Source organism: Mesoplodon bidens, assembly GCF_964165515.1.
Source record: "Mesoplodon bidens genome assembly, chromosome: 3".
Lineage (NCBI taxonomy): Eukaryota > Metazoa > Chordata > Mammalia > Artiodactyla > Ziphiidae > Mesoplodon > Mesoplodon bidens.
In genome coordinates this window covers 173,318,914-173,461,142 of record NC_138178.1, presented here as the reverse complement: position 1 = coordinate 173,461,142, position 142,229 = coordinate 173,318,914, and the positions used below count along the sequence as shown (strand labels likewise).

Sequence of the window (142,229 nt, the reverse complement as noted above, 5' to 3'; positions counted from 1 at the left end):
CGGCCATGGCTCACGGGCCCAGCCGTTCTGCGGCATGTGGGATCTTCCCGGACCGGGGCACGAACCTGTGTCCCCTGCATCGGCAGGTGGACTCTCAACAGCTGCACAGCCAGGGAAGCCCTGCTGAATTTTTCATCATGGATGCATGTTGAAATTTTTCAAATGCTTTCTCTGCATTTAGTCAGATAATCATGTCAGTTTTCTTCTTTTTTCTATTAATATGGTAAATTACAGTGATTGATTTTCAAAGCTTAAACCAATGTTTCATTTCTGGGATAAATTCCACTTGGTTATGATGTATTGTCATTTTATATGTTGCTAGAATTGATTGCAATATTGCAATTGGTTATAATTTTGGTATCAAGGCCACAGAAAATAAATTAGGAAGTATTTCTTCCTTTTCTATTTTCTGAAAGAGTTGGTGCGGGATTGGTACTATTTTTTTCTTAAATGTTTGACAGAAATCAGCAGTGAAGTTATATTTGCCTGGCATTATTTTTTGTGTGTGTAAGAGGATTTTAAAATTACAAATTTAATTTTTTAATAGTTATTTGGCTACTTGTTTTGTTTTTTTTTGAGTTAGTTTTGATAATTCATGCCTTTCAAACATTTATTTTACCTAGGTTGTTGAATCTATTGGCGTAATGTTATTTGCAGTATTTTGGTAAAAATTTTTATGTCCATTTTTGTGAGGGATGTTGTTGCATGGACCCAGCTCTTAAAAGCTCACAGGAGTTGACTGTGAACATTGCTTTCTAATTTCACATTCAGTGATGTCACTTTGATAGCTTGAAAGCAGTTATTGTGGCAACATGGAAGTTTGGCAAACACTGCAAATCAAACTTTCTTTCCCCTGCCAGAGAGAGCAGAACACCGCTTGTTATCTTTTTTTTTTAAATAAATATGTATTTATTTATTTTTGGCTGCATTGGAACTTTGTTGCTGCCCGTGGGCTTTCCCTCTAGTTGCAGCGAGCGGGGGCAACACTTCGTTGTGGTGCACAGGCTTCCTTTTGTGGTGGCTTCTCTTTTTTGCGGAGCGTGGGCTTCAGTAGTTGTGGAGCACCGGCTTAGTGGCTCCTCGGCATGTGTGATGTTCCCAGGCCAGGGCTTGAACCTGTGTCCCCTGCATTGGCCGGCAGGTTCTTAACCACTGGGCCACCAGGGAAGTCCTTGCTATCTTTTTAATGTCTGTGGGATCTATGGTTGTGTCTCCTCTTTCTTGAAATTGATCATTATTTTCTTGGTTACTCTAGCTAGTGGTTTATCAACTTTATTGATCTTATCAAAGAACCAACATTTGGTTTCACTTACTTTATTGTTTAGTTTTTATTTCATTGATTTCTGCTCTCTATTATTTCTTTGCTTCTGATTACTTTTATTTTGATCCTTTTTTTTTAAAGCTTCTTCATATAGTAGGTTACAGCACAGATTTTAGGACTTATTTTCTACTATGTGCATTTAAAACTATAACTTTCCTTTTTAGCATCACTTTATCTGTATCTCACATTTTCAATGTGTTGCATATTTACCATCATTAAATTCAAAATACTTTCTATTTTGATTGCAATTTCCTTTTTGATCCATGGGTTATTTAGAAGTGTGTTGTTTAATTTCCAAATACTTGGGGCTTTTCTAAGCATCTCATTGTTTTGATAACTAATTTAATTCCATTTTAGTCAGAGCATATAATCTGTAAGATTTTAACCTTTTGAAATCTATTGAGACTTATTTTAAGGCCCAGTGTATGATCTATCTTGAAGAACATTCCATATACACTTGAAAAGAATTTGTATCCTGCAGATGTTGAGTGTACTATCCTAAAAATATCACTTAGTTAATGTGCTTGATAGTATTGTTAAATCTTCCCCATCCTTGTTGATTTTTTTCTCTAGTTGTTCTATTAGTTACTTTAAAAATATGTTTAAAATCTCCAGCTGTGATTGTTATTTTTTCCTTCCTCTCTTTAGTTCTATCAGTGTTTGCTTTATTAAATGCACATGTATTTATAATTTTTACATCTTTCTGCTTTATTGATTCTTTTATCATTATGAATTTCACTTTAGTAATACTTTTTGTAAAGGCTACTTTGTGTAATATTAAGAGAGCCACCCCAAATTTCTTACCCTCACTTTTTGCATGGTACATCTTTTGCCATCATTTTACTTTCAAACTGTCTACGTCTTTGCACTTAAAGTGCATCTATTGCTGACTGCATTTGGCTGGATTTTGCTTTTTTATCTAGTCTAACAATCTTTCCCTTTTGATTTTAGTGTGTGACCCATTTATAGTTAACCTAATTACTAATTTGGTAGATTTTAGGGCTATGATTTTTTTCTTAAGAAGTAGATTTATTTATTTATTTATCTATTTATCTATTTATTTATGGCTGCGTTGGGTCTTCATTGCTGGGTACAAGCTTTCTCTAGTTACAATGAGCGGGGGCTACTCTTCATTGTGGTGCACGGGCTTCTCATTGCAGTGGTTTCTCTTGCTGTGGAGCATGGGCTCTAAGAGCACAAGATTCAGTAGTTGTGGCACGTGGGCTCAGTGGTTGTGGCTCACGGGCTCTAGAGTGCAGCATCAGTAGTTGTGGCGCACAGGCGTAGTGGCTCCTCGGCATGTGGGATCTTCCTGTAGCAGGGCTCGAACCTGTGTCCCCTGCATTGGCAGGTGGATTCTTAACCACTGTGCCACCAGAGAAGTCCAGGTCCATGACATTGATATTCGTTTTCCATATGTCTTCTCTTTGTTATTGTTCTTCTATTTCTCTTTTTCTGTCTTCTATGTTAATCTAAATTTCTGATGTTTTATTTAAATTCATCTTTATAGCTATATATATTAGGATTATTTTTTAAGGGCTGTCCTAGAGATTACACTAGGCATCTTTAATTTATCTGCTTAGAATTTGTATTGAAATATTTCAGGTAAAGTGGAGGAACATTGAAACAGTGGTAACATTTAATGCTATCATCATATATATTACATCTATATTCATTATAAACCCAATAATGCAGTGTTGTTAGTTTTGCTTTAAACAATTATATGCCTTTTAAAGACAATAAGACAAGAAATAAAAATATCCTAAAATTTATCCACATGGTGAGCATTTCTGGTGCACTTTATTCTTTATTCTTTCCTATAGATACAAATTACCATCTGGTGTCATTTCCCTTCAGCTTCCTTTAGCATTTCTTGTAATGTCGGACTATTTCATTTTTTGTCTCTATTTTGCTTTCATTTCTGGAGGACAGCTTTTTTGGTTGCTAGTTTTATTTTTCTTTGAGTACTGTGAATACATAATTCCAATACATTCTAATCTTCACTGTTTTTGATGAGAAGTCAGTATTTAATTTTTTTTCTTTTTCCTCTCTATGTAATATACCATTTTTCTTGACTGCTTTCAAGAATTTCTCTCTATCTTGGCTTTCAGCCTTTTGATTATGAGGTTCTCAGGTGTCATTTTCTTTGTATTTATCCTGCTTAGAGTTTGTTTAGCTTCTTTGTCTGTAACTTAACATTTTCCACCAAATATGGGAAATTTTAGAACGTTATTTCTTCAAATATTTTTTTCAGAACTTTCTTTCTCTACTCACCTTTTGAACTCCCTTGATATGTATATTGGACTTCTTGATATTTTTCTATAGTTCTCTGATGTTCCCTTTCCTTCAATTTTTTCTTACTGCTTTGGATTGGACAACTTCTAGTCATTTATTTTCATGTTCAGTGATATTTTTCCTTCTCTCATCTTCAATCTGCTGTTAAGCACATTTAATAAATTTTCCATTTTTCATTTCAGTTCTGTACTTTTTAGCAGTAGAATATTCATTTAACTTTTTTAACAGTTTTATTTTCTCTGTTATAATTTCCTATTTGTTTACTGATTAAGATCACATTTTTATTTACCCTTTTAAAACTCCACATCTCTGTTAAATATTTATAATAGCTGCTTTGAAGTCTTTGTTTGCTAATCCAACTTCTGTGCCCATTTGGAGTCACTTTCTATTAACTTTTTCCTGGGTACATGTCATATTTTCTTGCTTATTTGCATGTCTAGTAATTTTTTGTTGAAAGCTAGACATTGCAGGCAATACATTATTCTACATTCTGTTATGTTCTTCTAAAGATTGTAGTTTTTTGGTTCTAGCTGGTGGGTAATCTGCCAGGTCTCAGCCTTCAAACATCATCACTTCTATCCTCAGTTTTTCAGCTTCTAGCTGCTGTATTTTTAGTTTGGATCCCTGGGGTCTCCCATGTACTAGCATAATTTGGTGGTTAGCCAAAGATTTGGACAGTTTACACCCACAATTTGTCATTCACTCTTTCTCTGACTTCTTTGTTCCTATGGTTTCTCCCTTAACTTTCTAGCTGTTTTACCAGTCTTGAGCTCTGACCTCTATATGCAGTAACAATTCAGCTTTCTGCAACCTGCTCTGTATACTGGGGAATAACCTTAGTAAAAAATGCAGCAAACTTTCAAATTTCTTCCAATGCAGTTCTATCTTTCAAAGGTAGGCTCTTCCCTTATTTTTGCCTGATTTTTTACTGGGCTCCCTGTGCTCTCCAGTATGCATGTACAAGTTAGCAGTCATCCAGGGTTTTGGATAGAGTTTACACTCAGATTTTTTAGACTTTTTTCTTTCTGTTGCTCTCTTGTTTCCAGGAACCTCCCCACCCCCCTTAAATTTTTAGCTACTCTGCTATCTCTGAAATACCACTTCTACCTCATCAAGCCTTTAAATCTGAGGTTTTCTGACATAGGTTTTGTGAGGATTGGAGATCACTCTCAGTCACATCAGGGAAAAAATCAACGTATTTGCAATTTTATCCCACTGCAATGGCCTCTTTTATAACAAAAGTCTCCTGTGATTTCTGCCTTCTTTTAATTACTTTACAATATCTTCAAATACTTTTTCTTTTGATAAATTTTGCTCATACTCTACAATTGTTATCTTTGGGAGTAGTTGCCAAACCAGTTCCCTCTGCCATTACAATAAGCCAGAAGTGTAAGTGGTATCATTTCAAAATTTCATATTGTGATTGTTTGCCATTGTTATATAGAAGTAAGAATGATATTTTCACACTCAGCTGGTATCTAACAATCTCGCTACCTTCACTTATTAATTTTGATTAATTAATTAATTTTGATTAACTAATTTTGATTAATTTTGATAGTTCATATGTGGGTTATTTGGATTTTTTACATATGTTGTGTTGTTTGAGAAAATGACAGTTTTGTTTCATCTTTTCCAATTCTTATATCATTTATTTATTTTTCATTCTTGATCACACCATCTAGAATCTTCAGAACAATGTTGATATAAATAGTAGTAGTGGGATCCTTGTTTTCTATATTAAGAAGAAAGGATAAGATGATTATAACTGTCAGTTTTTTATATGTTATATCAGAGTATGAAAGCTCATTTCTTGTTTTTTAATTTTTAGCATAGTTTTTTAATTAAATTGTACCTTTATCACTACACATTATTGTTAAAAAATTATAAGCATTGCAAAATGAATTTTAAAAGAATGCAATCAAATTGAAATATAAGATACTAATTTCAATGTGTGAAATAATAATGTGACTACATAGATGGCTATAATTTCTGAAAGTTCATTTCTATTCTGTGTTTGTTAAGAATTTTTTAATTGGAAAAGGATGTTGAATTTTATCAAATGATATAATTTTTCTGCATTTTCTGAGAGTTTAGTGAATCAAATTGGTTGATTTTCAAATATTAAACCATCCTTGCAATTTTGAAATAAATCATATGTGGTCATGATTTTATAAATCATTTGATTCAACTTGCTTAAATTTTGTTTAGGATTTTAGCATCTATCTTCATGAGAGGAACTGACTTGCAATTTTACATTCTTGATATGCTTTAGCAGAATTTTGACATCAGGATAATGCTGGTGTTATAAAATTCATTAAGAAGCAATCTCACTTTTTTGTTGTTCTCTGGAAAAGTTTGTGTAATGTTGACATTACTTCTCCTTTAAATGTTTGAAAGAATTCATTAGGGGAACTGTATGTGCCTGGACATCTCTTTTTGGGAAGATTTAAAATTATAAAACAGTTTAAAAATAATTATATACTAGCCACGTTTTCTATTTCTTCTTGTGTCCATTTTGAAAAGTTGAACTTTTCTAGGGCTTTGGACATTTCCAAAAATTCAAATGTTGGAAAATGGTTATTCTATGTATATGAGATCTGTAGTGATGTCCTCTTTTCATTTCTTATATTGGTAATTCAATTTCTCTTTCTTTGATTCTTGATTGATTTTTCTGAATATCGATTTTAATCGTTTTTTCAAAGAACTAATTTTTATTTTTGCTAATTTTTTTTAGTATACACTTGTTTTCTTTTTAATTTATTTTTGCTTTATTCTTTATTATTTCCTATTTTTGTCTTTGTGTTCAGCTTGCTTTTATTTTTCCTAACTTGAATACTTAGGTCATGAAGTTTCAGACTTTCTTCATTTATAATATCTGCTTTTAAGTTTCATTTAATCACAGTTTAAGTTCAATATGTTTTCATATGTTGTATTTTTATTATCATTTCATTTAAAATATTTTCTAATTTCTATTTCGATGTATTTTTGACCAACTGGCTATTAGAAGTGTTTTACTTCATTTCCAACATTTTGGGGTTTTCTTTTGTTATTGATTTCTGGCTTAATTCCACCATTGTTCAAGAATAAACTTTAAATGACTTCAGTCTTTTCAAATTTGTTGAGAATTGTTTTACATCCCAGCCTATAGCCGTGATGCTTTCAAAAAGAATTTTAAAAACTTTATCTGGATTTTATACTTGTTCTTAACAGACACACTGGTCTCCTGAAAGCGTCTCCATCTTAACTGAAAGCAGAATTCCACTGTATCATACTTTAATGAATCACTCTTTTTTTTCTTTTAAATTTCCACTGTTACTTTTTTTTTAACATCTTTATTGGAGTATAATTGCTTTACAATAGTGTGTTAGTTTCTGCTTTATAACAAAGTGAATCAGTTATACATATACATATGTTCCCATATCTCTTCCCTCTTGCATCTGAATCACTCTTTTATTGGTAAACATTTAGCTAGTTTCCAGTACTTGCGATATTGGAAAATCTTGCAGTGGACATCTTCGTAATTACTTTTTGCACATTTTTATGATTCTATCAGAATCAGAAGAGCATAGCATAGTGGTTGAGGTCATGGGCTCTGAGGCAGATTCCTGGATTTGAATTCTGGTCCTTTATCTTGTTAAAAATACACATTCCAGGACTCCACCTTAGACCTATTGAATCAGTATCCCAGGTGAGTCTCATGATCCCACAAATTTGACAACTACTGCTTTAAAACAGGAGTGGAAATTATGATGAGAAACTGACTAGGATTGCTAAAGCACGACAGCTGATCATAAATTTTCTGGGCTGTAGGAGGGGGAGAGAGAGAGTGAGAGAGAGAGAGAGAGAGAGAGAAGGGAGCGGGTATTTTTTTCTGCTGTCTTAACTTCCTCGGGACCTTTTGCCTCTTCCCAAGTTGTTCCCAAACTTGTGCTATAAAGCAGGCATTTTTGGATCTTCCTTTGCCCTCCAGTCATGCCTACAAGGAAAAGCAGTGAGTACACTCAGAGAGAATATTTGGGGGGGTTTGACTCATAGTTCTGGGTTTGTGATTGGATCTTGGTGGGTTCTGGTGGCTTCTGGAGAATTTATTTCCGTTTCACCTTGGGGGCTAAGGACAAATATGTCTTAGACATTTTTCCTGGGGCCATGCCAAGAGCGCCTTCACTCCTATTGGGGGTGGGAATGGACTCATCAAAACCAGGTTGGGGTAGCAGCACAGCAGAGCAAGTTCCAGTGACAGGCTGTGGAGGATGCTCTATTAGGTTCTTCCCATTAATGTGTGCATTCAAATATTAATCTTGAGGCCACAAGAACTCTGGTCTCCAAGCCCAGCTTAACATTCATTCCCCCCTGCCCCCACTAGTTCATTCAACAAATATGTATTAAACACTACTCTGGGCAAATGATTTATTTAAATGTTTATTGTTAAAATGCTGTGGCAATCACTATTTTAGTGGCTGGGGGCACAGCAGTGGACAAAATAGGTACAACTTTCTGCCCTCATGAGCTTATATTCTGGTAAGTAAAGACAGACAACAAACAAAATTAGTAAAATATACTACATTGATGTATGTCGATATCTGCTACAGAAGGAAGTAAAGCAGAGGGAGGAGAGGGAAAGTGCCAAGAATGGTATTCAATTTACTACATTGACTAATTATTTAACAAACTTTAAGATGTATAGAAAAGTTGTAAGAATAGTACAAATAATTTTCAGGTATTCTTCATCCAAACTCCTCAAATGCTAATGTTTTACTACATTTACCTTCTCCTGAATTATTTAAGAGTAAGATATAGATATGACACCTCTTTATCTCTAAATATTTCAGGGTCTGTACTACCTAAAAACAAGGGTTTCTCATATATATATATTATATATATATATATATATATATATATATAATATATATATATATATATATATATAATATATATAACCACGGTCTAGTCATCAAAATCAGGAGATTAATATTGGTGCAAAACTATTATCTAAATTGTAGCCCTTGTTTGGATTTCACCAATTGTCCCAATAATGTCCTTTATACTAGAAGGAGATCCAAGGTCATCTGTTGGACACATTCGTCATTACTCTTCAGTCAGGCTCCCATTTTATGACACTGATACTTTTAAAGAGCAAAGGCCAGTTATGTTTTAAAATGGTTTTTATCCTATGCATTTATTCTACTGTTAGAATGGGTTATTATCATTACCACTACTACATACAACCAAATGGTGATTTTCTAATGATGTCATTCCTTCTACTTTTATTAGTTGACTTTCTACTGTAAGGAAGAACCTTTCTTTTCATTTATTTATGAATCAGTAAGGACTCACACAGTCTTACTTTATTCTATAGGTTATAATTATTTTTGTCATTATTTATTTTGATGCTTGAATTGTCCCAGATTGGTGCAGTGGAAGCCCCTTTGATCTGGCTCTTGTTCTTTTGACCTGGCTCCATCATTTTTTTTTTGAACATTTCCTTACTTTTTGTTACAAGAAGATGTTCCAGGCTCATCTTGTGCTTTCCCTGCCCCAGTGGAATCAGCCATTAGTTCCTTTGAGTGGAGAATAGTATTTATAAACCAAGATCTAGTCTTTATATATGCCCATTGCTACGCAGCTCTGTTATCAGACAGAGCTGGGGAATTTTGTACACACACACACACACATCCAGACGCATTTATACTTATTTGTGTATCTTGCTATCTATATGTATATTAAAAACTATGGGTTCACGTTAATAACTCCAATTTCCAACAATGCCTCAGATTCATTTTCCATATTTGTAACTCCCTTCTCAAAAGTGCAAAGCCTGGCTCTTGTTATCAACAATATACTCACTTATTTGTCCCATCCTAGAATGTGCAGAGAGTAGTTTCAGAATTGCTAACCCATACCTCTGCAGAAAGGAAGCCTACTAATTAGAATTCAATATTTGTTTAAAACTCTTTTTTTCTATTGTCTGAGGGCATATAATGCAAATATTGTGTCCAAAAGTTACTTAGTTCTCTCCCTTCAGTGTAGTCATGTTATTTGTTTGAAATACAGCTCTTACTTTGTTTCTTCTAATTTAGGTCCCCTCCCTCATCCTTGCTGATTTTCCTCTCTTTTTTGAGAATGTGAAACATCAACATGGTCAGGATTATATAAAATATTATAGTCAGAGAGATGTTATTCTACCATCTCCTATCCCCTCCATCCTTCCCACCCCATTCTCACCCAAGCCCTGTAGGTAAGTGTTAACAGACTGAATTGCATACCTTACAAATCCATATGTTAAAGTCCTAACCATCAGTACCTCAGAATATGACTGTATTTGGAGATAGAGACTTTATTTGAACTTTTTTTTTTTTTTGCAGTATGCGGGCCTCTCACTATTGTGGCCTCTCCCATTACAGAGCACAGGCTCCGGACGTGCAGGCTCAGCAGCCATGTCTCACGGGCCCAGCCGCTCCACGGCATGTGGGATCTTCCCAGACCGGGGCACGAACACATCGGCAGGCGGACTCTCAACCACTGTGCCACCAGGGAAGCCCGGAGATAGAGACTTTAAAGATGTAAGTTAAGTTAAAATGAGGTCATATGGATGGGCCCTAATCCAATAGGACTTGTGTCCTTCTCAAAGAGATTAAAACTCAGACATACCCTGAGGGAAGGTGGCCATCTACAAGCCAAGGAGAGAAGCCTCAGAAGAATCCAACCCTGCTGACATCCTGATCTTGGACTTCACCCTTCAGAACGGTGAGGAGATAAATGTCAGTTGTTTGAGCCCCTCAGACTGTGGTGCTTTGTTATGACAGCCCTAGAAACTAATACAGTAACCAACCTACTAGTCCCTGATTTATCTTTCCTGTTCCTTGCTTTTCAAATGAGCAGATGTATGTATATTTTCTTATGTCTCCCTTTCTTTTACACCAAATGTACTGTACTATAGATACTCTTTTGCTCTTTCAACTTATACTATATCCTAGAGGTCATTCCACATTAGTACATCAATTGCTGAATAGTAAGTCAAACATACATTCCTAGAATAAATCCCACTTTGTCATGATGTAAATTTTCCTTTTAACACATTGTGGTATTAAATTTTCTAATACTTTGTTTAGGATTTTCACCTCTATGTTCATGAGGGGTAAAAGACTGTCATTTTCTTTTCTTGTAATATCCTGGTCAGGCGTTAAGTATCAGCATTATTTGCCCTTATAAAATGAGTTAGGAAGTGTTCCCTCTTTCTCTATTTCCTGGAAGAGTTTGAGAAAAATTGGTATCATTTCTTCCTTAAATGTTTGGAAAAATTCACCAGTGAATTCTTCTGGGCCTAAAGGTCTGCTTTTGTTTTTGGTTGGGGTAGGGGAAGGCAAGGAAAGAGGTGGGAGGGGAGGAAAGTTTTAAGTTACAGATTCAATCTTTAATAGACATGATTGTTGAGATTTTCTGTCTCTTTTATGTCAGTTTTGATAAGTTGTGTTTTTCAAGAACTTAGTTAATTTCATCTAAGTTGTCTGTGTTTTAATGTAAAATAGGCTGGACCAGGAGGGCTTCACTGAGCAGAGACCTGAAGGAGGGAGGGAAGTACATCACACAGATATCTGGGGAGGGGGAGGGTATAGCAGAGAGAGGAAACAGAAGGTGCAAAGGCCCTGAGGCCTGCATTTGCCTGGTGAATTGAGGAACAAAATGCAGGTCAGTGGAGAGCAAGAGAGATGAAGAGTGATGGAGAAGAGGTCAGAGAGGTGATGGAGATGAGGTCAGAGAGGTAATGGAGCCCAGACCACCTAAGACCACCCAGGCCATTGTGGGGTCTTTGGCTTTTACTCTGAGTGATGGAGGGCTTTGAGTAGAATATTGTGGTGACCTGACTTACGTTTCAAATGGTCAGACTGGCTATTGGGAACAGACTCAAGGATGGAGAGGGAAAGCCCAGACAGAAGGCTCTTGGTCCAGGGAGGTGGCAGTGGAGGTTGTAAGAAATGGTCACGTCTGGAAAGACTGTTAAAGTAGAACTAGTAAGATGTACTGACGGATTGGATATCAGGCATGGAAGAAAGAGAAAGGTCGGGGTAGACTCTTTGGACTTTAGCCTGAGCTATGACCATTTGCCCAGTTAGGGAATATTGTGGGAGGGGTAAGTTGGGGGAGGAAGTTCAGGACTCAGTTTTGGAGGCCTTAAGGGTGAGGTGATTATTAGGTACCCCGTGAGGAGGTCAGCAGGTCACTGGGTAGATGGAGTGAGAGTTCAGGGGATGGCAATATAAATTTGGGAGTCATTGGCATGTAGATAGCTTTTAAAGGACTTGACAGGTTGGTGTCACCAAACAGGTGAGTGTAAATTGAGAAAAAGGCCAAGGCATGAGCCCTGGGGCTGTGCTATGTCCAGAGGGTCAAGAGACAGGAGGGACCAGAAAAGAGATTGCTGACTAGTGAGATGGGGTTAAAAAAACCCAGGAGCATATGGCCTCCTGTAAGCCCGTTGAAGAGGAGGGAGTGGTCAGCTGGACTATAGGCTGCTGATGGGTCTGGAAGAGTGCAGACTGAGCTCTGACCACTGGGTTTAGCAACATGGAGGACAGTGGTGACCTTGACAAGAGCAGCTGGCTGGAGCTGGCTGAGCCAAACCTGATGGAGTGGCTTCCAGAGGGAATGGGAGAGAGTAATTCAGTGAGTAAGTATACATAACTTCTTTCAAGAATCTTCTCTTCTTGGAGAAATGGGGTGGTACCTGGGGGAGATGTGGGAAAATCACAGCATGTTTTAATTACAGCCCAGAATATAGGAACCACTTACTCTGTACTTAGGATGTGTCATTCATGTGAGAGTCTGGGGACTCAGGCATGGAGACACCATCTCTGCCCTGGGCAGTTTAGCAGCAGCAATGGACCTATAGAAATTTACAGCCCAGGGAGGGATGCAGTGTGATGGATGAAGCCCAGCGCTGGTGGAAGCTCTGCAGGTGGACCTGACCCAGCTGAGCAGTCACAGAAGTCTTCCTGGAGGAAGTGATGCTCGGCTGAGCCTTGAAAGGGAGGCAAGAAGCCTCCACCTCTGGGAAGCCTCCGCTGATCTGCCTAGTCAAGTTATCTTGCCTTTGTTTTTGCACAACATCTCCCATCTTCATCTCCTTAGAACTTGCTTCATTCTGCTTGGTATTGGTCATTTATCTGGATCCCATTTACTTGTATCGGGAAACTTCCATACCCAGATGCTCAGCGTGGTACTTTTGACTGCATTATCTCAGTGAGTTCTCAGGGGGCCTGAGGTCCTGCTATGACTCCCACTTTACAGATGAGCAAACTGAGGCGCTGGGGGGTGAAGTACCTTGCCCAAGGTCACCCTGCAAGGCAGTATTGGAGCTCTGATTTGAATTCGGTTTGGTCCCTACCCAGCAAACCTTGTCCTTCACTTCAGGAGCCTTTATGCATAGTAGCGGCTCAGGAAATGATTTTTGAGATGATGTAAAAAAGAAGTGAGGTTTTTTGTTTGTCTGTTTGTTTTTGTTTTTGTTTTTTTCAGAAGCCAGAGGAGAATGTCTCCTGGCTGGCTGCACAGATAACAACTCAGAGGATGTCTTGCATCCATGCTAGCCCATCGCAGGACCTGCTGCGGGGGAGTTGAGTGGTTTACACGTGGTTGCCTGAGCTAAGCGGTGAGCCGTGCCTGAGGCACGACCCTTGCTCCAGGCGAACTCCAGGGGCCCCGTGTGGCACCAAATCCTCCCGTGCCCCACGTCTGCCTAGACCCCTCCAGGGGCCCCTGAGGATCAAGTTTAGTGAAATTAGCCTGGCACGTCTTCCCGTCTGTCTCTGCCTCCCTCCCTCGGCCCCTCCCCTCCCCCCTGTCCTTCCTTCTCCTTCGCCCCCTGCTCCCTCCCTCCCTCCCTCCCACGCTTCATTCTTTCTCTCTCTCTTCTTTTTTTCTTTCTTTCCTTCTTCCTGCCTTTTTAATCCCGCCCTCCCTTTCTTCTTTTTCTCTCTGTTCCTTGCCTTCTTTTCCTTTTATTAAAAATATCATAAACTATTTTCTTTTATACGTTTCTTTTTCTTAGTTGAGATCAGGCAGTGTGTTGGTTTTTTTTGTTTTTTTTGTTTTTTTTTTTTGCGGTACGCGGGCCTCTCACTGCTGTGGCCTCTCCCGTAGCGGAGCACAGGCTCCGGACGCGCAGGCCCAGCGGCCATGGCTCACGGGCCCAGCCGCTCCGCGGCATGTGGGATCTTCCCGGACCGGGGCACGAACCTGTGTCCCCTGCATCGACAGGTGGACTCTCAACCGCTGCGCCACCAGGGAAGCCCAGTGTCTGGTGAGGAAGCAGGTCCCAGCGAGGGCAGCACTTCCGTGGGTCACTCACTGGTCCAGCCGCATCATCCTGCCCCTCCCCCCATCAGCGTCTTTGCACCCTCATCCTCTGCTTCACCCGCTACCTCTCCCCTCGCTGCTCCCTGCATTAACCCTGGGAGCCTCCTTTGGGCGGGGGGGAAGCCGGTGACACACGGTTGAGTGAGCCCTGGTCTCTGCCCGCAGTTACTCAGTGTCTGGGTGAGGGGCTGAGAGAGAACCCTTGAAGCCCGGGGGGAGGTTTGCTGCTTCTGGAGCAGGGCTAATTTCTGCGGAAGCAGGAGTACAGAGCGAGCGCCTAAGGAAGGTGGGCTGAGGGGGACTGGCTTCCAGGATGGGGCCCTGAATGATGAGCTGCCGCCTGTCATCTGCTGCAGGAGCCAGGCCAGAGCCCCCCCAGGCAGAGGGAACGGGTGCAGTCAGGGAGGCCATGCTTGGTTTGCAGGGAGGAGGTGGCCTGGCTGGAGATGAGGTTTCAGTGGGCCTCAGTTTCCCCATCCGTCACCCGCTGAGACTAAACCACTCATCCCGGGATTCCTTTAGCTCTCAGTGTTCCCTGGGGAAGCTTGTCCATTCTGACCCATCCAGACAATGAGTCCCTGGCAGTTTGGAGGGTTCTATTTCCCACTCGGAGGGGTGCTGGGCCTCACGACCCACGAGGACATGGCAGAGTGGTGAGACTCACCTCTGGGTGGCCTGTGTTCCAAGGCAAGACCCCTGGGAGAGGCCCCTATCCCGACCGGGATCCCGCCAGGCCTCAGTGAGGTGCCACGTGGCCTGGATGGTGCTCTTTGCTGCCCCCCCCCGACACCCTTATCCCTCCTGAGTCAGTCCCTTTAGGTTCTGAGGACCTGGTGACCTTCCTGAAGGGAGACACCCTGTTTGAGGTGAGGTCTGGCCAGTCTGACCTCAAGCACGGCATGGGTGGCACCCAGTGCTGCGGGGAGACCGGGAGAAGATGGTCTGGAGGGAGGGAAGCCCCGTACTGAGTCGCCTCTGACGATGGAAGGTTCCCATCACGCCTGCCATTTTCCTGTCACCAGCTGTCGTCCTAGGTGACTGGGATTTGAGAGCTTTTCCAAGACTTTGTCAGGCCTAATGGTGACAAAGTCCTGTGGTTTCTGAACAGCTCATTTCACATTTGTTGACTGACAGATCCAAAGGGCATTTGGGGAATCTGGGGCTGCAGCCTTGGCCCGGGAGCTGGGGCCAGGGGGGCCCGCCCTCCAGGCTCGGGCTCTCCCTCTGGGCACGGGCCCCTTCCCGCAGCCTCAGACTCTCCCTGAGGTAGGTGGACAGCATCATCTCTTGACTCCTCCCAGCCTGAAAGTTCTCTGCTCCAAATCCATCCATCAAACACTATTCTGAGGGTTTTGAAGTGAAGCCTGGGTGTTTTACATCATCCCACACACCTACTTCACACCTTGCAGAGTTTCAGAGTCTTTTTGACTATCAAATGGACACAGTTCTGGACCGGAGGGGCCCCATCCATGATCCTCTTTTTCTGTGGAGCTGACTGGTCACCTCTACATCCTGTAGGTCTGTTTGCTCCCAATGGCAAGTTGCTCAATGAGGAAGAAAGTCTTCTAGATTAAGATCTAGAAGTGAGGGCCCTCACTTCTTCCATGTGATGGGGGCAAGCCTGGTGAGAGATGGATAAAGAAACAGTGTCATGAGTAAATATCAGAAGATGGGGGAAAAAAAAAGCTCAAATAAGAATCCTAAGTACAGTTATGTAACAAATCAGGCATGTTATTACTGTCCTGGAGCCGTACTTCTGCTCCCCAAACTGACTGGTAGAGAAATTTCCAGTTAAGGCCCATTTGCCTGTTTATTCAAGTAAGTGCTGTTTCTGGATATGGTGGCAACAGGCACAGACTTCCAATAGCCCAGGTGCTGGGCCACATTTCTCCCTTGCAGTTATGCTGGGTCACATGACTAGCTCTGGCCAATGGGCTGTGAGTAGAAGTGATGTGTGTCACTTCTGGCTGGGGCAGTTAAGAGCCAGTGGCCTCTTTGGTGTCCCTCTTCAGCCGCTATGGCCCTGGAGGCCACCTGGAGTGGCTAGAGGGGCGGGAGGGCCGCTAACGTGAGAAGTATAGGACATCAGGAAAACTGTGTGCCTTTCTTGTGTCAAACTCTTCCTGTTAGAGATTATTTTGTTTCTGCAGCACAGCCTGCCTAAGCCTAACGTGAGGATGTAGAAATGAATAGTACCCACACCACCAGACTTGGAATCCTAACTCTGCCGCTTCTGGCTGTGCAGCACGGGGCTGGCTATGTAACTTGGTTTCCTCTCCTGTAAAATGCGATATACTGATATGTACCTGACAGGGTGCGGGTGTTGGAAGAGTAGGTGTCAACTGTTCAACTGTAGATGTCAACTGTACCCCTACTATGTGTACTAGGCCTGGCCCATAGTAGGGGTACAGGCCATGTCTGTTCCAGACCATGTCTGGAAGCCCATCCCCACTTCTCCACTCCCTCGTAGCCTAGTAGGAAGACAGTCCCTGCATGAGCTAAATAATATCCACTTGCCATTCGTCCCTGCGTCTGGTCAAAGTTGCAGATGCCTGCGTCTGGGTGTGAACCCAGCACTTCTCAAGTGTGAACTCTCCATCTGGCTCCCCAGTGGCTGCACACACAGGCCAGAAAGTGGTAGAGCCATCCGGAGTCAGCTCTGCCCAGGCTGGCGCTTTCTTAAGAGGGTCCATGGGGGAGAAAGGTAAAGAGTTTTCCTTCCTCTCTGGCACATGTAGGAGCAGGGCTGGTTTTGTTTGACTGGATGATCAGGGGGGTGGGGGAAGAGAAAGCAGTGGGTCTTCCACTTCACCCCAAGGAGTTTTCAGTAAAACGCCAGGGACCCAACTTTTATCCAGTTCCATTTCCTTAAGCCCTGCATGGTCGTTGGCTACCACCACTACCAGGTGGGCTGTTCTTTGTTGTCTCTTGCTTTTTATTCTTTGTTTATTAAACCCCAAAATGAAAACGAAACCCAACCACACATCAAGCTAACACCTCAAGCGGCTGCAGAGTTTCAGAGGTGCCGGCTCATTTTAGAGTCAACCTTGTATCCATGCTGGGTGTGAGTTACTTGGGGGCGTGTGGTCTGAGGGCCGATGGGAAGGCTCTTCAGCGCCTCCCCCGCAGAATCTCCCCAGCGAAGTTCTGCTTTTCCCCAAGTGCTGCCATTATAATTGGAGTCTGAAGTTTGTGCAAATACCAAGAGAGGATGAGAGGGCAGCGTGGGTGTACGAGTGGGGCTTCAGGTTGGAAGGAGGGACCCGCCATCGTCTTGGCCTCGGGGTGTTTCTAGTCCAGTCATCACTGCTCTTTTTAGGGCGACAAGGAGGACGGACAGTTCTTGTCAACATTCTCTTTGCAAATGTGAAACTCCTGGGAAGCTTCTCACAGTGTTTCACGGCCTTCAAGAAAAGGCCTGTAGCCTCTGAGCCGCCTGAGAGCAGCCCCCTCACCTGCGTGGTCCAGCTCTGCTTCCCGTGCCTCGCTCATGGTTTGGCACGCAGCAGGAGCGTGTATCAGCTTCCTAGAGCTGCCGTAACAAAAGTATCATGAACTGGGAGGCTTAAGACAACAGACATTTATCGTCTCACAGTTCTGGAGGCCTGAAGTCTGAGATCAGGGTGTCGGCAGGGCCACACCCCCTCTGAAGGTCTAGGGGAGGATGCTTCCTTGCCTCTCTAGTTTCAGGTGTCTGCTGGGCTAATCTTTGTCTCCGTGGACACATGACCGCCCTCTCTGTGTTTCTCTCTGTGTGTCCCCTCCTTTTCTTACAAGGACTCAAGTCATATTAGATTAAGGGTTCACCCTAATCCAGTGTAAGGTCACCTTAACGAATGTTATCTGCAAAGACTGTTCCCATATAAGGTTACATTCAGAGGTGCAGGGGTTAGGATTTCAATATATATTTTTTTTGTTGGGGGGAGACACAATTTAACCCACAACAGAGCACAATCCATATTTACCAAGTGAATGATTAGACACCTGGGGAGCAGAGAGGGCACTGGAAAATGAGGGAGAGCTGGCCACAGAGAGGAGGGCTCAGCATTTAAGATGAGCGGATACATGCAAACATCGAGTGTGCTGGGATGTGTGAGAAAGGCTGGCATTTACCCAGATCACCACTTTGCTGAGGACCAGGGTCCTTCCCTTCTGAGGGTCATTGTGCACTTTTGCTGGCCATTCATTCATTCATTAAGCAACTATAGAGAGGCCAGCCTCCCAAGCCGAGTTCTGAAGAGATGGAGAAGTAAAAGACACAGTTTTGGCTCCCAAGGAGCCCCCAGCCAAGCACAGAAGATAGCTCTGATGATAATTTGATACCATAGGCTGGTAGATGTAGATCTAGAATTCTAAGTGGAATTTGGGGAAGATGTGGAGGAGCAAGATTTTTTCAAAACTGTGGTAGGACTTCCCTGGTGGCGCAGTGGTTAGGACTCTGTGCTGCCAGTGCGGGGGGCCCAGGTTTGATCCCGTCAGGGAACTAGATCCCACATGCGTGCCACAACTAAGGAGCCGGTGAGCCACAACGAAAGAGCCCTCGAGCCGCAACTAAGACCCGGAGTGACCAAATAAATAAATGTTAAAAAAAAAAATGAAAAAATTGTGGTTTAAAAAATAACTTTTATTTTATCCAAGTCAGGCCCCCTTGATCTGAAGAATACTTGACCTCTCACAACTGCTGGGGAAAATCTGGGCACTCTGACTAGGGTCAGGATTTTCTCTGCAAATACCAGGGCTTGGGTGCCGCTGATGGGAGCACTTCCCCACAATGGCTCGGGGCTGGAAGAAAAAGCGTCTCACACGCTGGCTGTGAAGTTTCCAGGGGAGAATGTCCTCTGTAGGAGGAACAAGAGCCACCCTGTAGCCTTCCCTGTTCCAGAAGGCTCCGTGGTGAATACATAATTAGGCCCTCTGTAATTACCAGTTTGAATCTGCCTAGGACACTAGGGCTCCCACCCCCTAATTTACCTTATAAATTTATTCTGCTAAAAAAGTCGAAAATGTCAGTCTTCTGTGAAAGCTGCATAAATGAATTATCTCCCAGGATGACAGAAGGTGGGAAAGAGGGGGAAGCTTCGAGAGGACATTCTTTATCGTGCGTGTCTAAAACTACCCCCACTTAGCACGTACCCTGCACAGAGCCCAGCCAGGCGGCTCCCTGATGCTGATGGCAGAGGGGGAAGGGAAGGATGCCAGCTCCTCGGTGTCCCCAGCAGGTGGGGAGAGGGGGCATTTAACACCTGTCCCTTTAGACTTCTGAGAGTCTTACCCAATGTGCAGTTTCAGGTGATGGAGGCCTCCAAACAGAAGGGAATGAAGGGAAAAAACGAGGGAGCTTCTTAAAAAGGATCCCATCAACCTTGTCTCGCAGCGGCCCCTGCCCCCAGGATGGTCCCTGTGTCAGGACAGTGTCCTCCGACCACTGCATCTTAAGGCCAATTGAACCCACAGAGCTCTTCAGAGCCCAGTGACTGCTCCTGTGATGCTTTTGCAAAACTTTATTAAAAATGTATGGCAAATCTTCTATGACATTTTAGAAGATTTGGAAAATTAAGTTTTTTAAAAAGACACTCTAATCCCATAATCCTAACACAATAGTGGTCATTATTTCTCTATTTCCTTCCAGTCTTTTTTTCATAGGTGGTTAGTTTATCTCCCCCCTCTCTGCTAACACAAAGTACAGTGGCCACAACCTTTAATTTTTAATTTCTTGTGGCTGATTATAAAAGCCATAAATGTTGACTATGGGGGAATTTAGAGATTAAGAGAAGGAAATGGTGAGGCTCTGGTCCCCATCTCTGAGATGGCGCCCGTGTACACACAAAAGGGTGTCTTCTCGGTCTTAGTTCTGCAGGCTTGGCTTTTTCAGGGCCCCCGTGCAGACCTATTAAGTCTTGTATGGTGGTCTTGCTGTCTTGTTCATTGATAACCTATTATAGGCCCGTCATGGGCGGAGGAGAAAAGGCAGACTCTGCCATCTGCTTTGAGGAGCTCAGAGTCCAGTGATGTGCTATAGCCTGCTTGCTGATAAAGACAAGGCTAACCTCTGGGTCTGCCCAGAGGTTAGCCTGGTCCCTGACACACAGTATGTGCTTCACCAACATTAGTGAAATATGCTCATGAATGAAATCCAGGGAGAATTATTCTTTTCACTCCTGAAATGAAATGCTCAGGTGTACACCATAGATTGGGTTGGATGTGAATTTCCTCTTGATCTCAGCGTAAGGCTCCATGAAAAGGATAATATCTATAATGTATTAAATTCCTACTATGTGTCAGGCCCCGTGATCTGGGCTTTCAAATAGATTATCTGATGTAATCCTCGCTGAGAGTCTAGGACATAACATAGGAGGACCTGGGGGGATGCTGGGAAGGGAAGGAGCTCTCCTGAGGTTTCCCAGCAAACAGTGGGTACAGCAGGGACTCAACCCCTGTGCCTCTCGGAGGTGTGGAGCAAGATGCTTGTGCCCCGCCCTGCACATCTCACAAGGTTGCTGGAAGGAGAAACTCAAGTCGGGGTGGGGACCGGGCTCTGCACTCTGTAACAGTCTGTACCAGTATTAGTATTTGTCTATTCTAAAATTTAACCAGCAGACCCCTCTCTCTACCCCCACTCCCTCTGGCTGGACTTCAAGCCCCTTTCTTCTGTTGAGCCCTCTCTGAGACTCAGCATATCCAGATCTTCTTTATTTTTGCTCCTTCATCCCATTTCTAGATTATTTGGTTTCAGAGCCATGGTCGTGTTTTCCTGGATCTTGCTGTCCCCAGTGGAAGAAAACTTCCTCTCCTAACCCCATCCTTGCTTCTCCTTAAATTTTCTCTTTCTTCCTGGGTTCTGGTCCTGCACTCACTTTGCTTTGCTGACTTAGTTCCACACCCAGTGGTGCCTCCAGCCACCTGCTGCTGCCTTGCAGGATGGCTGGGAGTCCAATCTGGGCAGAGGCTGGTGGCATGGCTGTACCCGAGACAAACCTGGTGGTGATTCTGGCCCGGCCTCTTCACGACTGGCCTTGGGCTTCCTGGGGATGAAGGTCCTTCTCTTCCCAGGATTAGATAAGATAAACCGCCCGAGTCTCTCTCTGACCTAGCAGGCCTTGAGGGTCTGGGAAAAATTCTGTAGTCTGTTCAGGACCCCTGCCCCCTACTCCTTTGCTCCTATGGCACTTAGAATGCACGGCCACGAGACCCTTTGGTGGGCTAGGTTACAACTACTACAGTCCTGTAACTGTGTCTGCTTTACCACGTGGTCCTCGGAGCAGGGGTGGTGTGGCAAATTCAGGTCTGTCTGAACGAGGAACCACACAGCAGTCTTTGGACCGCTGCGTGCTTGGCACACGGCAGGCACCCATCAGTGTGCATTGTTGAAAGGATGAGTCACAGCGATGCTTATGGGGTGACTGCTACGTGCCAGGGACTGGGTCAGCACTTACCTCTGCTCAGCCAGTAGCCCACAGGTGCTCTGGAGCCCCATCTGACAAGGGAGGTGGCTGAGCTGAGAATGAAGGCCCTCTCCCCTCTCCCCAGACCACCCAGCCAGTGGGCACCTGGTACACAGCCCGAGACCCCAGGTCTGCGTCCCTGGCTGCACGCAGTGACAGGATCGGGCAGGGCAGGGGGAGAAACTCTAGTAGGAGGCAGCCGGCAGCCCTCTCGGGGGCTGACAAGTGGTCTGGCCTTCCCTCCTGGCAGGCAGGGTTTAGGGGGAAGATGGCTCATCCAGATCCAGCCTCCATTTTTCATTCTGGAGGAAACCCTTGATGGGCCCTGGAGGCTAATTGCACGGCACTGGGAGTAATGCAGCTGCTGTAATCCTTGTCACCTCCAACAACGCAGTGGGGGCTTCCGCTGGATCACACGGGGCGTTTGGGGGCTGTGTACATCCGTGGCGGGTGTCACTGTCAGAGGTCGGGCAGGGCACCAGGGCAGGCAGGGAAGCAGCGCCACCTCACATGTCTTTAATTAAAGGAGGCCCTCCGTGACCACTGCCCAGCCTAATAAGTCATTTCCAGTCGCAGAGAAAGCTGCTGCTAAAGACCTTGATGAGAAGTGGCAACTCAGAACAACCCAGCTGATCTCAGGAGGAGACCGCCTTTCCTTACAGTTTCTGGGGAAGAAATCGCTACCTGGCCTGGATATTCCAGATTTGGGGGTCTCCCTGCGGCCCCCCTTGGGAATCTGGGGGCAGGCCTGCCTTCCCTTACTTGGGAAGTGTAACCCTTAGAGATCAGAAGGAACCTGAGAATAAGACAATTCAATAAAGTCACAATAAAACATCCAAAGCCTTTCATACTTTTTCACTTTCTTTAACTCAATTTATTTTTCATTTTGTGGACAGAGATTTAGTCTGGGTATTAGTTTACGATTTTTTTTGCCGAAGGAATTACTCAACACACACACATATAAAAAGGAAATATTATTTTTATCATTTATTTTGTGCCATGTATACCATAGGAGAAAAAAAAACTGAGCAAAATCACTTCAGTACCGCTGTGTTTTTCATTACAAAGTTATTACATATAGAAATTACTCCAAATTATCTGAAATGAATGGAAATTATGAGGTTTAAATTCCCCAGGTTACTGCAGGCACAGCTCTGGAAATTTATTTTGTCATCTTACTGAACATAATTGCTACAACAAAATTTCTTCCATTTTACAACTGCAGCATAACTTATTTATACCGGTGTAGCTGTAATTTTACATCAATAAGTTGCATGGGAAGGAATACACAGGTGGTAATTGAAAACAATAATTTGTGCTGAGGTCCATGTGGAATGGTTGGCTGAAGGAAAAGACTTCAGTTACCATCGGCAACGGCTTCATGTCACCGTGGCCTCTTCCCATCCCGTTAGCTGACACCCGTCAAACCATCCAAACATCCTCCATCTTGTCTTCCATGGCCGCCGTGGTGAGAGTCAGGGCTGTTGCAACTTCGCACCATGGCCCATACATCCTGGTCCTGAAACTGAGGCCACAGGACGCTGGGGGGCACTCAGGGAGTCCCCGGCCACCCTTGTGCAGCTCCTGCCCTTGTCTTCTCCTGCTTTCCAACTTGCCTCTGGGTTGGGTGCCTTTAGGTACCCAGAGCTAATTAAGGTGTTTGATAGATTTCAGTTGGAGTATGAGTTCTTGCCAGAAACATCAACAATTCGATTCCCCGAACACGATGCAGAGTGTTAAATCCACTAATGCTTTCTACATTACTGTGTTCCTTCCCAGCTGGAATGTGTGGTCTGGGTACAATACCGAAACGGTCCCCAAACAGGCGTCCTCACTCTTCAGTTCTCCAATTGTTCCTGTTAATCAGATACAAATAATGAAACTGCAGATCCCTGTGCTAAATCTCAACAGTTGATGAATCTATGGGTTGGAATCTGGAAGTCCAAATTCAGATGTGAAAAAATCGACCACAGATCTGCCCTGTGTAGGTGGTGGACCATTGGAGACAGGTCAAAGATGGGTGTCTTTGCTCCTGTGCAGTGCTCCATTTCAGGACACATATGGGAGAGAAAGAGAGAGAGAGGGAGAGAGAGACAGAGAAGGAGAGAGAGAGAGGGAGGGAGAAAGAGAGAGAAGCAGAGGGGCTTTGTTGCAAGTTCAAATCGGAAACATTATTGCCATATCCAAATTTTAGAAGCCATTGTTTCAACGATTCCAAAGGCTTAAAATCACACTGAAATCATTTTTTAAAGGACCCAGATTAAACTAATACCAGAATGCACAGCAATCCAGCGTCTCAGTTTTCCCTCTACAGCATTAATTATCTTTTGTTGTAGCAAATTGTCTTCCTTGTAAGTTGAGCCTTGTAAATTGTGTCTTCAAGCAGATGCAATGTTTTAGAATGCGCACAATGGAAGAACTTTGATAACTTCCACGTACTGTAGATATATTATTCCACCTCCAATAATGCACCTGCAGTTCAAACTTTGTGTTGTAGAGGCTTGTTTATTTGTCAGCTTGCAACCTTAACCCTCCGCTCTTGAATAGAGGGAATGGCCCTTAAGTGTTTTCTAGGATACAAACTACCTTTGTTGAATTCACTTGAAAGCATTCCGTGGGTCTTTCTAAAACTATGAAACAGCCGATGAGCTCTCCCAGATTCCCTTGTCTTTTCCAGCTCTGGAAGGCATATCTGAAGACAAGGTGTTGGCCGGTGTTCAGTTTTATTTTTTTGGTAAGTGCCCCTTGCAGCATCCTCACTAACGGTGCCTTTGCCTTTCAGAGGGATGCTTGCCTGACTCATGCCTCTCTCTCCTCTGCTGCTCCCAAAGTGAGCGCTTCCCCCTCACTTCCCTTTTTCACCACTTCCTTTGTAGAGCATCACAGCACAGACAGGAGCATTCAGAGCCTACATTGTGGTGGGGGGGGGGAGGGGGGAGGGGCGCAGAGCTCACAACTGAGTCCGAGGTGTCTACAACTCCAGCTTAGCATTTACTGAAACTTCCTCTTTCTCAAACTGCTTAAGGATACAAACTAATTAATCCTCATAGCTTCATAAAACCCTTGTTAAGAAGGTGATCATTATTGCCTCCCTCCTCGGCGCCTCCCCGTTTCCCGTCACCACGACACCTCATTGTAGCGCCAGGTCTGACGACAGCCGCTGACAGCCAGAGTTGGAACTGAAAATTCCCTTCTGAATCCCAGTTCTTTCCCCAAATGAACCATTTTAACTCTCTTTCTCTTCCCTGTCTGTGCTCTAAATAGGGTAGATTGACGGTCACTAGCCCACTGAATTCAAACTGGTGTCTGTGTGTGCGTTTTGCATTTTCAGATATACAATTTGGAGACTTGGTGACAGGACGGAAAGCAGCAGAGAGACCCTTTTTGTATAACACACACACACACACACACACACGCACACACACTCACACACCGCACTCCCCACAACCACTCTGATCTCTGTGTATGTGTGTGGGGGGGTGGGATTTGGTGGAGGCTGATCATTTTCGTGAACAATGTTTCTACCAAGTCGACCAACTGGCTGATGCCAATCCCAACCAAATTTGAATTGATGACTCAACTAAAGAATTAAAATTAGCAAGGCAAGAAAATTCCAAATGAGGTGAGAAAGCTGTAGAAATAGTTCCAGATCCCCTAGTACTGAGCCATTCAATATCATTTCTGATGACAGGGACAGGGCTAGGAACATTCAATGTGGGCGTAAGTCTTTTTCATATACGGAGAGCTGGGTAAGTATTTTTTAAGGAAAATAATACATGAATCAGGAGCAGTGACGTTGGTTTAACCCCTTGCAGACTGCAGCTATAAAGCCTGCAGGCAGGGATGCCTCAATTTCCTAGAGCTTCCATGCTTCTGGTAGTCCGAAATCTACTACTGTATCAAGCCCAGGTATTACTGCAGAAACAAATAAGGTGCAAGTGAAGCCATGTTTTAACAAAAGCAATGTTGCTAAATTCAGTGCACGGAAAGAATCAGCCTAACACTTGTTGGAAGGCAAGTTTTGTGGTCCTGTCTCTGCTATAAGGTGACAATGCAAAAAACGTCTCCAAATCTAGCAAAGCCTTAATTGAGAGCTATGGCTCCTAGAAATTTGCTGTAATTTTCAGAAATGACATAAAATAATTCTAGAAGATATGCCAGGAAGCTTAAAATGCCTCTTTTGTCTTTTTAGGCTTCGGGATTTGATAGCTCCTAGAGATTCTGGAACAGTAAAGAAGGAGATAAAGGCCATCTTGGGAACCTTATTAATATGTACATAAATATGACTTGCTTAGGCCTTCCATTGCAGTTTCTTCGAAAGTTAAAACAAGTCAATCCACTGATCAGATCGATGTGTTTTATTTATCCTCATCTTCGCAGTCAATAGCATTTATAGACGCCAAGGAACAGAAATCAGCAGACATGGTTTGCCTCTGAGTTTGCCCTACACCCATGAATACGAAAAGATTCGCCTTCTCTTTGCCTGGATTTTTTTCTTTTTTAAAGCATCAGAAATGAAGCCCAAGGTAATTTGATAAGATGTGTTGTTGAGTTTTTATATTGCTACAAAGTTATCTGAATACATTTTAGAGGGTGGATCCGTGTTTAAAAACCAAACAAACAAATGAAACGACGATTTTCTTTCTGCAGAAATATTGAGTTGCCATTTTTACTGACACTACACATCTCGATTCGTTCCAATTTTTTGTAAAGACATAATATAAAATATAACAGCTCAGAAGGCAAAGATAACATTGCAGAATCTCGAATAGAGCCCCACCTTAGCTAAGAGTTAAGCACTGAGAATTGTTCCAAAAATTTTAAACAAGAAGCTCGGCTAGGGGGTCACGTGACTGTTAATCTGCCCCCATTGCATGGCGTGGTCCGCGCAGCACACACTGGGAATCAGAGCCCCACACAAGGTTAATAAAAAGACACTCTGATTTGATAAATGATTTATGATTTCCGACCTAGTCCTCAATAAAGAAATTTAAATAAACTGAAAAAATATTAAGGATTATCTGCTGGAACGCACTGTGAAGCTAGAAATATTTGTGAGTTCAAAAAGCTTTCTGACCTCTCCTTTTTTTTTGAAAGATGGTGCAGAAAATGTGGCATTTCTTTCTGTCTGATTGCAGTCTGCACAAAGCCCCAGCTCTGGGCGGAGCACACAGTAGGTCTACAGCAGGTTCTGAAGAAAAGAGTCGGAAGGACTGTGGTATTACTTTAGGACCACATTTGTACTTGCACTTTTCCCATTTACATTTTCATATGTTAAGCACCTGCCCCCCACCCCCCATTTTGGGGATGGGAGTGACTTTTACTCTGAACAAAGGCTTGATAGGTCAGGGAGTGGGGTGTGTGTGTGTGTGTGTGTGCGTGTGTGTGTGTGTGTGTGTGTGCAGTAACCTTCTCAGAAGGGTCTTGGATCCCCTGCCTGCCAGGGGTCCTGAGGAGGGGGTAGGGACGGGGCTGTGACCCGAGCTCCGCCACCGCACTCTCGCTCCGCCTGCCTGTTGTCTGGGCATCGAGAGAGTGGGGAAACTGTGGGCCAGCTGCCGTAGCCGGGCGGGGTCGAGGGAGAGGTCAAGGTCGGCGGAGAGGCAGCTATTGATCCGACTTGGAACGCGAGACAGGGAGCATAGCAAGACTAAAGGGGGAGCTGTGAGACCAGACATTAACAGCTTTCAGCGCTAATGATGCCCGTGCCAGACGGGCAGAGGGAAAAAAAGGAGACTGGAGCGGCAGCTGGGATCGCTCGCTGCCTGCGCCCGGCCGCCTCTCCCGAGAGGAGGAGAAGTAGGAGGAGGGGGAGGAAGGCGAAGGGGCCAGCACAGGGCTGGGCAGGGGCAGGGCAGCCTCTCCCTGGCCGCCGCGAGGTGGAGCGCGCCGGCGGGCGGCGGCGTGTCCAGCCCTGCGCCGGCCCGCCCGCGCGTCCCTCTTCCCGCCGTCGGGGCAGCGTGGGGCCAATGAGGAAGTGCTCCCCGGGTCAGTCGCGGCCCGCGCCGCCCCCTGCCCGCTACTTCCTGCTGGGGGTGGGGCGGGGGTGCCCCCTCCCTGGACCCAGCCGCCCGAGCGCGCGCGACTAGGCAGCTGCAGCCGGGGCCCCCGGGCACCCTGCGCAGTCCGCGGAGGGGCCTCCTTCCTAGGAGGGGGCTGCCCCATTCCCCCAGGCCACAGACCGGGTCCCCCATCCTTGTAATCGGCCCCGGGAGAGTGAGGGTCGCGTGCTGGGATTTCGGGCGCCGGAGCGCCGGCGGCGCGGGGAGGCAGGCCAGCCGCGGCGATTTGAGTCCAGACCTGCCCCCGTGCGCTGTGTGACCTTGGCCTAAGCGTTATCCCTCTCTGGACTTCACACCACCAGTGCTCAGAAAGAGAGCTCTCCCAAGTTTAAGAATGTGGGCAAGTTGGGATGGCCGGTTTATGGCTTTCTTAAGAAGTTTATTTAAGGTGCATATGGGCATTTTTTCTTACTTAGGCCACTTTCCTGGAAAGATTTTCGTGGTAGGGCTGCATGGGAGGAGGTGCTTCCAGACTTTGGACCACGTGGAGGTGGGGTGAAGGTGGTGGGTGATGGGCTGCAGCGTGCAGCTCCAGGTGGGTAGCTAGTGCGGACTGGCTCGCCCCCCGCGCCCCTTCGCCCCCCACGCCGCCCCCTCCGCCCAGTCTCCACCCGCTCGTCCGCCGACCCTGCCGCCCGGTCCGCAGAGCTGCACGCTAGGGCACATTTTATTGTTATTATTTTTTTAGTGGGGGGTGGCTTGGGCTGGGAGGTCTTTCTGTCCTCGCTAATGGGCGCTGCGCTCTGTTAAGTTGTCGGTGCCGTCGCCCGACCCAGGACCTTGGGGGAGAACGCCCCCACCCCCGTATCCTCCCCCGAGGAAAAGGCCCTGAGGGAGGCGGCGCGCCCGGAGGCGTCACGGCCCAGCCTTTCGCTCCGGTGAGGCCGCCAGGGCCCGGCCTGGGGGCGGGGTGGGGTGGGTGCAGCTGGGCTCGCCCGCGAAGCCCAGTCCGGAGCCAGGCCCGGACCCGCCCTCGCCGCCTCCCGGCCCAGACCCGAGATGCCCTGGGAACGGTGAGGGGGCCGGCCGCGTGGCACGCCCAGCCGGGAGGGCAAGTCGCGAAATAGATGAAGTTGGCTGCGGCCTGGGGAGGGACGAGGAGGTTGGAGTGGGGGTGGAGGTCCACGCGGACTGCGGCCTGGCCTTGTCCCCGGGCCACGGACAGGCGCCCACAACTCCTCTTGTCCTCGCCGGCTGCAGATCAAACGGCTGACAAGGCAGCTGTGTCCTTCCCAGTCTGACGGGAGATTTCCAGTCCTGCCCTGGGCGGAGGAGCCCTGGGGGAGGGGGGCGTTACTTCCAGGCTGCAGTAATTGTCAGGGGGTGGGAGGGAACTGCGGCACCTGAGGGTGTCACCCACACGAGTGGGTCCAGAGATCCGGCCACACCTACTTCTGGGTCAGCAGGTACGAGAACCTCTCCCACGTGGAGCAGCCCTGCCCCTCACCCCCACGCTTCCCACAGATCTCGACGTTGGGGCCGGGGTGTCCGTGTACACCCCAAGGAGTTAATGGGCTGAGGTGGAGGGAGCGCACAGATTGGGGTGAACATTCCTTCCGGAATGAGACTCAGACAAGGTCTCACGTTTCCCCTCCCCCAAATGTGCTCTTAATTCTCTCCTCTTAGTATCTTTTATTTTGTCCGCTTCGCTCTCGCCGAGTTTGGAATATCAGGATTTATATGGAGACACTTTTTGGAAGTTTAACCCCGACCCCTCAATGAAACAAAAGTGAAAACAACCAAGCTACTTTTCTAGGGAGATGAAGCAATTGACCATCTGCCTCCAGTCCCCGTGTCGACCCCAACCCTCTTTCACAGCCATCCCCACGCGCCCCCCCCCCCCCCCCCGGCAAGAGCTTTCGGATGAGTGGGTGGGGACTTGCGTTGATTCAACTTACTTCCACGCACAGCGCACTCCGCCCCCCTTCTCTCGGGGTCCAGCTCCCTGGAGGGGGGAGGGATGGAGGATTTTCTTTTATTTAAAAATATCCTGCCCAGCGTCCTCCCTAGCCCCCTCCCCCAGGCGTTTTGCGCTGGCAGTGCACGGGGAGGAGAGGAGCGCACTAAAACGCTGCACGTGTGGCCGGCCTGGACTGCGGGTGTGCGCACGGGTGAATGTGTGTGTGAGTGTGTGTGTGTCCGCGCGCGCGCGCGCGAGTGTGTGTGTGTGTGTGTGTGTGTGTGCTTTCTTGTTCTCTTACAGGGTACAATGTTAAAAAGCCACCGCTAGTCGCCCCCAGTGCTCCGACTCTCTGGGTCTTTTTGTCTCTAGTGCAGATTAAACGTCACGTCCGCACTTGAACTTGAATTTTATCCCATTGTACAGAGGCAGCCCCAGCCATAGAGAGACCGAGAGCTCCCAGAGAACCCGGACTCCGCCATCTTCACGTTGCAATCTATAGCTCCCAGTCCGCGCCCGCACCGACCCAGGCGCACTGGGCGAGCCGCCCCTCGGCCCAGCTCCCCTCGGGCCCGCGGCGCCAGGGGAGCGCTGGGGAGCGCTCGCGGGGACCCGGCAGCCTCTCCGGCCGGCGCCAGCCTGCCAGGTGAACTGGGAAGGAGCCGCTCCTGGAGTCCCCCCAGAGCCTCGGAAGGGTCAGTCTCCGAGAAAAAAACAGGCAGCCCGCAGAAAACCCAGAAACAACCGAACCGGGGCAGTTTTACATTGCTTTGGGTTTTTGGAGGGGGCGGGGTGAGGGGGTACGAGACAAGTCCCCAAGTTTTCTTTGCTTTTTTTTCTTTTCTTTTTCTTCTATTTTTTATTTGTTTGCATTTTTTTTCCTTTTCCCCCCCTCCTGGTAGAAGTGCGCTTTCCACCTACCAGACCCTGAAAGAAAGTGTCAGGAGCCGGTGCAAAATCCGGTTTAAGTTCAAGAAGACATTTGCAAGTCCAGGAGGCCAAGCAGTTTGAAGAAGTGTAAGCAATTTTTTTTCCTTGAAAAGAATATATTTTTGAAGAAACCAGCCAGTCCGCGGCAAGCAAGAGCAGATTTTTTTTTTTTTTTGCCTTTCTCCTATTTTAGATCGAGAGGTTTTCCTTTTTCCTTCTCGTTTTCTTTTTTTGCAAACAAAACAAAAAACAGCATAGAAGAAAGCGCAAAATAAAGAAGAAGAAGAGGAGGAAGAGAGGGCAGGAGGGGAAGGAAAAAAAAAAAAACCAAAACACCAACCCGGGCAGAGGAGGAGGCGCGGCGGCGGCGGCAGCGGCGGCGGCAGCGGCGCGGCGCGGCGGCGGCTCGGACCCCTCCCCCGGCTCCCCCCATCGGTGCAGCTCTCCGGGCGATGCCAGAATAGATGCCGGGGCAATGTCCCGCCGCAAACAGGGCAACCCGCAGCACTTGTCCCAGAGGGAGCTCATCACCCGTAAGTGTCTGCGGCGTGCGCACGAGGGGCCGGAGGATGGGGCTCCGGGCGCCCGGGGCTGGGGACACCGAGCCAGGCGCAGCCGGGCCGGGCGCCGGGGAGGCCCGCGGGCTCGCAGAGGCAGCGGCGTCGGCCCAGAGCATGGTAGGGGGCGGGGGGCCTTGGGAAAGTTTCTTTGCAGCCCGGAGAGTCCGGGCTCTGCGCACTCGGACGCGCCTCGGGCTCGGGGGCCTGCGGAGCGGGCTCCGGGCCGGGGAGGGGGCGCGCGGGCTGGAGGAGGTGTGTGTGTGCGCGCGGATCCAGGCTGGACGCTCGCCCCTCCGAGCGGCGTGTGTGGCGGCGGCGGCGCTGGTGGCGGGGTTTGGAGAGGAGGGGGAGGGGGCTGGGGGAGCGGAGGGGGAGGGGGGAGCCGGGAAGTGGGGAAAAGTTGGCTAGCGCGTGGGTCCGCGCTGACGGCGCGGGCGGAGGAGAGCGGGGTGCGCTCGGGCCTGGGGGAGATGCGGGGCGAGGGGCGGCCGCCGGCTCCGAGTCCCCCAGGCGCTGCACCCGGCCGAGCAGGGCGCCGGCCACGCCGGTCCTAGGATTCCGCAGCCGCCTTTCTCTCCCCTCCTCTTGCTATTTGCAAAAGAATCCAGCTGCGTGGCTGTTTGCCGGGCTCCTGCACCCCAACCCCCATTTCCCCACCTCCGTCTGTCTCCTGGGATGATCTTGTCTTCTTTCCCCCACTCCAAAAAAAGGTGGGGGCATCGGGGGCTGGTGAAAAATCCCCGCCACGGGGGGAAAAAAAAGCGTTGTTAGCTAGGAGTGGGATGTGCTTGTAAAATAGTGGGGGGGGGGGAAGAAAAAAGAAAAAAAGGAAAGAGATCTATCAATCTCTCACCCATCTTCCTATCTCGGATCTTTCATCTCCCCTATCTAAATAAACAAGGCAGGTCGCAGTGGAAATCCACCGGCTGAAATCGTGTGGATTTCAAGCAAGTGGCGGGGCGGGCAAACTCAGGCAGCGGGGCAGAGACGCAGCAGCTTCCAGCGCCCCAGTCGGGTTTATTTAGCAAAGGGAAAAAGCGTGCGGGAGCGGGCCAGGTACGGGGTTTGCAGGGGAGCTCGCCCGGCTGCCTGCACGCTTGCACCCGGAAGGTCGGCTCTCAGCGCTCCCCGCCCGCCGCAGCCCGCGGGGCCGCTGCTCCGCGGCGCGCAAACCTTTCCCCGCGGTCCTTTCTCTCGCGGTGCCTGGGTCGCCTTTGCTTTTTTTTTTTTTTGAAACTGCAATAGAAATAAAACGTCCTCTGGGTGCCATCGAAACAGCGGGCAGGTTGTGTTCCTGCAATCCTTGGAGCACCTCGTCAGGCTGGGGCCGGGCTGCCGGCGCGGAGCTGGAGAGGGCTGCGCGCCCAGCCGCCGCCGAGGACCGGCTGCGGGGCGGCCGAGAGCCGAATATTTATGTTATATTTAAAAAAAATTTAAATAAATAAATAAATATATAAAGGGGTTCTCCCCTCCCCTGAAAACCCAGCATAGGCGCCATCTGCTCGGAGCATTTGCTGCTGCTATCTCTCCTTTGTTACAGCAGATACATTAGTAAGAATTTGTGGATTTATTATTATTTTGGGGGGGAGGGAATAGATATTAAAGTGCGCTTGCTTTGGGAGAGGGATACCTTTCTGGAGGGAGGGAAGAGGACTTCTATTTTTCATCATTGTAACATCAAAGAAGACTCGCTGGTTGCATTTAATACAAAATGTTTTGCAACCATATTTGAACCTGGTTTGATCAAGGTCCTCATCGCCAGCTGACATATCGTCCTTTACCAGTCCTTTAGCAATCGCTTATTCTACCCCCCTCCCCCGTTTAGATGGTGGAGTGGCTGTTAGAATGTCTGTACTTGCAGACGCCTAATTTCTCCAGGAGGCAATTTGCCCCACAGAGCCTCTGTATAATTGCAAGGGTTGTTTTTGAGGAGGGGGACGTTGGGGGGGGGGGAGTCCGGGAAGGGGGAGTTGTCTGGGGTGCATTGCCAAGCTGGCAGCAGCGAAGGAGCCAGGAGTGTTTGCAGTTGTGTGTAAAGGGGGAAAGAAGCAGGTAGGTTCGCTTTGCTTTTGCTCTCTCCTCTCTGGTGTTCCTGGGACCTCAGGAGCAAGCCCTGGCCAGGAGGACTGGCGGCAGCTGGGCATGGGGGGCGAGGGGTGCCTAGTGCAACATCCTTCCATCTTTCATTTGTTTCACGGCTGTTTCAGTCTTGCTCAGAGCAGTGCTGGGTAAAGCCGGCTGACACTGGAGCAGTGGCAGGGAAGGAGAGGTGGGGAGAAGGAGAGGATATCCCACCTGCCTTCCTGGAGCGCACGGAGCCCAGGGCATATGCAGGGGTTTAAGCAGGGAGAGTGGTCCAACCAGTTTTCAGACAAGGCTATTTATTATCCAAAAGCAGCTGGCTTTTCTGTCTGTCCTATGTCACCCGGGAGGTGGGAGTGCAGGCAGGGGAAAGGCAAGAATTGGATGCAGTTTAAGCCTGTAGGGCCTGTACAAGTGTGCCTTTCCACAAGGATGCAGGAGTTGTGGGTCTCGGGTGCTCTGGAGCCCTGGCCAGCAAAATGGGTGCTATCACAGACCCGATCCGGTGTCCACATTTTAGATTTCAAATGTGAAAGAAACAGTCTAAAACGTGGTGCATCTTCAGTTGGGTGGCAGCCCGCCGGCCTCAGGTTCTTTAGAGATGATGCAACTTAGTATAACTGATGGTTTGAGAAACAGAAGAGCCCACAAACAGCATCGATCGTCTGGCAGGGGGGTTGGCAAGTGGGAGAAGGGCTCCATAATGAGCTAGTTAAATTTACAGACAGGGCCAGTGAGAAGAGGAGTGAGGTAGAAAAGAGAGAGTGGGAGACAGCTGGGGATGAAGACTTAGGCTTCTGGTTTGTTTCAAAATGTTTGACCCAGATGGATATGGCTCTTAAAACCGGAGGACAGACACAGCTTTTAATAAAAACAAACACAAAACAACACAGTGACAGTAGTGGACAGGGTAGGATGAGGAGCAGTGACTGGCCAGGCAGAGGGAAGGGCCGTGAGCCCACTGTGCCAGGCCGGGAGAGTGGGGAGGCAGATGAACCCCAGGCCGTGCAGGAGCTCTGAGGCTTCCCGAAGGAAATAAGAAGGCCAGGGTAGATTACACAGCCCCAGCGAAGGTGATTTTTTTCAACAACCCACCAACAGGTTTCCTTGGAAGATTAGTAATTTTCCGTATGAATTCGCGATTTTGCAGAACAACTAGAGACCCAAGATTTGACACGGAAGTTAGGCTGTGTTAATTCCATGGTTGCCTCTCAAATTAGGTTTTGCTGTGGCTGTGTGTTTTGAAGGCCGCTGTGCTTACAATTATCTTAACTCCCCAGGGTAGAGTATATCTCCAGGTGTCCACATATCTTTCAAAATTGGGCCTCTGATAAATATCATAAGCCCTGGGTCCCTCTTTTTTTTTGGTAGTTGGTGGGGGGAGTGAAGTTTGTCTCCCTTCTGCACAGAAGGGAACCCCATATCATTAGAAGTGTGATATGTCAGCTGCTCCGATTCTAAGGGAGAATAGAAATGTGTTCATCCAAGGTGTTATGCCAGGCGGATTTTATTCATTTGTAATTCACACCTGAGAGAAAAAATAGCCATGAGCATATTTTAACAACCCATAATATTTTTAAAGGGTAGTCTTTCCCTCCCTGAAAATTATGTACGGGGGCATATTTCCTTTTTTTTTGAGGGTGGGAGGTGGCTCTCTGTCTCTGCTTTGGCCTTGGCGATTTTTGTCTGGCCTTCAAAATATTTCGAAACAGAAAAGGAGTCATTTCTCAAGTGCTGGAGTGAATGCAGTTGCTTTGGTGAAGGCGGCCTTAGGAACATGGAGGGAGGCTGAGTCAGATGGTGGGGTGTGATGCTTTGCTGACCACTGTGCAGGGCCAGATGGGTCTTCTTGACCAAAGGGAAGGCCAATTTTGGGTGCACCGGACAGTAATTAGCATCTGTCTCAGGTGAGATGGAAGCAGGCAAAGCAATCGATCAGTTTCCCACTGTACAGGGCACCGGTTTCTAGCGCCTTATCAGAATCGAGCTCTTGGCACTGTCTTTGGGCTTAGAACACGGCTTGCACCCGCCTTCTCTTTTTCCTTTTCATCTCCTTTCTCCGATCGCTTTGCATTCTCTGTTGCTTGTTGTGATAAAATACTTTCCAAAATAAACTTTCAGTTGAATTGGCTTTTAGTTGATGGCAAGGCTGCAACGCCCAGCAGCGTCTGGCGCCTCTTGGCAGCTAGGGGGAGCTCGGTGCCCGTGTCATGCGTGGAGCCGTCGCTGCGAGGGGCCGGGACCCGGCTTCCATCAGCCGCGAAAGCAGTTTACGTTGCTGCAAAATGTCCTAAGTGTGAAGTTGTAATATTGATTTTCCTGCAGAGAGTCGAGCAGGATAAAATGAGAATATAAGTTTGAGAAATCTATTTTCAAGCCATCGGCATTGATTTACAAGCCCTCATTCGGCAGATGGGGGCAATTTTCTTTATTTTAATTTTTTTTTTTTTAAAAAACAGTTACAATTGTTAGCTTTGAACGGGCGTGTTTCCTCCGGTTAGTCTGTGGTCTTGACTTTCTGAATTGCATTAGGTCGTTGAGGCATGCCTGATGGAGTGAGGGGGTCTGGGAAGAGTGAACCTCGCTTTGTCCATTCCTGTGTTGTATGTCACAGACCTGGGGATCTGCCACTGCTCTGGGGAGTCATGCGTCTAAAACAGCTTGATGAGTGGAAATCTTTTCAGCTCAGATTTTATAACACTTGGATTCTCGATTCCATTTATTAGGTAATGTTCCCACTGTACTAAGTGAAATAGCACCATTCCTCAAAGAGATAAAATGCCAACTCAAATAATGTGTAAAACTTTGTCTGGAAGGAGTATGTGCTTGCTAGACCCAGCGTTGTTAATACCTTTCACCCCAAACGGTGCCCTTAATGGATGGCTTTTAATGAGATGATTTCTCCCCTAACCGTGTAATTTCGTGCTGGGGAATATGTGTGCTTTTGATCACAGAATTTGTGGATCTATAATATCTTCTTCTCCAAGTTCAAGAAATCTGCAGAGGGCTTCCCTGGTGGCGCAGTGGTTGAGGGTCCGCCTGCCGATGCAGGGGACACGGGTTCGTGCCCCGGTCCGGGAAGATCCCACATGCCGCGGAGCGGCTGGGCCCGTGAGCCATGGCCGCTGAGCCTGCGCGTTCGGAGCCTGTGCTCCGCAACGGGAGAGGCCACAGCAGTGAGAGGCCCGCGTACCGCAAAAAAGGAAAAAAAAAAGAAATCTGCAGACAGCACAGTTAACCCAGAGTCTTCTGCTTGCGTTCAATATATGGGCAGAAGAGGTTACATGGCGACAGGAAAGGAGTGCTTTATTCTAACCTGAAAGAGAAATAAATTAGGTCAGACAAAAGCCTAGCGCTGTCATCAGCCAGAGCAAGAGCCTTCACTCTCCAGTACAGAGGGCCAGCAATTTATCTGATGATTTCTCTACTTCATTTAATGTTTGAATCGAGCCTACTGTAAGCGTCTTGTGGCAGCGAGCTCATTTGACAACTCAGAGATGAGGCGTCACTGTCACCTCGAAGCCTTGGGCTGGGGCAGTTGCCTCTGGCCTGCAGAAAGCCGTTAAAAAAATTCATTTCAGAAATCCCCAATCCTTTGCCTTGGAACTTGGGGGAGTTTCACAAGCTGTAACTAAACACAGACTACAGATACCACAATGTGTGAAGAAACATATTATATGGGGGAGGGTAAAGATGGGGTCCTTGACCTTTGGGGACTATCTCCTGCATCTCCTATGGCTTAAGGAAGGACCTTCTGGCTGTCCAGTTAGGTCTTACCTTTAGCTGAAACTCTCCAGGGACTTTGGACTAAGTTTAATGCTCTTGTCACATCTGGGAGGACAAGGGACAGTAAATGCTCCTTGGGGACCATGCCCACGGTCAAGTTGTTGATGCCGGCCAAGCATCTGCAGGTGGTGTTAGCTGTGGGCCCACGGGCGTATTTTTTTCATGGGGAGAGGGCACATCAGAAGACCAGGGATGAATGTCTGTGTCACCCGGCTGCTCTGAGCATGGCTTTGTCACTTTCCAGCTCTATTTACTCACACGATTGGGCCTGGGGGCCTGCGTGTCCTGTCCCCCACCCCCTGCTCCCCATCCCACAAAACTTCCTTCCTTCCCAGAGAGCCAAACCTCAGTGAGATCTACCCCGAGCTGTCGTCCCCTCCCCCAAGAAAAGCCATTTGTTGACCGCCTCCCTGGAGCAGTAGTTTTCCCCAGGCGTGTATAAAAAGTGCCGAGAGCAGGCTATTTGGAGACACATGAAAAGCAGAGGGACACACTTCGTGTGTCTTCTGCACGAGCCTGCGAGCGGGGTGAGGGGAACAGCATCGTTTTTACTGGCAAAAGTGACACCAGATCGCGCTTTGATTAATGGTGCTACATTCACGGGGACTCTCATCCGGCATTTTGACATATGCAAGTCTTTTGTGTAGTTGCTGAAATTCAAGAAATTCATTCTTTATTTCTTTTTCCGAGGCAGCTGATAATCTGCTTGGGTGTTGAATCAGCCAGCCTGAGCTCTGGTACTATAATGAAATCCCAGACCACACAAAATTAGGTAACTTCAAAGTAAAAAAAAAAAAAAAAAAAAAAAAAATCCTCTGTTTCACACAACTTTTTTATGACCCCCTTCAACTGAACTGCTGAAATGCAAATACACTTGAGAATGTCCTAACAACTTCTGTGCTAAAACAACACACGAAAATGACTCAAGAAAGTTGAATGCCAATGTTACTGTGATGAACGTGTACCTCAGAAATGGATGCCCTGCTAAGAATTAAAAAAGGGGTGGAGGATCATGTTTAAATTTCTACCTTGGAAATGAGAGGCTGAAAGCAGCTTCCACTCTTGCTATTTTGCTGTCAGCCTCAGAGAATCTCCTCCAGTTAAGGGCTTGTAGTTCAGTGTCCTGTATGGATGGTCCTTCTTTTCTTCTGTTTAGCACCTTTGAAAAAGCACAGTGTTAAATAAAACAAATCTCTTCGTTGGGCCCCCAAGAATGCTTTTATATCGCATCGTTATGGGCTCTGTCGTGTCTCTGAAGATTTAAGGCGTTTGCAATTTTATGGAATCTTCTGAATGTGTTTAGAAGTATTTCTGTACCTTTCCTTTTTTTTTTCTTTTCTTTAAAGAACTATTTTATTTCTCAAATCATAGGTCACTCCATTCTTTGGTATCACGGACTTGACTTTTTTCTTAGTAACCTTTTAGTAGTGGACGGGCTCTGTGAATACACCTGAATGCTGCTTTCCTTAATGGGCTCTTTTTCCAGCTTTTGAATGTGTGAGACCCGGCCTCCGGAGCTCAGTTTTGCGGGATCTGGAGAGGTGGATGCAGTGGGGGAGGCGGGAGAGGTTGGACTGAGTCCATGGAGCAAGTTAGGGTGTGTTGCAGCGAGCTGATTTTAACACGCTAAAGTACTCTGAAACCAGGCAGGGGGCATGGAGGACAATGTGTGTATGTATGTGGGGGTGCCCCTCACACCCTCAAAACTCCCCACCTGGAGTCTACCGGCTGGGTTCTTCCTGCACCCCACACCTCTCCTCAGGTCAGGAATCCCCGCCTTCCTGAAATGCAGGCCAAGCCCCAGCCTTCCCCATGATGGGCCCAGTCAGCCAGACCCTGGGTCATTTTCATGGGAAGGGAAATCCACGTCACAGATAAGGTTGTGCCCTGGCACCCTTCTCTCTGCCCAGATGTCAGAAATCTTGAGCATTTCATTTTGAGGCGTGTGCTGTGTCTGGCATGGAGCAGACGGGGCCTTGTGGGGTGGTGGCCGGCCCTGGTGTGTGCCCATCCCTGCAGCTGATTTGAGGGTGCTGGGGAGGTGGCCTTTGAGGGACTCAAGGAGGCTCGGGGTCTGGGTGACACCTGGAACAGGCTGGAGTCCTCAGCCCTTCTCCCTGGAGGGCAGGTGGTCCGGGAAGAGAGAGGTCATCTCTCTGTGGAGCCTGTCTCCGACCAGCCTGGCTGCACCCTTCCCGGGTCCTTGCTTGGAGGCGGGAGTTTGGTGGGCAGATGGGGGCAGGGACCCGGCTGCGTCCTGACCCTTCGTGGCGCCTCGAGAAACGTCCTCGGAACACGTGCCTGGCTCGGCTGAGGCTCCCCGCTTATCTGCGACTCCTCTGCCGGGCACTGCGCGATTCCCTCTGTGCGGAGAACTTCATAAATGTCTTGTCGAGCCTTTAAGCGTCATCTAGTCATAGATTATTTTCTCCACCAAGAATTGATTCTTTCTCTCTCCCATCCACCCCTCCCCCCGCCACACACGGTTGTTATTTTCTCTTGGAGCCAATAAATTAAACATTGATGGAAGCTCAGAAAGTGTTGTGCTCCGTCGAGTTCGCGTTTTAGTGGCGCTTAGGTGTCGCCTGGGGTCTCGGCCCCTCCCTGAATGTTCGCGGGGAGGAGAGTGAAAAGATCCTTTTGCAGATTACTGGTGAGCACGGGCTGGCTGGCAAAGGCTCCGTCTTCGTAGGAAGCAGGTGTACCGTCTCCAGTCAGAGGCAGGGCTCCGGCGGGCGGATGGATGCTCAACATTTCTTGTAAACACTCGTGCAAATAGGATGGCGGCTGTGACGTTGGTGGCACAAGATTTTGAGAGCCTGGCACCCCTCCTCCCCACATCCTTTCCCTATCCACCCCCCACCCCCCCATCACTGAATCGATAATCCTATGTAGGTTTCTTCTGGTCTGTGGCTTAGCCATTAAGGAGAGCGATTCGGATTTGAAGCAGTGCAGGGGTAAGGGGACACGGGCCTGTGCGCTGTGTGTGCAGCAGGGCACACACGCTGTGCTCTGGGGACAGCAGGAGGCCCGCCCCTTGGCTGGAATTCCCCGAGGGGCAGGTGCAGGGGCAGTTGTTAGGGCAGACCCGGGGGGGGGGGCGGGGCCCTTGGAGCCCAGCGTGTGTGTAGGGCAGTCACTGACCAGGTAAGGCCCGCTAAGCCTCTGCAGCTGCCGGGGGCCTGTGGGCTGCTTGGCCGGGCCGGTGTTAATGATGTCTTTCCATCTGTCTTCTGCCCAAATTCCTTCCCAGCCAAGCCTGGGGAAGCGAGTCTTAGGACCAAGTGCTTTCCCGTCCACTTAACAACAACGTCCATTATTATCTGCGAACCCTGATTTCATTGCTTCTGAATGCATTTATCAGCTGGGAGGAGGCCTCGCCTTGTGAATTAAATGTGGTTTTGTTGTAAAGGAAAATTACAACGAATGTGTGAGTGTGTGTGTGTAAGTACACGTTTGTCCATGTGCTTTCGGATGTCACATTTCAGAACCCACCCCAATCTGATACCTGACGTTTAAACAGGTCATCTGCTGCATTCATTCAGTTTTCCTCCTAATGAGTCAAACAGTTTAGCGATCCCTCTACTTTATTCAGCGCGTACTAGTGAGGGCAGCAGTATTTTCCAGGGCTGCCTGACACTCGGGGAACTTTGTGTGAAAGCAGAAATCCTCTCAGGGGAAAAGACCTCACCTTTGCCTTCTTTTTTTGAAGAAGTTTGCCGGACAGGGCAGCCTGAGGGGACTGGTTTGTAGGGTCTGGGAACTTGAAAGGCTGTTTCGTTTGTATGTGGCTTTTCACTTTCCTGGTGCTTTCTCGTCGCTGGGTGCCTGTCCCAGCAGAGGCCGGGTTCTCTGAGGCTGTGTGGGCTCCATCAAGGTGCCCACAGGTCAGAGGAAGGAAGGTTCTGGGGTGGGGGCCAGGCCCGTCTCACTTTGCCCTCCTCTGAGCTTGGGCAAGTGGTTCTTTCTCCTTTTATTTCTTCTGTGAGCGACGGGGTTCTAAGAAGGGACACACACACAGACACACACACGCACACACATGCACCCCACACGCCCAGCTCGGTATCCGCCTGCCAGCGGAAGTGAAACCACAGCCCTTTGGGGGTGTCTCCGAAGGCCTTGAACATGAGATTCAGCAAGCTGTCTTGGTCCACCTGCTCTGGCCTAGAAATTTGACAGTTTTGGGGTTCGGGGTGACGTCGCTGCCTTCCTGAGAAGTGCCTCCTGCAGAGTCAAAGCTCAGAGCTCCACGTGCCAGGGGCTGGGCAGAGGGAACCCCATTCTTGGAGTTGGGTGAAAACCCCTGTCATCCTAAGGAGTTTTACTTTCAGCACTGCAAGTGGGGCGGGGGGGAAGGGGATTTTTTTGTGTTTCTTTTTCTCCTGCACGCCCTTGGAGGAGGCAGTGAGCTGGACCCGGGGTCTGGAGACCCGAGCTCAGAGCCGTCTGCGGGATAGGGCGCCAGCAGCGCCTGGCTGCTCAGGCTGGTTGGCTGGAGGGAGAAATTAGACCTGCAGCCCAGTGAACGGCTTCGGATATTTTCAAACTCAAATACTGGGGCTCACAAGGGCTTGCTGCGTGAGGAAAGTGAAAAGGCAGAGGCCGCCAAATAAAGGAAAGAATACCAGATGTTACCAAAACAACAAAACAAAAAAAAAAAGGAGAAAAAGGAAAAAGTACTGGTACAGAGTCCTTAGCAAAAGATGGAGGGGCGAGGGAGGGATACTTGTGAACAGGTGACCTTTGCTCATTTTTAAATTAGTCTGTGTTTCTTTTAAAAGAGAAAACAAATTTGAAATTATGTAGCTTAAAACCTCCCAACAGAGAGGAAATATTCATGCTTCTTCCCAAAACTCCCACCGGGAGTACGGATGGACGGACTCGGCTGAAAAAGTTAATGAAAAGCAAAACCAAGCAAAACCAAAACAAGGAAACCAAAGATGAAATTAGACGGCAGAAAACACCTCCCCATCCTCAGAAAGGATGATCCAGTTGGGATTTGGATGGATGAGCTGTTGTCTTTGTTGATTTTTATCAAATGCCCTTATGGATGCAGCCGGCTGCCAGGCCTGCTCAGGAGGGCCCGGGTACCTCCACAGAACTCACCCCTGTTTCACTTGAATTCTCAATTTCATTTTGTCCTTTTTTTTTTTTTTCGCATTTTAGCACATTTCCTTTGTGTGTGTGTCTCTCTCTCTTTTTTAACAAAACAATATTTTGACATCCTCCCCCCATTTATTAGAGTTCCTTTTCTAGAAATGGCCTACAATACATCCTTAAATTTCTAAAGAACTGTTTTCACAGCCCTCTCCTTTGGCTCTGAAATTATGTATATGTAATTGGTAATTAAAGGTGCGAGCTTTTCAATATAAACAGTATTGCTCAATGTTAGATCATTAAAGAGAAAAGAGGCACCGAATAATTACCTTTTACATTCTGGCAAACCGTTCACAGGAACCTGGAACCCAGTCCCCTCTAGAACCACTGTTGGGCATGAGGGTTGTGATTACATTTTAACCATAGCAAAGCGTCTGTTCTTAAAATAAATTGGTAAATTAATTATGTAGCATTGTCTTCCAACTCTTTTTAAAATAAACTCCGATTTCTTTTTAAAGTGTAATTAATGGTTTCTGGGGCTGCCTTTGTGCACACTGTTTCTCTTACCTTATAGGTTCTTTTTGTGAGAGGTATGCAGACGAGAGATTTCGGATTTCCTCATCTGCGGGGTGTTTTTGTGCGGTCACATTTCCAGTGCGTTTCTACGTGTAATTCAGCGAGGGTTCTGTCTGCTTTTCTATAAGCACAGGCGGGGTCTCAAATTGTCACTTCCCTTCTCAGCAATACCTGTGCACTGACCCGTGCATGCCTAGTTCATACATGTTACATGTGCCGTCTATTCGGTCTTACACATGGACTCTCACAGGCCCTGAAGGAGCTTGTGTTCAGAAAATACAGAACAGTGATTTATATGTAGGATGGAAGATGCCACAGAATTTTTTCCTTAAATTGTCTGTTCTTTGGCTCTGGCCCGTCAATAACTTCACTGCCACGGAATGTGTTTTCCCCCATTCCATTTCTTCCCTCTGTTCTTCTGTGGTTTTCATTATCCTTTCCTAAATACCGTACAACAGAAAATGTACCTGCCTCCTCGGGTTTCAGACCTCTGGCTGCCCTCTTGCTTCTCTGAAGACCCTGCCGCTTGTGCTATCTACATGACGACTGACATTTATTCTAGAAAAATTCCACCCCGAATTTGCTCAGACCCCGAGGAAGGATGGAACCTCACTGTCCACTTCCCTTATTTATGACAGTTTCGGCTGCCGTGTCGCCCAGTTTTCCCTGAGGGGGTTGCTGCTTTTTGAGGCATTTATTAGCTTCAAGATATTTGGGTCCCGTGCCCCCTACAAAAAAGAATGAAAGGCGATATATCGGCTGCTAAAGAAATATGAAAATGTACAGCCCGTTGAAAGTGTGGTTTGTCATCTGCCAAGAAATGCTTTTGTAGTCTGAAGAATTATTATTTTTTTTCTTTTCTTTTTTCTGGGAGTGACAATAAAACCAACAAACAAAAAAGGACAGTGGGGAGTTGGTGAGTGTCGGGAAATCTACAAAGCAATGGAAGCCTGACCAGGAGCAGAGTGTTGGCAGGAAAGCCGGCTCCCGCTTTCAGCCAGCCAACTCCCAGCGTCTCTTCCCTGCATTTTTTTTTTTTTTTCTTTCAATATTTCTTTTTGAACCAACGCTCACTTGTTGCTTTCTGAGCCCGTGGGTTCCTTTCTCTCGTAAGGACTGGCCCTGGGACGCCCGTCTGGGTTTCTGTTTTCTTGTCTGGTGTGCAGCCAGGTCTCAGGTAGAGGAATGCAAGCAGGACTCTTATGAATGGGGAGAACGTGAATGAAAGGTGGGAGGGAAGGGAGGAGGCAGCTTGAGCCTAAGCAGGGAGAGACAGCTCTGGCTCACGGTTCTCAGCCTTGGCCGCCCATCCGAATCACCTGGGAATCTTACAAAAAAAAAAAAAAAAAAAAAAAAAAAGACAGCCTGACGTTTGGCTCTCAGTGTAATTGGTCTGGGGTGCAGCCTGGGTGTTGGGGGTTTTCAAAGCTCTAAGGTGATTCTTAGATGTTGCAAAGTTTGAGAGACACCTCTCTAGACGGCCCAGTCTCTGGTGAAACCAAGATGTGTGTGGATGTGCGGGTGGTCATGTGTGTGTCCCTATGCTGAGTTGGGGGGGGGGGCGGAAATTGGCAGGAAATAAACTAGAAAGCAGTAAGCTCAGTACCACTTAAGCAACAACCTCTGGGAGCTGCAGCGCTGCTCCGGGAGCCTCAGTTTGCCCATCTGTTGCACGCAGGATGGTGAACCCCCTGCCTCCAGGAGTTGTGGGGAGGACGTGGTGACGTCTAGCATCCTGCAACGGAGGGGCCTGCCTCTTGGTGGGGAAGGGTTGGAATGTGCGATGGGTGCCTGTGATTGCCTAAGCCCATCTTGTCTTCTCTGCCCCCCCCCTCCCTTCTCCTTTCTCTCTCCAGCAGAGCCTGAGCATGTGGAGGCCACCATCCTCGAGGAAGATGAGGGTCTGGAGATAGAGGAGCCCAGCAGCCTGGGGCTGATGGTGGGGGGCCCCGACCCTGACCTGCTCACCTGTGGACAGTGTCAGATGAACTTCCCCCTGGGGGACATCCTGGTTTTTATAGAGCACAAGAAGAAGCAGTGTGGCGGCAGCCTGGGTGGCTGCTATGACAAAGGCCTGGACAAGGGCAGCCCGCCGCCCTCCTCACGCTCTGAGCTCAGGAAAGTGTCCGAGCCGGTGGAGATCGGGATCCAGGTCACCCCCGACGAAGATGACCACCTGCTCTCACCCACGAAAGGCATCTGCCCCAAGCAGGAGAACATTGCAGGTACGGAACGTTGCACTCGTCTGGCCGCTGCCAAAGCCACCTCTCGGGTCCCAGGCCTGCCCTCACCCCTCGCTCTGTGGGGGGCTCGCCCTCTGTCTGAGGGTGCTGGTTCTGGGAGGACCCGGGGGCTACTAGGATGGGGCCACAGGTGGGCTCGCCCTTGCCGAGGGGCCACTGTCCAGTGACCCTCAGGAGGAGACGGGCCTGGAGCTTGGAGAAGCCCAGTGGGTTGATGATGGTTGCTGTGCTTTTGGCAACAGGCTCCATTGTGGGGCCTGATCTGTAGGTGGCCAGGAGGACAGGATGGACATTCGGAAGGCTAGCTGGCCCTCCCTTTGCAGGCGTTCTTGGCTTAGTCTCTGGCTTTGGAACCAGATAGTCTTGGGTGGAATTCGTTCTTCACAACTTGGACAAGTCAGTTTCCACATCTGTGCAGTGGAGTCAATGAGACCCATCTCGTCGGGGTGGTTGTGAGGCTTAATGAGATGTTGCATGTGGGTGGGGCCTTCATTTCTCCAATGCTCTCTGGCTTCAGTTTCCCATCTGTCAAAAGAGGCCCCTTCTGATGTTGCCTGGTCCTAGGCGTAGGTCTGGGGAGGGGCCTGTGAGAACTTGCTGGAGCGTGTGCCCCTTGGGGGAGGTTGGCCGTACCTTCTGGCATGCCCACTTGGCCGGTCACCTGGACAGCTGGCTTTTAGCACCTGGAGAACAGGTGTAGAGGCTTGCGTCCTCTGGCAGGTCGGCTTATTCTTCAAGTCCTCTCCAGGTCAAGGTCACGGCACACCAGAGCCTCTTCCAGGGAGCCTGTGCTCTGTGCAGCCCAGAGTGTTTGCTTCCGGTTCGTACTTCTGAGCTCAGGGCCCTGGCTGGCCTGTGTTTACTAGAAACAGCAGTCTGTCCTGCAGCAAGACGCTATCAGAGTTCATGCAGGTGAGGGTTTAGACCCTGCCGATAGACTCTGGACTACCTTTAGGGTCAGAGCCTCAGTTTCTCTACGTGTCACCAGGAGGGACAATCCTGGCAGGCCTGGCGTGTGGGTTAAAGGAGCACAGGCTCCACACATGCTTTGCTAGTGGAACTTTTCTCCTGGGGTCCCTTCTGGTGTGGCAGCGCACAAGCAGGTGCCTGGCTGGGAAGTTTGTGTATCCAGCTCCACCGTGTCTTGGTCCAAAACGGACTGGACGGACTGATGCTTTGGGTGGTCCTTGCGGGGTGAGCCTGATGGAAGTGGGGCACTCTGCTCCCACGGGTGAGATGGGTGGGCATGGCCAGGAACCCCCCATCACCCAGCAGGCAGTTAGGCTGATGCAGCAAGCCCAGCTGCTCTGTGGCAGCCACCTGGCAGCTCTGTGACCTTGGGCCTCCCTTTGCCCATCTGTACAGTGGGATTAATGGACTCTCTCTCCTGTGAAGAGACTGTGGTGGTGTGCACATTCCTGCAGGCACCGGCTGGGCCCTGGGGAGACCCCGTCTGACCAGACTGGCCTGTGCGGCTGGCCTTCGTGTGGGTGTCCTAGCACGAAGTCTCCCACACTCTTAAGTTGCCAAGGGCATTGAGAAAAGTGTCTGACGTGTTCAGGCCAAAGTCCTGTAAACCCTGGTTTCTCAGAGCACCGTGTAGATCTGAGTGATCCTTCCTTCCTTAGGGCCAGAGCCGTGATCCACAAAGGTGTTGGGCTCCTTTTGTCTGTGTTTTTCTTTTCTTTGTCTGACGCTAGAGGGATAGTTTTCACCAGTGGTATAAACACCTGGCATCAGTGCACACAGACCTTTCAGGGTGGCTTCTGCCGATGAGACGGTCCCCTATTCATGTTTCAATGGGAGGACTTTCTTCCTGCTTTCTCCAGAACCCATCCGAGTCCTCATTTCACATTGAAGGTATTTTCCAATGAGAGGCTGCAGATCATTATGGGTAGGTTTGTTTAAGAAAGTGGCTAAGTATGATTTCATAAAAGGCAAAGTTAATCTTCAAGGCAGCTTTGTCCTCATCCCCCTGTCCCCCCGTCCCCCGCCATCCCCCCCGCTTTTTTGGGTTGTAATACTGCAGTGGCCTACAGTATTTTTATTCTATGTGTGACGAAAGATATTCTTGGCCCTTTCTGTTCAGCAACAGGACGAATGGATTTCTTCATTCTTGAAGAAATATGTAAAATAATCCCTTAGAAGTCTAAAGAGATATGTTTGTTCAAAGCATCTAAAATGTTATTTTAATCGAAAGCACAAGACAGTCTCCATGCTGTGTCAGCTGAAGACGACCATTCCATTTTAACAGCCCAGTTTCCCTTCTTGCTTTTTCCCCTCCCTACTTTGGCACCAACTTTTCTTTTCTTTTCTTTTTTTTAATAAAAAGGAAAGATTAAAGAGTAAAACTTCAGTGGCTCAAATGTATAGTCATTTAATATGGTGGGAGCATTAATTATTTTAGCTTAATTGAATTCTGAGGACAGCAGTAGTTGCATTTTTGTAGACAAGCCCTGTTTATTATTTCTCTGTGTAGATTAACAGTAAAGGAAACACAGATAACTTTCAGTTATTTATTGTAAAATAAATGTGTCAATTCATGTGTAAAGCAAGCTGCTCAGAGATAATTGAGTCTTTATATTTTAAGAGGGGAACTAGGAATCACAGTTGCTTCTCCACCCGGGCTTCCGGAAATCCACACAGCTGCTGCCCCAGCCGCTGGCACCGCTGGCCTCGCCCAGGCCTCTCCTGTTCCTGCGCCCCGGCCATGGCAGGGAGATGCTCCGGCCAGTCCATGCTCCGCTGTTGTCCCCAGAGCTGGCCCCGGTCGGTAGCTGGTCGGGGTGGGGGATGCTGATTCTTGGGACTCCACCTCTGGCTTGGCTGTCTGAGGCGAGGTGCCCAGGTGGTTGTGAGGGTCCCGCTTTTCAGACAGGTAGGTCCCAACTCTCCTCCTGCCAGGTGCTTCTGGAGGCAGGGCTCCAGAGATGGATGGGCAGGGCTGGCCTGTAAATATGTGGGATCCCTTCCACCGTTAAGGGCATCCCCAGGGTGAGAAGTGTGTTGGAATTCCGTAGATCATTACACCAGGGTTGGACCCTTTCTTTGAGATGGTATTCTGGAGTCAGGTATAAAAGAAATAGTTAACTCTTCCTTTTTTATTTTTTTTAATGATAGAGAAGTAGGAGAGTAGAAGGAGGACGTTTCTGAAGCCTTGTCTCCTGGAGGATATTCATTCATTCATTCATTCATTCATTCATTCAACCAACAACTGAGCACCTACTGCCGTTCCCCCGCCCAGGACATCCCCACCTGAAAGAACATCCAGGGGGTGGGAGCATGTGGGAGGATGGCCATCTGGGCTGCTGCTCTGTCCTGCTTGGGGGACACGGCCGGAGTGCGAGCGGCCCTGCCCTTGATGTGTGCGGTCGAGGTCCGGGGCGCTGCTCCTTGACCATGAGCTGTGGGTGGAGGAGGTCCCTGGAGCTTGTGTCCAAGGCACATCTGCAGGCAGAGGGCTGGCATTAGTCAGAGGTAAGGGCTTTGGCTGGAGATCTGACTCAGGGGCAGGCATCTGATACATGTCTGCCTGTATAGGAGTTCTTTACGTTTCTCAAGATCCCTTCATGCTGCATTCTCCCTGCCTCTGTGGAGGGTTCTGATGGAGCTGGGGGACCCATCCGTCAAGGGGAGCAGGAATAGTAAAGCCTGGGAGGGGAGATGAGTGGGGTCCAGGCTTTGCGAAGAGCATGAGTCTCTGAGCTGTTATTTGGGATGGGCATCCTGGGAAGGGGCGAGGAGAAGGGGTGTATAGGGGTGTCTGAGTTTGCGGCCTGCACTGGAGAGCCCACGTCTGCACCCCAGCCTGCTGCTTGCCGGCCCCTCGCATTGTGACTCGACCTTCTGACCTGCAGCTTCCTCACCTGGGAACCTACCTAACGATACTCATGACGTTTAAATGACACGTGCCTGGTGCACGGTGCACGTACTACAAATATGAGCCCCCTCCCCCTTCCCTATGGATGCTGTCCTCTCTCCCTGGCTCCGTCATTTCCTGGTGTGAGTGACTGTAGGTCTCCCTGGGATCGGGGAGAAATTTCCATGGGGTTCTGAGGATGCCATCATCAGAAACAACCTCAGGACGACTCTCACGTGTCCCGTCTGGTGTGTCACCCCTCCTTCCCCTGTCTTCAGTCACATTACTGTCATATGGTGACAGCTCTGAGGGCGGGTCGCCCTGGGGGTGGGGTCCGGGGGGTTGAAGGAGCACAGGCTCTGCAGCCAGTCGGCCAGGGTGGGATTTACGCGCCCACCCAGGCAGGTCACTTGACTTTTCTGGGCCTCAGTTTCCTTGTCTGCACTTACTTTTTTGGCTTCAGGCTCAGAATTCAATGAGGTGAGGGTGTTAAACGCCCACCTAGCACAGGGTCTGGCCTTGGGTAGACCACTGAGAAGTGGAAGCATCTAGAAATCTTTTAAAAGAGCGTGGACTCTGCCTGGTGGCATGAGGTGCTTGCTTTTCTAAGTCGGAATCTTGAAAACTTACTTTGGATATCTCTCTCAGCCATTCTCTCCAGATTCCTCCTTAGAATTCCTATTTTTTTTTGTTTTTTTTTTTTGTTTTTTTTTGCAGTACGTGGGCCTCTCACTGCTGTGGCCTCTCCCGCTGCGGAGCACAGGCTCCGGATGCGCAGGCTCAGCGGCCATGACTCACGGGCCCAGCCGCTCCGCGGCATGTGGGATCCTCCCGGACCGGGGCACGAACCCACGTCCCCTGCATCGGCAGGCGGACTCTCAACCACTGCGCCACCAGGGAAGCCCTAGAATTCCTATTTTATAGCCCCCGATCACAGGTATTTCATTTTTGCGTGTTATCACCCCTTCCGTAACCAAAAGAAGCTATCACGGAAGGAGCGAGCTACAGCTGTCAGAAACAGGTTTGCCTTTTGCCTTTTTGGGGGGCTCCTCCTCCAAAACCCCAAATGTCAGATTTCTGGAGAAATGCAGGAGACAGGCAGTGGATGACAGGAGGTGGCAGGTTCCCCTGGGCTGGAGGTGGCGGGCAGGTCCTTGGTGTGACGGCTCCACCTGCTCTGTATGTCTTTATTGGGAACCCGGGAAGGGCCGGGGGTGCGTCTGTGGGTAAGGGATGGGGTTCACGTAGCAGGCAGGGCACAGACCAGGGCTTTGGTTTGGGGTGGGGTCCCAGTGACAAAATGCGTTGCAGAAAAGGGCTTCTGCTCAGCTGGAGGATTTACATGCTGCTCTGAGAACGTTTGTTTCAGACTGCAAAAAATAAATAAGTGTGAAAAAAAGAATATTAGCTTGGCCAGTGGGAGAAACTAAATAACTTGCTTGTGCTGGAAACTGGAGATAAACCCCACTTGCAGGTTGTCTTAAAAAACTTGCATTTGATATATTTAGAGTTGTTATTTTCCCTTCAACTTAAGATTATTTAAATCCATGTGTGCTGTGGCATGGATTATCTTTTTTTATTATTAAATCGTGACAGCTAATTGCTAGTTCTGTCTGCACCAAGGAGTCATGGAGTGTTCTAGACATGGCCCTGGGCTCCGGCTGGGGTGCTGGGCATTGCAGGGCTGACCTCAGAGCTTGGGCAGGGCCTGTGGGTGGTGGGGAAGAGGGGGCCAACTTGGTCACCCACACTGTGCCAGGTGTTTTTCTTGGGTTATCTCACCTTGAAATAGATGTCAGTCTTGAAACAGATACCATTAGCCCCACTCTGAAATATAGATATTTTTAATCCCACTTTGAGCTGGGGCTCAGAGAGGTTAAGGGACTTTCCCGAGGTCACACAGCAAAGTGGAATCAGATTCAGGTCTGCCTGGCTTCCTCAGATAGCACAGGGTGTGGAGGCCTTTAGGGAGAAGAGGTATTCTTTTTTTTTTTTTTTTTTTCTTTTTGCGGTATGCGGGCCTCTCACCGTCGTGGCCTCTCCCGTTGCGGAGCACAGGCTCCGGACGCGCAGGCCCAGTGGCCATGGCTCACGGGCCCAGCCGCTCCGCGGCATATGGGATCCTCCCAGACCGGGGCACGAACCCGTATCCCCTGCATCCGCAGGCGGACTCTCAACCACTGCGCCACCAGGGAGGCCCAAGAAGAGGTATTCTAATTCTGCCTGGCTGATGGAGCCATTGGTGGCAGGCACTATCTCTAGACCCCATTCAAGGAGGTCTTTGAAGACTGTCCCAGATATGACACTTGGAGATACTGCCAGGAGGCCTCAGGCCCCCAGAAACCTTGATGCACAGTCCCAGGCATCCTCATACAGTTGCCCGTACTTCCTGGTGAAGGTGGCAGAAAAGCAAGCAATAAAATGTGAATTCAGATGGACCAGGGCTGGAATTTGGGGTTTGCCAGTGACTTGTGTGACCTACAGCCAAATGTTCACTTCTCCAAATCTCTGCTGTGCAATGGAGATAATCTTTCTTACCATTCAGGCTTGCTATAAGGTTTGGTTTAGACAAGGTATGCATATAGTAGGTCCCTGTGGATTCTTAACTGTTAATAATAGAGCCGCCAGTGGGGTGCATGGGGGTTCTGGCCTCCTGGCCTGAGCTGGAAGGATCTCTTTGCTGACTCCCCATTCTTGCCTATTACAAGACTTGTCTGAGCCTGTGTAACTGGTTGCTGGTGGGGCTGAGTCCAGACCCCATTTATCTTGAATAGGAACAGGTGACCTTTGGCCACACCAGGCTGCCCAGCCCTGCGGCTTGAGGCAAGCCATTTCCCCTCACGGAGTCCTGGTTTCCTCACCTGTAAACGGGGGTGAGTGGTCCCTGTCCTGCTGGCCTCCCAGGGAGGCAGGAGATGGCAGGTACCTTGGTAAACTGTCCAAACCATGGCAAAGAGTGTCAGCAGCTACGCAACGTGACTGTAGCACTGAGTCATAGTTGGAAGTTGTATTGAATTAAGGAGACATGAAATACCGGTCAGCTAAAGGGTCATTTTTTTCTCCCCTTTTTAGGTCTTGGACCTTATTATCTGTGATTTATATAGGTGGATCCCTGCTTCCAGCAGTAGGGCAGGAAGGGAGAAGGAAAGTAAAGGAAGAGAGTGAGAGAAAAAGGCACTGGGCTCCCAAGCAGAGAACCTAACCAGCATTCAGCCTCAATTACTATTATTATTATTATTATTATTATTATTATTATTAGGGTTTTTATTTGACAGTAAATAGTAGTTGACTTAAGTTTTTTATTAGGCATTTGACAGCTTTTTCCCCCCCTAATTTTCGTGCCTGACTAATGCATAACCAGCAGCTGTAGAATCTCTTTGGAGTGGGCTCTACGTCAGTAAGTTATATAAATAAGGCAGCCTGGCTGTCACCCCCTGTGCCCTTGGATTCCTCTTTTCACCGAGGAGACAAAAAGACAGAGTTTTTCATATTTGGATTTTTAATTTAACACATCCTTATCAGAACTTACAACGTGCCAGTCACTGAAGGGTTTTACACATAGTAACTGATTCAGTCCTCCTAGCAACCTCACTTTACAGAAGAGGAAACTGAAGCACAGAGACGTTAAGTCATTTGCCCAAGGTCACACAGCCAGTGAACAGGGGCCCATGGTGTAAACTCCGGCAGTCATGCTCTTTCCTGTGGTGAGGCATGGGCTGCCGGTGGTCATGTTTCATCCGACGTTCCCATCCACTGTCTCTGCCCCACCAAGGCGGTAAATCAGATATTACTTTCATTTTGTAGATGAGGAAACTGAGTCCTAGAGACATTAGGCGCCTTGCACAGCCACCCTGTGAGTCAGTGGCACGGTTGTGTCTAGAAACTAGGCTCCTGACTTCCAGCCAGTGACCTTCGCAGGGTGGCATGGGGTCCTCACCGGGTCATCTCCAGGGAGCCCAGGCCGCCCGGGGTTCATGTGGGTCTTTGTGGCTGGCACAGGCCCCTTCTGCTCCTGATTTCCACCCTAAGGGTGAAGCTCCATGATGGCACTTGGGGTCTAGTGTGGGGTGAAGGAATCAGGACCGTGGACCCCCCAGCCCTGTCTCAGGCATGTCTGTGGATTTTGTGCCTACTGCCGTCTGTGCAAAAAAACTGTCTTGTTAGGAGCTGACCCCCACCCAGGGTAGGGTTAGTAACAGGCAGGTGAGCTTATTGGATGCAGTGTGGGGAGAGGCAGGCCCCAAACCTGTGGCCCGCATGCTGTGTGACCTTGAGCAGACCCTACACCTCTCTGGGCCTGAACTTCCTTAGCCAAAATATGAGAAGGAGCCACCAGTGGTTTCTAACAGCTGCCGGAGCCTGGCAGCAGGGTAGCGGGTGGACTCCAACTTTCCACCTAAATTCCCTTCCTTTTTTTCTTTTTTTTTTTTTTTAAGAAGGCAAAAAGTTTAATTTTATTGAATTAAAGCAAGTTCATTCAGGGACTTTCCTCATTTGTTACATATTGGGCTTGGAAGTAGGTTTTCTTTGAAGAAATTGGTGGCTGAAAATGAAAACTATTACACTAAAGGATAAACAGGGTCTCTTTCTGCTCCAAGCTGTGAAGATTCTTCTGGGAGGATTTGGTACACACACTGTGAGATTGATGGAATTTAGGCTCGGGGTACCTTGAGTGCCCAGGCCCCTTCTGGGCACTGTCCCCAGTGTTGTAGATACGGCTTGGTATTTGTTTTCTTGTTAAGAGGACCACCCCGCCTTGTATAAACCTCAGGTCCCACAGAATCTGGACCCATCCTGGCCCAGGCACTGCTAGGTGGCAGCCAGTGACCTAAGGGGCAGGAGTGTCAGCTTTGCTGGAATTGAGCCCAGGGAGGAGCTCCGAATGGCAGGGTTGGGTGGATCAGGACTTGGAGGCCCTTAGCTGGACTCAGGGGTAGGGAGGCCTTTTTGGAGAAGGCAAGGCTTCATTTTATTTTGTTGTTAAGTGGGTGTCCTTAGGGCTCTCTTCCTGGTCTTCTGGTTTTGCTCTGGAGGCCCCCCTGCGTGGGGGGCGCTCAGGAAGGAGGAGTCTGTGCTGAGGCTAGGTGGGTGTGGGAAGGGAGGCCTGAGAGGGAGAGGTGGGACCACTTGAATGAGAGACAGGTCTGGGAGAAGGTCTGCCTACCGCTGCTCAGACAGCATGGAAACTGGGACCCCAGGCTCCTTTGGATGGCAAAGCAGCAACAAAAGGGCCTTTCGTTGGACGTGAGAAGTCAGAATCCCCCCTCCTGGTGTGGAGAGGAGAAGGCAGTTATTTGGATGTACCACCAAGGGTGGGGTGCATCCCCCAGCCTGAGACAGCAAGCTGGTTCTCTAAGCCGAGGCAGTATTTGATAAGGGCTGCTGACCCTGGCTGAATACCCTGGGTAGCTTCCACCGCCTTCATGTTTCAAGTGTGGACACAGCCTTAGGTGTAGGCAGATGAATCCAGACTCAAAGGTGCCAACAGGTGCGTGGGTCCTCTCCCACCCAAGAAGAACCCGCATGTGCAGAGCCCTGCGGCCTGACAGCCTCAGTGCCTGGGCTGTGATGGAGCACGAGGGAGGATGCCTGTCTAACCCAAGTGTCCAGAAAACACGCTAGTTCTCCTGACATCAGGGGATCCTTGAAAGTAGTGGAGGAAACGCTGGCTTTATTTCAAAGGCTTTTCTGGGCCAGAGCGTGGCATCTGGAGAGCATAGCACCCAGCTGGGTTCTAGGGGTCTTCCCCTGGGGCTGGGGGCCAGGGACTGCCTGTCCAGGGCTCAGTGTGACCACAGTCGTCTCGGGTTCTTCCTCTCCCTTAAGGAGAAACAGGACAGAGCTTTGATGACCCCCTCCCACCCCAGCAACGGGCTAAAACATTTGAGGTTGGTAGACCCCACAAAACTAAGTTCTCCAAGGGAGCCAGAGTGGATTCTTTCCCCCTCCCACCCCGAGTTCAAAACCAGCCAATTAAGAAATCTAAACAGTGCGGTCTTCTCCCTGCATCACTGACATCACTGGCTTGTAAAACTTTCCCTGCAAAGGAGGCGAGGCGACTTTATTCGCTGGGAAAAAGAAGTATGCAATTTTCCTGACCTGGCCTTTGCTTCCGAGGGAAGGGGAGAGGAAACAAATGGGGCCTAAGACAGCAAACAAGGTCCACACTCTGGCGTCGGGGTCGTGCTGCCCGCCCGGAGCACAGCGGTTCCAGACACGAAAGCAGCGTGCTGTGGGGATTGCCCGACTCCGAGGGGTTACGAGGCTGCCCTGCGCTTTGGGGCCTGGGTCGTTGGCGCATAACGGGCGAGGGTGGGAAGATGGACACCTAAACCCTCCCAACTCTGAGACTGAATCCCTTTCTCCCGCTCCCATGAAACCAGCCGGCACCTGCCTCACCACCAACGCAATTTCCCGTGTGTCCTGACGGTTACAAAGTGTTAAGACTCCACTGGCCGCCTCTCCGGATCTCCAGCGACTCCCCCACCCCCAGCCTAGTCCCCTCCCCTCCCCCCGACGGTGCCCACCACCTGCAAAGCATCCCCTCCCCCGTGGCAGGGGGCGGCGACGGAGCGCCTCCTGCCACACCGGCGGGGGACTTTAGGCCCCGCCCCTCGGGGCGGCCTCCAAGGTTGGGGTCCATTAGTCTCCCTTCCCTGCCAAGACCGGGCACACAATGGCCTTCTCCGCGGCGGGTGGTGCAGGGCTCAGGCAGGGGCGAGGGGGCGGCCGGAACCCTCCCCCCCCTCCCCCGACGTCGTACGGGAAATGGGCGGACACTCTGGCAACTTCGTGACCGCTCCCGGGGCCTCCCCTGCGGTCGGTGCCCCTCTCCCGGCCGGTCCTGGTCCCGCCGGGGGTGCAGAGGCTCTGCTCGAGGGCCTTTGGGCGCGTCTGGCCCCCGCGGGGCAGCCGGGCTCGCCGACTCTCCAGCGGCCTCTCCGGTCTGCGCCCCGGGCGCGCGGCTGTGCCACCATCAGCCACTCCTTCCTGCCCTCCCGGCCCCCGGCCACCGCCCACGTAGATTGCGTCTTCTAGGGGCGGGAGGGCCGAGGGGGCTTCAGGCCCATGCATAATTCGGGGGCTTAATGGGCCAGCTGCCCGAGCTGGGCGGCGAGGGGCGGGCGGAGGCGCAGCTGACCCTGCCCGCGTCTGGCCTGGCCGGGAAGGCGCGCTCCTTTCTTCCTCCCGTGACAGCTCCCCTCCCCCTCTCGGCCCGGGTCCGTGGAAGGCGGGGGGCGGGCGAGTCGTAGGGTTAGCCAAGGGGAGGGGGCTTCCTTCGCTCCTCCGTGCAACTTTTCCTCCGGGGCGGAGGCGTGCAGTGAATCGGAGACGCCCCAAGACCCGGCTCGGCTCCCGAAGGAGCCGGGGGAGTTGGAATGCAGGTTTCTTCCGAGCACTTTGCTGCCCTTGAGTCTTTCTTTCCGATATCCTCCCCCCTGGTCCCCGGCTCCGAAGCTGTCCGGCGAGCTCGCCCCTGGCCCCGGGCCAGCCCTCTTCCCTGGCAGCGCGCGGAGATGGATGGAGGCGGAGACCCAAGGTCAAGGGCGGGGAGGCCGCGGGCCCGGGGCCCCTTTGTGCGCGCAGGGCCGCCTTTCCTCCACCCGCCGCCGCCGCCGCCGCCCCCTCCCCAGACCCCCGGCGTGCGCCCGCGCTGGCGACCTTTCCGTGCGTGGGGAATTGCATTTCAGGACTCCTGAAAACTCCTGCCAGTGGACCCCCCTTTCCCAACCGCCGCGCGCGAGGGGTGGGCCTCCTAGGCTGGGGTGGCATTCCTTCCCTGGCGTTGGTCCCGGGTCTTGGGGGCGCCTGGGGATCCCCTCTCCTCCTGCCTCCTGTGCTCTAGAGGGTCGTGCCGCCCTCATCAACCCGCCTTGGCCCGGCCCGACAGAGTCCCACAATTCCCTGGATCCAGGTGAGGCCCGGTTGGAAGGTGCCTCAAAGAGTTCCCTTGTGCCTTTTATGTCCATCCCGGGCCAAAAGCCCTGTCCCGAAGTGGTTTTCTTTGGAGTTTTGTTTTGTTTTTGCGGGGGTGGTGGTGGTGGGGGGGAGAGGGAGTCTGCTTTTCTAGAGGGAATTCATGGGGCTGGGATTTTAAAGCACTCAGGAACAAAAGTGTTTTCCCAATTGTGTGGGAATGGAACCCTCCACTAGAATGGGGCACAAAGCCTCCTGGAATTACAGGGAATTAATGTCAGTCCTTCTTCCAGCCTGACCTCTTACAATAACCCCCCCCAAAGAGAATCTGAATGCAAATGGTCACCGTCCTAGGAGTCGCTCTTTATTTTTGCTTCCTAAAAATTGGCCTCCAATTGTTTAAAGCACTCCAACAGGCCCTTAAAGACCCAGAAAAGCATTGGTTGGACGCCCAATGTATTTACCACAAAGCTCTTAAGAGAACGTTCAAACACTTCCCCAAAGCTGTTGCTCTGGAAATAAAAATGTATGCTGTTTGCCTATAGAAGATTAAAAGTTTACCTTCACCATGACAGCTTTTCTAGCTAGAATTGGAACCATGTCTCTATTTTCCATTATTCAGAAGTAGGTCTGAACCAAGCGGAATATATTTGCTGTAACAAGAGTCAAGGTAATTTTAAAAAAATGTATATACATATATATTTATGATGTGGGCTGACCCAAATCATAACAGAATATTAATATGGCACTTTCTGTGCTCTCAAAGGCTAAAGTGTTTTGTAAACAATGCTTTCATGGCATTTTGAGTAAGAGTTGATCTCAGAAAACCTCAGATTTAGCTTACCCGAACTTTGAGCAGCTAGCTCTTCTGCTGAAGGCATTTGTCAATTTTTTTTTTTTTTTTTTTTTTGAAAGGCCTACGGAAAAGGTAACAAATTCAACACTTGGGAACTCAAAGCTGCTGCCAGTCCTGGACAGGAAGGTTTTCATATCTGCCTGAACTTGCTCGTTGATTTCTCAGACGGCCATTTATAACAGTTCTAACAAGATAGAATCTGCCTTTGAATATCTGTAAATACGGGTAAAGATCACAATCCGACACTCATAATGGTCCAAGACTGAAAGGCAGATTCTCATGTTTGATTAATATTTACGTTACCGGATTCCTTTACAGAAAGAAACATGAAACACTAATTATGGGTGTGTATTCGAGGGGCCTCCTCTTGGGTCTCTGCAGTTCCTTTAGAGGGATGTCCATTTCAGGATTTTTGGAGACCAGGTGTGTGTGTGTGTGTGTGTGTGTGTGTGTGTGTGTGTGCGGGTGTGATTGTTCATGTTTGGCTTGCATGACGGGTAAACGTGTGACTGGCTGATTTAATGGCTACCGCGGGGAGGAGGAGGCTACCTTATTTCTGTTTTCTTTATTTTGACGGCTCAACAATGATAAAAATTACGGGTGATTTCTCCCGCTAGTTTTTTGGTTAAGGCTTGGGGCAGAGTGGTGGAAGGTTCTCGTTCAGAATCCTCGAAGAGAGCTCGCAGCCCCTCTGGGTCCTCTCCCTCCTCTGGAGGACACACACCTTTCAGTGTCGGAGTGGCAGGTGGGCTGCTTTTGCGGCATGTGGTTTTGAGCCGTGGGACAGGTCTGCAGGGCACAGGTGACTAGCCTTGCTTTGATCGGGAGCCATGTTTTGGAGATTTGCTTGCGAACGGGGGATTTTGTCGGCTGGATCTTGTGGAAATACCCATGGAATTGGTAGCCAAAGGGATGCCGGGGAGGCCTCCTCCAGAGGTGCAGTTAAGCATCTTCAATGTTACTGCTGTGAGCAATCTAGATTTTCTTCGAGGATTTTCTATGAGCATGGCCTCCCAGGCAGCACCTGAGTCTGGGTTAGACTTGTGATCAGTATTAGCTGTTGCTGTTGTGCAGGGGGCCGTGTTGAAGCATCCTAGGCGTAGGCAAGGACCTGCAAGGTTTGTTCCTAAAAAGCGCAGGGCAAACCAGTTCATCTCTTCCTTTCTTCATCTGTAAAATGGGGCTATTCAATTGTTTATGCTCCTGCTGCCATCCAGATAGGAAAACAAATCATCCTGGAGGAGTGAAGTAATTGCTGATTGCAAAGACATCATAAAAGTGTAAACTGTTCTTGTTTATTGGTCCATGGGGGCAGGGTGACTAATTTGCAAAGGAAAGGAATCAAATAGCTACTTGTGTAGCTTGTCATTTTCAATGGGAGGGGGAAGAATTAGGAGATTTAGGAGGGGTGTGAGGGGCAGGACTTGAATTTCCAGTTTAGGAACCTAACACCAATAGGAAACACCTCTCCCGGTCCCCATTCATTTTAGGGAGCTGCCCCCTCTCACTCAGCTCCTTGTTATTGTTGGGGACTGTCACGTGATTCAGAGTTGTTGTCCTTGACCTGAAGACACCAGAAAAGGCATCTTTCCTGACATTTGGTATCTGGCCCCAGGAGAGGAGTGGAGCAAAGGGGGTGTAGATTTGTGTTGGGGAAGAGTGCATACAGCAGGCGACCTTTAAGTGCACAGTCTTGCTAAGTGCAGGTGAGGAAGGAACTCAGCGCAGACTGGTGAGGAAATCCTCAGTTTGCTATACCACCGCGTCACAAAGCTAACAAAAATTGGCATTTATGCCCACTGAGCACACAGCTGGCTGCACTGAAATGGTACCTTCACAGGGGAAATGGGAGGCCCCAAGTGTCCTGTTGGGGCTTCGTCTTACATTTTTGTTGCCGTTTTTCTTTTGAAGAGGCTTGGATTCTTTTTCCAGCAAATGCTGAATGACTTGAATTCGACTTTTAATAGGAATCACTTCTGGCAAGGCCCCAAACCTCTGGCTTAGTTTTTGCTAGTTGGAAAATACGGATGCTTTCTTTACGTATGTGGTCGGTTCACCCCAGGAGGGCTGAGACCCCAGGCTTGAGGGTTGGGGTCGGGGTGGGGGAGTGTGGCGCTCCGCCTTCTCCACGGGGGACGCGCTGGAGCCCTAGTTCCCTGGCATTGGCGTGGGAGCTGGAGGGGGGTGGAGGAGGCACGGCAGATCCCGTAGCCTGTGTTGGTGCAGGCTTGGAGCCAGAAGCTGTCTGGTGCTTCTTAATTGAATACAGAGCTCAGTCAATTCCACGTGGGCATGCAAGGGTGGGCAGGGAAGGCAGTGAGATTTCCCCCTGGACTTGGAAGCTCGGAACCCCCCAACCCGGAGGGCCTCCTCGCCGTTCCCTGCACCCAGCCCACGTGGTTTGCAAAAGAGGAAGGCAACTGTGGGGGGCTGGGGACAGGATCTCGCAGCTCCCATGTAAATATTGTTTGTATGAACTGGGTTTTCCATCTTTTGTTAGTGGCAGCTCGTTAATTAACCAGCAGATTACTGCTGCCTTCTTTTGACACATGCATGTATTTTGGGGCTAAAGATTCTTGTTCTCCTAAAACTCTGAACGGAGCCGTTCAGGAAGTCCTTGTCCAGGGCCGCCCCCCACTCCACGGTCCCCTGCTGTCCCCCCAGCTCCCCCCCCCCCACCGATTCTGTCCCCTCCTCTCCACCCTTCCTTCAACCCAAGTGGTCTCGTAGCTGTGTGGAGGACAGACGTTAAACACAGCTAAATAAATCATGTTTACGCTTGGCGCTCTTGGTAGTGAAAAATCTGTTGGCTGTTTTTACTTCCTTATTTCTCAGCATTTGCTTCCTACCTGTTTTTGAGCACATGCCCAGAAATAGTAGTTTTGTCAAATGAGGGGATAATGCCAGCCAGCCTCTCTTGCTGCCAAGGAAGCTGCTGGATTTTGCAAAACAGAGTGACGTTTTTTAAGTGACACTAATTTTTTTTTTCTCCCCAAAGAAATTAGGATGTATTGTAGAATAAGGGTATTAAAATGCACTTAGGGAAGGGGGAAAAAAACCCCACTCAGTCACCTGCCCAGCACAGGGACCTGCGGCGAGCAGGCTTAGAAATCGTCTCACTTTTTGTTTGCTCGCCCGGAGAGCTGAGTCGGGTTCATTTCTGCCCCAGGACTGAATTTTCTCTGCCATTTTGGATGATGTGGTACAAAGATTTTTTTTTTTTTTTTCCTGTTTTCGGGTTGCTGTTGTGTCTGTTTAGTTTCGGAGGCCTCCTGAGCAAGTGCTTTGCTGTGATCATCCTCTGAGGTGATATAGCCCAATTCTTGTCCAGGTTCGGGGCTTGGAGCTTGTTGCGATTCTAGCTCCACTATCGTTGTTCATCTATAAGAACAGCTAGGGAGGCCTCTCTTCCTTTGGGTTTTCATCCATAATGTTGTTTGGGGGTATCTGAAAAGTCATTCTCACGATGTGATGCTGTTTGCTGGGCAGAGAATTACAGCCGAATATAGACTAGATTTGCAAAAAAAAATTTTTTTAACAGTTTCAGATTCAAAACAATGGCACATAAATGTTGGGTGCTGCTTCCAGGAGGCTAGGCGGGTCTTATCAGGGAATCTTTGCAGTGCATTCAGTCTGAGGTCCAGGACATCAGCTCTGTTTCAGAGAGAGCCAAGGGAAAAGAAAATTACAACAAAATCAAAGTCAGCGTGCTCTGATTTCCCCCAATTTCTAATGGGAATACTCCGCAATAGAAATGGTATTTCCATTGAGGACTGCACTATCGGTTTCTTTAATTACATTAAATGGCGGTGTAAACCTCAGCTGAACGTAAACCCCTGTTACAGCGACACCGAGAACGCAGCTAGATTGAATCACAAGGAGCAATGTTATTGGTGTTAATGTGCTAACTATCTTTATTAAATTAATCTGGCGAAGTGTTAATTTTTACAAATTTTGTTGTGCACACACTGTACGTCCCTGTTGGTGTGTTAGGAAAGGAAAATGATCTCACGTCGAAAAAGAAGTAAGAAGGTGGCTGTCAGACGGCTCCCTGAGAAGAAACATTTGTGATTTTCGCCATCAAATGCTACCTGCGCTGAAAGGAAGGCTCACAATATGTATATGAAATGCCATCTACATACAGAAAACTCAGTTAAAGGAACTATTTTGTTGAAAGTAATTATAGGCCTGTTCAGTGTGTTTTAGTCAGTGACATTTCAGACTTGGCTTAGAAACATGAAGAGGCCATAGAAAGATTTTGTTCTTACGTGATGCAAAGCGTTGAACCTCAGTGTTTTATATGTCCATTAGCAAAAGGTGAAAAGAAATGAAAGGAGAAAAAGAAGACTCAATCAACAACAAAATGCAGGGGAGAGCTGGGTTTTTTTATTACAATAGTAGAGATCAATTGCATGTAACTCTAATAAATGCAACTAAAACCAAAAAATGCATTTACACTGTAGCAGGGTTTTTTTTTTTTTTTTTAATACAATTGGAATTTTTTCTTCTTTTTCTTTCTCCTCCCCCTCCCTCCCCCCTCCCTTTATTATTTATTATTTTTTAAAACATCCTTGTAATCGAGTTAAATTTCTAGTCCATCTAAAACCAGGAACTCCACTGGCCTTTGTGGCTGCATGTTCCCTTATTGCCCAGGTAGAATTTTATGGTCTGATCTTAAAAAAGGTTGGTGATGCCTACATTCCTCAAATCCACAACTCCATCAACACCTGGAATTGTAATCCCTTTTCCTGCCTGCTTCTCTCAGACTGAGTCATCAGGGTAACCTCCTTGCTGGGCACCTTGCTGGGCATTCCAATGGCTTGATGTTCTTTTCATTGGCTGTGCTGCCTTATTTTCGTTCTTAATTCTCTGGGATTCTCATAGTTCAGACTTTGTCCTGTGGTTCCATTGTGCACTCTGCACATGGCAAAGCCAGTGTTGGAGTTGGTGGGACCTGCAAACCACCACAACTTGTGAACCCACCAGTTTGTAAACAGATGTCAGGATTCAGTGTTCCCAGGCACCCCTCAGATACCAGGCCCAGTGGATGCTGACGCGAAACAAAAATATGCCCTTAGTTTAAAACTCGCTGTAGGCACCAAATCTGAAGAATCACCTCCTGGCTTATTTCCCTTCATGTGGCACGTGACTTCTGTCTTGACTGTGGATTTCCCCCTGCCCCCTCCCCCCAGGCTGAAATGAATGGGGACATGTCTAAGGCCTGCCTGGCCAAGCTGGTCATTGGAGCTTGGCCATCTCAGAAAGGGCTGCAGGGCCCTGACCCCAAGTCCCAAAGTCTTCCTGCTTGAAATCCAAACGATTTAACCAGCTTCTGACTTCCACGTATAGACTGAGCTTTTTGCCCTGGGGTGCTTCATGAAGATACGTGCTTATACTGTTTGTGGCTCCTGATGCAGCCCAAGAGAAGATCCCTTGAGGATCTTGCATACATTGTGTTTTAGGGCAGAAACTGCTGAAGATTGAAACCGCTACCCAGCTTCTGATCAGAAGGCCCAAATCAGGGGGAAAGGGGGAAATTCCTCTGCTAGGTATTGGTCGGCTGTTTTTGCTGGTGAGATTCACAGAATCTGTCAACTCTGGTTTGTCCTTGGCCTCTATAGATTGCGTGGAATGCATGCAGACATTTTAACATGCCCACATTGCTGATGTATGCGTGTGTGTTTGTGTGTGTGTGTGTGTGTGTGTGTGTATGCATATATGTACAATCTCTCTATAATAGATGTGCATGCATACATTTTTCTAGCTAGTGAGACACATGGTTTCACCTTCTGTTGTCCCCAGGCCTGCCCATTCCAGGCCCCAATTTGGCCGACCCTTCCTGCTGAGGACATCCCAGAGGACTCATACCTGTTTATCTGTGTGTGTCTCAAAGCCACGGTGCCTAGGCCTCACCTCCCGGCTGGAGAACAAGTGATTGTGTTTACTGGCATCCCAGCAGTTCAGAGAGCTCCAGGGATTTCCCCGAAAGACAGCAGAAGGAGAGTTGAAGCTGTGCACTCTCTCCTGCAGGTGCCCACTAGGGGTTGGCATGGTCAGCCCGAGTACTTGCCCAGCTGCCTCCATCTTACCCCGAAATGGTTCCCAGAATATGATTCAGCCACACCCTGCCTCCCCAGCAGTGCCTGAGGTTTCCTCTGCTCCCTTATTGGACCTTTTGGAAGGGCCAGGGAAGGTTTTGGAATTTGTGATGTAGCCTCACTGATCCTTGGCTCAGGGCGCAGGAAAGGGGATCTGCTGCCCTGGCGTATTTCAGCTGCTTGCATCCTGAGGAAATTGTGGTTGGTAGTCATTGGAACAGGTGCTTTTGGACCTGGCCAGGGGGTGTGCGTGTGTGCCTGCTTCTAACTGCAAGATGCAGCTGCCGGGGAGGGTGTTCCCTTTTCGAGCCCCGGTGGAAGGAGGAAAGCGGGTGTGGTGGTGTTTTGGGGGGGCAAGGTTGTTCCTGTGCCTCGCCTCTCCCTTTTCTGGGATGCATTAAATGTGCCGCGTACTGCAGAGCAAAAATAGTTGAAGCGGTGATTCACCGTGACAGATCTCAGGAGCACAGGACGTGGGAGACGCACCAGGGGGAGGTGGCCAGGCTCGGGGTGTCGGGAGGGCTGTGCTTCTGGCCTCCTCTCAGTGGCCAAGTCTTCTTGAGAATGTGGGTGCAGGAAGATGCCCTGGTGTTAACCCAGGGCTCTGGGCGAGTGGCAGTGGACCTGGCCTTAAGCCCAGAGATGTTCTTGCAGGCTCCTCCCTCCTGCTGCCCGGCACTGGGTACCCACGGTGTTCCTAAGCCCGGCCAGGCCCAGGCTGCAGTGAGGGAAGCCAAGCAGCCCCTTCCACCTGCATCGGAATCTCTACCCTCCCAGGCAGGTGAGAGGGCTGCTGTTTGCAGCATGCAGCCTCAGTAAAGGCCGGACATGGATTGGAGCTATGTGTTTTGTCTCTCCTGTAATGACTGTAAAGGAAGGCTTGAAACACAGCTGTGCAAACCCCGTGAGACCTCATTTCTCCTTTTCCTTGCTTCTCTTCTAAAGGACCTTACACATGCACCCCCAAACCCCAACCTGCTGCAGCCAGGGACACCCTGGTGGGTGCTCAGACTTGCCTGACTAAATGTGAAGTGGGAAGTAGTGGGAAGTGGGACTTGGGGAGCCACAGCTCCCCATAGAGGATTTTTAGGTCCCCCAAACGCTCTGGTGCAGTGACCAAGCCATGCCCCACACCCACTCAACCTCGGGGCCTGCCTTGGGGACCTGACCTTGGGCTTGCAGGTTCCCACGGTGACTTACTGCGTTCACTTAAAGCCTTGGATTCCCTTTCTGCTTTCTCTTTATATATATATATATAATGAAATGAAAAACAAGTTCTAGTCTTCGCTGGTTCCCAGAGCTTGGTTATGAAAAACTAAGAAAAAGACATGAAATAATACCTGTGGAGTGAAGGAATTTATTTTTTGAGTACCCCTCCCCCAGGACCCTTGTAGCTCAGAAATTGAGTAACAAAGAAGCCTCCTTAGGATCTTTCTTCTCTATTCCCACTGTCTCAGCCACTCCCCACTCTCTACCCACCCCTCCCCAGTCCCTGCAAAAGAGGGAGAGAGAGAAAGAGACAGATGATGGAAAGGCCTGGGTTTATTGGGTAAGTATCCACTGCCTGTCTCTAAGGTAGCACTCTGCTTCTTTCAAATAGGAAATTGCCAAAATGGATGTCATCGGCTGCTAATTAGATGTATTTTAACCGCAGGATCGTTTTACTAGCTAATACTGTTATTATGTGCTTCACCGTGAACCCGTGGTGGAGCTGTTAAAATAGGAGCCCTAGCAGACAGCTCATGGAGGCCGCCGGACTGATGGAGCCCTTTCCCTCGATGGCCCTGCAGGGGCCCAGGCCGGACCCCGTGCTAGAGTCTGAGTCTGCTCACCTTCTCCAGATGTACCTGTTATTCCCTATGACTACTTTCCTTAGGTGTTTTGACCAGGGTCTGAGTCCAGAGGAGGCCCTGAGCTCTCCAGGTTGGAGACCCCAAGAATCACACCCCCTCCACCTCTAGATGTCATGGTCCCCTGCCTTTGGGCCTCTGGACCAGCCTCGAAGCAACAAATGACCACTTGCTGCGGACATGCCAACCCCAGGCCATATCCCCACTACTCAGTGCCCCAAACAGGCAGGCCAGAACCTCCATTACTGGGTTTTCAAGTCTAAGGTGGCTTCCCTCCATCTTCTCTCTCTAGCAAACCAGAAAGAGTCCCAGTTTCCCATCAGGGTGCGGGGAGGTGGGCTAGGATGAGGACCAGGATTCTTCAGTGTGAGCAGAGCATTTGACTTCATGCGATTTCTCTCTCTTTCTCCCTCCCTGCTACCCCCACCCCCGCTTTATACGTAATATTTTTATCATCCTTAAGACAAAGTAGCTGGCAAAATATTTAAGCGATCGAAAGAAGTGTTTTTATTTGCCCGCGTGCGAACTGGGTTATCTGCCTATCTTGTTTATGAAATTTGGGGCTGCCTTTCCTGCAGTCTGTTCGCCTCTCAAATCTTTCCCGGCTCCCATTTCCATATTTCTGCGTGCATGTTCTTTGTTAATCACTTGGCAAGTGCTTATTTGAATATTAAAAATTTCTTTAATCATCAAAGGCAGGAGCACAGTCTCATGAATATTCATATTTTCCCCCTCCTCAGACTGGAGTCTAGTTCATTACCCTGCAGTAAAAGCCAAACAGCCATCCATCGCCCTCATTACAGGCTCTGGCGTTTTGATTGGCTGCCTGCTGCCCAGAGCTTTTTTTAATTTTTTTTACTTTTTCCTCTTCTCCTATGAGCTGTCTTGTACCTGCCAGCAGCACTCCCCCGCAAAAAAAAAAATCAACAATGCAAGAATAAATTTCTCTGGTTGAAAAACAACTCTGCAGACTTGTCAAACAGACCTCGTGGTTTGCTGCCCCCCGAAGTGGCCACCAGCACTACCTGACCCCCACCTGCAAAAAAAAAATAAATAAAAAATCGAAACACCAAACCAAATCACCAGGAAAAAAAAGGGGGGGGGAGAAATTAAATAAATAAATAAAAAGGAAGAAACTTGAGCCTCAGAGATGAATATTTGTCAAGAGAGTTGACGTAAGTCTCATTTGCATAATGACTTTGTACTTCTGCATTAATAAAATTTGCATATGAAGCCATGTTAATTACTCCTGATCATGCTTTTTGCATTCATGCATAGTAATTTTCTCCGACTTGTGAGAATTAATGTCTTGGCATGGGGGGAGGGGGCGCGGGGACTGTCAGGTTTCCTTGCCAGTGGCCCTCACTCACATGCACTCGCTCCCTGTCTGTCTCCCTCCTTGATCTATGACTCATTTTTGCACCATCAGTAGGAGTTCTTGGCTTAAAAAATGTATCCATTGAAAGGCAGCAGTAGGGAGAAAAATATACATCTCCTTCCTGCACAGTGTATTCTAGAACAACTCTCGCTAGCTAGGAATCTGTAACCCTCCCATGTGGGAGGGGACACCGAGGATGCAGTGTTGGGAAAGGCTCGCCTTCCCCTCGAAACCAGGCTGGGGCTTTTCCAGGGAGTTTTTTGTGTCTGCCTCAGTCGGTGTGGGCGTGTTTGCTGGGTAGTGCGCCTGTGTGCAGAGTGAGGCGGGACCATCTGCAGGGCCCCTCTAGAAGGGAGATGGGTGGTTACAGACTCCCGCAGAATGGAGGCATTCAAAATCACCCGGATTTGGAGCTTAGGAAACATCTTAGGGGTCTTAACTTTGGTCATTTTGTACCTTTCCGTACGGATTGCATAGAGCTAGAGTCTCAGCCGTCTGAGCCTCGTGGTGGTGGACACCCAGCCTCAGTTTCCTTGTCTGTGAGAGGAGGGTCCTAATAGCTATCTGATAACAAGGCTGCTGGGCTTAAATGAGATGACATATGTAGCCATTGTGTATTTCTTTTTCCTTTAACCACAGTGAACTTCCATGATAAGGAATCGAGCCAGCCGGGATTTTATCTTTAAGCCGCCTGGATCCCACGTAAAGCTGAGGTGGCGTCTTGGTGTCCCTCTGCCACATACCTCGGTACACGTGTGTCTGTTCCAGTTCCAGAGGGGAGCCGGCCTAGATCTCAAAAGAAAGCGCCTTTTTAAAGGAGTGCCTTTCAGGGCTTTGTGGGGACGGGTGGTGGTGACCTTTGCTGCCATGCTGTAGGGAGGACCCATAAGGAGTTAGGGAAAGTTCCAGAATGGAAAATAAATGAAGGATAGTGACGGTTATTGGGTGTTTACTAGAAGCCTGGCTCTGGCCAGGCGTGTTCTGACCTTCCTTTAAAGGCGAGGCTCTGAGACAGTGACTCAGCCCGAGTCACACGGCCAGGAGATGGCGGAGGAGGAGACGGACGTGGGCCTCTCTCGGACGTGGGCCTCTCTCGGACGTGGGCCTCTCTCCGAGGCAGCGTAGCCTCTGTGCCCTGGGCTTCCTCTGCCTGTGCTTAGGTGCACAGTCTCATCACAGGGTCTCAAGTCCTCTGTCAAGTGCGTTCTGGATTCCCTGGCTGTGCTTTTCAAGGCAGCCACCCCCCAGGGCTGGGAGGTGGCCTGGGACAGGTGCTGCAGCCAGAGACAGTCTTCACGTTGGGCTTTAAAAAAATTGAGATAAGAGTCACATAATGTAGAATTCACCAGTTTAAGGTGTGCAGTCAGTGGCTTTGAGTATGTTTATAGTATTGTGCAGCCGTCACACGATCTGACACCAGAGCATTTCCATCATCCCCCCAGAGACACCCTCCACACTTTAGCCCTTACTCCCCCGTTACCCCCCTCCCTGGCCCCTGGTGGCCACTTCTCTGCTTTCCATCTCAGTCTCCTCGGATTTGCTCTTCTGGACACTTCCTGTCATCATACAATAGGTGGCTCCTGGCATCACCTTGGGCTTTTGCAGCTTCAGAAGAGTGTTTTTGGAGTTCTACCTTTGGGCAGGGTTCTGGTTTAAACTGCTCTGACTGGGATGAGGGGACCTCCCCCAGGGCAGAGGGTCCTCTGTGGGCAGCTTAGGATTGGAAGCCCCTGGCCCTTGCTGCCCTCTCCCCTGCGTCCACTGAGCCAGTCCCTGGAGCGGGTGGGCTTCATGGAGGCCAGAAGTCTAATGAGGCCACTCAGAAGCCCCTCCAGGGGGTGGCCCAGCCCCCTAGCCCTACCTGAGTTGGAGGATGACTTTTTGCCTTTACAGACTCTGGCTTAACTCAGCCCGACCTTTCCAGAAGGAGAGGGGTGCGGCCAGACACGCCCTTTGGTCCTTCCTCCCAACCATGGACACACAGGTTCTGCACCCTTCCGGCCTGGGACAGCAGTTACCTGGGCATCCTGCTGGTTTTCTCAGCCATGGTAAATGGTGGTGGCTGTGCTGTGGCCTCACCCAGAACCTGGGGGCCCGGAGTTTTTTTTTGTGTGTGTGTGTGGTACGCGGGCCTCTCACTGTTGTGGCCTCTCGTGCTGCGGAGCACAGGCTCCGGACGCGCAGGCTCAGCGGCCATGGCTCACGGGTCCAGCCGCTCCGCGGCACGTGGGATCCTCCTGGACCGGGGCACGAACCCGCGTCCCCTGCATCGGCAGGTGGACTCTCAACCACTGCGCCACCAGGGAAGCCCCGGAGTTGTTTTTTGTAACCTCCAGCGGCCCCACTCAGCCCAAGGACCCTCAGGCTCCCTCCCACACTTCCTCTCAAGATTCTGGGGTGCCCTGGTTACTCCATCCCAGCTGCAGCCCCAGGTGGAGGCAGGGCACATCCAGGCTTTGGAGACACACTGGGTTCGAGTCCAGACCTCCCCGAGCCTCAGTTTCCCCCTGTGGAATGGGGGGTGGTCTTCCCTGCCGAGTGGGGTGTTTGTGGTGAAGTGAGCCCAGCTCCTTGTGGTAGGGGCCCAGCACAAAGCCTCTGTCACACAGTTACCATGACCCGGAGCCTTCCATGGTGTGAAGCGGGGCTGACGTGGTTGACAAGGACGAACATGCCGTGTCCACTGCTGGGGAGTTTCAGGCAAGGATCAGCCAGGGCAGGCTTCTGGGAGGAGGTGGACGACATTGGTCTCAGGTGCTGACCTTTCTTGAGGGCCTGCACCAAATCTGGGGCTCGGCCTTGCGCTCAGTGTCTGTGGCTGGAACAGCGCATGAGGTCTTGGCCACACCTTCCAGGGCTGTGTCATGGGCTCAGAAATGGCCTGGGTCCTGAGCCTAGCCTAGAACAGGGTCTTCATTGGCCCAGAGGGGCCAGGTGCTGGTGGTGGTGTTAGCGTTGGCCTCTTGGCAGGACATGTGCAAGTGGTCCTCAAATGCTCTAACGCCCCCGGTCCTGGATAATACCTGTTTTGGAGAGACGGGACACAGAGAAAGAGCCCTGGTTCTGGAGCCAGGCAGCCAGCCGGGGTTTTGGTGGGGCTGGCTGCTGCTGTCTGCAGTTTTCTGCAGTCATGTCATCAGTTTCCTGGTCTGTGCAGTGGGTCTGCTGAGCCCTGCCCCCAAGGGCATGCCAGGAAGCTCACTCACAATCAAGATTGATAGGCCGCTGGCTCACAGTGGGCTTGCAGGGCCCTGTGGCTCTTCCGGACTGGGTACTCCCTCATGGGGGCCGTAGAGTGGGCAGATCCCCGCCCCTGTAGACCTGTGCGGGGCACTGACAGCATGGGGGTGTGGGGTGGCATCCCTGGCAGGGCCGGCCCGGGGCCCAGCTGCCCGTCATCTTGTTGATGTTTTCCTTTCGTCTGATGCTTCTCCGCTCAATTATTTACCCAGGGAATTTGGGCTTCTTCACTTGTGGTTTTGGCAAGGGCTTCACACAAATGTTTTGCCCTGGTGGTCTCTTAGCCATTTAAGATAAACGGCCAAATCAAACGCAGGCCTTGCCGGGGAGCCCGGGCGAGCTGTAGGGCTGGTGGAGACAGGCAGGCCCCTGGCCCTGCACTGTGGCCGTCAGACCCGGGGAGGTGTGAAGAGGGGTGCTGGGCAGTGCCAGGGCTTTCTCGGGGAGGGGGTTCAGAGCCTTCCCACAGGCCTTGGGGCTTGGGTGCTGCGTGTAGGTGTCGGTTGCTGAGGACTGTGGGCCGGAGGGGGCACCAGCTGGCGGTCCTCCGGGCTAGAGGCTCAGCCCAGGCACTGGGAGGTGGCCTGGAGGTGTCCGAGGCCTGCGCCCGCAGCCCATCCTGATGGAGCGAACAGTGGTGGCCTGGAATTTCCTGGGTCCTCCAGAGGGGGGTGGCCCAGATTTGGGGAAACAGATCCCTGAATGGGGTCTGCTCCAGAACACTCCAGAAGTCCCCACCTGGGGAGACCTTCCTGGGATCAGGGGCCCCCGACAGCTCCTATCTGTCCCAGCCCCGGCATTAGGTCTCCCTGGGATGGAAGTCTGGTCCCAAGACAGCCCAACCTGGCAGCTGAGGACGTAGGAGCCCCTCAGGCCCCACCCGCTTCCCCGACCCCTGCCCCTGCCCGAGTCCCAGCTGCAGCCCCCTTCTCCACCCCCGCCAAGCCCCCCACAGGGGCTGGCACCCTGAGCCTCCCACCCTGGAAGGGCAGCCTGCAGCCCTCTGCCCCGGGCCCCGTTCCACACCCTGAAGCCCTTGCCCAGTCCAGGGTCCGACTGACCAGCCTTTTCTATTGTTTTCTCTCCAGGGCCGTGCAGGCCTGCCCAGCTGCCAGCGATGGCCCCCATAGCTGCTTCCTCCTCCCACCCTCACACATCTGTGATTACTTCACCTCTGCGGGCCCTGGGCGCTCTCCCGCCCTGCTTCCCCCTGCCGTGCTGCAGCGCGCGCCCTGTCTCGGGTGACGGGACTCAGGGTGAGGGTCAGACGGAGGCTCCCTTTGGATGCCAGTGTCAGTTGTCAGGTAACCGACGGCCGCGGTGGGGGCGGGTTCCCGGGGATGGCGGGTGTGCCCTGGGCAGGGCTGGCGGCTGCCTCTCCCAGGTGGGCTGGGGCAAGGGGGGGACCCAGGGGAGACGTGCAACCTGCACCCCGGAAGGCACTTTTGGGGAGGTGCCGGGGAAATGGCGAAGGATGTCGACAGAGCTGTACCCGGGTGCCCTGGTCCCCCGTGGTCAGGAGATCCCCCTGGGCCTCCACCCATTCTGAGGTCTCACTCCCAGAACGCCGTCCCCCAGCCTCCAAATTTCATCTCTTTGGGCTGTTTAGCTAAAGTTTAATTGGATAACGCTTAACATCTGAGGTTTTCTTCTGCCCTCACCACTGCCGCCCCCCACCCCAACCCCAGCCAGTACCCTTGCCCCCAGCTCACCACTAGGAGAAGATACTTTGGTTGTCTGTCTACGTCCCTGGAGCCGTCCAAACTGCTGAGTTTCTCTTTGCGAGAATGTGTTGCCCATTAACTTTTAGAAAAAAGTTTTCTCTGAAGGAGCCTGTTAGCTTCGGCTCTGGGAGGGAGTGAAACATTGTGGGGTGTGTCGGGGGTGGGTAGGGGTAGGGGGCGGGGCTGAGCGCCCAGCTCCGGGTCGGCGTGGCTGCCCATTACACAGATGGGCAGACAGCGCCGTGTGGCCACCCGACCTGCTCTCTGTTCCATCCCTTCTCCCTCCCCAAGCAAAACCCAAACTCCTGCTGTGGCCTGGGGTCCCTGGAATTTGCAGGCAGGGATCTCTCATTCCAGCCTCTCCTGCCCAGTATTTTCGTGGACCCTGATGCAAAAAGCACTGAGGCCGCAGGAGCCGGGATGCTGACACAGACACCGGTGGTGGCGAATGTCCTGCAGGGGCCGGGAAAAGAGAGGGTTGGTGCCGAGCCGGGGCAGATTCTGTGTGTCCCTGCTTTCTCACCGGGTACGTTGCAGGCTTTCTCTTGACTCGAGCGGTAAAAGGAAAACTATGTTTATTGGGCAGGTTTTGCTTTTAATTGAAGCTGTCCCAAGGGATGGTCCCTGTTAGAGCCACAGCTCTGCAGAGGGCCACAGGCAGCCCAGCTCCAGGGTCAAGAGCTCCCCGGGCCTTCCTGCTGGTGGGGTGGCCTGCAGCCTTCGGCACCCCTTGCTATGACAGATCGTGACATCATAGGTACTGGGCTTGTGTCTTGGACGCACAAAGCAAAGACTGAATCACCTGGGAAGGAGTCTGCACAGCTTACAAAGAAGCCGGCTCCCTGCCCCGGGCTGCCCGGGTGCCCACGGTGATTGGGGCTCCGGTCCCAGCTCCATAGGTCTGTGCTGTGATCCCTGCTTGGTGAGTGTGGGATACCTACTCCGTCTGGGTGGCTGCCCTGCTCTAATGGCTTCCTGTAATTAGTGCTGCAGCCCTGCAACTACTCGGGGGGCCGTACTGTCAAAGAGCAGCCTGAGTGTTCATGACTGGACTTGGTTAAGTTCTGTGGTGCGGGAACACGCTCTCCCTGGCAGTGGAGTGCCTGGGGCTTTGCTTAACTTTCCGCTTTGCTTAACTTCTGGCTCTGCTTAGAAGCTGCGGTGCCGAGCAGGAGCTGTTACACCCCTGTTTTACAGATGGGGAAACAGAGGCTTGGGGAGGGTGAGTGGCTGGGCCCAAGTTGCAGAACTGGGATTTGTTGTCAGGATGCCTCCCGACAAGGCCACCCCTCTTCCCGCTGAGCCACATGCCTCTGCCTACATCCTGGGGACGTTCTCACCCAGTCACTCTCTCAGCCACAGTGCCGCCCGCTTCCTTGTAGGGACCGTGAATTGAGGGCCTACTGTGTGCCGCCTTGTGCTAGGCATTTTGTGTGCCTTCTTGAATTTAATCCTCACAGCCACCTTAGGAGGTGGGTTTACTGTCCCCACTTTACAGATGAAAAAATGAGGCTCACCTTCATTTGTTCACTCATTCATTCATTCATCATCATCATTATTATTATTATTTGGCCACGCTGTGCGTCTTGTGGGATCTTAGTTTCCTGACCAGGGATCGAACCTTGGCCCCCAGCACTGGAAGTGCGGAGTCCTAACCACTGGACCGCTGGGGAACCCCCCCCCCCACCCCGTTCATTCATTCTTGTGCAAACCACTTTGCGGTCCATCATGGCAGGTCCCAGCCCTCCTGCAGCTTGCAGTCTGGTGGGCCGGGTGGTGGAGTGGGAATGGGGACCTGTAGGGAGGGGATGGAAGGGCAGAGGTGGGGTTTGATCCTGGGTCGCTCATCCTGCACCTGCTTCACCTTTGGCTTTGGCTCACCTGGCTTAGAGGCCTTCTTCGATTTTAGAATTTGATGCCGTGACGGCTCAGAGCCCGTGAGCAGCCCCTATGCTTGCTGGCAGTGCTGGGGAGGGGAGTGAGGTGGGGCTGTGTCTGTTCCTGGGGTCCCTGGGACCTCTCCTCCTGACCTGCTAAGGGACCGACCCTCAGCTTCCGACGCTTTACCCTGATCACCGGCACTGATCTTTCATCGATGGGTCTGCGGTAATTAGCCTGCACCAGGTTGTGCCATCGTATCTTCAGATCAGTTTCAGTACCTGAAAATATCCTATCCAGTGGTTTTGGTCCCTTTGTGGCTTCTGTCCCTGGCACTGGGCTGTTTGCTAAAGTGTTTTTAGTGCCTGTTTAATTAGTCGTTTGAATGGAGCCATTAAATCCCCAGTAACCCGTTAGGAAGAAGCGGTCCTCTGTAAAGATGGAAAGGGGCCGCCGTCCTTACTTTGTTTTGTCCCTTTTCGGATCAGAATGCACTGAACCTATCTCTTCAAATTAATACGGAAAACCCTGGTATAACCGTGTTTCACACAGGTTAATTGCATGCCCGTGAATGCATTTGAGGTTATTTATAGAAGGATGTGATATTATGGGGCAGAAAACCACACAGGTATGTGTGTTTGTGTACCTTTCCGGCTGGCGGCATCCCCAACAGCCCCGCCTCCCAGGACCCCAACCCCAGATCTCCTTCTGATGGTCACAGTGGGAAGGAGGGGTCCCCTTTGGTTTTTGACTCTGTTGAGTTGGGGTATTCCTGGAAACTGAAATGTCTTCCCTGAGAAATTCCATGTAGGAACTTCTCCAAGGTGCCCGGGGAATCAATAGCCTAAGGCTGTGGTCCTGGCCTTTACTCCACCTGGCCGGTGACCTTGGACAAGTCATTGCCACCCTCTGCCTCAGTTTCCCCACCTGTAAAATGGGGGTCATTGAAGACTTGCTCTGAGGACTGGCTGAGGTCATACATGCCAGGTGCTGAGAACAATGCCTCTTGCTGAGCGAGCCCTCCAGACATTCTGACTCATGCATGAGCAGGATGGGTTTCACATCATTATATCGTTACCTGCTCGACTCTGTTTGGAATCAGGCTTGATCCCTAGTTTCCATTCTTAAAGGCATTTAGCCTCTTGGCTGGCTCAGATCATGTACCAGCATTGGGAAGTGGAAAAGGAACCGAGAAACTTCATTGCATATTTAAAAGCCACAAATGGTCATCAGCCATAATGATTAATACATGCGCTTGGTGAAGTTCAAGGTCGTCAGCAAGAATGCACAGGATCCCGGCTCGGGGAAGTGAAGTGTTTGGATTTAATAGAAGGAGTCAGTTGCAGTCATTAGTATATGCTGAAATCACAGGGCAATCTTGTAAAGTTAAATTCAATTTACTTTTCTACTGAAATTGTGCTTGCTGTGTTATTTAACTAGTCTGGGGTTTCTTGGCATGGGTTAAAGGGACAATAAAGATAAAAGAATACCTGTAAGTAAATAGTAGGGTTTCACAGTAGAATCTGTCATTTTCTCCTCTTTCAATTATATCCCAGTGTTCGTTTTGCGTTGGTTTTTATAACCGAATCCTTCCAATGGGATGCCGTGGCTTAGACCACCCTAGCTGTGGAAGCTTGATGCAATTAATGCAGTCTGTCTGGAAAGTGGTCTTATTTCTGGAAGTTTTATGTTAATGATATGGTCTGTGCTTTGCTCATTTCATACCAGAACAAGAAGCAAGCCGTAGTTTCATTTCGGTCTGGGTTTGATTGACACTGGAGGATCAGTGGGCACCGCAGGGCGATGTGGACCAAGATGGCAACGCTCTCCGGGCCCCTGCTGGTGCATGCCTCCAGTCTGGGGCAGGGGGTGCAGAGGCGCTCCGGTGGGGCGTGGGGGCCTCCATGGAGACCTTGGAGGGAGGGGTGAGTATGGGGTGAAGAAGAGAAGTGAGTGTGGGCGAGTGTGGGTGGACAGAAGCACTCTTTCGGGGAAGGTTCCAGACACGCCCTTGCCTTTCTCCTGATTCTGCAAAGTCCCATTCCTTGTGGGGTCTTTCTGGGCTCACCAGGTCCCAGGGGCCATGGTGGTTGGATCGCTGTGGAGGAAGCGCTTTCAGGGGAGTTATTAAAAATTTAAAGAGTCATCTGTATGCCCTGCACTGGTGTCTACATCGTGCAAGGGGATGTTAGTCCAGCTTATCGGTGATTCTTGGAGTCTGCTCTGGTGTCTGCTGGCTTCTTGGGATCACGCTGCTGCAGAGGCTGCCCTTGACCACCTGCCTTTAGAACGCAGGCACCTCCTTCAGTAATTGGCGGAAGTGCCGGGAGAGGCCATGGAGAGCTGCAAGGCTCCAGGGACGGAGCCAGAGCTGCAGACTCACATCTCCTCCAGCACCACCGGGCGCCAGACGGGGACTGGGGGCCAGAAGGAGTGCGATGCTGCCTAGTGGGGGGCAGGGGCACCTACCCGCACGACTGTCCTTAGATAAAAGGGGGGTCCCAGCAACATCCCTGAGTGGAGACCAGTGCAGCCTCGCCAGATTTCGTTTCCCTCTCCAAGCCGGCCCTTCAGACATTCTGAAGGCAGAGCTAAATCAAAGAGTTCTGTTCAAATCCGCACAAGATGTTGCTGTTTTTCTGCTCCGACAGGAGAGGCATTTGGAAGTGCAGTTTCTTTCTTTCTTTCTTTCTTTTTTTTATAGCTGTCTTAAAAAGGAGTTTGGCTGTTTAGCACAGCTGGTGCTCATTACATTATGCACTGGCAATAAAATAGCATGTGTAATTAATTTTTAATGCAGCGCTGGGTGCAGCGCTTTAAAGCAGTTAGTGGATGTGAAGAACCAGCACTGGCCACCGACATCAGAGATCTCAGAGCAAGGCGGCCACGTTCTGCAGCTTGAAAGGGAATGCGAAAGGGGCAGAGGAGGCTGTGCGCCCTCTGCTTGGATGGAATGGTCCAGAAATGGGTCCGCCTCTGGTGACCTGAAGGCTTGAGTTAATTTTAAACGATCTAGGATCAGGGGTCCCGAGAGATCATCTCACCCAACCCCTTCGTAGTCTGGGTGGGGACACCGAGGCAGAGAGTGGGGAAGAGACCACAAGATGGGTGTGGCAGAGCCGGCTTGGACCGAGTCTCCCAGGCTCTGCCCACTAGGCTATACTGCCCCTCTTGAGTTCATATTGAAAACTGGAGAAGGAAATTCATCGTCTAGCTGAAGCCATGTGAAACGTGCAGTTAGATTTGGCAACGGATAGAAATTTTGCTTTGGGGAGCCCTGTACCTAGCCTCTCGGACCCCCAGTTTTGCCATCTGCAGTGGGGACCTGCCTCTGTGCGTCCCAGGTTTGAGACATTCTGTGGTTGTGCTTTGATCGCTGGCAGCTCCATCTCTTCTTGGGCATCTCTTCTGTGGCATGGATTGCTTGAACTTAAATGCCATAGTGGACACATATTGGCGGAAGAGCTGCAGGCATTGTGGGAAGCTCCAGAGATGGGACTGTGCTTAGTCCTTGTTCTCAAGGTACACGGGTGTCAATGTGTGACCCTGGGCCAGTTGCTTTCTTTCTCCAAGCCTCAGTTTCCCCATCTGGGAAATGGGGACACTAGGAGTATCCACTCTTGATCCCTGCCTTGGAGGGTCCCCTGATGGGCCTCCACTCTGGGGTGGGTGGCCACTGCTGATTACCAGCACGTGGGGAAGCAGAGGCAAAGGGGAGTGTTGGGGGGGGCAGGAAGGAGAAGGCTGGGCTGTTGAAAAGCCTTGGGTACCCCATACCTCAATGATGACTTGGTTGCCATCTCTTTGAAAGTCCTGCCTGGGAGGTTTTCTTAGCATGAATGAAAGAGGAGGAAGGCCCACTGCCATCACTGCTCCTAAGACTTGCCACTGTGTCTAAAGGGCCTGCTGGTTCCCAGCACTGTCCTGGGCACTTTGCATACCTCACTCAGTCACCCGTCGTCATAACACCTGTAAGGAAAGGCAGCTCCATCCTTTTGCTCATGAGGATACTGGGGCTCAGAGAGGCCAAGCAATGCCCCGGGGGTCACACAGCACACAAACAGCAGAACTGAGATCGGAACTCAGGTCTGGCCAGCTGGGAAGTCATGTTCTCAGCTCTCCCTTCCGGCTTCACGTTGGGCTGCTTGGTGGCTCAGACGTGAGCAACAGAAAAGCAGCTCACCCGTGAGAGACCAGACCACATTCGGATACGATCCTGGGAGAGTCCCCTGCGTCTTCCTTCCTTCACCGATCATGCTGGTGCCTGATCTGGGCTGGACGCAGGGATCCAGGAAGGAGCTCCCTGGGGTCTCTGCCCTAGAGGAGCTCACGGCAGTGGGGGAGCACAGAGTGCGAGGTACACGCTCCGTGATGCCTTTCTCTGCTTAAAGGAAGTTAAACAACTGGGCTTGTGGGAGCTGGGAGGGCCCCCGAGGACCACTGGGATTTTCCTGATGGAGAAGGTGAGGCTGGCGGAGGGGACAGGCTTCTTCCAAGGTGTGGGTCAGTGACCGATGTGGGTGTGGGTACCTGCCAAGAGGGGTCCTGCTGACCCAGTGAGCCTTCTGTAGCCCCGGCTGGCCCCTAAGGGGTCTGAGTTGTTAGTGACTTGCGGGGACACAGAGTTTTTCTGGACCCTCAGACCACCAGAGGGAAGTTTTGAAGAAGAGGCCTGGACTATGGGAAAAGCTTTTCTCATCAAATCAACCTCAAATTCCTTCACATACCAGGTTGACTTATATCCCTATCTTGGTCTTCCCAGTGCTTGGGCTGGCCGAGCCCTCTAGGTGCTGGTGGATGAGGAAGACCCAGAAAAGGTGTGTTCATGTTTGTGAGAGCAAGCCGAAGAAATACAGGGAATGCTGTTCCCATCTCATTTTCATACACAGTTCCCTAGAAGCAATTTCTCCTCCTTCAGGAGAAACCAGCTTTTCATCGTCCTTACAGCTGGAGGTATTCTTTGTTGTTTTCTCGGTGGGAGGAACAAGATGTACTTGACTTTTCAAACCCCAGGGCCGGTCGGGGCAGAGGGGCTGCGTACTGTACATATTTCACAATCAAACCCAAATAGTCTAAACCATGAAATAAAGTTTATCCAAACATAATCAAGGCTGGCCAATTTAATCCAAAAAGCAATGGGAAGACACCCTTGGCGGGCAGGGGGTCCCTCTGTGTGGGGTTTAGCTGCTCGGAGCTGCCCGGCGTTATACCTGCGGGGAATCATAGCCTGCCCGTCACCCCCACCTGCTCCTTGGGTGTTATTTAATAATAACCGAGAGCCTGGGGTGGGGGTGGGGTGTGACCACGGTGTGTGGTCAGGGTGGGTGATGCATCCACCGTGACTTCCTCTCCCATCAGCGTCCTTACAGTCAGCGGGGGGGCCACCAGGTCATGGCCTGGTCATCATTTTTGTGTCCCCACTGTGCATCAGGCTCTCTGCAGGGGCCTTCCCGCACATGTAAGCTTCTCCCTTAGGAAGGCAGCCTATTCTGTAGTTCACAGGTGACGAGACTGTGACCAGAGAGGTGATGCAACTTGCCCGAAATTGCACAGCTGGTAGACGGCAGAGGTGGGATTTGAACCCAGGTCTCCTTGGGTCTGGGAACCACAGCCTGCTCCTTTGCTTGCTTTCTGGCTCCCAGACTGCCCACCTGCTGGCCTTCTACCTGGCAGGTGTGAGGGAGAGGAACAGGTTATGAATCACAGAGCAGCTCGGGGTGATAAGAATGCCTGTGTTTTATGATTTCAGTGGAAGGGATCAGAGGGCTCAGGACTTCTCCAGGGAGGTTAATGCAAAAACGGAGTCACTACCTGCAGAGACAGGGGCAGTTGGAGTCTTTTCATAAGTCCAGACATTTTTAATGATTGCCTTTATTCATAAGAGGTGAGGAGTGTTTGGTGGGACCAGGCCCCCCGGTGCCTGAGTCGCCCTTGGAGCTGTATGTAAGCAGCGCTGATGCAGGCGCCCTCGTCTTGAATTTCCTTGTGCTTTATTAACCAGCGCCTTGTTTTATTCTTGCTTTACTAGTAAAGGGAACCACTGCTTGAGGGCCCACTGTGTGCACGGGCTGCATACAATCCTCTGTACCGATTCTTTCTCGCTATGGTTTGAGCCTATGTGTGCTGGAATTTTTTTTTTTTTTACATGGTAAACTATGCAAGACATGAAATGTACCATTTTAACCCTTTTTAGTCAAGTTGCATTAAGTACAGTCACACTGTTCAGCTACCATCACCACCATCCATCGCCAGCACTTTTTTGTCATCCCAAATGGAAGCTCTGTCCGCATTAAACACTCATCCCCCCCCACTCCAGCCCACAACCGTCATTCCACTTCCTGTCTCTATGAGTCTGACCACTCTGGGGCTTTCCTATGAGTGGAATCACGGTCTTTTTCGTGTCTGGCTTGTGTCACTCAGTATTAGGTCCTCAAAGTTACAGCATGTGTCAGAATCACCTTCCTATTTATTTATTTAAATATAATTTTTATTTTTTGTTGGCGTGGAGTTGATTTACAATGTTGTGTTAGTTTCAGGTATACAGCTAAGTGATGCAGTTATACATATACATACATTCATTCTTTTTCAGATTCTTTTCCCATAGAGGTTACACCTTCCGTTTGAAGGTTGAGTAATATTCATTGTGTGGCTGGACCAGAGTTGATCCATTCATTCTGTGATGGACACTGGTTTTTTCCACCTTCTGGCTCCTGTGAATAGTGCTGCTGGGAGTGTGGGTGTACACGTAATAGTGGGAGACCCTACCTTCAGTTCTTTGGCTGAATACCCAGGGTGGAATTGATGGGTCATATGGTAATCCGAGGCTCAGGGATGTGGACACCAGCTGGCCCAGGTTATGTGGTTAATAGGCCTGAGCGTCCAGCATGGAACCAGCCCCCACTGACTCAGGCTTGGTGCCTGTGGCCCTGGTCATGGGCCAGTGTCTTCAGTTCCTTTCAGGGTCTCTAACATCAATCTCTCTTGTAAATGCTTCCCCACCATGGCCCCGTCTCTCAGATGCTGGTTTTTGGCTGTCAGCTAAACATTTCACTAGCTTGAGAGTTGAGGGGAAGAACATTTTGCAAAGGGACAGTTTTCACTTTCCTTCCTGCTGTGTCCTCAGGGCGTTGATTTGGGTTCAGTTCAGCAGAAAGTGTCTTTAGAGTGGGGACACCTGGGGGCAAGGTTAGAGCTGGCTGGTGTCCCGGGGCCTGTGCTGCCCCTCTCTGAGCCTCTCCTATCTGCCTCTGCTTGGGGTTCATCATGCCAACCTTGCTCAGATGTCAGCAGGGCTGTGCTCTCTCTGAAGGGGAGAATCTGCCCCTGGCCTCTTACAGCTTCTGGTAGCTCTGGGCATTCCTCGGCTTGTGGCCGCATCCTTCCCGTGTCTGCCTCCATGGTCACGTGGCCTCCTCCTTGGGGGTCTGTTTTCTCTCCTGGATAATTAAAAGGACAGTTGTCATTGGATTTAGAGCCCACCCGGGTAATCAAGGCGACATCTCAGATTCTGAAATTAGGTCTGCAAGGACCCTTTTTTCAAATAAGGTCATATTCACAGATTCTAAGGATTTGATTATGGGTGTTTCATTTCGGGGGGCCACCATTCAACCCACGACATACCCCTTCCTGGACTGTGAGCCCCTCCAGGCCAGGAACCCCAGTTCGGTGGCCTCTGTGAACTCCTGAGGTCTGGGACAGATTCAGGCGCGTGCGGGGAGTCCCCCAAACGCGTGGTGGGTTGAACTTGGAGCTGGTCTCCGATGGAATGGCCACATGTTCCTTTCCCCAGGAATTCGGTGATTCTCAGACGCTGTCCCCTCTGGGCAGCACTCAGACCTGCATGGTTTACGGAGGGTTGTGTGCCTCCCTCCCAATCCCCCGTGCCAAGTCAGAACACAATTATTAACAGAGAGGCGGGTGGCTTTAAAAAAAAAAGTCTGCAATGATTATTATGAGAAAAAATTAGTAGCGTTGAATAGAAGCTAAAAATAGCCGGACACAAACTTGCCTATAATCTACTTTTTTTTAAAGAAAATATAATTATTTTTGTAAACCGGCTCTGAGAAGCCAGGGGTATTTTTAGTCTGCATTTTCTAAGGCGTCGAGCATCTTTTCAGGAAGATGCACATGTGTGATGTCACCAAGTCAGGGTGCAGCAGCCTGTGGAGCAGGGCGGGGACGGGGGTGGGTCAGAGGGTCAGGAACCCCCATTTGGCCGTGCATATCTTTGCTGGGAGGATACTCCCTGAGCGGCCTGACTGTGGCCACACCTGGTCCACTGGGAGGGTTGAAGCTGGTTTAACTCCGGGACCGGGAGGGTCAGGGCTTCCCTCTGGGCGAGGCTGTGATGAGCTGGGTCTGAGTGGACCTGCAAGAAATAACCAAGACTTGAGGGAAAACATTCCATGGCTTTTTCATTTGGAGCAAAACATCGCCTCATGTAATACTCTCCCTGGTTTTTCCCATTGCCTCTGCCAGGTCCTTGGGCCTGGCACAGACCCCGTAATAGGAGGCCCTGTGTGTTTGTGTGTTAATATCTGAGTGTGTATTTGTGTGTATGTGTGTATGAATGTGTGTATTTGTGCATGCATGTGTATGTGTACTCATGTGCGTGTATTTCGTATGTATATGTGAGTGTGAGTGTATTTATATGTGAGTGCATGTGTTTATATGTCTGTACATGCATACGTGTGTGTATATGTGAGTGTGTGTTTGTATGCGTGTGTGTGTACGCGCGCGCGTGTATGTGTGGTGGTGTGGAAGCACTGTCAGCACAGAATAGGGCCCTCCCCCACCTGCACCTCCGCCCAGTGCCGGGTGTTTATGGTGGAGACACTTTTGATTATTTTTCTTCCCTGAACTTTGCAGTTCTTCCTGGATTGCGGTGTGTGCGATCATGTTTCAGCGCTGAGGTCCGCTGAAGCCTTTGAGGGCAAGTCTCTCTCTGGGGATGAACTGGCCTTCTCAGTACCTTCTTGGGGAGACTGCGGTCCCTGCCCCTCCCCAATCTCAGAGGGAGCCCTCGGTTCCCAGTCCGGAAAATCTGTCCAGTTCCGTGGGTGCCCTGCCCAGGAGAGTGTGGCGGGGGGGTGCCAGCTTTGCCTTTGGACGGCTGAGTTCAAGTCCCGACTCTGACAAGGGTGCTTTGCTAAATGCTTACCGTGGGCTCCATCCTCAGCATCCCTCACCCCAGCTCTGTGAGGAAGGCACTGTTATCCCCATTTTACACATTTGGAAACTGAGGCAAGTCTGACTTCAGAGCCCTTAACCACTTGATTAGACTTTAGAACTGTCCCTGTTATACTATACCACCTTCAGCCGCAGCTGGTATATGAAAGGTGGTGAACAGTAGCAGGTATTACTCTACTAGTTTTATTGTTGCTATAATTATTATCAAAATCCTTACCATTGCTGTTTCCCTGGGTGGGGGTATTCCAGCATCCACATGGCTTTCCCCCTGTGGCCGAGTCCCGCCCCCTGATGTTTCTGGTTTCTAGGGGGGGACCGTTTTCATCTTTCCAGTGCGATGGGCATTCCTACCTGGGATCCCTCGGGCCCTCCCTCCCCTTCCCCTCCCTTTCGGGTTTGTGTGTATTCGAGGTCTGATAGTCTTTCTCCTCTAATTGAGATAATGCACACAGGATTTCCAGAACGGCTGCACTAAAAGTCAAGTGCAAAGTGATGGTTTTCATTTCTCCTTCTCTCTTTCTCTCTCTCCTAATATGCATCTCTTTAAGGAGGGATTGGCTGAAAGCAAACCGCTAATAACCTATGGATTTATGGAGCCAGTGTGAGCCGGCTTAATAAGCTTTTATACCTGGAACCAGCGTCCTGTCCCTTTAAGTTGAGACTCCAACTTGCTTGGTATTTTACAGTGCCTGGTTTCATTTATGCTGGAGCCAGACTTACTATGTGAGAGCCGTCCGCATGCTGGAATTAGTCTTAAGCTTGCTTCTGTGGCGTTGCCAAATTCCATGTTTGTGTTTTATTTAGAATTCTTTTCACGGCCAGCCGATTCTGTTCCGGCACACACAGGCGCTGTCGCGCCCCACAGAGAAAATAAGCAAGCTTGCGTTTTCTTTGGCAGAGGCCATGGCCACAATAGACTGCGGTCTCCGAAACATTTTTTAAAAGCTATTTTAACCCATAACAGATGCATAAAGTCGGCACAGGCATGCCAGTTTTCTTAGTTTTAATTAAAAAATAATTACTGTCTAATGGGATGTAACTGACACATTTGGATGAATGGTGGGTGACATTATCTGCAACTTATAAATGAGCGCCTCTCCCTTGGCCGGAGCAGAGGTGGGGAAGAGTTGGGGAGGGGATCTGGATATCTGCTCTCCATTGCAGGGTTGGGGTAGGGGTGGCAGGCGCCATCCTGGTCACTGTCGGGTCCTGCGGAAGACGTGGTGAATGGTGCGCAGCACAGAGAAGGGACTCCTGCTGCGGCTGCTCAGGTAACAGAGCTGCCAGGATGCGGTGATGAGCACCTGAGGATTGGTGATATCTTGGCGCATCCTCTGTCCGGGCATGCTTGATGGGAACTTCTCACCTCTGGGGCTCTTCCGTGGTGTGACGGTGGTCCTCGGGTGCTGTGGCCTCAAGCCGGCCCCCATGACCCCTACTCCCCTTCAGGGACCATCCATCAGCTAGATGCTGTGGGCGCTAGGGACCTGCTGGGGGCAATGTAAATAAGAAAATACAGCTGGGAGGGTAAAGAGGCAGAAAAGCAGAGGCTTGCCAGGTACTGCTGGTTGCAAGAAATCTGTACCCCAGATGCTCATCGTGGGTTCAGTTTTTAGGTAATACTCCACACTTGTTGGAATCCGGAGTGGGGTGGGGTGTCTAGAGGGTCCCTGGGAGGCAGGGTCTCTGTGGGGCTCAGGGCAGGGACACGGATGTGGGCACACGGGTGGTGCGAGGAGGGCGGGGTCTGGGAAGGGATGGGCGTTTCTGGAGCTTCTGTGATGTCTCATCACGGAGGTAGGGAACCTTGCCTCCACTAACTAGGCAGCTGGTGGGTGGTGACAGGTTGTCCTGACCTCTGAGCCCCAGTTCCATCGGCCCCTGCTGGGCGTGAGGACCAGCCTCAGGCAGGGGCAGGAGTCAGTGTCCTGGGGCTCAGTCTCCCGGGAGCCAGTGCTGCTGGGCGGAGGATGCCATAGGGTCGGGATATGGAGACCGTCCCTCTTCAGGAGCCTCACGTCCTGCCCACACAGTGTACCGTGCCAGGGGCCGCTGTGCAGTGTTGCCAGGTGCCTCTGGGTAGACCCGGCCTGAGCAGTGCCTCCGAGACGGGAAGGGCCACCGCGCCAAGTTAGGACCTGCCTGGTTGACCTCAGACCCCACCCTTTCCCCTGAGACCTCGTGCTCGGTCCCAGCGTATGGAGGCCCCACCCGGTGGATGACAGTGGATTCTGGGAGACAGGGGACAGGCTGAGGGACCTTTACTTTGACTTTCGTGGTGGCGGTACTTCTTGTCGGTGGAGCAAAACGAGTGTTTCTTAGACGATGTTTCCCGGAGCCCAAATTCCTCAGAAGTGAAAATTAAGTTCCTCTATTAAAACATGAGTCATACCAGACCAGATGAGAGTCGTTTTGGCGTTCCTCGAATTTTTGGAAGGGAAACATCGCCTTCATGTTAATCCTTTCAATTATACCTTACTGCAGAATAATCCACCGAGCGTTGTGCAGCGCAGCCCTCTGCCATCTGATCACAGTTGGGGCTTTGCACGCGGCAGGTGAGAGAGAGCAACCCGGGGCCTTTATCTCCCTTTGTGTCGGCACACTTAGGTTGGCACAGCCATGCTGCTTAGCGCTTCGGGGCTTCCTTCCTTCCTGGGCTCATCGCACTCCCTCTGCGAGGTCTCGGGGATCTAATTGCTGTGAATGATTAATGTCCAGTTGAAAGGGTTCCATATCTGTCTGCTCATGTGAATGGGAAGCAGATGGGCGTGGGGTACAGTGAGCTCTCCACTCCGTGCCTGGCCCTGGCATAGAATCCCAGGGTCCCCTCTGCTGGTGGGTTTCCTGCTCAGGTGAGGGTGAAGACGATAGACTAGGTTTTGTTCCCTCAAAGAAACTGGTCTTGAGAATTCCCTGGTGGTCCAGTGGTTAGGACTCGGGGCTTTCACTGCCCGGCCCCGAGTCTGATCCCTGGTTATGGAACTAAGATCCTGCAAGCTGTGCAGCGCGGGGGGGGGGGGGGGGGAAAAAGAAAGGAAGGGAGGGAGGGAGGGAGGGAGGGGCGAGGGAGGGAGGGAGGAAGGAAGGAAGAAGAAGAAAAACTGGTCTCTAGATTTGGGATGTCTTTCCCAGGAGCCTCCGATGCCCAAGTCCTAAACCAAGGCAGGGAGGTGTCACTGGAGGGGAGGGGCCAGACCCAGAGACTTCTTGTCTGAAGGCCGTGCATCCTGCTTTGGGGGAAAGCAACCAAGGCAGGCGGGGAGGTTGAAGAGCGCAGTGAGGCTGGGGTCCACCCCCCGGGCTGTTGTCTCCTGTGCCTCCCACCCTCTCACCCTCTCACCCTCTCACCCTCTCACCACGGGCCTGGGCAACAGGTAAGCTGACCTTCGGCCCCAGATGCAGCTTGCAGGGGGGCAGGGATGGAGGGAGTGTCATCTGGGAAGTCTCTGCTGGGCCAGGGGAAACAGCAGCTTTGCATATTGAAGAAATACGCGACTTGAGCTCTGTAAGCTGTAGCTGTCAGGCCAACCTGGAGTTGCGTCTCTCTGGCTTTGAGTGCGCCACTTGATGTTTGGAACTTTAGCCTTTTTTAGGGGTCCATTTTGCTTTTGCTTCTCTTCATTCCACAAGGTGCTCCAGCCCGCCCACCGCTCAGGTGGATCCTCCGGTAGGAGGACAGTGCTTAGGGACACACCTGAGAAAGACAGAGACGGAAGGCGTGGGGGGGATGGACCCGTGCAGTCGCAGTCAGGATCGGGGAAGGCTCTTGGTTTGGACTGGGATACAGAGTTTGGTGTCTTGAGTTTCACACCATCACATCTTCCGGAGGATGCGTGTGGGGCAGTAGGAGTGGCCAGGGGTTCAAGTTCATTTACCTTTATTAAGTGGACGTTTCCTCCTTTTATGAGTAAGAAGAAAAAGCCCGTGTAGACCATGAGAAACACAGGCTGGAAAAGCAGTTTGTGTACGCATTACATTTCCCATAAAATAAACAAAGGTTTAGATCGGAGGAACCCATGATGGAGGACTCCGAAGGGTGGGTAAACATTTCAAGTGAACCTCTGGGTGAGAGGTGGGCCAGCATGCTAGAGCCTTTGGACCCTACAGCAGCAGGTTCATTTATGTTAAGGAGGTCACCCTGGGGAGTACGGGCAATGGACTTGAGTATCCAGAAGGAGGCATGTGTGTGTGCATCATGCATGTACGTGTATATGTGTATCCACGTGTGTGCATGCCTATGTGTGTATGCGTGTGTGTGTTTGCATGCATGGACGCATGTGCATGTGTGTGCATTAACGGTGCTTCCGCCCTCCATCCTGAAGACCAGGCTCCGTGGTCAGCTGCTCTGTTGCTTTGTGAAGGGCCAGGGAGCAGTGAAACATGCACAGGGCCAAGAGGGAGTGAGACCCGAGTGATGCCCTAGTGTGTGAATGCAGGCTTTCTTGGGGACCCCGGCTCTTACTCTCCTGGTGCATATTGGCCACCGTGCTGGTGCTTTCAGGGCAGAGATGGGCGGGCAGAGAACCCCGCCGGGGAGCTGCCAGGCCTGGGCTTGCCCTGGCACTGCCCCTTCCTAACTGGGTGACCGTGGCCTTTCCCTTCCGTCTTGGAGCCTGGGTTTCCTCACTTACTAAGAGGAGATGGTGGTGTTACCTAGTTTCCAGTGTGTGCACGGCGCTAAGCACAGGGCCTGGCACGTGGAAGGCCCCAGCAAGGGCACCTTTACTGACCATCCTGTGATGATCATTGTCATTGTCGGTAGAGAGGAAGGTGTCTTCTCCATGATGACCCAAGCTGGGGGCAGCTGAGCAGAGGGGGTGACGATGAGGGCTGGGCCCCTGCCTCAGGGTCCTCTCGTGTCCTATGTGTGGAGGCCCCAGGCTTTGGAGTACCCAAGTGTCCCCTGCTAGACCAGTGTGAGCTGCTCTTTGGGGCTCGCCTGGACCTCCTTGTCCCCTGTGGGAACCCCTGCCCTGTGCTGGCTTTCCGGTTTCGCTGCCTGTGTCTCCTCTTTGAATGACCCTCTGCACCTCGCCACGAACCCAAACCTCAGGATGGCGGTTTCCTGGTCCTTGGGCATGAGCTGCTTGGGTGCCTTTGGGAGCCTGTTGCAGACCCAGAGCAAAGGGGCCAGAGCCAGGGAGGTGGCTAGCTGAGCAGAGAGATCTATTCTCAGTTATGTCTCCCAGGAGAAAACCTTCTCAGTAAACACCTCTGCAGGCAAGACGGACTAGAAAACCCATGGCCTTGTGTTTATTGTTGCTGGTAAAATTCAGAGATTTATGGAAATTCTAGGCAACTCTTCTTCCTCCTTTCCCTGGTCTTGGCCATTCTTTTGGACCAGCTGTCCTAGCTTTCCTATTTTCTACAATCCGTGTTCTGCCTGTGTTTGTTTGTTTCTTCCTGAAGAAGTGGCGTGCTGTTGTCCAGAGATGTGTTGGGGTCAGGTGTGTATATAGCACGTGTGCCTCCGTTGCCCCCTCCTGTACCTATGGCAGCTATTACTAGTCAATCACGGTACCTCTGTCCTTTGGGCCTGGGCACCTGAAGTGGCTAAGCGAGGCGGCCACTACTAATTGATCACACCAGCCCAGAAGTCGAAATTTCTTTTCCATCCTGGCATGACTTTGCTGTGAGGGAATTGATAGGAGAGGAGACACCACCTTGCACTGTGTCCTCAGCCCTTGAGGGGAATGTCTGGGTCTTGTGGGTCTTTCCAAGTCACTGGACAATTGGGGGGAGGTAGTTGGGAGGCCTCGGCTTAAGTGCAGCCGTTGTAAAAATGATGCTGTCTTGCTGAGGGCTGGTGTGTGCCGGGGCCAGTCTGACCCTCTGGAGCAGACCGCATTGCCCAGTGTTGCAGTGAAGATGCAGAGAAGGAAAGGCCTGGTGTGAGGTCACAGACATAGAGGCAGAGAGGATGGTTGACCCGGCCAGTTCAACCCCAGTCCTCTCACCTCTCACCTGAGCTACGGGTGAGCTCTTTGGGATCCTGCCCCTGCCTCACCCTCCCAGATCTTGCTCTGGCCTGGCTGCCTGGAGTAGTGGGCACTGGCCCACCGGAGGCTGAGGTTTCCCCGCCCGGCCCCCAGGGACCCGTGTTCTCTGGTACCTGGTTGAGATCATTGTGAGCCCTAGAGGGCGGGTGCGGGACTATGGCCGCCCGGTTCTCTTCTCTGCTTGTCCCAGCTGCCACGGGCTGGGGAGGCCCTTGCGCTGACCTGGTCCTGGCTCGGGACTCAGCTTGTTCCGTCACATGGTCTCCGTGGTCTCTAGGGGTTGCACCCCAGGGACGAGCGTGCTCTTCAGTCACCTGAGAATTCCCAGCTGATGTCAGCTGAGGCTGTATGTTTTGATCAACAAAAAGAGTTTTGGGGTCCAGTAGGAATGTGAGCTGAGAGAGACTGGGGACCCGTGGGCCCCGTCTTTCCAATCCTTTACCTCCTGAATCCTCATCACAGTGGCCACTCCCATCTTACAGATGCGGAAACTGAGGCTTGTACAGGTCAAGGCTCTCCTATAGAACCGCACGGCTATGAAGCAGCAGAGGGAAGCTCATCCCAGGTCTCCGAGGCCACAGCTTTTCTTTTCCTCCCTCTAGATGTGGTTTGAATTTGCCTCCCTCCTGTGCAGCCGTATCTGCGCTCTGCCCCCGGGACGTGCTCCCTGCCGGGAGCCTTCCCTCCCTCCTCTTGGGTGCCCTGGCCTGGCTGCAGTGTAGGTGTCTGCCTGCATGTCCCCCTCTCTAGACTGAGGCAGGGACCTTGTCTAGTGACTTCTGTATCTCTGGTGTGAGCATCCTGCCTGGCTCACTGAAGGGGCCTGCTGATGTCTGGGGGATGGGTGGGTGGACAGCCAGAGTGGTCCTTCCAGCAAATGCACCTTCACGCTAGCCCATTGCGCCCCAGGTCAGGAATGCTTCAAGCAAGTCTGGCTGAATTCTGGGCAGAGGCCCTGTCCCCAGCCTCCCCGGACAGGATGGAGGCAGCTGGGCGTGTCACCACCCAAGGGAGGGTTGTTAGCCGGAATCCTGAAGTCGAGCCAGAGGGAGCCCAAAAGCCCCTTTCCTCTCGTTAAACGCAGCCCCGCGCTTGGTTTTGCTTGGGTTAGCCTCCCCGCCAGCGGCGCGAAGGAACGACCCTTTTATTACTTCCGCACTTCGGGAGACCTCGAGAAAGCTGGGTGTAAATATGAGAGCCTGCCAGCAGCCAGTGGCAGCAACTGCTTAATAAACTCCAAGTAAATAGAGTGGTGATTAGCGGCCCGGGGGCCCTGGAGACGCTGGCCTCTGCGGGGGCAGGTCCCTGTCCACACCTGGGATCCAGGGCTCAGTGAAGTCCCAGGGCCTGTGGCTGGCACCCCGGTGACACCTGGGCTTTTCCGTAGGGGGGAAGGCGTGGCAGGCCTGGCTGAGCTCAAGTTCAAACTGTGCTGCTCGGGAGGACGAGGACTTGGATCCTGAGCTCTTGCTTTTAAATGTCAGGACGCTTGGGGATGCCCAGGGGAAAGTAAGCTCCTCGTTGCAGCCTTCACGGCCTCCGGGACCTCTGGCCTCACCCTCCAGTGCTGCCCCTGGGCTCCACCACCCAGCCAGGCTGTGCATCACAGCTTCAACTGATAAACTACTCGCGTCTTACTAAGGCTGCTGCTGCTGCGATGTTGGTGTGAGGACAGGGAGCATCTGTAGCTAGCTCAGGGTCACCCAGCCCACACACCTGGTTTCCAGGTGGAGCCGTGGGACACTGCTTGGCCAGAACCCCGTTGGTGGTGGCTGGTAGGTGGCTGAGCTCGGCCTCCAGGGCTCCTTGCTGGGCCCTGGGCACCTCTGCCCTTTGGCCTGGCTGCACTCTGCCCGGCAAGCCCCTCAGGCACTCTGGGTAGCCTGTTGACTCCCAAAGAGCCAGCTCTCGTCCACATCTCCGGGACCAGCTCCCCTGGGCGGCACTTAGTACACACCTCTGGACTGAGTCCATCACCTTCTTATGTGGAATGGGGGGCTCCCAGGGCACGGACTGTGCTTTGAGCTTTGTGTTTCTGTCTGAGGCTTAGCATGTAAGTGGGCCTTACTGTCCAGGAGGGTCTGAGTGAATGAGCGTCTTGCCCATCAGAAGCAGGTAGGGCACTGGAAGTGACCAGAGTGAGTGCCCGAAGCTCACCTAGCTTCATGCAGGAGTTCCTGGTCCAGAGGACTCAGCTGGAGGGAGTTGAGATTGGCAGGGAAGGAATGGGGGGTCCCTTGCCTGGGTGAATTCTGAGAGTGGGGTCTGCAAAGACTTATCATGATGCAGAGGGACCCCTGAGCTGGAGTGTCATCCTGTCCTCACGCTCTTTTTCTCTTTATTATTTATACCGTAGCCTCATCGATAATAAAGGGATATAAAGTCTCTTACTTTAAGTAAACCAGTAACAGAAGCATTAAAGCAATGATGAAACAATGGGAGTCATACATTCAAGTGATTGGAAAGGTTATCCCAGTAAACTACACAGCAGAGGAGCACAGAATTTAGCTCTGAGCTTCCTGGCAGCCTTGGCAAAAAGGGAAACATGGTGAGTTCTGATTTGCTTATGAAACAAAGCATAATGGTTCAAGACAGAGAGATTTTTGCATCAACTTCAAGTCTGGGAGACTTCATCCCAGGGTGTTTTAGATAAGACAGGGCTTTATCTAAGATAAAGGTCCAGGTAGTAACTATGTTATGCTCTGCGGGCCCCAACCATCTCTGTTGCAACTACTCAACTCTGCCATTACAGGGCAAGAGCATCCACGGACAGTGTGTACTGAATGGGTGTGGCTGTTTCAATAAAACTTTATTTACAAAAACAGGTAGCCAGGCCATGGCTTGTAGTTTGAGGATCCCTGAGATAAGGAATAGTGACTGTCACACTGCAGATCACCATGGCACTTAGCACACAGAAATGGAGACAGGTTCTCATACTGACCCTGGTAGAAGTTGAGACAAAACTTAAAGTGGAGGGTCTGTCTGGTCCTTTTATTCCGCATCCCCAGACCTCATTCGGCATCTTTGTCCCTAGAGAGAGAGAATTGGGTCAAGGAGGCCACCGGCTGCAGCCCCGGGCAGATGCACCTCGCTGGCTTAGATGTTCCCTTCCCAAAGCCCTGGCCTCAGGTGTTCAGGCAGCCCTGGCCTTGCGGGTTCCCTTCCTGTGAGACCTCAGTGTTAAGGGCGGCCCCTTATGGGGTGACCTTGACCTTCCTTCAGCAACTTGTTCTGCAAAGGAAAGGTGTTTGAAGGAAGGCCTTGGGGCTGGCTTTATGGCTTCACAGTGGTTAAGAGGTAGTTGCGCTGGTATTTTCTTTTGACTGTTGGAGGCGCTATATGGGAATAGAAGATTGTGCATTCTGCTCATGACCCGTTACTCTCAGTTTGTTTACTTATTCCTGACCTCATTCTCCAAAGGCTGGGATGGGGGCGAGGACTGCTAAGATATACTTATGTTTGAGCTGCTTTTCCTTCTCTGGAAAGTGGAGGTTTGTAAAGCTCCCAGGGTGGGACCTGGCACACAGGAGATGCAGGGAATTGACTTTCCCCTTTCCTTAGATGCCAGTGTAGCCGACACCTTGCAGTGTGGCTGCTTTTCACTAACTATTGTCAGAAGTGGGCAGTGCAGCCTTTGGGAAAATCCTTGAATTTCCCCAAACTGTATAAAACCTGGATGGGATACCCAGAGTGGATGGGAGTTCTCCATGGGCCCAGCTGGCCCTGGATTCTGAGTTAGGGATGTCCCCGGACGCTCATTTTTAGGGCCTGAAGAGCCACTGGCCACACCACCCTGCAGTAATGGCCGAGGATAAAGCAGCGTCAGAGTTCCCAGCCCCAGAATTCTCCCTCGTCTTCCCAGGACAGCCCTACCCTCCCTTCAAGGAACTGTTTTAATTCCCCCTTCCCACTGCTGTGAAAAATCACGTTTCATTAAGTAACGGTCATTTCAGCCTCCCTTTAAAAGTAATTTAATGGAGGTGCATCTTCCGAACACCTGCCCACAGGTCTGGGACCTGGCCTACCTGTCCTGTCCCAGGTACCTTTGATAAGAGGTGTTGTCACACTAGGTGGGCTTAAATTAGGAACGAAGTCAATCAACTGTGTTCACATTGCCCACGTGACCTTATTGTGGATGAGTTAATGAGTTTCTTTCGATTTTTAGCGTTTTTAACTTTTTTTTTTTTTTTTTTTTTTTTTTTGCGGTACGCGGGCCTCTCACTGTTGTGGCCTCTCCCGTTGCGGAGCACAGGCTCCGGACGTGCAGGCTCAGTGGCCATGGCTCACGGGCCCAGCCGCTCCGCGGCATGTGGGATCTTCCCGGACCAGGGCACGAACCCGCGTCCCCTGCATCAGCAGGCGGACTCTCAACCACTGCGCCACCAGGGAAGCCCGTTTTTAACATTTTTGAACAAGGAATGCCCTTCATGACCACCTTCAGGGACCCAAGGGTGGAACTAAGATGCTGGCGCTCAGTTTAGTCTGAAACATTCCTTCCCCAACTTCGGCTCAAACTCCCCCTCTGCCTGGGTGCAGGGAAGGAGGGAAGTCACTGTTCAGGGAGAAGGTTCTGGACGCTTGTCGGACGCATGTCAATGCCCAGCTCCTGGCTGCCCAGCGGTGGCCCCATCACTGAGGATGTGCTGAGTGAGCAGTTGAGGGGTCATGGTGGGCAACTGGCAGGACATCTGTGGAGCGAGTCCTGGGGGGAGGGGTCGCCATGCACCCCCTACCTGTGTGCTGCTGGGGTGAAATGCCAGGGCTGGGGGAGCCAAGTTCTGGGTCCCCCACCTGCCTCCCTGCCCCTGCGCCTCCATCCCCCCTGCACTGTAGGGCGAGATGCCCTCAGTCACAGCAGACAAGAGGAGCTCAGGGCGCTCGGTACAGGCTAGCTGGGGCTTCAGAGGAGCCTCAGCCTCTGCCTTCACCCCAGACCCCCGGGAAATAGCCGGTCTCCAAAGTTCACCAGGCGCCACCACGCAGCTGGGGCATTGGTCTTAACTGCAGCAACTGGCCAGGATGGGGACTGTCCCCCTTCAGCTGCACACCCCATCGTCATGCCCAGTGCGGCCTCTTCCATTCCAAGGTCAGCTCTGACTGAGCAGGACCCCAGAGTACCCACACTCTGGGGGCCGGGAAGAGCCTGGAAGTCTAGGGCAGGGGCAGTGGCCTAAACCATGAGGAAGAAGCCTTTCCATCTGCAGCAGCCTGGGAGGACAGGACCACATGGTACCCCGGACCTTTCTGTGATGCCTGTTGGCTCGAAGGTAGGGGTGAGAGAGGCTGGGGTAGGGGTGCTGCAAAAGGATTTATCGGGCCCCAAGAGGTAGAGGTAGTTGCTTGCTGCTGTGCTGTAATGATGCCTTCAGGTGTGTGTGTTGGGGGGTCCCTTTTTAACTGCATGCCCCCACCCCAGCTCAGAGCCTGGGGATGCCTGTACCGTTTCCGCCCGTGACGGTGGGATTTGTGGGAGCAGACCTGAGACGAGCGTGGACCCTCTGGTGGGTCCGTGCTCTTGTGGCCATCGAGGCCTGTTCTGCCTGCTGGGGCAGCAGGGACGAGAACGGGGCTGGTGGGCAGTGCAGCAGCCGCTGCCTTCCTGCTCGGTGGCTGGGAACCTCCTTCCCATGTCTGAGCCTCAGTTTCCTCCTCTGGGAAATGGGGAGTTCACTGAGATGATGTGTGGAAGGGACCAGCCTGGTGCCTGGGCGTGCTGGAGGCTTGGAAAAGGCAGCTGCCATTTGTCCTGTCCAAGTGGGCTGTGGTATTGGACGGCCGAGGGCAGGGACCAGGGAGCCCCACACGATTCTCCGTGGACATAGCTTTTCAGTGACCATCCCTGCCCCAGAGCTCTCGGGCTCTGCGGCCCTGGATTCTTGGTGGAGGGTGGGGAGTTGTCTGGCCTGACTCCCTCCCCAGCCAGAGACCCAGGCCCAGAGGGGGGAAGGGTCTTGCTCAGGCCACTCACTGTTCTAGGCACTGGGATCCAGGGACAAGGGAGGCAGCCCCTGGAGGACACCAGGTAACTGGCCAGGGAGCAGTGCGATGTATCCAGGGACCGTCATGGGAGGCCAAGACTTTCCCCAGTCTGCACGGAGGTTGGGAGGCCACTGTAGGCAAAGGGAGCGGCAGCACACAGGGTGTGAGGGAAGAGACACTTCTGGGCCCTACGAGCAGCCAGCTCGACGTCGGGGGCCTTGGACAAAGTGCAGAGGGCGTGGAGCAGGCTGCTGGCAGCAGATCAAGAGGTACCCAGGTGCCAGGTTTGGGGGTCTGCTGTGTTTCCAGGGGGCAGCCCTCTAATGGGAGACTGAGGGCTCCCAGCTGTGTGACCTTGGATAAGTCACTTCACCTCTCTGAATTTTAGGTTGTCTTCTGTAAACTGGAGGAAGCACCCCAGCGGAATAATGATGATGATGATGGTGATGTCTCATCAGATTGTTGCAAGGCTCAAACAGGGATCCAGATGTGCACATGCCTGGTACTTGGGAGGGCTGGTGTCACCATTTGTGTCCTCTTCCCCCCACCCCCACAAAAAAAACCCCCAGTATTTGATGTGTTAATTGTGTGTGACAGCTTTTCAACTACTGATCCATTTTAAGCAGTGGATGGTCAATTTGTTTTTCAGGCATTCTTTAAAATGAGTCTTGGTTTGGCTTCCAGGGGTAGAAATCGCTGGCTAGAGTTGCATTTTCCTCTGTAGAAATATTTGCATGGGCCACTGGCCATTTCTCCTGGGAAATTGGATGCTCTGTGGTGTTAATCCGGTCCTTAGGAGAATGCTGGGGGCCTGGAAAGTTGGGGCCACGTCTCTCCACTCTCTGACCTGCCTCAGCACCCAGGCGTCTCCTCACCACACCGGGCCTGGCTGTCCCCATGTCAGCAAAGCGTGGTGTAGGAGGAGAAAGGCCCGAGGGCCTCCCTGAGGCCCCTGGCTGTGGACAGGGAGACCTGGCTCCCTCTGGCCAGCCCGTGGACAGCTGGGAGGCTGTTGCCGACTCAGTCGGGATCAGCAGATATTGACGGAGGGCCGGCTGCTCTGGGCCAGGCCCGGGAGAGAGCCCAACAGGTGACCCGCATGCAGGCCCTGCCCTCGGGGAGCTCCCTGTCGGGACCCCTGCTTCTGACTCCGTTCTGGGTTGACCTGGAAGTGGCCGTGCCAGCCTCTTGCCCTGTGCTGGGGGCACGTGTCCCTCGTGGGCTGTGGCCCAGGCCTGGAACAGGCGTTTGCCCTGGCCATGGTTCTGGCTGGAGTGGTGGGCCTCACAGTGTGAACACAGATGCCCCACACCCCAGCGTCATGGGCAAGGTGGCTTCCCTGGGCCCTGGGCAGAGACTCCTCCACCTTTGCGGGGGCAAAGTGCCCAGGCCTCCAGAGGAGGTCTGTCGTGGTTGGAGGGCTTCCAGATGTCGGTTCCTGAGCCACGGGCGGGGAGTAGACCCCTGGCCCTGATGGCCGACGTGCCCAGGGTCTCAGCCGCCACCCACATACACAGTCTCTGGCCGTGCGACCAGCCTTTCAGTGCTTGGCACGCGCTCAGCTGTGGGCTTTTGGAACAGGGATGACAAAGCTCCAAATGGGATTTCAGCTGGGCCCCTACCTCCCCATCCACCGGGGTGGAATCAGCCCTCCCTTCAAGTCTGACCAGGCCTGGGCTCGGGGACCAGGGAAGTGGGTGGGCTCTCTTCTGCATGACGTGGACCCCTGCAGCATCCCAGATTTCTAAACACTCGTGGGTGGGCCTAGGGGGGTTTTATCACTCACCCGTGCTGTGTGTCAATAAGATTGTTAAAAACAAAACAAAACAAACCACAACAAGACAAGAGTCCCTGTCCGTGGTGGAATTTGGTGCCTTTAGAAGCAGAGGGATGGAGAAGTAAGGGGGAGCTCTTTCACAAGAAATAGACTCTCATATCTTGGGATTTGGGAAAACAGAACTGGTGAGGGTTTTTGCTTTTTTTTTTTTTCCTTCCCAGGCACTCCGTATTATTAAGACACTCTGTCTTATAAGGGATGTTGGATAATTAATCCTGTGGTGAGACAATGGCAACAAGCATTCAAATATATTTAAATGATGAGCAGGCTCTTTACTGTGGACCTGTAAAATCACTGTGGGCCCATGGCATGGAGGAGGGGGGAATTTGGATTCATTGAAATGTACTTTTCCCCTTCAGAAGATGGGGCTTTCTTTTGTGTACGCACACACACATACGCACACATACACAACGGACACACGCATGCAAAGAACATTTAGCCAGAACCCTGCTAAGTCTTTTCCCTTTTCAGTCTCAAAGAATCAATTATGCCTTGTGGCCTCTTTCCAAAAACCACTTTTGATGGTGTGATTTTGTTTCAGTCGAGAGCGCTCCAATCAGCCCCTCAGAAACAAGCAGGGGGAAAAAAAAGCCCTCTCACCAAATTTCTGGGCGTCTGCGCAGATCCTCAGCAATTGAGAATATGGACAGCAGTCCGGATTCCGTGGCTGTTGAAACTTTGCCTCTAATTGAACTGGGAAAGGTAAACCCAGATTCAGGGCTCTGCACGCTGTAATTGCAATAATTTAATTTAGCTATTTAACCTGTAATTCAGTGGTATTTATTAAGGAGCATGGGAGAAAATGAGGCCATTAGGAGCCAGAGATGAATACATTGAAATGAAAATGAACACTTCTAACTGCCAGTTGACCTTCGGTTTGTAGCAGTTTTTATTAGGCTGGTCACGGTAATTACCAGGACGTGAATCGGGGAGGAAAGTGAATAATTCCGTAATGAACATTTTTATTCATTATCTCGCATTTTCAGGAAGCGGACAAGTTATCTCGCTAAAGTATTGGCCTACATGCCCTTTCTGTTTGTTTTTTTTTTTTTAAATGATTGTGGACAATAGCATCATTCCATGTGGAGGGAGGTGGCATCCAGGGCATCCAGAGAGGCACACTGGTGGGTCTTCGGTGCTGGGTGTACTTCTAGGGTGCACGGGGCAGACAGCTGTACCGTATAATAGGTATTGTCAGCCTGGCAGGGACCAGGAGAGTGCATGCCTGCCAGCCCCTCTGGGGAACGTTTTTCCAAAATTATTGATCAGGTGGAAAACTTTCTTGACTTGAGAATACGTAGGTATTCTTGTGTCCTTTTAGGGTGAGTTGTAAAGCACTTCAGGATTTAGAGGGCCGGAGGCATAGCTGGGAACATGTAGAGAGATCCCTCATGCCCTTGGATCCAGGAATTCTACTTCTTGGTCACCATCCTGAAGATTAACTAGGTATATGCCTGAAAACATGGGCACGCACCTGCAGTGTCCTTGTCACAGTGGGAAGTTTTGGAAGCAAGTCGATTCCAATAGGAGGAGAAGGGCTACATGAACGGTGTCCCAGCCGTATGATGGGACACATCACATAGCAATGGAAAATAAGGATTTCACGGCGTTTCTGCCAACGTGGGAAAATGCTCCCAATGTAATATCAAGAGGGAAAAGCACAAACCAAAATGTATACAGTAATAGCTCAATCAGTGGATGTCTGTTTGTACAAGTCCACTGAAAAGGGACTGGAAGGGAGCACTGAAATGTTCATGGAAGTTACTTTGGTGGTTTCTATTTTCCTTCCGTGTCCTGGTCTGTATCTGTAAAATTTTCTGCAAGAAGAAAGTGTTCCTTTAAAAATCAGAAGACGCAGTAACGTTGATTTAAAGTTGTGGTGACTTTGGCTGATTGGAGAGAGAAGTTTCTAGCCGGACACCCTGCCTCGGGCTCTGCCAAGCTTGTGGTTTCATTAGCTCCTCCCACTTCCCAGAAAACCATTCAGCCCTTAGATGTAACAGGGGGATACGAGCTGCAAACACTTGTGTCAGCCCAGCGGTGATGGATAGCTTCCCATCACGGAAGGCTTGGATCCCTGTGCGTTTGGGAGGCCTCTTCTGTTTATTGGCATTATTTCCATTCCCTTCTTGTGGCCCCACATTGGGAGTCAGAGGCCCTCCTCCTCTGGGTCTGGGGCTGCGTGGTCCAGAAGTGGGGGCATATGGTGAGGACATCTGTTGAGTTGATGGGCCCCAGTCTCTGCATCTTCTTCGCTCCAGTGTCTGCCCAGTCTCTGGCCGTGGTCATTTCCATTCTGATAGAGATGTTAGAAAGAATCATATCTGTTCAGGCAGCTAGGAAGAGGGTGTGTGCGGTTTGTGTGTGTATCTTAGCGTTGTCAGAAGAACCTTATTAGATACTTGGATGATATCCACCCCCCCAAACAGGGTCTTCATTTCTTCCCTGAGTGCCCCTTACCCTCTGATACCCACAGGAAACTCCTGGGGGCTTGCCTTCCGGAAAAAAAATTATTCTGTTTCCAATTTTCAATTTTCCAACTTCACTCCTTTTCTTTATTGAGTGCACTCTGGTTACTGGAGAGAAAGAAAGAAAATGACAGCTCTGCCCTGAATTCAGAGTGTCTGGACCCTGCTTTGCATACTGACTTCAGCCGGCCGGCAGGAAGGGGCCAGGGGGTTCTTGAGACCTGGGGCGGTGCCTGGCAGGCTCTGGGCCCTCTGCCGATGTGCCCGTCTGCCCGTGGTCCTCTTCTCACTTATCTGCTCGATGCCACCAACCGTAATCCTACCCAGTGCCCTAAGATGAGATGACTGCTGGCAGAGGCTCTGTCATGCACCCTGGGAAGGGCACAGGTGAGGGAGGCAGGAAGCCACACAGTTGCCCCCCTGGTTGTGCATCTTGGGTCTCCTCCCAGGCTGAGCATAAAGTTCACGAGATTATGTATACAAATCCTCCTGGCCAAGTTCCTAGCAAGTTCCTAGCTTGTGGTACATGTGCCTGCAGCCCCTCTAGCCCAGAGCCTCGATGTTACCATGACGAGCATGATAATCATGATACCCACCTAACTGGTGTGGACCCAGTATCCCCTTGGATGTGAGGACACCTGGCTTATGGCAAACGCCCAGTGAAAGGGCTCTCGAGGTGTCTAATACAGCTTGAAAGCATTTTGACTTGTCAGCGTGGATGGGTCCACGTGCTCCCTGCGCACAGAGCTTCCATTTTGTCGGTTGAGAACCCCAACATCCTTCTTCCCTCGCCTCCCCCCACCATGGATACAGGGCATTCTCTTTGTGGGCACATATTTGCCCAAAGTGCAGCTGACCCGGTTGAACCTCTGAGGCTCCCTGGAATCTTGGGAGCATTTGTTAAGACAGCTACAGGTGGCAGATCGGCAAGGAGGTTGGCCGCCGCAGAGCGAGAGCTTTTCTGGAAAGACTGTGGCCCTGGGACCTTCTGTTACAGGTCCGTCCGTAGCCATGGTCGTCATTGGGGGACACGTGGAAACCTGTCTCCCTGAAAAGCTGGCCGCTGGCCTGGCTTGGGAGGGGAGGGAGGACGCCAGAGCACTTAAGTTTTCATGGTGGGGGGGACAGCTCGTGCACCTGCCCCCTCCCCCAATTTTTTTAAGGTCCGGAAGAGGGTGTCACGGCGCTGCATCCCGGGAGCCAGTGCTCCAGTGGAGGAACTCTGGAACCTTTCCTCCGCCTGGTTGCCTGGTTACAAGATCATCTGTCGCCAGTTCCCTGAGGAGGGGGCTTGGCTGGGGAGACACGAGAGGGGGAGTTGGGAGATAGTGTCTGCTGTTGGGAATGCAATGAGTACACTCGATCATATCTAATTCCCATTTATATGACGCCGGACAGCCCCACTGCCCAGCTGCCCTCTTGAAGCCTCGGACCGCTGGGGTTTTTTGATGCATGAATGAAGACTGGGAAGTGGGCCAGGACTTGGCTTATGGGCTTCTCCATCATTTATTAGCTTCTAGTTTTAATTGTTTCCCGACTTCTCTCCAGATATTTATCTAGGAAGAATTGTCAGTTCTTGCTGCGCCGTGCAGATGCGCGGGGCGGGCGCCGGCTGCAGAATTTTAACGGCTTTTCTGGACGGCGGGCAGGATTCAGTTCAGCAGGTGTGGGTACAGCACCTACTATGTGTCAAGACGGTGCCAGGTGATGAAGGATTCCGGGATGGATGGAGAGAGGCTCGCACTCTGGAGGGATCTGCTGTCCCTTGGGAGCGGAGTCGGGGCGCTTTACTGGGAAATGTATTTACATTTAGTTTGAGCACCGCCGTGGCTGCCGGACCCTGGATGGGTTTGAGCTGTGTGACCTCAGGCAGATTGCTTTATGTCTCTGAGCCTTGGATTCTCCATCGGAACCCGAGGCAATGACCCTAGTAGGAGTTAACAAACAAATGCTGAGATATGCAGGCTGTTGTATTTGGGGTCCCAGGGAAGGGTCCTGGGTCTCAGGGGTTGTGGGGTGGGGTGATGACAGGGTGCTGGGTGGCAAAGTGTAGGCCGTGGGCCTGCTGTTCGCCTTCTGCATTCTGGTCTCATCTGTGAGATGGGGGTGCTGGGGGAAACCCCATGAAGGAGGCGTGGGGAATATCGGGGGAGCCATTGGTGGCTTCTCTTTCTTTTCTTCAGAAGAAGCCCTGGGTCAGAGTGGACCAGCCTGTTGGTGCCTGGGGTGGGTTTGTCAAGGGGACTCAGAAGCCCAGGTTAGGAACCAGGGCTTGCCTCACCGAACACACGTGTGACATGGGAAGTCTTTTTTCCACTGGGCAGCCTCAGTTTCCCCATCCAGTACGTGGGGAGGGCTGGATAACCTTGCTGTTGCCTGCCTTAATTTTACACTTTGGGTGGCGTTAGACAGACGTGAGTAAATCCTCAGCCGCAGGCTTCTCATCCATGGACTGCAGTGAAAGCGCGTAACGTGTGGGATGAAACGAGGTCCTGCTGACCTGGTGCCCGCGGGTACCCAGTGCCCCTCAGGATCTGTCAGCTCCCGGGGGCTGCTGTCCCCGAGGGCAGTCAGCCCCCTGGTTGAGAAGACTGACCCGTGGTCTCTGCTCCCTCACTTCCTACAGGAGCTCGGGCCAGACACCTAAACCCTTTGAATCTCACTTTTCTTCCTGTAAGACACAGAAATTTGCTTCCTCTTGGGGCCATTTCACAGGTGAGGAATGTCACGCTGGAGATGGCTCCAGAGGAGTGGAACACCTTGCCTAGGGTCACCCAGCTAACAACCGCCGAGTCGGGAATAGAACCGGCCGAGTCGGGAATAGAACCGTGGTGCCTCGTGCATGGTTCAAGGTGCAGGGGCAGCGCTGGATGGCATCCTGAGTGGCCCAGAGGGATGCCTCCATGGTGGGATGTTTGTCCAGAAGCCCCAGCTTCTTGGCTGGCCAGGTGGAAGTGTGGGCGGTTCACTGACTGCTCCCTCAGTGGCTGGGGACAGTCTGGGGCTGGGAGCGTTTGCTCTGTGCTTGGGTTCAAAGGATGGAAGACAGGTGGCTGGTGTGGTGGCCCTGCCACCAGCCCTGAGCTTTCCGATGTTGCTTCTTCTTCATCATTTTGGGAGATGGTTCGTGTGCGGGGACACACACGTTTCTCACAGGGCTCCCAAGGAAATGGGAACTCCTTGAATTTCCAGTTTGCTGTGGCACCATATTGGTTGTCAGAAACCATCAACATCGGGCCCATAGAATGGCTGGATTTCATCGGGCTGGCTGCAGGAAAAGGGAGAAAAATTCCTTCGATTTGTCAGATTGCTTCTTGAACGTGAGGTTAAAAATCCATTTTCGATTTGGGGGTTTTTAAGAGAGATTCCTTTTGAAATTTGGCCAGAATGATCTGAAACAAAATGATCCCGGACTTGATTAAAAAGTGGTGATATCAAACTCTTTTCGTGGTCTGGACTAGAACTTCTGTTGATGGCGGAGTTTGTAAATATGTGTGTTTGGATCTTGTTTCTTCACTCTGTTTCACTTATTATGTTAGAGTTGGGTTTAATCATTTATTTTATTTTTTAGAAGAGAAGCGTTTTTACAGAAAAGGGTGGTGAGAGGGCTGGGGGGAGGTCAGCCCTCTGCAGCCGGAATCTGAGTTCTCCAGCATGTTGTACCAAGTTGGTGGTTATTATTCCCCCCAAAAATAATGTCCTTTTTTTACTTGTTTTTAACATTCTGCCCTTGGCATCTGTTCCAGGCATTATGGATGAACGTAGACTGTGTTCTGACAATGGGTTAAAGCAAGCACTTACTGAAAAGCCTTCTCTACTTAATTACACTTCCTTCTTCTGGAAGCTATTTTAATTTTTTTTATAATCACATGTTAATTGTGTATTAGCGGGGCCTTTCTGATTAGTTGAAAACAGAGTGAAACCTTTGTAAACAACACAGAGAGAAAGAAAGGGGAATGTGTGAAGCAAGACAGTGGTGATGAGCCAGTTCCAAGAGGCCGAAATAACTACATTTCTTGACGCCAGGGAGGGGAGGAAAGGGTACCTGGAAGTCCTTTTTCTGAGTGACAGCTCCCCTGATGGGGAGGGCGGGACCGCGGCTGCTGACCAGTGATGGTGAAGGGCGGGCTCATGGGTGCTCCCTCTCCTTCCTCCCTCCGAGCCCCATCCTGCTGTCATTCATTCATTCATTCACTCACTCACTCACTCATTCATTCACTCATTTATTCATTCACTTACCCACTCATTCGTTCACTCACTCATTCATTCATTCTCTCATTTAATCATTCACTCATTCATTCACTGACTCATTCATTCACTCATTCACATTGTTACTCATGAGTAGCTTCCTCTGTTGGGTGCCGGCCAGATGTAAGATTCTTTACAGGCGTGCCCTAGAGCCTCAAGACAGGTTTTAACCTCATTCGTGGAGAAGGAAACTGTAGCTCAGAGTTGCGTTCACGCATTCACGTTCAGCCAAAGCTACCAAGCAGGAGAATCAGATCTGTCAGGCCCAAGGGACTCAACCCCGATGAGGTTCTGAAGTGGCCGTGTCCCTTCCCATCCAGACTTCAGAAGGTCCAGAGATAATCTGGTACCTGTGTGGGCAGTGGGAGGGAAGGAGGAGCCATCAGGGCTGGGTGTGTGTGTGTGTGTGCGTGTGTGTGTGCGTGTGTGTGTGGTGGGGGGTGAGGTGAAAGGTCGCCAGAACTCGCTGGCATTGTTTTATTTTCCGCCTTTTAACAGCTTTATTGAAAGCACCAGCCCCAGTTTACAATCCCTCTTGTGGCGAGAGGGGCCCCCCGAAAGCCCGTCTCTGTTCCCCATGTAAAGGGCTGGGCTTGCAGGGGCTTTGCAGTTCCCAGGCTGTTATTAGGGAAGCGTGGCCCGGGCGCTTCAGATGAAAGTGCTACTGTGTGAGCGCCAGGTTCACCGTGCGCGATCCAAGGAAACGCTGCCAAGACAGCGTCGTGAACAGGCGCCAAGCAAAACACACGCATTCCGTCCCGTGGAGCCAGCTCACTTCTGCAAATAGAGGAAAAATTGACTTTCTGATTGGGAGTGTTTCTACAACTCAGAAGAATCACTGCAGTGATTGTTCTAAAAATATTCCGGAGGCAGCACGTTCTCCAAGGCCTCGGGATTCTGAGCGGTCCTTAATTGTACTTTTTATGTAATCGCTCCGGATCGTGGTTTTTTTTTTTTTTTAATGGACTTAAGCTTGCGTGGTCATCCTCTCTGCTCCCTCCTCCCCCTCCCTCAACGCATCAGGATTGCTGCCTTGTTAGAGAGTGGTGTACGCAGCAGAAACTGTATTTTTATCTCGTTGACTTCAGGAAGTGCATTTGGGTTTTCATCTCCTGCAGCCGCTGTTGCAAGGCTCACGTCTGAGCAGCGGAATCTAGGGCAGCCCCTGACGTCCTGGCGTTGGTGGCCGAGTCCAGTTCCGTCCGCCATCAGGCGGACGGTGTTTTGATGGCAGGCTGGGGGGAGGGGGTGCTGGCTCATCGAATGCCCCCTGCTCCCTCTGCCTGTTGAGGCTGGCATTCCCCTTTACGAGGCACAGAGCTCCCTAGGAGCCCCGGATATTTGCAGCTCCAGGCCGTTCTGGAATTCATATGATTTCTATAATGACGAAATTGACTGGGATTCCACAAGTCCGCTTACTGCCAAAAGTCAGTGATGTGGGCCCCTCCTCCTTCTCTTCTCTGGTCTCAGAGTTTCTCTCCACCCTCTTTCTCCCCTCTTTCTCCTCCCCTTCCCACTCTCTGCCTTACCCGCGATTCCCACTTTCCCCTTGCAGTCGGCTTTGCCAGGTGCAGCTTCAGTGCTGCTGGGGAAGCCGGGGCGCGTCTAGCTTTGGATTGGCAGCCCCAGAGCTGCTGACCTTTGTAGGATGTTGGGCAGCATCCCTGCCTCTACCCACGAGATGCCAGTAACACCGCCGCCCTCCTAATCGTGGCCATCAAAAATATCTCCAGACATCGCCAAATCCCCGAGAGGGGCGAAATAGTCCTCAGTTGAGAACCACTGTTCTAGCTCTTTTTTCCAATCTGGCACTCGCTACAGCCAGGAAAAGGACTGGGGAATATTAGTATCTATTTTTAGGTTCACGAATCACCAAAAATAATAGGGTGGAATCAAAGGCCTTGGACATGGAGAAAGAATTCCCACTGTTGAATTTCCCACCCCCCCAAAGTGTATTTTAAGAAGAAGTCCTGATCCTGGTTTGCGGGGCGACTACGGTGGGTGGTGGATGCTGGGTGGTGAGCTGTTTGTTGCAGTGATACCTGCAGGATCTGGAATAGCCAGAGTCTGTACCTTCAAATAATCAAGCAGTTTTCCTCTAAAAAACATTTCCCAGACTGAGCTTATGAGACAAATCTGCTAGAATTAGGTAACTGATAGTTATTGGTAAGCGGACAGTTCTGAGGAATTTGCTAGTGTTTCTGGCAACGTACGCTAGGACTTTCTCAGTTTTGTCGCCTCTCTTTCCTTCCTCTCTCCCCGCCTGCCTCCTTGCTTCCCTTAGAGGTTGTTTCCCCCATGTTAGGAGTGGGACCGGGCCCGCTCACGGGCAGCAGCGGCCTCATTTGGGTGGCATATGCTGTACCCATGTACAGGAATCCTGTTCTGTGGCCTTAAATGTTGACTAGTTAGTGGGGCATCCAATAGGGTCAGGTGCCAGGTGCCAGGTTTCATTTCACTCATCAGCAGCCCATCTTTGAGAAATCTAGAATTGGGTGGTCAGCGGGTTTCGTGCTGGGTTTCTCTGGAACGCCATGTGGCCAAGTATGCATGTGACAGCGTTAGAGTGATTTCCTGGGCTCAGCCAAAACCCATGCTTCCGCTGGCTTCTTCCCGCCAGCTGGCCGCCCGAGCCAGCCTTGAGGTGCTCCAGCCATTTGGAATTCACGGGACTCCACCTCCCCTGGGGCCTGAGCTCCTCAGCTTCAGATTCTCCAGCACGAACCCGACAGGACATCCTGGGGGCCTCCTGGCTCCAGATATACAGTCGGTTTGGGCTGCAGCTCCTCTCCCCCTCCCACCCCACCTCCTCTGTCGCCAGCCAGCCTCCGCTTGCCCCTGCACATTTCCTCCCGCCCTTGCGTTGCTGCCGCCTTCCTCTGCCCTTGTGGGGTGGGGGCGTGGGGCAGTGCTGTGACAAGCACGTGCAGGAGGCGCGTCTGGTCCAGCCCAGTGCCTTGGTTGGGTCTAACCACCGGGCCACCCAGCCACATCGCTGGGGTTATTGGTGTTTGGAGAGAGGCTGAGTGGTGAGCCCTCACCCGTGTGTGTGTGTGTGTGTGTGTGTGTGTACACACCCCTGCATGTGTGTGTGAACCTGTGTGCAGCCGGTGCGGGGGCTGCTAGGTTTCTCTTTCCCATAACCTCCCGTGGCATTTGGCGCATCTCCGAACCCCCTGATTTTCTGATCATGCTGGGCAGCTCCGCTGTGCAGAGGGGCATCTGGGAACTTAGACGCTGTGAGCCGTGCCTGGCGAGGATGACCATCTCCCCACCACCCGCGGGCTGCAGGAAGCTGGCACCGTGGCAGAGGCAAAGCACCGCAGAAGTGCCGCAGGTTTTTCATATGGAAATGTGAAATAATGGGGTGATTAAATAGAGCTGTATATTAAAGTACATCTGACATTAGAATTACCATAATGTGCTGTAGCCTTAGGCTGAGTACTTTATTTGCCATCTGCGTCGGCCCAAAATCCCCCGGGGAAGCGCTAAAATATTCTGAATAAACTCAGCTCGAGTTCTTATTGAGAGTAAAATACCATTTGTGGCCCGTCGTATTGATTCGTCTTAATTGTGGTGCAGAAAAGAACATTCACTCGCTGGTGACTTTTGTGCTCGGTGACAGGCTGTCTGGAGTTACTGTAACATTGCAGTTGGTTAACCTGGATGGGGCCAGGCGGGCACCTCGGCTCCAGCCAGGATGCCAAGGTGCCAGCCCGGGCGCGCGGCACAGCTGGTGCTTCCTGCCAGCCCCCCTGCTCGCCTCCAGGGAGGGTGCTGGGGAGCAGGGTGCCCACACGGGGGCAGAGGCCCCTCCCTACGCCTGGCCTGGGCTCTGGGTCCGGAAAGATGGCCTACTGGAGGAGGTTGTCCTGGAGGGGGGTGACTTCAATCTCGGCTCTTGGTTAGAGGGAGGTACTAGACATATTTAAGAAAACAAAACTAAAAAAAGAAAAGACAAAAGAAAAGAATCCACCCACCCAGGCAAAGTCAAGCTTGGGTGGTTACCGGTTCGTGGCAGTGGGGTCTGGTGACAGTCCCGGCAGCCCTTTTGTGGTGGTGGTGGGGCATGTGGCGTGGAAGCGCTTGTGCGTTAAAGATAAATGACTCAGCGGTGGGAAGTACTTGGTGATCCAGACAGTGCTCCCCCGTTCATAAGGCCCAGTTTTTATCCTATAATCGCCTATCATTATACACAACTTAAATATTCAGATATTCTTCACAAACCTTGGGCTAGCATGTTTTTATCACCAGTTCCGAACAAGGGAATAACCTTTCGCTTCAGAGACAAATGAGACAAATTTACAGGTGCGCATCTGCTGTTTCCTTGTGTTTTATCAATCCCCGCGGACCCGCACACTTTTGCTCTAACGCACGCCGCTCAGAACAATCTACGTAATATATTACTGCTTGTTTGCGGTGTGTGGCTATGGGTCCCCTCTGCGTTAGCTAACCCGTGTAACTCGGCATCGAGGCTCCGTTAAAACGAGGTTTACTGCCCCTGCAATACTTCTTGGGGTGGAATGTGGAGACTTCTGGGGATTTAAGGAAGGGAAGGATGGAGACCTGCCTCGTGAAGGAAGTCGTGAATTACGGAGAAGGGAGACTTCCGGTGTCAGCCAGAATGTGTGTGTGTGAGATGTGCTTGGCGTGTGTACACGTGTGCACACCTGTGCACACACCAGCGCTCAAGCACCCAAGCAGCTCACTGCGTGATGGGTTTTGCCTGTTTCTTTCTTAATTCACTCTTTATTTTTCCATTAACTGATAAGGATGGTTTGCTCTGTGCCTCCTCTTCACGTTCTCTGCTAAATTCCCATCCCCAGAATTCTAGAATCCTTTCAGAAAACCCTATATTGGGGGGGAAAGGGTTGAGGAAGTACGTTCATCTCTCAGTCCACCAACACGCACTGGAAAAGTGTAGGTCCTTTTCAGAGAAGTCTACAGAAAGCAGATTTCAAGGGAGTCTGACGATGCATTCATCTATCTCGGGGAAGACATTATCTCCAGCGCATGTGAGTGCCTGGTGTAAAGCGGGGGAACTGTATACAGATGATCTTGAGGAGTGCGCTGTAGTTTTTCCAGAATGCCGTAAATGAGTTGCCACGTATAAAATCACTCTGTGGGTCTTGCGTCTGGCTCTTCCATCTGACTAGCAAACACCACGGTTCTCACCCTGCCCCGAGATGCCCCCTGCACAGTTAGAGGTGTTGCTTTGTTTCAGGGCTGGGTGGCTGTTTCCTGAGCCTGAACTGCACACCTGGCGTGACCACAGAATCGAGCAGTTGAAGTCAAGACTGTTTGGGGGAAATCTGGGGTGTGTGGGGCCTGCAGCCGTAGTTCAGTTTTCCTACCTCCCTGTTTCCCCAGGAGTCTGGACCACCCCATTCCTGAAGGCGGGCTTCTCAGCCGTGGGTGTTCAGATAAGAGGCTTGCTGGAATAATAGAACTTCTGCTGGAGAGGGTGATTTAGAAGCCACCTCGCTTCCTAAGCTAGTGATCCTCATAGATTGGACTTGAAGTTCCCTCTTTGCGTTTTCCACCCCCCAGTTTCATTTCTTTATACATTATGGTTTCTTAGTTTGGGAAGGGCAGGTCTGGTCTGCAACCAAACTCTCCGAGGGGTTTACCTCCATCCTTTCGTTGTACTGAGATTTCGTTGTACTGAACAGTTCGTGATTCAAACAGACCTTGAGTGTGGGCTTGAAAATCTTCATTAAAAAAAAAAAAATCAAAGTTTTCATTGTGATGGAATTTGCAGCAATGGGATTTGGTCTCTTTCCAGCTCAGTTTCTTTGCGTGTTTTCAGAGCCTCCTCAGGTGGATCCTGCATCGCCTCTTCAGTTCCACATCCAGGTCCTCCCCTCCGCGAATCTTAAGATCCCACCTCCATGTTTTTGTGCTTGAAGTTTCCTCCACTGGGCACACTCTTTCTGCCCTTTCTCTTCACAACAGACTCATTTTTCCTTCTGAGCTGAGCTCCAGGGTCTCCTCCTGTGAGAAGTTTCCCCCGATCCTCCCAGGCCGTCAGTCTCTCCTCCTCAGGGCCCTGCACCGTGTGGCACATCCTTTCTTAGTGAACTAGCGGCCTGAGCCCTTACTGCATGTTTGTAGAGTCAAGAGCCTCTTGTCCTGGACCGCAGGCTCTGCGTGGGCATATCCCTCCTGAGCTCAGTGCGGGCCTGGCAGACGACACACGCTGCCTGCATGTGTAGAGTAAAGGTAGGAAGGGAGGAAGGAGCAAACGAACAGACGTGTGCAGAAGAGCCTCTCAGCTTTTGCTCCAGTGGCGCGGTTTCTGGGTGCAGATGTAGTGTTGGGCGACCTTGGGTGTTGTCCTGAGGGGCCTCCTGGCTTTTTAGGAAGAGAATGAGGACACTGAGAGAGGGGCATCTTCTTCACGTTTACGATTTAACCCTGGGTTTGGAGGGTGAGTGTGGGTGAGTGCGGACAGCCCTGCACGGGAAACCCTGCAGAACGAGCAGGGGATGCCTCGGATGGAAACACTTGCACAGTTCTCCGCAGGTCCTTGCCTTTCTCATCGCCTCTCCCATCTCCCCGCCCCTGCCTGCTTCTGCAGCCAACAGAGCAGCTTTCTCTTTGGTGCACCCCCAGGGTGCTCACACAGGGCTCTCCACCCCGAGTGCCTTCCCTGCTGGATCTGGGCAGGTGCCGCTTTCCTTGTGTCTGGCTTGAACTCACCTCCACGCGGTGTTTCCTGCCTGCCTCTTCCCTGGATGCTCTGAGGTTCCTCGGCAGATGCTGCTGTGCCTCAGAATCCTTTGTGTCCACAGCTTAACCCACCGCTGCCCCCCCGACCCCCACCTGTGGCTGACCCCTCCGAGTAAGTAGGTCCTGTTGTGGGTCCTAGCGCCTGGCACATGGTGACCGGATGGATGAGTGAATGAATGAATGAATGGGAAAGGGATGTCCCTAGACCACTTGGGACAAGATTAGATTTCCTTGGCCTTAGTATAACTTCCCAGGATGCTGCTTTTGCTCTGCTGGTGTTCTTGTCCCCCTGGCTGTCTAGCGGGATGCTGGGGCCTCAGTTTGAGGCTGTGGTGAAGCCTGAAGGCCCAGTCCTCCAGCCCGAGGTAACTCGGGGCATTGGAAGCACAAAGCTGACCTCTGCCGCATGGACACTCTCAGGGTGAGTGGACCGCAGCGGGGTGAGGTTTCTTACTCGTGGGGCCTCTCGATTCTCAGCCAAGCTCCACGTGGCATTTCCTGCACAGAGCCTCCAGCTTGTGGCACCGGCCAGCTCTCTGGCGTGCGCCGGGGCAGGTGGAATGGTGTGCTGTGGCTGGTCCAGGGCCGGTTACAGCGGAGTTTGCAAGCCCAGTGGAGGAGCAGCCAGGTGTGTGTCAGACACGACCCAGGCCCTGGGCTCAGACCCAGCTGTGAATCTGGGCTCTGCGACCCACAGGCTGTCTGACCCGGGGCCCCTCACTTAACTGTGATGGACTGAGTTTCTCTTTTATATAAGATCTGGATTAGAGCCCACTTTCCAGAGTGGCTGTGAGCGCCCACAAGGCCACCTCTGACACATGCAGTGGTATGTGAGTCAAGCCCACCAGAGCCAAAGGCAGGTGATGACCCCCAAGGCTATGGGGATTCAGAGGGGGCTACGCTTGGGCTGTGTCTAAGAAGATGTTTTGCAGGGAGAGGAGGAAAGGCAGGTATTCCAGGCAGCTGAAACGGCGGGTGCAAGGATGTGTGAGATGCACGGGCAAGGAGAGGACCAGGAGGGTGGGGGGCCAGCGCGTGAGTGGGCAGTGAGTCCGGCCGGATCCTGAAGGCTGAGAGCCTGGTGCTTCCTCCGGGCAGCAGCGGCCGTCAGGGCTGTGATTTGGGAGGATCGCTGGCCTGCTCGCCCACTCTGCCAGGGCGGCTTAGAGGTGGATGGGGGCGGTGGCGGAGCGTCTGGTTTCTTTGGAGTCACCTGGATCCCAGCATCCTCTGGTGGTTGGAACACAGCCAGCGGAGAGGCGTGGGCATGCTGGGCGGGGTCCTGCCCAGCGAGCCCGGGAAGCGGGGTCGTGTTGAGTGCTGAGCTGGGCCCTGCTCCAGAGGCGGCCTCGCCTGGAGGGCAGACTGTGCAGCCTGGGAAGGTTCACCCAGACCTGGGCAGACGCCCTTGTTCCTGGCTGTGATGACTTTAGCCACGTTGACCATGGGGGAGCAAACAGAACACAGCTGACACAGGCACCGACAATTCTGAAGCACGTGTGCGTTTGTCACCCTGCTGGTGGCCGGAGTTGCGGCAGTGGGCAAGATCAGCTCAGCCCCGGTCCTCAGGGAGCTTAGAAGCCAGACCAGAGGATGAATTTTCAATAAATGACCCAAGGCCAGTCATGTGGCCTCCAGCAACTTACTTGCAGTCTCTGAGCCTCCCTTATTGCTCCTGTCTGGTCACGGGCAGAGAGTTATCATGAGACTACATGGGGTGATGCAGGTTCTAAACCCCAAAGTCAGCCAAGCCCTTGCATGCTTTTCTCTCCCAGCACCTTGAGCTTGGTCCTAGCAACACTCATACTTTTCATGAAATAACTGAGAGGGTTATTAGGTGCTCTCGTCTCCCCCTGGAATTCGAGAGCTGCATCCCTCGATACCAGCAGAATACCTAGTGGATAAAGGGTGCCCAGCTCCTACGTGTTCAATGAATGAATGAAAGGCAAGCGTAGGCATTGCTCTCAGCAGGACACACGCTGCTGCCTAGTCCACTCAGCTCTATCTATCTTGGTCCCCCCACTTAGTGGGCTTATGTGAGCTGGGATCCAGGGATGGCAAAGAGGCAGACGCACACTCTGTGGTGGTAATGGCTGTCTGGAGCTCTGGGTTAAAGAGGATTCTGAGGCCTGGTGGGGGAGTGTGGGGATGGATTGGCAATGTCTGCCATGGGCATCGGCGGAGGGGCATTGGCTGTGTTAGACTGAGGCTGGCTCAGCACTTCGTCACCAGGGAGACCATTTATAGTAGTAGTAGTGCAACTGCCGTCAGCACCAGAACCAACACCCAACAAAGGGCATCTATTACTTTTCCATGAGATCATTGGCCTGATTTCACCAAGTTGTTGCAATCCTAGCCGAGAACAACACGTCTCCACGTTTCACTAGCACGTGGCTGGAACGAAAGGTAAGACCCCGAGGCACACACAACTGCCCTGTCTCCTACCCTGGGGTCCCTTGGCTTGGGAGGGGCCCAGGTCTGCACCCTTTCCTCTTTTGACTACGCTTTTATCTAGAGCACAGCTGGCTGTGTGGCTCTTATCTCTTCCAGTCTTCAGTTTCCTCATCTGTGAAATGGTGCTGATGACAGTTCTTGACCTTGGGAGTTGTGAGGACAGTTCTCCTTCACTGCAGGTAGCTCATGTAAGGGTTTAATAATGGTTTCATGTTACTGCTGTTATTCTTCCCTTAGCTCCACCTTCTCTCTTGGAGAGGCTGAGGTTTTGTTTGATAGGAGGCTTTCAGAACAAGCAGGGGTGCTTATAGATTTCATAGGTGACTGTGCTCAGAAACGATATGAACACAAAACTTACAGAGTTCCCCAAGGAAACCAACTGACATTTTCTTTCTGGGATCATGAAAGGGAAGACAGTCTTTAAACTAATAAGGGGTCTACACATCTAGAGATAATAGTGACCATAATTAGTAACATTTGGGCACTGAGGAGATGGCATTGCTAGCGGGCATAGATTCTGGAGGAGGATGGGGTGGTCAGCCAATGAATCCAGCCCTCTCCTTGGGCACTGGGGAACCTAAAATCCAGAGAGGGGAAGGGGCCTGCCACAGGGAGACCCTGGATCTAACAGCCTGCCCCAGAATCTGGCTGCCGGTGTCTCATGACCCCTTCGCCAGGTCCTGAGTGGCATGTTGCCCTGTAGGCTCACCTGCTCTCTTAAACGTCTCCACTCCAGGGACAAGGCCCGTGGTGGACCCGACTGGGCTCCATCAAAGGGTAATCGGTGCCCTTCACTGGGAGGACACACACAGTGTGCCAGGAGGACCTTTTCACTGTGAAACAGGCCCTGACAAGTGTAAAGAGAACGATCTCAGGTGGTGCTGGGGGGTGCAGCTGGGAGGGAGCCAGGGCTCTGGAAGCCTGAGCAGGGACGTGGCCCTCCCCTTGCTGGCTGGAGGACTCTGCCTCTCTGAGCTGTAGCACCATCACGTGCCAGCAGGGAGGTGGTCCTTGCCTGGCCTCCCTCAGCGGTCGTGTGAGTGACGATGAAATGCGCTAATGGCTGTGAAAATGCCAAACCAACTGTCAAGTGCTTTGCAAACTGTAGAGGGCCACGTGAAGCCAAGACCCAGTTCTTTCTTCAGTGTCCAAGTGTCAGGACTCTCATTTTTGCCTCCAGCTTTGGGAGGAGAAAGGCCCTGGCTGGTGATCACCCCAGGCCCTGTTTGAGCTGGGAGGTGGTATCTGCTTGTGGCTTTTGAGCAGCTGTGAACCACTAAATCCCCTGCAGGCAGGAATACCCTTCTACTGGGTATCACTTGGCCTTAGGAGAGCCCTCTTAAATTATTGCTCTCAATTATGGCCTTTTTACTGAATAATAACTCAATTAAAGGTGTGCTTTATATTGAACGTTCCTGATACCTTTATTGGTATTATTAACCAGCATAATAAGGAAGAACAATTATTTAAATGCTCATTAAAAAAAGAAAAAAAAAACCTCCTACTAGCAGAGGTGGTGGGGCGGTAGCACTTTTGCAGGAGCCCAGTTGCGTGTTGGTTCCCAAGAGTCACAATAAAACATGACGTTTCCTCAACGTTTGCAAGTTTCTACTTCCCTGGAACCTCTAATGCATTAGGCAGGCTGCATTAAAATTCCTCCAGGCGAGAGGGTATGGAGAAAAGGGAACCCTCTTGCAATGCTGGTGGGAATGTAAATTGATACAACCACTATGGAGAACAGTATGGAGGTTCCTTAAAAAACTAAAAACAGAACTACCATACGACCCAGCAATCCCACTACTGGGCATATACCTGAGAAAACCATAATTCAAAAAGAGTCATGTACCACAATGTTCACTGCAGCTCTATTTACAGTAGCCAGGACGTGGAAGCAACCTAAGTGTCCATCGACAGGTGAATGGATAAAGAAGACATGGCACATATATACAATGGAATATTACTCAGCCATAAAAAGAAACGAAATTGAGTTATTTATAGTGAGGTGGATGGACCTAGAGATGGTCACACAGAGTGAAGTAAGTCAGAAAGAGAAAAACAAATACCGTATGCTAACACATATATACAGAATCTAAAAAAAAAAAAAACAACAATGGTTACAGAGAACCTAGGGGCAGGACAGGATTAGACACATAAGTAGAGAATGGACTTGAGGACATGGGGATGGGGAAGGGTAAGCTGGGACAAAGTGAGAGAGTGGCATGGACATATACACAGTACCAAATGTAAAATAGCTAGTGGGAAGCAGCCGCATAGCACAGGGAGGTCAGCTCGGTGCTTTGTGACCACCTAGAGGGGTGGGATAGGGAGGGTGGGAGGGAGGGAGATACAAGAGGGAGGAGATATGGGGATGTATGTATATGTATAGCTGATTCACTTTGTTATACAGCAGAAACTAACACACCATTGTAAAGCAATTATACGCCAATAAAGATGTTAAAAAAGAAAAAAGAAAAGAAAATTCCTCCAGGGTTTTATTACTGCCAGAGTTACACTGAAAGGCATCCCTGAAACATCCACTGCCAGGTACAAGGTGGATAATAAAAAACAAAACATGCAAAGCCCAACCATAACATGTGCGTAGTGATGTGTGAATTTTGTAGGGTGTGTCCACATGCGCGATCTCATTTGCTCCCCCAGCCCTCTTCGGAAGCAGCTATGTTATTCCCACTCTACTGATGAGGAAACAAGAGGCTCAGAGAGGTTAAGTGACTTGATCAACATCACTCTGCTGGGAATGTCAAGGCGGAGATATGAACTCACGCTGCTGTCCAGGGTTCTCTCTCTCTTTTTTTTTTTTTTTGCGGTACACGGGCCTCTCACTGCTGTGGCCTCTCCTGTTGTGGAGCACAGGCTCTGGATGCGCAGGCTCAGCAGCCATGGCTCACGGGCCCAGCCGCTCCGCGGCACATGGGATCTTCCCGGACCGGGGCACGAACCCGTGTCCCCTGCATCGGCAGGCGGACCCTCAACCACTGCGCCACCAGGGAAGCCCCCAGGGTTCTCTTTAACAGAGCTTGCAGGGAGGGTTTTGAATTTGAGAAAAACACAGGGCCTCCCTTGAAAGCCAGGAGAGCAAAGGAAGACCCAGTGTGGGTTTCTGCCAACGGATACCAAAAATGTCTGAGGAAGGAAAAAGGAAGGAAGCAAGCAAACAAGACACGGACCCTGGGTTCTGAGCCGCCAAGCCTGATGTAGTGATCCAAATGCAGCTGATGTTTCTAGGCCTGTAGGCCAGGTTTGGCGTCGCTGGGTAAGTCGCTTCAAAATAACCCAGGCGTTGACCTCTCAGTTGGAACGTCGGCAGCCACAGTGGCAGCGTGTCGGGACGTGGATCCTGTCTGGGCCACCAGCAAAGTCGGCACGTGGTAGAGCTTCCAGCTCACCTCTGGGCAGGTGGCCCTGAGCTCCAGGAGCGGGGACAGCCCTGAGTCCAAAGCAGCCCTCTCACCGAGGGTCTTCCGCTGCATTTAAAAATGAGCCGTTGGTGACTGTGTGTGTTGGGGCTTTAAAATACTTAGTGAGTATCTGAACAGAAACATGTTCCGAAGGAGAGTGTCTAGGGCGGGCCTTTGAGGGCTGGGAGATTTTAAAGGCATCGGAAGCCGTCAGATCCTGGGAAGACCGGCACCTGCAGTGAATCTTGCCATGGCGTGGAGAGAAGTGTGGGAGCCAGAGGGGTTCGGGGGTGCGGGAAAAGAGCTTACCCTGGCTTGACGAGGGACCCTGGAATCCTCTTCAAGGGATACACACAGAGCTTTTCTCCCCCTGATGGTGAATTCCGGACAGTTAACTTCCTCCCGGTTGCTCCAAGTTAGAGTTTCAGCAGTGTCTTTTGCTCTTTTTTTTTTTTTTTTTTTAAACAAAAAGTGGAAACATCTGAACTCTTTAGAACATGCAGCTACATGCTTCTCAGCAACTGCCGTTTGAGTTTAAAAATATGTATATTTTAATTGGCCATTTCATTCCTGGCCTGCCTAAGAGTTTTGCATTGTCTTCTGATACCCACATTCCTCACGGGCGGTAGAACTTTCTAGAAAATGTGTAGCCATCAGAAGAAGAAACAGGAAGTGCTCTGGAGAGACCCAAGGAAATGAAGATGATGAAAAAAGAGGTTGGGGGAAGGGAGGCGGCCCGTCTTAAAATCATGAGCAACCAGAGCAGCTGTGTGCAGTAGTTTGGTCAATGAGAGTGGCTGCAGCAGAGGTGAAGGGTACAGAGTGATCTTTAATTGGAAGATCTACGACCTTGTGGGAGGTGGTGCTTCATTTGTGGTATTAGCTCCTGTGTCCGAAAGGGACTTTTCCTTTCTCTTCTTATTTATTACTTATTTATTCTGCCTTGCTCCAGAAAAGGATTTGCAGACGACTCTAAATATTATGGCTTCTGGCCAGCTTTCCCATGAGGCCGTCTGAGGTGAAGACTTCTGTTCCCCACACGCGTTTACTAATAAGCCAGGACAGGAGATGCTGCCTCCAAGAAGCTGGCGCTCTCTGCCATAGCGGGGTGGCACGCAGGACGGGAAGGCTGGGGTGTCCGTGTGGCCTACTGCTCCCGCAGCAAGGACCACGGCCGCCCAGGGCCTTGGGAAGGAAAGGCCATGTTTCCAGGTGGGGAAATTCTCCCCAGGGGCTCCAGCATGGGGAACTGAATTACACAGACATACTGGGAGGAGGAAGTTACCCAGACACCCTGGAGAAAGAAAATTGCCTCCAAAGTTCTCCTGGAGCTGTGTTTAAAAGTGAGGTGAAGCTGGCCTTCGGAATTCTTTTTTCCTTTTTGGCCTCCCTGCCCCCCACACCCCTCTTGGTCTCCTCACTACCAAACACACAGACACATGCCCTATTGCACACGAGCGTGCAGTGATGCCCATAGACCACCAGACCTGGAAGGCAGGTCTTGGTTTCCAGTGATGGGTGATGTGGCCCGGTTGCTTCTGTGTCTGGGAGAATCTCCACCCTGCCCCCCTGCCCCCTGGACAGCCCACACACACTGCATGGCTCAGGGAGGTCCAGGCCCCTTGGACCTTGGACCTTGGGAGAGGTCAAGTTTAACCTGTATGGAACTCGGGACGTTTGGTCCCAGAGCCACTTGGATTTTACTGCTAAGGGTGAAGCCCCCAAGAAACATAATTTGTGGCTGGAAAACCAAAAAAATACATTTCTGTACGGGATTTCAGAAGTCCTTAATCTTCCAGGGAGTGGCTGAGATGGGGATTGTCTGCTCCAGCCTGCCCCGTGTACTCCCCCCTCCCCTTCCTGATACGGGGTATGGAAATTAACATGCACGTTTGGCTCCACCAGGGAGCTTGCGGCTACCGTGCTTTTTTTTTTTTTTTTTTTTTTTTAGTTTCTGCTTTATAACAAAGTGAATCAGTCATACATATACATATGTTCCCACATCCCTTCCCTCATGCATCTCCCTCCCTCCCACCCTCCCCATCCCACCCCTCCAGGCGGTCACAAAGCACCGAGCTGATCTCCCTGTGCTCTGCGGCTGCTTCCCACTATCTACCTTACGTTTGGTAGTGTATATATGTCCATGCCTCTCTTTCGCTTTGTCACAGCTTACCCTGCCCCCTCCCCATATCCTCAAGTCCATTCTCAAGTAGGTCTGTCTTTATTCCCGTTTTTTATCAGCGTTAAAATCTTCCAGGTACGAGAAGGTTTGAAAAAACAATAAGGGGTTTTTCAAGATCTCAGCTGTGATGTCGTGTTCCTTTTCCTTTCCCAGCCAGTGAACAAATCTGATGTTGGAAGGCAGGACCTGCCCACACTTGTCCTGTTCACGTGAAGCATGAGGAGAAGAGGTTCAGGCTGGAGAAGCAGCCAGTTTCACCCGCAGGTTGAGGACGTTGGCCACAAAAGAGGTTCTGGTTGGAAGGTCCAGGCTCCATTTTGTGATGACCCTAATGATGGACAAAGACAGGGACGTTTTGGCTCCATGCCACCAGCGTCCACTGACTGGCTCCCGATGTCACCAGAGCCAGTTTGTAACAAATCCACACTTGCCACCATTAATCCTGACCATCCTGTCAGATGTGACATTCTTTCACTCAGTGTTTCTGGCAAAGGACCTCACCCCTCCCCCTCTCCAGGGGTCTCTGGAGGCCAGATTCCACACGGTGGTTAGGGGTGTGTGTGTGTGTGTGTGTGAGGCCAGGAGGGCAATGGTGGGGGGCAGCTGTCACCCGGTAGTGATGTTCATAACATGCTGAATTCCTTCTGTTCCTACGCATCCGTGTTTAAATCTGACGGCACTTTCTGCACGGACCCTGGTGTATGAAACCCTGGGATTTCCTGTAGTTAAAATCCTGAGTGATGCAGAGGTATCAGCCGCTTCTCTTAAAATGTTCACAAGGCGATTTGGTTTGATTTGTGCTTCTTAGAACTTTCTTGGATCAAAGATTGCCTACAGGCTTCCCTGGTGGCACAGTGGTTGAGAGTCCACCTGCCGATGCAGGGGACACGGGTTCGTGTCCCGGACCGGGAAGATCCCACATGCCGCGGAGCGGCTGGGCCCGTGAACCATGGCCGCTGAGCCTGTGCGTCCGGAGCCTGTGCTCCGCAACGGGAGAGGCCACAACAGTGAGAGGTCCGCGTACCACAAAAAAAAAAAAAAAAAAAAGATTGCCTAGTCAGTGACGGGAGGGGGGGGAAAGGGACAGTTTTGCCCCCCCCCCCCCCGCCCCAGGGAGGTTTGGCAATGCCTGGAGAGATTTTTTTTTTTTTTTTTTTTTGCGGTACGCGGGCCTCTCACCATTGTGGCCTCTCCCGTTGCGGAGCACAGGCTCTGGACTCACAGGCTCAGCGACCATGGCTCACGGGCCCAGCCGCTCCGCGGCATGTGGGATCTTCTCGGACTGGGGCACGAACCCGTGTCTCCTGCATCGGCAGGCGGACTCTCAACCACTGCGCCACCAGGGAAGCCCCTGGAGAGATTTTGGATCCTCATGACTGGGAGGGGAGGGAGTGCTACTGGCTTCTAGTGGGTAGAGGCCAGGGATGCTGCTAAACATCCTACAAAGCCCAGGGCGGCCCCCGGCCCCCAGGCAGAGAATCATCAGGGTCTACGTGTCAGTAGTGCCTTGCTTGACAATCCCTTGTCTAGACCGTGGCCAGTGTGAAGGTAGCCCTGAACGGCTGAAATCTGCCCTGCTATCTTTTATGCAGTCCAGCCTTCCCATACTTCCTATTACTGGAATCAGGCATTCTCACAAACACATCTCCTTTGGCTTCTGAGGTGATGGGCTTAAGGACACCGTATTTTAGGGGCACAGAGGGATGTCTACCGAATTGCAGTAACTTGCTGAGGTCGCATGCCTGGTCCGGGCTTTGCCGGGGCGGCCAGCCCACAGAGCAGGCTTCTTCAGCCCCTCTGCTGGGGACCTGCCAGGGGGTCGCAGGCCTGGGTCTGCTCAGAAGCCATCCCGCTGCTGCCGCCCTCAAGGGCCGCGGGTCCTGGGACGCACTCGGCCCCGGCTCGCCTCCAGGTCAGTGGCCCCGTGGTGCGCAAGCCCCCGTCCTCCGCTTCTCACGCTCTCTCTGCCTTTCCGTCCGTGTGTCTCCCCAGGTAAAGATGAGCCTTCCAGCTACATTTGCACAACATGCAAGCAGCCCTTCAACAGCGCGTGGTTCCTGCTGCAGCACGCGCAGAACACGCACGGCTTCCGCATCTACCTGGAGCCCGGGCCGGCCAGCAGCTCGCTCACGCCGCGGCTCACCATCCCGCCGCCGCTCGGGCCCGAGGCCGTGGCCCAGTCCCCGCTCATGAATTTCCTGGGCGACAGCAACCCCTTCAACCTGCTGCGCATGACGGGCCCCATCCTGCGGGACCACCCGGGCTTCGGCGAGGGCCGACTGCCCGGCACGCCGCCGCTCTTCAGCCCGCCGCCGCGCCACCACCTGGACCCGCACCGCCTCAGCGCCGAGGAGATGGGGCTCGTCGCCCAGCACCCCAGTGCCTTCGACCGAGTCATGCGCCTGAACCCCCTGGCCATCGACTCGCCCGCCATGGACTTCTCGCGGCGGCTCCGCGAGCTGGCGGGCAACAGCTCCACGCCGCCGCCCGTGTCCCCGGGCCGCGGCAACCCTATGCACCGGCTCCTGAACCCCTTCCAGCCCAGCCCCAAGTCCCCGTTCCTGAGCACTCCGCCGCTGCCGCCCATGCCCCCCGGCGGCACGCCACCGCCCCAGCCGCCGGCCAAGAGCAAGTCGTGCGAGTTCTGCGGCAAGACCTTCAAGTTCCAGAGCAATCTCATCGTGCACCGGCGCAGCCACACGGGCGAGAAGCCCTACAAGTGCCAGCTGTGCGACCACGCGTGCTCGCAGGCGAGCAAGCTCAAGCGCCACATGAAGACGCACATGCACAAGGCCGGCTCGCTGGCCGGCCGCTCCGACGACGGGCTCTCGGCCGCCAGCTCCCCGGAGCCCGGCACCAGCGAGCTGGCCGGCGAGGGCCTCAAGGCGGCCGACGGCGACTTCCGCCACCACGAGAGCGACCCGTCGCTGGGCCACGAGCCTGAGGAGGAGGACGAGGAGGAGGAGGACGAGGAGGAGGAGCTGCTGCTGGAGAACGAGAGCCGGCCCGAGTCGAGCTTCAGCATGGACTCGGAGCTGAGCCGTAACCGGGAGAACGGCGGCGGTGGCGGTGGTGGCGGCGTGGCCGGGGTGCCGGGCGCGGGCGGCGGCGTGGGCAGCGCGGCCAAGGCGCTGGCCGACGAGAAGGCGCTGGTGCTGGGCAAGGTCATGGAGAACGTGGGCCTGGGCGCGCTGCCGCCCTATGGCGAGCTGCTGGCCGACAAGCAGAAGCGCGGCGCCTTCCTGAAGCGCTCGGCGGGCGGTGGGGACCCGGGTGACGACGACGACGCGGGCGGCTGCGGCGATGCGGGCCCGGGCGGCGCGGTCAACGGGCGCGGCGGCGGCTTTGCTCCGGGCGCCGAGCCCTTCCCGGGCCTCTTCCCGCGCAAGCCGGCGCCGCTGCCCAGCCCCGGGCTCAACAGCGCGGCCAAGCGCATCAAGGTGGAGAAGGACCTGGAGCTGCCGCCCGCCGCGCTCATCCCGTCGGAGAACGTGTACTCGCAGTGGCTCGTGGGCTACGCGGCGTCGCGGCACTTCATGAAGGACCCCTTCCTGGGCTTCACGGACGCGCGCCAGTCGCCCTTTGCCACGTCGTCCGAGCACTCGTCCGAGAACGGCAGCCTGCGCTTCTCCACGCCGCCCGGGGACCTGCTGGACGGCGGGCTGTCGGGCCGCAGCGGCACGGCCAGCGGGGGAAGCACGCCGCACCTGGGCGGCCCGGGCCCCGGGAGGCCGAGCTCCAAGGAGGGCCGGCGCAGCGACACGTGCGAGTACTGCGGCAAGGTGTTCAAGAACTGCAGCAACCTGACGGTGCACCGGCGGAGCCACACCGGCGAGCGGCCTTACAAGTGCGAGCTGTGCAACTACGCGTGCGCTCAGAGCAGCAAGCTCACGCGCCACATGAAGACGCACGGGCAGATCGGCAAGGAGGTGTACCGCTGCGACATCTGCCAGATGCCCTTCAGCGTCTACAGCACCCTGGAGAAACACATGAAAAAGTGGCACGGCGAGCACTTGCTGACTAACGACGTCAAAATCGAGCAGGCCGAGAGGAGCTAAGCGCGCGCGGCCCCCGCGCACCTGTACAGTAGCCCCGTCGCCAAGCGAGAGAATGCTGACCTGACACTTGCCTCCGTGTCGCCGCTCGGTACCCCCTGCGAGCCCCTGGGGCCCCAGGGGAGGCGGCCCTCCAACCTAACCTGTGTCTGCGAAGTCCTATGGAAACCCGAGGGTTGATTAAGGCAGTAAAAATTGTGGAGCCTTTTAACTGTGCAATAATTTCTGTATTTATTGGGTTTTGTAATTTTTTTGGCATGTGCAGGTACTTTTTATTATTATTCTTTCTGTTGAAATTCCTTTAAGAGATTTTGTTGGGTATCCATCCCTTCTTCATTTTTTTGTTTTTTTTTTTAAACTCAGTAGTAGCCTGAGCGATGACTCCCGAGCTATGTAGAGGGGAAGCATATATTTTAAATTATAATTTGGGGGGGGGAGGGCGCTGCTTTTTTGAAATCTAAGCTAAGCATGTGTAATTTCTTGTGAAGAAGCCAACACTTAAATGACTTTTAAAGTTGTTTACTTCTTTATTCCTTTTTTTTTTTTTGTCCTGAAATAAAAAGTGGCATGCGTTTTTGTTTTTGTTTTTGTTTTGGGGGAGGGGGTGGATGAACAGCGGATAACAATCTTTAAAGTTGTAGCACTTTGTTTCAGAATTGGAAAGGAGATGTAGCACTGATGATGTCCCGAGTAACAGAGGCCTTTTCTGTGTTGATTTCAACTTTGCAATACATAAGGAAACCTTTGCGTGGTGGTGGGGGGGAGAGGCCCTCAGAAAACTCCACACTGCCAGAGAAACAGGAGTTTTTGAGGGCTGCCCCTGGGAAATGGCCCAAAAGCATTCTAAAATTGTGCATTCCCAGCAGATCCCGTACTTTTCTTGGAATGTTGGTGGGCCCTGGGATGCCATCTCTGCTATTTGCCGTAGATTAGACTAAATAAAATGGGCTGAGGGTACTTTTGGGGGTAGATGGTGGTGGCCCGCAGTGACACAGAAAGGAGAGAAACCAACTGTGTTCTTTCAGGCTTCTTCTGGCTTGACAGCTTCTCTCTCTATCACCCCCACCACAGAAATCCTAAGTCATACATTCCTGCCAGTGACAACTGATCGTTTCCCAAGCAGACAAGTGTACTGATAGTGAATTGAGGGAAGTTACTATTCTCTCACGTAATGCACACTGATGACATTGTACGGGGGGGGCGGGGCGGGGGGGAGTGGGGGGGAGGAACTTGCCAATTTCAGTTCCCTTTTACTGGAAAACGGGAAGAGTTCCATCCGAAGGTGCCCAGCGCTACTTCCCAAGTTTTTTTTTTTTTTTTCTTTTTTCTTTTTTCTATCCCATTAGGTTGGAAGGTACTAAACATTGGACTGTTAAGATTAGACATTTGAATTCTGTTGACCCGCACTTTAAAGCTTTTGTTTGCATTTAAATTAAATGGCTTCTAAACAAGAAATTGCAGCATCTTCTTCTTTTTGGCCCAGAGGTGGGTTAAACTGTAAGGGATGGCTGAGATTGAGTGTCAGTATTGCTAAGCGTGGCATTCACAATACTGGCACTATAAAGAACAAAATAAAATAATTTATTGGACAGTTTTTCTACTGCCATTCAATTTGATGTGAGTGCCTTGAAAACTGATCTTCCTATTTGAGTCTCTTGAGACAAATGCAAAACTTTTTTTTTTTTTGAAATGAAAAGACTTTTTAAAAAAAAAAAGTAAAACGAGAAAAGTACATTTCTTTAGAAACAAACAAAGCCACATTTACTTTAAATACATTTTCAAAAATCCTGGTTGAAGACATGAAAATGCCATAAGACCCAATCAAATGAAGAAATAAACCCAGCACAACCTTGGATATCCATTAGCTGAATTATCCTCAGCCCCTTTTGTCTGTGGGACAACGCTGCTTAGATGTGGAGTGGAGGTGATTTACTGCTGAATTAAAACTCAAGTGACACAAGGTACAAGTTGATATCGTTGAATGAAAAACAGAACAAAAACAATTCAGGAACAACGGCTAATTTTTTTCTAAAGTTAAATTTAGTGCACTCTGTCTTAAAAATACGTTTACAGTATTGGATACATACAAGGGTAAAAAAAAATTGTGTGTATGTGTGTTGGAGCGATCGTTTTTTTCAGAGTTTGCTTAATAGGTTATAAAAAGATGCCACAGTGGCTGCCTGTATATTGTTTTCTTTTGGTGACGGGGTTTTAGTATATATTATATATATGAAAATTTCTTGATTACTGTAAAAGTGGACCAGTATTTGTAATAATCGAGAATGCCTGGGCATTTGACAAAACAAGAAAAAAAAAAACCCTTTTCTTTTCCTTGAAAATGTTGCAGTAAAATTTAAATGGTGGGGTCTATAATAATTTGTTCTTGTCACAGTAACTGTAAAGTCGGAGTTTTAGTAAATTTTTTTCTGCCTTGGGTGTTGAATTTTTATTTCAAAAAAAATGTATAGAAACTTGTATTTGGGGATTAAAAGGGGATTGCTACACCATGTAGAAAAAGTATGTAGAAAAAAAAGTGCTTAATATTGTTATTGCTTTGCAGAAAAAAAAAATCCACATTTCTGATCTGTACTTATTTTTCTCCTCCCACCTCTCTCTGGAATGGATATATTGGTTGGTTCATATGATGTAGGCACTTGCTGTATTTTTACTGGAGCTTGTAATTTTTTAACTGTAAGCTTGTCCTTTTAAAAGGATTTAATGTACCTTTTTGTTAGTGAATTTGGAAATAAAAAGAAAAAAAAAACAAAAACAAGCAGGCTGCCATAATATATTTTTTTAATTTGGCAGGATAAAATATTGCAAAAAAAAATTTGTATGTTAAGTCCTATTGTACAGGAGAAAAAAGGGTTGTTTGACAACCTTTGAGGAAAAGAAACAAAAGGAAGTAGCTAAATGCTTTGGTTCACAAATCATTTTAGTTGTATATATTTTTGTCGGAATTGGCCTCTACAAAGGACTGTTCGAATAGGGCTTCACTCTGAATGCCCTGAACCTTGCATCAAGGCTCCCTGGTGTGGCCACAGCAGACCAGATGGGAAATTCTTTATTTGTGTTGAGTGGAAAAATCAGTGTTTGTCAAGGTATAGGTACCATTTCACAGAGCCCTCCCTTTCTTTAAGAGGCATCTGTAAAGATGTCAGGTGTAGAGGAGAGCCCAGAGCATCTTCTTCCTCTGCCGTCACCCTGCTCTTCAGAGCAGAAAGAAATGCAAGCTGAGCTTTCTTTAGTCCTTGAGAAAGCATTAGACAAACAAGCAAACAAAAATTGTAATAAAGGGAGCTGGTGTATCAGCTAGGTGCAGGTGACGTGATCTGTGGCTGGGACCAGCGCAAATCGGATTTCAGGAAGGAGTCCCCATCACAACCAGGACCTTTTTATCCCTTGGAGAGTGTTGGCCTGTTGTCTTTCTTACCTGCTTTGCTGCTTTTCTCTCCGAAACCTACATTCCGTCAGTTTCCGAATGCCTAGGGCCTGGGACGAATTCGGTGCCTTTCCATATCTCTTTCTCTTTCCTTCCTCTGTGTTTCCTCTCCATCCTTACGCCTCTGTCAGTCCTTTATTTGTTCTTTTCGTTTTTATTTGATTTATTTCTCCCTCTCTGTCCCCCAACTCTTTTTTTTTTTTTTTTTGTAAAGCCAAGTAGCTTTAAGATAATAAAATGGTGTTTTTTTTGGATGAGGGAATAATACGTTTTAAAAAAATACCTATATCAGGAAGCCATTTTTTATTTCAGGAACTCTAAGAAACCATTTCAGGTTACGAAAGTATAACCAAGCATCCTGTCAGGCAATTCTTTACCAAATGCAGAAATCTTTCTTCTGGGCGCTTTTCTGTTTAGTATGCTCTTTGCTCCTTGCCATTTACCTTTGCAAAGTAGAAAGAAAGGGAGAGGAAGTGGAAGATAAAGCTGAGATGTCCATTTCCTACCTGCTTGATCTAAAGACCCAGGGGCCGCCCTTTCCTCCGGATGCCCTGGGAAGGTCCTTTAGAGCCTCCAAGGCGATCCTCCTGTAGTTAACAAAAGCTAGCCAGCTCTCACCAGCTTCCGCAAAGTCACCACGATTCCAGGACTAAGCCATCCTAAAGCACAAAGATTTTGTCTCTGTTGACTGCAGAGAAATGAGCATTTTGCTTCTCTTTCATGTTTAAAAAGCCAACACTGAAGCAGATGACCCAGTGAGAGAGGCCCTGAGCCTGGGGGACCCACTGACCCCGTCGGTTTCCACACTGCCACAACTTGGTTCAAAGTTGCCCCAAATTGGAACCTGCCACTTGCCATTTGAGGGTCTTTCACGGGGGGAGGAGGAAGCTGAATTCCTCTAAGCAAAAATGTGAAAAGTAGGGAAATCAGCCTTTCGTCCCTGTCCTAAGTGACAGTCAAAGATTTTGTGGAACACAGGCAAACCCATGATTTTGGTGCTCTTTGTATCAGCTCTGTGAAGCAAAGTTACATTGAGTTAAGTTGTTTGCATTTGTACTGGCAAGGCGAAATATTTTTATTACCTTTTCTATTACTTATTGTATGAGATTTTGTTGTTTACTTGGAGGTTCTGTCTTTTACTACAAGTTTGGAACTATTTATTATTGCTTGGTATTTGTGCTCTGTTTAAGAAACAGGCACTTTTTTTTTATTATGGATAAAATGTTGAGATGACAGGAGGTCATTTCAATATGGCTTAGTAAAATATTTATTGTTCCTTTTATTCTCTGTACAAGATTTTGGGCCTCTTTTTTCCCTTAATGTCACAATGTTCAGTTCAGCATGTGTCTGCCATTTCATTTGTACGCTTGTTCAAAACCAAGTTTGTTCTGGTTTCAAGTTATAAAAATAAATTGGACATTTAACTTGATCTCCAAACCTTGTCCTTTTCTGTGTCTTTCAAGGGTAGGGAATGGACAGCTTATTTCCAAGGGTGACTTGAAGGTCTCTCTCCATTTTCCTCCTGACTCAACCCCTTACTCCTGTATTTGGGAGGACAGGAAATAATGCCATGAGAGACCAACAGTTCTCTTTGTTTACCCCTGTGAAGCACTGTGATGTGGAATAGTGGTTCTCTGCCCTGCCTGCACATTGGAATCACATGGGAGTTTTTCAAAATCCCACTGCCAAGGCCTCACCCCAGACCAATTTCTATCAGAATCTGGAAGTGAGATCCAGGCATCAGTATTTTTGAAAATGACCCAGGTGACTCTTATACAGACAAGTTTGAGAACAAGTGGTTTAGAACTAAAAGCCCTTGTCTGGGAATGACAAGGCTCGGGTCTAGTGTAATTCAGCTAACATTTCCTGAATTCCCAGGGAGAGCCACTGGGTGAGGCACCGAGGGGTCAGAAATGAATGGGACAGAGGCCCTGCTGCTCTGTGTCCTTGGTCTGGTCTGGTCCCCTGGGATTCCCATCATGAAGGGAGGCTGTTGGACTAGAGAGCATCTCCACCCATCCATGAGTTTTAACAGAATCACACAGGAGGACCACCTTCCCTTCCCCTGTGTGAGAGGTTGATAGATCTGAGGATGCTTTCTTTGGGGATAATCTCAGATCTGCAGGAGGAGACAATGTCTTTCAGAAGGAAATAGCCTTTAGCTTGGCTTTTCCCCGTGCTGGGCCCAGAGCAACTGGCAAGATGGAAGAGGGAGATGGCAGCTTTCCTTTGGGTTTCACCCACTTAGGAAACTGTTGCTTTCCTCCAATGAGTGAGGGTCAGAGCCCACCCCTGTGTGAAAAGGGATCAAAGATCCACTAGGTTCCCGACCACTCTTCCTTTTTCTTGCCACACTCTGTGGCATGTGGGATCCTAGTTCCCCAACGAGGGATCGAACCCTCGCCCCCTGCAGCGGAAATGCAGAGTCTTAACCACCTACCAGGGACATCCCCCTCGACCACTCTTCTTATGTTTCCTGCTCTTCAAGACACAAAGAACATTCCAGTCAAGTCACTTTTCTGCAAACTCACTGGGCACCATCCACAAACCAGGTACCAAGGTAGGCAGCCTGGGAATCTTCACAAGGAGACTTTGCAAAAAATGAAAACACTGAGCCATGCTTGCGAAGATGCTGTGTGGGTTCTGGCCAGATGATAGGAAGAACGAGGGAGATGTGTTTCTCTGTGTGCTGTCTTCAAAAAGTCACCATGCTCCCAAGGCCATATCTAACCACCGGATGAATAGAGGTAGTAGGATTTAAAGTCCAGCACTAAAAACGGAGTGGGTAGCCATTCAGGGCAGGTGGCCTGCCCTGCTTTCTAGAGGTGTAGGGAATAAGAATTCCCCGAGAAGAATTCTCTTCTTTGCTGTAGGTCCTGCCTATCCCCCACTGACTTGTGATTTTTCCCGCCCTGAAAACGGTGCAAATAGCAGAACTGAAATGGTCAGTTGCTTTCTGATAGGAATATACGGAGATGTGGTCATTTGGGGAAGAACCTCCATCTTAGGGTTGAGAAACAGACACCTAAACTGAGTAAAAAAAAAAAAAAAAGCTTGGGATGATGTGTGAACATGTGTGAATGCCTGACATTCACACTCATGGCCTATCCCTTCCCTCAGCCCTTTTAAGAAAGCCCAATTTGGAGATCACCAGCAGGGCAAAGGAAAAGCTCCATTCAATTCTCATTGTCCCATCGGTAGCTCTGTGACCTCAGACCAGTCCTTTCCCTTTTCTGGGCCTCAGTTTTCCCACCTGTAAAATGGAGAGTTAAGGTGATCTGGAAGGACCCATTCTGCCTTCAGATGAGCATGCCGTGTGTGCACAGAATAACAAAATTTGATGGGAAAGTTAAGGTCAGAAATGTGCCCTATTCAGATGACGAAACTCAGGGTGAGAATGTGTTCTCAAGAACAGAAAATCCCATGTTTTTGCTGGTTTTACCTCGGGGTCTTAATCCACCTTGCAAGTCACAGGGTCTCCCCATTTTCTAAGCGGTCCTGAGCACGTTGGGGACATCAGAGTAGGCTGCTAAACAGCTCACTCTTCAACTGTAAGTTCAGCAATTAAAGCTAGAAAACATCTTCTGCTTTGGAGTTAAAACTAGATGAATAGAACTTTTAAAAAAATGTTAATGTGATGAAATATATAATGAAACTCATGTAACTTTCAAGCCAGGGAGGATCAAATTCTGACTTTCTTGTGCGCAGGTGAAATCTTAGTCACTAATTGCCTGCTCTGTCTAGCCTTCAAAACAATTTTATAGCATTCTGGTTAAAGATCATCTAGGATGCGCTAAAGAAGTCAAAGCAGGTTGAGCTCAAAAGTCTAATTCCCAAAGCAAAGACTGAGCTGGAGGTCAGACCTGAGCACACAGGGAGGTCTAGGGCCTGGTCTTTGCTCTCGAGGGACTCCTTGTTTAATGAAAGAAATGCATTATGAGACAACGCTGCAGGATGTGGCAATGTGGGCAGTGAGAGCAGCCCAGAAGAGGGAGCAACTAATCTGCTGGGGAGAGGGCAGGCTAGGGAAATTGTGCTGCTCCTTGAAAGATGAGTAAGGATTCGCTGGGAAGTTGAGGACAGGTGAGGGAGAAATGGCATGTCTTGCAGAGGGTATGGTGCAGGAAAATGCATGGATGTTGGGAAAGCACAGTGAAGCCAATGGAGAAGCAAAATCTTATAGTTGGCCGGGACCATTAAAAGTCATTTATTACAAGCCCATGTAATATAGGAATCATCTCCCAAACCCTAAAGTATAGCACATCCATCCATCCGTCCATCCATCCATCCATCTGTCCGTCCATCCATCCATCCACCCCTCCATCCTTCTATCTATATATCCATTTATTTATCCATCTACTCATCCATTCCATCCATCAACCATTCATCCATCCAACTACCCATTTATCCATTCATCCTTCCATTCCATCCATCCATCCATCCATCCATCCATCCATCCATCCATCCTTCCATTCATCCATCCAGCCAACCACCCACAAGTTATTCATTTAATAAACATTTATCAAAGACCTATGCTGTGTCACAGACTCTGCTGGGAAGTTACAGATCAATAAGACTCACCCTTGCCTTCCAGGGGTTTACCTTTCAGTTGGCAGGATGGGACATCCATCCATCTATTCACTTATTTATTTCCTTAATGACCCTGGCGTTCCTACTGAGTGCCCCATGCTCCTAGACCTTGGAGATGCAGTCCAAAGCATGGATGACTCCCAGTTAGCTGGGGAGGCAGTGAGTGAACACACAAGCAGGGTTCTGTCTTTTGGATGGGAGCTCAGGGTCCAACATGAGGCTGGGGGAGACATTCATGTCTTCATTACAGATTAGAAACCCAGTCCTTGCCCCACTGTGTCCTGCTGCAGTCCAAACTGTCTCTGTTTACTGTGGTCTCTTTCTCACAGGCCACGATGAAAATATACTTGTGTTTCTGTGACCTTTTATAATCAAAGATGTAAAAAAATAAGAAATGTCTAATTTGGGACACCTCCAAGATGTGAACCCAGGGGTCCTGTCTAGAGGAAGTGGGTGGTCTCCCACCCAGTCTAAATCCCATGGTGAGATAACAATACTGGCATGTCGCTCATGGGACAGAGGCCATATGCAAATTGTTTGGCACAAAATGCATTGCAGGCTGAAGTTTCCAAAGGGTAGGCAGGTCTTCCAGCAAAGCCAGGAACTACTGAGGATCAGGGATGGTGTCTCCTTCCTCCTTCTTTCTTCATAGCCCTTCTTTCTCCTTCCATTGACAAGATTGTACAAAGCATCTACTCCATGGCCCACAGTACAGTGTGGAAACAGACTCAAGGAATTGGTAAGTGAAAGGAAGAAATTAAGAGGTAGACTGCAGGTGACACTCCCAGATGTTCAACCACTTTTGGCACTCAGCCATTTGGCCTGTGTTTGGTGGTGTAATTGAGGATTCAGTTTTGTTACCTCTATCGTGTTTCAACCACGTTCCCCTTTTTCCTTCTGAAAGCTCTGGGGTAGTACATATCAAGGGCTTAATGGTATTGTGATTATTTGATTTGGTCATGTTATTCTCAGCAACTGTACTAAGTATACTCGTCAGCGATTCCTAGAGAGAGGATGAGTTATATGCTTACAGATGGTCACTTTGACATTTCATTAAATTATTTTTCAATAATTCCACAAAGCTCTGAGGAAGCCAATAGGAAACATAATAAAATGTAAGTAAGCAGTAAAACATAGGACCAGAGAGAAGAAAAGATAGAGCATGGCGTACGCACCTGTGTAAAAGTATAGCATAGAGAAGCAGGCTATACGTTGCTACACTTAAATCATAAATCTGAGTCTAAGCTTCTCAGTAGCCAAAGGGAAAAAAGAAACATAGACACATTGCTTACTATTCATGAAGAGAAATTCCAGCCAATGACATGCATGACAGCCAAATGTTGGAAGTAGCCTCTGTGTTCAATAAAAAAGAAGTGAATGATTGATAAAGACTTTGTTCAAATGGAATATTTATATCCATTTAAAATGAGGAGGTTGACTTTGGTAATAGTAGAAAAACTGTATGTGAGATAATGCTAACTTTAAAAAATTTTTTATTGGAATATAGTTGATTTACAATGTCCTGTTAGTTTCAGGCATACAGCAAACTGAATCAGTTATACGTATACATATATCCACCCTTTTTTAAGATTCTTTTCCCATTTAGGCCATTACAGAGTACTGAGTAGAGTTCCCTGTGCTATACGGTAGGTTCTTATTAGTTATCTATTTTATATATAGTAGTTTGCATATGTCAATCCCAATCTCCCAATTTAGCCCTTCCCTTCCCCCTGGTAAACGTAAGTTTGTTTTCTATATCTGTAACTCTATTTCTGTTTTGTATAAGTCCATTTGTACCCTTTTTTTTAGATTCCACATATAAACAATATCATAAGATATTTGTCTTTCTCTGTCTGACTTACTTCACTCAGTATGACAATCTCTAGGTCCACCCATCTTGCTGCAAATGACATTATTTCATTCTTTTTTGTGGCTGAGTAATATTCCATTGTATATATGTACCACATCTTCTTTATCCATTCCTCTGTTGATGGACATTTAGGTTGCTTCCATGTCCTGGCTATTGTAAATAGTGCTGCAATGAACATTGGGGTGCATGTATCTTTTTGAATTATAGTTTTCTCTGGATATATGCCCAGGAGTGGGATTGCTGGATCATATGGTAGTTCTATGTTTAGTTTTTTAAGGAGCCTCCATACTGTTTTCCGTAGTGGCTGTACCAATTTACCTTCCCACCAACAATGTAGGAGGGTTCCCTTTTCTCCACACCCTCTCCAGCATTTATTGTTCATAGATTTTTTTGATAATGGCCATTCTGACCAGTGTGAGGTGATATCTCACTGTACTTTTGATTTGCATTTCTCTAATAATTAGTGATGATGAGCACATTTTCATGTGTTTTTGGCCATCTGTACGTCTTCTTTTTTTTTTTTTTTTTTTGCCGTACACGGGCCTCTCACCACTGCGGCCTCTCCTGCTGCGGAGCACAGGCTCCGGACGCGCAGGCCCAGCGGTCATGGCTCACGGGCCCAGCTGCTCCGTGGCACGTGGGATCCTCCCGGACCACGGCACAAACCCGTGTCCCCTGCATCGGCAGGCGGACTGTCAACCACTGCACCACCAGGGAAGCCCTGTACATATTCTTTAGAGAAATGTTCAGATCTTCTGCCCTACCTAATGTTAACTCTTAAAAGAATAGAAAATATTCATATGCTATGATTCCAAATTATCTAGCTAAATGTGTGTGTGGCTATAGAAGTATATCAGATGTGGATGCTTCAAGGAGAGCCTCATTTCTCCTACCTTTCCCAGAGTTTCAGGAGGTTAGTGCTAATGCCTTTGCAACTGAAAATATTCAAGTGAATAATGTGTGTCAGAGAGGCTCTAATAAATGTCTCTCCAGTATTTGCTCTCTCTTGGAGCCATTTGCTCTAGCAGATGATTTTCTAAGACACGTAAAGGTTCTGTACAGAATTACCATTGGGCAATTTGGAAATGCCTATACATCCCTAAACCTAGCATGGATCACAACACAAGCAAACTTGCCTTTTTTTTGATTAATCTCTGACATGATGTCTCTTCTAGAAAGTCATCCTCAAGAAACTATAATTCTGTCACAGATTTAACTAAAAAGATGTTCACTGTGCTGGAAATCTAGAAAATGCCCCAAAACACGGGATGAGATAAGTAAGTGATAGAACTTCCATGCAATGGAATATTTTTCAGGTATCAAAAATAATGTTATTGGATCGATTTAAATGGCACTGCAAAGGTGTTTGTGAGGAATGTTAGGTTTTAAAATAAACACATTACAGGATCTGTTATATACTTGTGATTTTATGAAGACACATATGAGTCAAAACAAGTGCCAGGAGGAAATGCGTGGGAAGGATACTGGTGGCTGATTCTGGATTACATTTTAGTGGGACTCTTCCGGCTGCATGTGGAGGGCGGACTGTCATAGACAGGAGGTAAAGCAGGTGATGGAGGACAGAAGATAGTAGTATTTTGTTATGGCAGCATGAGCTGATCAAGACACTACGTCATAGAGTTATGATGAGGATTCGATTAATAACTCTTTGTAAACGTGCCTCCATATCCAGTGAGCCAACCACTTGGTAACCTCTGAGCACCTGTAACTGGGCTTGCGACTGTCCCCTTTCTTAAAGAAGACCAGAACTTAGACTCTCACCAGAGTCTGACTACTTGTATTCTTCAAGATGGCCAGTTCTCTCTGAATTTCACGATCTACCTCATTTCCAGGTACAACATCACAAAACTGCACTAGCAATTAACTTTTCTCTATGGCTACACCTAAAATGGGGTTCATTATAATGTGATACTTTCATCTGCCATGGATGGTCATTTCTAGGGCTGGCTATGAAAACAATTATTGTCACTTAACAATTCTCTCAACCATGGCCAATGAAAACAAACAAAAAGTTTGTTAAAGACATGTTCTGTTATGTTGTTTGACATCCTTCAAACACAGCAGTTTGATCTCTTGCTCAGCTCTTTGCATCATTCTGAGTTCTCTCTGGTTTGTTTCCTCCAAGGACTCTCATGGATCTGATTCCATGGTGGTTTGTGATTTCGGATTGTGAATTCATCTTTGTGGGTTCCCCCTCTGGGTGAGTCTGGTGACTTCTGCTATAAAAACATCCTTCAGAACACATTATTGGATGCTTCTGTGAGACCCCAGCAACTTCAGCTGGTCTAGAAAGGGAGTGTAAACCTGGGTCCCACACATGCTTGGCCGCAGCACTTTTTTCCACCTAAGGCCCAGAGAGGCCACACACTTCTTTACTACATTCCAGGGGGTATAGAGTTTCTTGTCCTGTTTTTGCCAACAAAGCAGCTCTTCAGAATCCAGGCTTTATATAGAAGGATCCAGTCTACGTGCCCAGCATCACAAGGACTGTTGCCAGAACTCCAGTCCCTAGTTCCAGGTTCTGTTTGTGGGTCGGCAACCCATGAGCTGTGGAGTCAGTTCTCACCACTCTGGCTTTGATTCCTTTTTCTTTCCAGGATTCCTTTTTTTTTTTTTTTTTTTTTTTAGGTACATGCAACTTAAATTTTTAAAAAACTTATAGTTGACTTCCAATGTTGTGCTAGTTTCTGGTGTACAGCATAGTGATTCAGTTATACATATATATATATTCTTTTTCATATTCTTTTCCATTATGGTTTATTACAGGAAGGATTCCCTTTCTTTTGGGTTTAGACACACACACACACACACAGGCACATGCTATATATAACTATGTACCATATAACTATATACTATTTAGCTCTATTGCTACAGTTGTATATATAACTATATAGTTATATACTGTATTTACAATCATATATATATAACTATAAGAGTATATAGAGTTACATATACAAGTTTTATATACAACTACACAACTATACTTGTATAGTTATATAGTTGTATAACTGTGTAACTACACAACTATATTGTTATATACACACATGTTTTATATATGTAGTTATATATGTGTGTGTGTCTGAGTGTATAACAAGATAACAAGTGTTTGTGATATTTTATTCATCTAGAACTCTTATCCCTGATTTCTAGGACTTAGCATTGAGAAACAAACATCTCTTTTGATAAGTCCATATAGTTCATCTTGTATTTGAATCATGTAACTTGTTGCATTTCCCTTTTTGCCACAACTGCCAGGAAGCTCCGGTAAATTTAGTTTTCAAGCACAGCATCCACATAGTTTGAGTTTTTAAAAAAATATTCCTCCTACGATGTGATGTCAAAAAAATATTCCTTCTTCTATATTATTTTTGAGTTTCTATTTTGACAGCTTTATTGTATATGTGATCTTATCGTAACCTCCTCAATACTTTTTAGAAGATGGTGAGATAGAGAATTATAAATAAATAGATAACTCCCTTCACCCCATGGAGCCTTCCCAAGACATTATGCTGAAGCTACTCTTCTATCCCCCAGACTCCCAAACATCCCTGTCTATGATTGGTCATGATTGCCTTGTGATGGCTCTGGTATTGCCAACTTGCACTGTTTTCAAAATCTCCTGTACTGTTCTTTGTCCTCTTATGAAATTAGAAACTTTTGTGCAGTGGAAAGAATATGGAATTCAGAATTGGATGCACTTGAGACTGATCAGGAATCTCGGGTCTGCTTCTTACCAGCTAAATACTTGGGGTCTGTAATCTCTTAGCCTCAGTTTCCTTATCTGTAATATGGCGACAAGATCTCTTCACTGCAGAGTTGTGAGGCTCAAACAGCAAAAGGTAGCCAAGGCCCCTGGTACAAGCAAGGTGCCCAACAAAATTCCATTGCTTTCCCTTTCCTTTTCTGGTTGTGGTCCCATGTTCCCAGCAAGCCCTGGACCTCACCCCTCACCCCTCACCACTCCAGCCTCTTTGCCCCCTGCCTCCCACCCGTGACCCCTGCAGTCTGCAGACGACCTGCAGCCTCCTGACCACCATTGGGACTGGACTTGGGAAGGCTGGCTCCATCACGCACCCCCCACCATGTGTGCATCTGGGGGAGCCTTGCCGGGCACAGTCACAGAGACACCCACTTGCCCCAGCCCTGAGTGCCGGGCAGCTGGGCAGGGGGTGGCTGGCATGTGGAGTGGGCGCTGCTCCAGAGGTGGGGCGCTGCTCCGGCCTGGCCAGCCCTCGCTCGCAGGAGGGGCCAGAGACCTGGCAGATGGGAGCCATCACGTTGCACTGTCTCCTCTGTCTTCTAGTCTTTCTTATGCTCCCTCCCCTCCCTCTCCCTCCACTTTCTCATTCTGTCTGTCTGTCTCTCTGTCATCACTGAGTCTCACTCGCCTCCATCTCTCCTTCTATTCTTTCATCTCTGATCCTTTCCTCCCTCCCCTGCACTGCACACCCAGTGCACACACCCTGGCGAGCATCTTCTGGGCAAAGATGCTGTGTGGCACCCACCCAGATCATCCTGAGGGCTCTAGGGACCAGTGACCCTGTCCAGAGGCTGCTGCCTCTTGGAGAAAGTCCCACAGGCTCCCTGAAGATGTGGAGCCCCCAAACCTGATTAATCTGCTGGTTCTCACACTTTAACTAGTAGAAGCATCATCCATGGAGGTTGTATTTAAAATACAGATTTCCAGCTCATGCTGCTCGGGGATTCTGAGTCTGCAGGTCTGGGTCCTGGAATATGCATTTTTTAATTGGAGTATAGTTGATTTACAATGTTGTGTTAGTTTCAGGTGTACAGCAAAGTGATTCAGTTATACATGTACCTATATTCATTCTTTTTCAGATTCTTTTCCCATAGAGGTTATTATAGAATATTGAGTAGAGTTCCCTGTATACAGTAGGTCCTTTTTGGTTATCTCTCTTATATAGTAGTGCATGTATGTTAATTCCAAGCTCGTGTTTTATTCCTCCCCACCACGTTTCCCCTTTGGTAACCATAAGTTTGTTTTCTAAGTCTGTAAGCCTGTTTCTGTTTTGTAAATAATTTCATTTGTATCATATTTTAAAAATTAGATTCCACATGTGAGTGATATCATATGATATTTGTTTTTCTCTGTCTGACTTCCTTCACTTAGTATGATCATCTCTAGGTCCATCCATGTTGCTGCAAATGGCGTTATTTCATTCTTTTTTTGTGGCTGAGTAATATGGAGTATGCATTTTAAACATAAATCCTGAGAGATTCTGATGCCGGGTTTTTTTTGGGAGGTTCACATGCGAGAAGCCCCATGTGGGTTAAATGGGTGCTCATCTCCAGAGCTGGTGCGGTCCATTTCAGGCCGATGAGAAGCGAGGGAGAGTTGGCCTTGCCCCCATCAGCTGGCGCCTCCTGGCTCCACATTTTTTTCTGAGGCCTCACCCCGGACGGGTCCCGTCACTTCTCAGCCTGCTTCGTTCTGTGCAAACAGGGGTGGATGTGCGGTCCTCACAGCACGGTTGGAAGATTGATGAGGTGATGCATGAGGAAGGCTCTGAAGGACTTATGCTCCTAGACGTATATCAGAAAATGATGGATGTATTAAATAAACAACCAAATGAACGGTGGCAACCCCAAGTTCACCTCACCTGCCACAGCGCGTCCCTCAGAGGAAGCCTCCTGCCCCTGTGAACACTGCAAGCTCTTCCCAGACATCTGGCCTTTCTCCACTCTGTCCCCGCCTTCAGGAATGCGTGTCCCCTCCCATCCATGTCCTATGGGACGTATGAATCGAGATCCTCTCCCGCCCCATCTCCTGGACCTCCTGCACCCCAGACCATGTGTGCTTTCTCAGCTATGGGCACATAGGCCCTGGCATGGTCCCCTGTAGCTTTTAGCATCCTGGGTCCTGGAGGGCTATGAGTTGAGGAAGGAGGAAGTGTCCCATTGTGCTCAGTGGGGGGAACAACCACCTGTATGTGTGGGGGTACAGAACCCTGGGGAATCAGCTACCCTCCCCTCAGAGGCACTGTCAAAGCAGCATGGCAAGGAGGAGTTCAAAGCCAGGAACAAGACCACCAGGTACCTGGTGCCTCTTTTGCCAAGGGGCCTTCTTCTCTGAGCTCCCTTAGATCATAGAACTCTTTGGGGTTCATCTCCAATGTAGCCACTGCCTTCCATTTGGGTCCCGACAAGAACATCCCTCATGGGTCCCTTGGTTTTAACCTTGGAGGGGCTCTGAAGCCGGATGTCTTGGGTTGTAATCCCATTCAGCCTCTTTCCATATGTATGACCACCCTACACCTCAGTTTCCTCATCTGTAACATGTGGGTAATAATGCTACCTACCTCCTTCAGTTGTTGGGATGATTGAATAAGATACGGCATGCAAAGTGCTCAGCTCAGTGCACTGAGTCAACACCCAATAAGCACCAGTGCGTCAGCCAGGATCATTCACACTTCTGCTGGCACAACCTCAAAATTTCAATGACTCAATGTAATGAAGGTTGATATCTTGTTAATGTCACAGTCCCATAAAGTGAATGGTGGGCAGCTTCCTATGGAGAGATTCAGGGACTCCAGCCCCTTCTGTCTTGTTTTGCTGCCATCTTCTAGAACTCTGCTGTCCAATATGGTAGCTACCAGAAACTATTTAAATTCAAGTGAATTTTAACAATCAATAAAATTAAAAATTCAGGTCCTCATTTGCACCGGCCACCTTTCAAGGGCTCAGTAGCCACATGTGGCTAGTGGTCATCATATTGGGCAGTACAGACATAGGACATTTCCACCGTCACAGAAAGTTCTATTGGATGGAGCTGATCAGAGTCTCCTCGGGGGTCTCTGCTGGATCCTCTGTGCTGAGCCATCAGTATTGGGAAATATGGAGAGTCACACGCAGGTGTCCTACTGGGTCAGGACAGGGAGTGGTGAGTATCACTTCTGTCCCCATCCCCTTCGCCAGAAAGCAATGACATGGCCCCAACCTAACTTTAGGGGGAGCTGCGGAGGCTTCAGCATGGCGTTCGAATCCTTCACAGCTGGTTTCAGTGTACCTTCCCAGTTTCACCTCCTTCTATTCCAGGGTACAGGTGTCTAGGGTCTCTCTCAGAAGAGGGAGGAACCCCCTTTCCTAGAATTCCCCAGCCAACTCTCCCTCACTTCTCATTGGCGTGAAATGGACCGCACGACTATTTCTGAACCAATTCCTTGGCCAGAAGAAAGTCATGTGCCAACTGGCTTAATCCTGGTTTTCTAAACCAATCAGGGTGGCCAGGGGCCTAGGATTGGACTGGGGGGGGCATTTCTACCCTACCCTAGATCTGTAGCTGCTGCCCAATGCAAGAAGGGTGGAAGGGATGCTGGGGAGAGACCATAAAGCCCTCCAGTTTGCCCTGCTCGGTGCTGGGTGCCCTGCTGGGCACTGGAGGGGCCCATCTGACCTGGGCGTGGTCTCTGCCACCAGGGAGTTCAGAGATGTGTAGGTAATGAGGTTGGAGAACCTGGCACAGATGAGGGTCAGAGCTGGGGCCCTCGGGAAGGTTAGAATTGCACAGAATCTCTAAGCACGTCTTCTGGGGCCTCAGGAACCTTGCTGGTTAATGTTTAGATGCTCTGATTTTTGTGATTTTTGGACAATTGGCCATCTCAGATTCTCCCAAGGAGTGACCGTGAGTCAGCCTGGCTGATGCTCATCCCTCTTTGCTTTTGGATTCTGAGCTCCCCGAGTCCTTCCTCCTCTGCTTTGCCCAGACTAGCAGCCTCATCCTCTACCCTCCCTCAGCTAGGTATTAGCATCCCAGGTAGTTTTTCATATTTTTCCCCCTAATGAATGCAGAGTGCTTTATTTATTTATTTATTTTGTCAGGAGGCGCCCAAGCATTTAGCAGTTACCAATGATCAACAGTACATTTTGCAAACAAGTCATAAATTTTAACAGCAATTTGTCTACGAATTGTGACCTTTTGATGATGTATTTGATTTTTCCCGAGTTGAACTTCTTTGTCATCCAAGTTTGATTCATATTTTAATTTTTTTAAAAGCAAATGGTCTGCATAACACATTGCCACATTGAGCTGATTGCAAATGCTATTTGGGTTGCAGTCCATATTTTTAATTTATGCCATGCAAGATACACCAGGAGCCCCTGGCCCACTTCACCAACAGCTGCAAATCCACACATCTCTGCCCCTGACATTTTATACTCTGTAGTTTTCTTAATGTTATATGGATTTTTTTTAAAAAGGAAGGATAATTTATGCCAGTGCCTTTTAATGAGGCACCTTTAACCAGAGATAAAACACTTCCTCACTTCTCCAGATTCCACCCTTTTGGCCTGGGTGTTGCAGATCATTTTCCTATGGAAAATGTTGTCGGCTCTTTGAATCCCCCAACTGGTGTATTACTTTGTGTTAATTACCTCAGGACAAGAGTGGCTCAGAAGCAATCATCTTTGTTTGTTAACACACCTTCGATGTGCCACCACTCCCCATAAATAAAACATAACTGAGATTACAATGTCATGTTCGCGGCGACTCCAGACCCTGGTAACTGCTCTAGCAGAATGCACAAGGCATCCCCCGGCTTCCACTGCGATGCCATGTGACCAGGATTGCTTTTCGTTTCTCAATCATCTCATGCCCACCAGGCCCTGGCCGTGTCTGCCGTTCTGGGATGTTCTTATGGTGGGATGACTGGCAGGGAGCTGACTTTGTTTCTCCTCTATCTTAAAAGAATTAAGTATGCAAGGGTATTTTTAGCAGCTTGGAAGGGGCTGGAGTGGACTAGCAGAATGCAAAGCTGGGGTCGGAATTTTGCATTCAAGGATGGTGGGAATATCTGAAGCGACCCACAGAGAGTCATGCATTTATTTATTCATGTCAGTGCTTTGTTCAACACACAGACAAATAAGAAAAAAGATAAAGAGATGGCTGATAAAAGCAATGTTTAATAATCAGAACGATATGAATAATATGATTAGGGCAAATGCCGCTTTAAATAGAAGAAGTGAGAATGAAAACACACAAGACAATTTGCAAGTTTGGCTCCGAGCTTCCTGGCTGTCAAAGAGAAAAGGGATACAATGAGTATAGTCATCGGTGTGAAGCCATTGTACTGCTTCAGGGGAAGCAGAGTGTTTCCTGGTACTTTAATCTGAAAGCAGTTTCTCTAATGAATCCTTGCATGGAGTTGTGGTTCTCAATGTGTGGTCCACCGCACACTGGTGGGAAGTAAGGGACTCCTGAAAAGTCACAAACTAATTAGAAATGTACATTCTGAGTCCAGTTCTTAGTTGTGAATGATGCACAAGCCCATTTATTTTTGTTGTTATGCATGGCTGATGTTTACTTAGCAGTAACTCATTGAGTTATTCAGAGTTAACAAATATAGTTCTCATAAATTAAATTTAGTGCATTACTGGAGTTTACTAAGGACTTTATTTTAGCATTCCATCAAGGAATCTGACTTCCTGACATTGATGCAAAATTACAGTAGATCAAATACGTAGGTAAAGAGTTGAAATTTCCCTAGTTTTGGGTAGGGACACTTTGTTATTAGTAAATTATTAGTGTGGTCTTGAATTCAAGTGGTTTTCATTGGTTTGTAGTCTCACATTGGTAAATATACTGGTAGAATAGCTTCTAGGTTTTCATTTTGTTAATCGTTTTTTTTTCTTGGTAATTACTTTGGAAAATGGGAATGGGCAGGGTAATGAACTTCAGGATCATTTGCTCCAACTAAGTGGGCCTCAGACAAAAAAGTTGAGCATCACTTATAAAAGGGACCATGATAACCCTCAAGAGGGTATAATAATCCTAAATGCATATGTATATAATAATAGAACTTTAAACTATGTACAGAAAACCTGAAAAAATTAAAAAGAGAAATAGACAAATCTACAATTACAATTGGAGATTTCATACTCCTCTCTTGATACTCGATAGAACAAATAGATAGAAAATGAAAAAGGATGTAGAAGACATTACTACCAACCAACACTATCACCTCGACCTAATTGACATTTATAGAACACTTCAACAACAAAAACAAAGTACACAGTTTTTTAAAGAACGTAAGGAACATTCACTAAGACAGTTAATTTCCTGGGCTATAAAAACAAGTCTTAATAAATTTTAGTGGTAAGAAATCATACTAATGTTCTCTGATCACAGTAGGATTAAACTGGAAGTCAATAACAAAAAGAGATCTGGAAAATTCCCAAAATATTTGGAAAGTAAATATCACACTTAATGATTCATGCATCAAAGAAGAAATCACAAGAAAAATTTAAAAATATTTTGAACTGAATAAAAATGCAAACAAAACAT

At 50.0% G+C, this 142,229-nt stretch overlaps 1 protein-coding gene across 5 annotated transcripts; it reads left to right on the top strand.

Moving 5' to 3' along the window:
- Positions 1-29,794: 29,794 nt before the first annotated feature.
- Positions 29,795-123,177, top strand: BCL11B (BCL11 transcription factor B). 5 transcript variants are annotated; one of them, XM_081229816.1, is made up of 4 exons: positions 29,795-30,836; positions 44,264-44,629; positions 70,934-71,149; positions 119,944-123,177. In XM_081229816.1, exons 1-4 carry the CDS (start codon positions 30,779-30,781, stop codon positions 122,007-122,009), a joined length of 2,706 nt encoding a protein of 901 aa, XP_081085942.1. In that variant the 5' UTR covers positions 29,795-30,778; the 3' UTR covers positions 122,010-123,177. The 5 variants fall into 5 exon arrangements, with proteins under 5 accessions (XP_081085942.1, XP_081085941.1, XP_081085944.1 ...); XM_081229815.1 differs by having other exon boundaries at positions 44,261-44,629; XM_081229818.1 differs by lacking the exon at positions 70,934-71,149.
- Positions 123,178-142,229: the final 19,052 nt, after the last annotated feature.

Coding starts and splice junctions, on each gene's coding strand:
- BCL11B (XM_081229815.1), top strand. CDS start 30,779: ATGTCCCGCCGCAAACAGGGCAACCCGCAGCACTTGTCCCAGAGGGAG. Junction 30,837..44,260: donor CCAGAGGGAGCTCATCACCC/GTAAGTGTCTGC, acceptor TTCTCTCTCCAG/CAGAGCCTGAGCATGTGGAG. Junction 44,630..70,933: donor CAAGCAGGAGAACATTGCAG/GTACGGAACGTT, acceptor TTTTCTCTCCAG/GGCCGTGCAGGCCTGCCCAG.